The 144,179-nt window shown below is 43.3% G+C and overlaps 1 protein-coding gene across 1 annotated transcript; it reads left to right on the top strand.

Annotated features, from left to right (window-relative positions):
• Positions 1 to 27,604: 27,604 nt before the first annotated feature.
• Positions 27,605 to 137,381, top strand: WNT4 (Wnt family member 4). The gene is made up of 5 exons (XM_073603383.1): positions 27,605 to 28,087; positions 87,060 to 87,295; positions 129,874 to 130,005; positions 135,512 to 135,654; positions 136,423 to 137,381. Exons 1-5 carry the CDS (start codon positions 28,011 to 28,013, stop codon positions 136,888 to 136,890), a joined length of 1,056 nt encoding a protein of 351 aa, XP_073459484.1. The 5' UTR covers positions 27,605 to 28,010; the 3' UTR covers positions 136,891 to 137,381.
• Positions 137,382 to 144,179: the final 6,798 nt, after the last annotated feature.

Genomic DNA, 144,179 nt, shown 5'->3' with positions numbered 1-144,179 from the left:
CGGTGGAGCTGCTGGTTTAAAGCGGGCTGTTACCTTCACCGAGTCTAGGGGTCCCGTTGAGTTTACCTCTGGACGATGTAGACACCAAACACTTGAGTATATTTTCCAACGCTTTAATGAACAAGTAACAATGGAAGTAGCAGGAAAAAGGCAGAAGGAAAGTTGCAGGGAAGCTCAAATACCTTTCCTTAGTATTCTTTAGAACATTCTTTGGAATTGAACACTTGTAGTTGAATGCACTCCCCTTGTGGGATTCAATCTTTGCCCACCTGGATAGGCCTCTCTCACTAACCTAGCAGCCAGTATGCAGCACGAACAAAAGTCTCTGCCCGTACGATCCTCTGCCACAGGATGTATTGGTTTGCGATGAATGTCAGACACAGTACTTGAACCTTTAAGCCAACCCGGCAGTACTATGCAGTAAGACTACTTCAGGATACGTCCTCCAACCGAGTCACCAGGCCCCCCTCCAGACCAGCACTCTGCATGATCCTTCCATGACGGGTCCTCCCCTGGGTTCTCCTCGGTTGTCCAGCTTCTTCACTCAGGACAGACAGCTCAGGACCATTCCTCTGACAGGCTTCTGGGCCCACCCACACGCTGCAGCCACGTGGGCCTCCCGATCGGAGGACCACGAGGTGGTACTCCTAACGCATACCTGTCGGCCAGGAGGGCCAGCAGGTGGCTGAAAACGAACCCCCTAAACATGGCGTCTGTCCCATAAATACCCTCTCCCAGAATGCAACTCGGAGGACCACCTCCACCGAGTTGTCTCGGGGACAGAGGAGCACTCATACGCTTCAACACGTTGCCTTTCCAACACCAGCCCATGATGACAACGACACCCACCAGCACGGTGTGGAACTACACGCAACTCAGCCAAGCTGGAACAGAGACAAATCTAACTTCACCTAACAAGCAACCCACAAAATTTACCTATCAGCGGTAGACTGAAAATCTACCAGCGCTACATATATATATATATATATATATATATATATATATATACACACACCTATATATATATATATATATATATATATATATATATATATATATATATATATATACAGTGGGGACGGAAAGTATTCAGACCCCCTTAAATTTTTCACTCTTTGTTATATTGCAGCCATTTGCTAAAATCATTTAAGTTCATTTTTTTCCTCATTAATGTACACACAGCACCCCATATTGACAGAAAAACACAGAATTGTTGACATTTTTGCAGATTTATTATAAAAGTAAAACTGAAATATCACATGGTCCTAAGTATTCAGACCCTTTGCTCAGTATTTAGTAGAAGAACCCTTTTGATCTAATACAGCTATGAGTCTTTTTGGGAAAGATGCAACAAGTTTTTTACACCTGGATTTGGGGATCCTCTGCCATTCCTCCTTGCAGATCCTTTCCAGTTCTGTCAGGTTGGATGGTAAACGTTGGTGGACAGCCATTTTTAGGTCTCTCCAGAGATGCTCAATTGGGTTTAAGTCAGGGCTCTGGCTGGGCCATTCAAGAACAGTCACAGAGTTGTTGTTAAGCCACTCCTTCGTTATTTTAGCTGTGTGCTTAGGGTAATTGTCTTGTTGGAAGGTAAACCTTCGGCCCAGTCTGAGGTCCTGAGCACTCTGGAGAAGGTTTTCATCCAGGATATCCCTGTACTTGGCTGCATTCATCTTTCCCTCAATTGCAACCAGTCGTCCTGTCCCTGCAGCTGAAAAACACCCCCACAGCATGATGCTGCCACCACCATGTTTCACTGTTGGGACTGTATTGGACAGGTGATGAGCAGTTCCTGGTTTTCTCCACACATACCGCTTAGAATTAAGGCCAAAAAGTTCTATCTTGGTCTCATCAGACCAGAGAATCTTATTTCTCACCATCTTGGAGTCCTTCAGGTGTTTTTTTAGCAAACTCCATGCGGGCTTTCATGTGTCTTGCACTGAGGAGAGGCTTCTGTCGGGCCACTCTGCCATAAAGCCCCAACTGGTGGAGGGCTGCAGTGATGGTTGACTTTCTACAACTTTCTCCCATATTCCGACTGCATCTCTGGAGCTCAGCCACAGTGATCTTTGGGTTCTTCTTTACCTCTCTCACCAAGGCTCTTCTCCCCCGATAGCTCAGTTTAGCCGGACGGCCAGCTCTAGGAAGGGTTCTGGTCGTCCCAAACGTCTTCCATTTAAGGATTATGGAGGCCACTGTGCTCTTAGGAACCTTAGGTGCAGCAGAAATGTTTTTGTAACCTTGGCCAGATCTGTGCCTTGCCACAATTCTGTCTCTGAGCTCTTCAGGCAGTTCCTTTGACCTCATGATTCTCATTTGCTCTGACATGCACTGTAAGCTGTAAGGTCTTATATAGTCAGGTGTGTGGCTTTCCTAATCAAGTCCAATCAGTATAATCAAACACAGCTGGACTCAAATGAAGGTGTAGAACCATCTCAAGGATGATCAGAAGAAATGGACAGCGCCTGAGTTAAATATATGAGTGTCACAGCAAAGGGTCTGAATACTTAGGACCATGTGATATTTCAGTTTTTCCTCTTTAATAAATATGCAAAAATGTCAGCAATTCTGTGTTTTTCTGTCAATATGGGGTGCTGTGTGTACATTAATGAGGAAAAAAAATGAACTTAAATGATTTTAGCAAATGGCTGCAATATAACAAAGAGTGAAAAATGTAAGGGGGTCTGAATACTTTTGGTCCCCACTGTATATATATATATATATATATATATATATATATATTAAGAATCATTGCTGCTTGTGCAAATTTATAGGGTCAGATATTTTAGTTACAGACAGGACCTGGTGGGCTGAGCTCCGCAGTCATCGATACTGCAATAGCAAGATCCCCCTGCCATAATTCCCAAATCCGTTTCTACCCATCTAGGAGTTTTAGATTTACTTGCCCACCTTCTTATTTAATTTGCCATAATTTAAAATCTAATCAGGGGAACCCAGCCTCATAAGGCACAGTAGGGGTGCAGATCCAGGATTTCAAGTATGAGTTGGCCTATATACCAAAATATTGAGCAGTTTAAAGTCCAACTACAACTTCAAAATGTTATACATTAATTGGTGCCCCAGCCATCGTGAATAAAATGCAACCGTGGATGCAATACACGCCTCTCTGGTTCTGTTTCCTCACAGACTCACAATCTTTGCAATCTTGCACTGACCAATTCCAGGTGAGGACATCATGGGCCTGCCCCCCAACGGGTCATCATGAAGCCCTGCATTCACTTATCTAATGGCACAGGTGTCATTACTTCATTGAGGATCTCTGCATTATTGAGGGCCATATAGAAAACTAATAAGACCACCAGAAATTGGCCAAAAGAAGGTGATTTGGGACACCATGAGGTATAAAAGGCAAATTTTAGTCTTAAAGATTGTTTAAAGCGTAACTCCACTGTTGTTGAGAAAAAAACATTCCCCTCTGGGTGATGTACATTGCAAGGATTATAACAAACGTCATTGCAGATTCCTACCTTTTGTTATTCTGAAGAAGTCACTGTTTGTTCCTCTGTGCCCCTGTTCAAAGTGGGTCTAATGGGAGTGTTTTCATAATTATCAGTCAGCTGTGCAGCTGCAGAGCTCTAATGAGGAAAGCTGCTGAGCCTGCATCCCTTTAGACATGTTCCTATTGGGAGTATCTCAACAAAAATTACAGTTTTGTTGCAGGGGATGCCTGAAATCTGACTTGTATCTTAGGGCAGACTTCTGGGAAAATTGGTGAACCGATCACACAAGCAGGAAATGATGTTTCTGGGGAGTGGTCAGTACACACTCTGTGTACAGAACAACTCCAGGTAGCCATATTGCTTTGCATTTTTAGAAAATTAGAGGGGCTGTAGATTGGAAAGCAAAGGTAATTTTTTATAACATTCAATTACATTATGACTTGTGTCACAATTGTACAGTATACGCTAATTTATTTTTTCTTTATTTGCTATATTTTTTTCCCCACAAAAGTGGAGTTACATTTTAAAGAAAAACAAATACAAAAAGCAATCGGAAACCTGTCATCATGTAATATGACAATGCTGGCAAAAGAGAGAGCAGGTAATGCAGTTATAGTTCATGTGCAGCTACAAGGGTGGTGTTCTCTGAGCAGATTCTATCCATTATATAATCGTGGATAGCTTAATGTTGTACTCCCTTCATAGTAAAACCATTAGGCGTTCCATTAATTGGGATGGGATTTGATAGAGTTTGATCACTAGCTGCGGGAGTTGACTCTATGAGTGGTCCGGGTCTATGGTGATGTTTGTCATTCATAAATGGTGAATGGTTAGTGTTGTTATTGTATTTGTTTTACTTTTTTTTTTTTGACCAATTTTTGCTACAATAAAATTGATACCTTTATACAGCATGGTGTCCCAAATTGCTGGGTTTTTTTTGGCTCATTTCTGGTGGTCCTATTCATTTCTATAGTGCTCATTAGGTTCAAGACCATGTCCTAATGGGCAAGATGGTAACAAGAATAGGTCATTTCATAGAGGTCTCCACTGGCTCTTGCTTCTTGTGTTTTTTTTTGTAGAATAGTTATTTAAATCCCCGTGCACAACCTGCGGGCCAACCTTAAACAACCTTACTTTGAACTCTAACATTCCGATGTGACAATTCGATTTCAGATTCAATTATTAACAATAAAAACCTAACAGGGATTCTAACTCCTTACCACTTTATCTAAAACTACAAAAAGGTTTGCCTCTACACACACACACACACACACTTTAATTAGGTCAAAAAGAATATGTATTGATCTGTAGAGAAAAACAGGTCTATTATTGCAACTCTATGACATCACAGCGTGTTTTCTCAGGTCCTATAGAGTGCAATGTAAACTTAACAAAGAAAAACGCAGTCTATGCATTTAGACCTCCAAGGAAGTTCCACACATGTGGGAACAGGAATATAAAATTAAACTTAAAGGAGTTTATTCTAAGGCATGTTGTTTTTATGTTGGATTTTTTTTTTCTAATTTATGCTACAATAAAATTGATAACGTCATACAGCATGGTGTTCCAAATCCCTTTTTGCCCATTTCTGGTGGTCCTATTCATTTTCTATAGTGCTCTTTAGGTTCAAGACCATGTCCTAATGGGCAAGATGGTAATAAGAATTGGTAATTCCACAGAGGTCCCCACTGGTTCCTATTTCTTGTGTTTTTTTAAAAAAAAATTGTATTTAAACCCCTGGTGCCCAACCTGTGGCCTGAGGGCAGCATGAGGCTCTTTGGTATATGATGTTCCACCCTCAGACCTCAGCAGTTTGTAGTGGGAACATTAGAGTAATATCATTGATCTCTACTAAGCTCGTGTAGCATGTTTCCAGTTTCATATTGTCTTCTACAGCAGTGGTCCCCAATCTGCGTGGAAGAAAATTGTGCCAAGGCCCAGGGGTGGGAGGGGGGGAGGCTTGCGCGCTGGATGTAAGCGATTTTTGGCGGGCAATTTGTAGGGGCAATGGCTGGTGTTGGCGCTTCAATCATCACGGCACCATGGTTGATATAGTGTCAGAAAGATTGAAGCGCATTATTTCTATTATTACATTGTAATATAAAATGAAATAGTACAACTCATCATAATGCAGAGTCAGTGGAAGCCCCAAACGTGTCCCTTGCCACAGTCGCCTGCCACCAGATGCAGCTTGTCACTTGCCACATCGCCTGGCACCAGATGCGGATTGTTACTTGCCTCCATTGCCTGCCACCAGATGCAACTTGCCACATTGCCTGCCACCAGATGCAACTTGCTACATCGCCTGCCACCAGATGCAACTTGCCACATCGGCTGCCACCAGATGCAGCTTGTTACTTGCCACGTCGCCTGCCACCAGATGTGGATTGTTACTTGCCACCTTCGCCTGCCACCAGATGCAGCTTGTCACTTGCCACATCGCCTGCCATCAGATGTGGATTGTCACTTGCCACGTCGCCTGCCTTCAGATGCGGATTGTCACTTGCCACGTCGCCTGCCACCATATGCAGCTTGTCCTGGCCACGTCGCCTGACACATGATGTGGAATGTCACTCTCCAGCCAACAATCATAGCTCCCAACTGTCCCTGATTTTGGAGGGACTGTCCCTGATTTGGAGCAATGTCCCTCTGTCCCTCTTCCCTCCTCATTTGTTCCTCATTTTGTTCTGATCTATATAGATGTATATAAAATGCACTTTTTATCTATCAAAAAGTGTTTTCCAGTGCTAAACCTTTCAGCCAATTTCTAAATTGCTGCATTTGTAAATTCCAAAACCCAATATAAGGGAATAGTAGTAGTTTTTTTGGAAAAAAGCACTTGTGGGTTTACTCAATCTTGTTTTTTGTACAATTTTCCTTTAAGGGGGCGTGGTAGGGGGTGTGTCCTATGCCTGCATACTTTTGCTGATAGGTGTCCCTCATTCCCATCTCAAAAAGTTGGGAGGTATGCAACAATGTATCCTGTCCACACTCTCTGACCCTCATTTCTTCTAATAGGTCTGCAGTTTCTGACAGTCCTCTCAGGCATTATATACATTGAATATTATGTGCAGCCCTCTGGTGATGTCAGTGGCCACATTTGAGGCCCCCTTTATCTCATAAGTTGACAACCACTGGTTTAAATCTAAGGGTCAGACTACAGACAAAAAGGAAGAGGAGTGGAGAGGCAAAAAAAACAAACTTGGCACGTCATAATTGGTCATATGCTGCTTTACTTTACAGTAGATAAAGTATTGTGTTCCTTTGAGAGCTGTCTGAAAAATTGAAAACTACTGGCAGCCCTTTGCCTTTACAGAACAGAGTTGGTAATTATTAGATCTTTTCCCTATCCATTGGCATTGTGCACAACCTCAGGTATTACTGAGATACCATGCCAGGCTTCCAAGAATGACCTCTGAAGGCCATGATCATGGGTTTCAGTTTGCAAAATGTATTCGGAATAAACCCCCCAGAAGCCGGTTGTACTAAATATGGAAAGTAAAGATGATACAGCTGTTCTATACCATGCTGCCACCAAGTCCATAGCTTGCAATCCATAACAAGCCCATCTAAGTAGCAGTCAGTGACACCTAAAAGCCCCTTGTCAGCAACAAATAATTAGAAAGGAAAACATGGCTGTTGAGAACTTGCTGGCCTTGGAAAATCAGACGACTGTCTTGGATGCCTCACACATAATATTAAACTGGTTCCTTTAGGAATGATGGCCCTCATACAGTTATTTTTTTTTTAACTCTAATGTGTGCATGGACTTATGCCCCGTACACACGATCGGACATTCCGACAACAAAATCCATGTTTTTTTCTGACGGATGTTGGCTCAAACTTGTCTTGCATACACACGGTCACACAAATCTTGTCAGAAATTCCGAACGTCAAGAACGCGGTGACGTACAACACGTACGATGAGCCAAGAAAAATGAAGTTCAATAGCCAGTGCGGCTCTTCTGCTTGATTCCGAGCATGTGTGGAATTGTGTAGACACGATCGGAATTTACGACAACGGGTTTTGTTGTCGGAAAATTTGAGATCCAGATCTCAAATTTTGTGTGACGGAAATTCTGATGGAAAATGTCCGATGGAGCATACACACGGTCGGAATTTCCGACAACAAGCTCCCATCGAACATTTTCTGTCGGAAAATCCAACCGTGTGTACGGGGCATAAGAATACTGGAAATCTTCACATAGATATCAACAGCTGATACCAGATTGCTTCCACTATCAACTGAAGACATAGACAAGCTGGGTAATGTCTTCCAATGAAGCAAAATGTTTAAAGCAAAATTTTTACGGTTCTATAGACTTTATATACTGTATATATGTTTCCATGCTGGGCGCACGGGCGTCACCCCCCAATCCATACGTCCGATCCCCTAATCTACATGCAGGGCGCCAGACGGATGTATTTTAACAGGTTTTTTTTTTTGAAGCACATGATTAGAGCCTGAGGCTCTAATTAGCTTCAAAAAAAGGGTGGGCTCGGGGTGCAAAGCTCTGCGACCCAACCCCACCCACCTGTGTGACAATAGCGAATTAATATTCGCTATTGTTTTCCTGATTCTCCTCCCGGCCAATCAGAAAACAGTTCATGTGACCCGATTGGCCAGGGAGTCTTAGGACTCAAGACACACTTCCTGTTCACTCGGGAGGAGAATCAACGCCCCTGTTCTTCATCCCCCCTTACTCCAAAGGTAATGCCCCGATCGCCACCGTCCCGTCCGTCTCCTGCGCGGGGGGGTCGATCGTTGCATTCCTGTCTGTCTCCCACGGGTGGCGGGGGGTCGATCGCTGCATTCACATCCGTCTCGGGGGGTTGGGATCGCCGCATTCCCGGCTGTCTTCCGGGGTGGGGGTGGGGGGGTTGGGTGTTAGTTCCCCCCCAATATATATATAAGTACCGTCCCCCGCTGTATGTTTCTATATACCCCTTTTTTTTCTTTTCTGACAGCCCTGAGGAAGGGGGGAGTCTTTACCCCCGAAATGCATTGGCTTGACCATTTGTTGCTACTTTCAATAAACAAGGAAAAAGTGAAAAGCTGCGCTGAAAGATTGATATATATACCTAGATAGGCACAATATAACAGTCAAACAAAATGTGACGTGAAGTGACAACTCCTCAAATGAGAAGGGGATAGCAACAAACACAATCCTGTGAAAAATATCATCCGGTGAAATAAGAATTGTTAAAATAATCCTTCCGTGTGAAGATAAGAAACACCAGATATAGTGAACCTCCACCGTACAAAATGCACAGAGGGCAAGCGATAGCAAGCCTGTAGACTGAGATGGATATCCGGACATCAGATCATCACCAGCAATAAAATACTTGATAAGGTGGAGATACCAAAAGGAGATACCAGAGGCTCGTATCTCAGTGGATGGACCAGCGATCCGGATAACAGGAACATAAAAAGAAACTCTCCATAATGTAAAACCATAAAAAGCAATTTTATTGTAAATAAAAATATTGCACTTACAACAAAGTGGAAGATCGAAAAACTCATATAGGAATGCCGGCTGGCTCGCAGACACCCGTCCACACACACACACTGTACACCGCAATGTACTTTCAATAAACAACCTTAAATTTATTTCTCGACTTGTATTTCATTGTATATTTAGTGCTCCCTCTTTTTCTACCTGTTATAGTACATGCGGTAACGTCTTTAAGACCGTACCCGAATGCAGCTGCCCAGCCCCCCAAAAGAACGGGGATCATCACCTTATTCCGGTGTAGTGGTTTAGAAAGCATCGGAAGAGACGCTTCAAATCTGCCCACACCATCACCTAACCATTGACCCACAACCGACTAAGTCAGTCCAGTGCGATCTCCAACCCTACAGAAACTGAGCACATAGACAAGCTGGCTAATGTCTTCCAATGTAGAAAAATGTATCTGCCTGCATTAGATGCAAATGTTTTCATTCCATAAACTTTACACACTCTTTTCTCAGAATACCCACAAATAAGTTAGAGTGATTTGCATAATTCAACCAGAGGTGTAAGGGCTTTTTCACATAGGCAGCCCAAGGGCGGGTGTTTTACCAACCCACCTATATTTTTTTTTAAACGTAACATTTTTATCAATTTTTTTTAAATGTTGATATATTCCAACAATTATAACGTAGGGTATTTCAATAACACATTGTAACATTGTGAGGTCTGAGATTTAAACATACAATAAAGAACAAGAAACAAGAAGTCAACAAATGTACAAGGTATTGTCTATATTCTTGTTAGTCAATTTCCACCCACCCCTAATGGGGCCTAACTGTAAGTGGAGATCAACTCTCAACCAGTAAGGGAGAAAGAAGAGGTAATCCTGGGTTATATGCTATATTGGATCATGTTATTAGAATACCGTTGTTATCAATTAGTGAGATATTTATAGTTCACAGTTTTTGTCAATTAGTGAGATATTTATAGTTCGCTGTTTTTTAGGTAATTACAGGATCTCGGGTTATGTAGCCATTCTTGCCAGTTTTTTTAAAATTCTATTTAGTTTTAGAGTAATTTTTATATGCGAGTAACAATTCATATTGTGCTTGGATATTGAGTCTGGTGATGACATTCGTTAAAGTGGAGTTCCACCCAAAAATGGAATTTCCACTTTTTGGATTCCCCCCCCTCCGGTGTCACATTTGGCGCCTTTCAGGGGGGAGCAGATACCTGTCTAATACAGGCATTTGCTCCCACTTCCTGGCATAGCTCACCGTGGCGCTTGCGGTGACCTATTCCACTTCCGGCGCCTACCCCGTCCTCCCCCGCTGTATTCTGTGAGACACAGAACACAGCAGGGACCTGAGAGGATGTGCAGCGCGACTCGAGCATGCGCAGTAGGGAACCAGGAAGTGAAGCCGCATGGCCTCACTTCCTTATTCCCTTACCGAGGATGGAAGCCGAGAGTCGAAGGACGGATCGGCTTCGGCTGCCGACATCGCAGGCTCCCTGGACAGGTAAGTGTCCATATATTAAAAGTCAGCAGATGCAGTATTTGTAGCAGCTGGCTTTTAATATTTTTTTTTCAGCGGACCTCCGCTTTAAGTTAGGAGTTTTGTTAGATTTCCATAAGCTAGATATAGTAAGTCTTGCTGCTATAAGTATGTGCCACAATTGTTCTATAACTCAGTGGATATATCTCAAGATTTATCCCCAATAGTGTCATTTCGGGAGATAGAACTTTTAAGTTACCAGTTAGGGCAGCTATGAATGAGGAAATAGATTTCCAAAAACTGCGTAGGTTTTTACATGACCATAGGGTATGATAAAGGTTGCCTATTTGTTCATTGCATATCTAGGGGATGTAGATTGGAAAATCGTTGATATTTTGTAAGGGGTTAAATACCACCTCTGCTTGTGCCACTTTTTGCCCCCCCCCCCCCCCCGGGTACCTACTGTCACGTACCTGGTGGCGGAGCCCAGAATGCAGGGAGTGGCCTCTCGTGTGCCTCTGGCTCGAGAACCCCTGATAGAGGGAACAGGGACTCAAGAGCGCAGGGAGCCACAAGTGCCTGGCAAGTGGCAGATGTTTCTGAAGTTCAACTGGAACACCGGAACAGCAGACTGTAAGAAGAGGCACCGGATAACTGTCTGGAACACTGGAACCACTGGCCGTGAGGAGAAGCACTGTAGCAGGCAGGAACTCTGGAACAGCAGACGGCAGGGAGGTGTTCTGTAGTTTGGCTGGAGAACTGGAACAGCAGGCTGTAGGAGGGTGCACTGGAACTCTGGCAGGAACACTGGAACAGCAGGCAACAGGGAGGTGTTCTATAGTCCAACTGGAGCATAAGCAGAATCAGACAGGCCGGGTCAACACTGGCGGGCAAGCAGGTACCAAACGGAGGCAGGAGAATAGTCAAGATACAGTCCGGGTTGGCAACAGGCAGGTAACAGATAACCGAAGGAGGAGGCAGGAGAGTAGTCAAACGAGCCGGGGTCAAGGACTGGCAGCAAACAGGAATAGTCAGGAACTGGCCGGGTAACAGGAAGCAGGTAGGCAGGTATTCAGGTAGCTTAGGGTCACAGGGAACGCTGTAGACCGGACAGCAAGAAAGCGTGCTGACAGGCTCCTTTAAATAGGCCTAATGGCGCCAAACGCTGTCACACTGCACGTCCACGCGCATCCGCGTGCACTCGTGCACGCCCGTGTACCGACCGTACGTGCCCGTTCGTACCATCGTGCACCCGCGTACCCCTGTTCGTATGAACGTGCACACGCCCGCGTCCGTTCGCGCCAACGCACCTCCGAACGCGTTCTCTGGCTCTAACAACAGTGGTTCTGCTAACCGATCTTCTGCCGACGGTTGTGCTAACAGGACGCCTTTCATGACATTGCCACCCCCCAAAGGGCAGCCTACGGATGCCCAACTGTGCCATCTTACTTGGGTGAGACCTTTTAAAGGCAAGAATCAGCCTCCTCGCATGAATGTTGGACTCTGGCTCCCAAGAGTTCTCCTCAGGCCCGTACCCCTTCCATTTTACCAAAAACTGGACTTGGTTACGTCTCTTCCTGCAATCCAGAATGGACTCAACCTCATATTCAGTTTCTCCGTCAATGATTACAGGTTCAGGGGGATCAACCCTCCGGTTGACAAAAGGATCAGGAACCGTGGGTTTGAGTAGGGCCACGTGAAAGACCGGGTGGATCCGTAATGACTCCGGTAACTTCAATTCATAGGCCACGTTATTAATCTTCCTTAGAACTGGGAAGGGACCCACAAATTTAGGGCCCAATTTCCTGGAAGGACATGCCAGTTTTAAATTCAAAGTAGACAGCCAGACCTGATCCCCGGGCTTGAGGTCAAGTTCCCCCCTTCTCTTCTTGTCAAACACCTCTTTGTTGTAATTCTGAGTCCTAGCCATAGTCTCCTGCAGAAGTTTATTATTTGACTCAAAGAAGTCTAGATTCTCCTGAACGGCTGGTACTGGGCACTCCGGGATGTTACTGGACAGGAACAGAGGATGGAAACCATAATTTGCAAAAAACGGTGACTGCTTCGTGGCGGAATGGACAGAATTATTATAAGCAAATTCGGCAAGAGGTAGGAGCGGAGCCCAATAATCCTGGGAGAAAGAAGAAAAACAGCGCAGATACTGCTCCAGCGTCTGATTTGTTCTTTCTGTCTGGCCATTTGTTTGGGGATGATAGGCAGAGGAGAAGGAAAGGTCAATTTTTAAAGATCCACAAAGTGCTCTCCAAAACTTGGAAGTAAATTGCACCCCCCGATCTGAAGTAATATTTGCAGGAATGCCATGAAGCCTCATCACTTCCCTGATAAATATCCTTGCAGTCTCAGCAGCAGTAGGTGTGCCCTTCATTGGTAAGAAATGAGCCATTTTTGATAGTCTATCCACCACTACAAAGATTGTAGTGTAGCCTTCAGAAGGTGGCAGCTCGACAATAAAATCCATGGAGATCATCCTCCATGGCTTCTCCGGAAAGGGTAATGGCTTCAACAGACCCCAAGCCTTACACTTGCTGCCCTTGTTTTGAATGCAAGTGGCACATGCTTCCGCATAGTCCTTGCAATCTTTCCTTAACTGCGGCCACCAGAATGTGCGCTGAAGGAGTTCAGATGTTTTGTGCACACCAAAATGGCCGGCCAACATGTGGTCATGACAGGAACTAAGAACTGCCGCTCGTAACTCCTGGGGTACGAAGATCCTATCTTTGAACCAAAGAAGCTCGTCTCTGGACTGTAGAGCTGAATCAGGTGGAACAGAGGCGTTCCTAGAAGCTTGCTTGATCTGTGAGAGTAGGTCCCCTTGGAGCAGCAGAAAGTTTCCTGAGGATAAGATGGTGTCTGGGGATGGAGATGCTTCCGGTCCATTGTACATTCGTGACAGTGCGTCAGGCTTGGTGTTCTTTGATCCGGGGCGATAGGTTATGTGGAATGAAAATCTGGTAAAGAAAAGTGCCCACCTGGCCTGTCGTGGTCTTAATCTCTTGGCAGTCTTTAAATATTCCAGATTCTTGTGATCTGTATAAACAAGAATTGGATGAGCTGCTCCCTCCAGGAGATATCGCCACTCTTCAAGTGCGGCTTTGATTGCCAACAATTCTCGATCGCCCACATCATAGTTTCTCTCTGCTTCGGATAATTTGCGAGAAAAGAAAGCAACTGGATGCAAAAGAGCCCTAGGCCCCTGTCTCTGGGAAAGCACTGCACCCTCCGCTATTTCCGAGGCATGCACCTCCAAAATGTATGGTAATGTGGGATCCGGGTGCTTTAAAACTGAAGCTGAAACAAACAGATCCTTTAGCGTTGTGAAGGCCGCCTGAGCTTCAGTAGACCAATGAAACTTAAGGCCCTGCTTAGTTAACTTTGTGATAGGAGAAATGATGGTTGAGAATCCTTTGATGAATTTCCTATAGAAATTTGCAAATCCTACAAAACGTTGGATTCCCTTCTTGTCGGAGGGAGCGGGCCAGTCCAGAATAGCAGAGACCTTCTGAGGGTCCATCTTAATACCCTCTACAGAGATGATTAGACCAAGGAACTGGATACTCTCTTGTTCAAAGACACACTTCTCAGGTTTGGCGTAGAGGCCATGTAGCCGTAGACGGGTCAAGACATTTCTGACATGTTCACGATGCTCAGCTAAAGAAGAAGAAAAGATCAGGATATCATCTAAATAGATAATAACAAACAGGTCAAGGAAGTCTCTGAAGATGTTATTCACAAAGTGTTGAAATGTAGCAGGAGCATTGCACAGTCCAAAAGGCATGACTAAATACTCAAAGTGCCCAAATCGGGTACGGAAAGCCGTCTTCCATTCGTCTCCTCTACAAATGCGGACAAGGTTGTAGGCACCACGAAGATCCAGCTTGGAAAACACTACTGCAGACCCTAGTCTTTGAAAAAGTTCTGGCACCAAGGGCAAAGGATATCGGTTTTTAATTGTGATTTTATTAAGTGCCCGATAATCCACACAAGGGCGTAGAGAATGGTCTTTCTTCTCCACAAAAAAGATTCCTGCTCCTGCCGGGGATGTGGAGGGTCGGATGAACCCTTTCTCCAGATTGTCATCAATATAAGTCTTTAATGCCCCTAGTTCTAGTTCTGACAAAGGGAAAATCCTCCCAAAAGGAATCTCTGCTCCTGGGAGAAGTTCAATTGGGCAATCGTATGGCCGATGGGGAGGAAGGATCTCAGCCCCCTTTTGACTGAAAACGTCCAAGAAGCTGTGGTAGGCTTCCGGTACAATTCGACAGGTTTTGGTGTCAGTTTCCATGCAGAGTAGGGAAGAAGGGGCATCGGTGACTTCTGGTAGACAGTGTTGCTGGCAGTAAGAGGATACAAACTCAATCTTCCCTGTGTGCCTTTAGCCACGGCATGCCTAGTATGATGGGGAATAGAGGAGACTCGATGACATCTAGACTGAGTAACTCTTGATGAGTGCCGGCAATGGTGGTATGCAAAGGTACAGTCTCCTGAGTTACTGGCCTGATTTGAGGTTAGAGCCATCGGCCAAATATACAGTAAGTCCTTTCACTCTGGGCCGAAGGGGAATGTGATGTCTGGAGGCAAAGGACAAGTCTATGAAACCGCTGCAGGCCCCGGAATCAATGATAGCGCTGGTTGGTAAATTCCCTCCTGGGAGCTGTAAGAGAATCGGAACAGCCAGATGAGAAACGTCATTCAGTACAGCAGGGGTAAGAGCGGGAGAAATAGAAAAGCACTTACGAAGCTTCGCCGGGCATGTACGTACAAAATGTCCAGATTCCCCGCAGTACATGCACAGGTTACCAGCCCGACGGCGTTGACGCTCTTCAGGCGTAAGTGAAGGGCGTAAGAGGCCCAACTGCATTGGTTCTGGAATGTCTGAGGTAACGGTGGTTGAAGCTGGTGAAGCAGATTGGGAAGAACTAGGCACACGGCAGGAGGTGTTCTGTAGTTTGGCTGGAGAACTGGAACAGCAGGCTGTAGGAGGGTGCACTGGAACTCTGGCAGGAACACTGGAACAGCAGGCAACAGGGAGGTGTTCTATAGTCCAACTGGAGCATAAGCAGAATCAGACAGGCCCGGTCAACACTGGCAGATTGGGAAGAACTAGGCACACGGGGCAACATCCAGACAGGACGAGAAGGACCAGAGGATCGCTCCGTACGCCGTTCCCTCAGGCGTCTGTCTATCTGGATAGAGAGATCTATGAGCCCCTCTAGAGTCTCTGGGATGCCCACTCGGGCCAGTTCATCTTTTAGAGATTCTAAAAGGCCCATACGGAACTGGTACCGTAAGGCAGCATTATTCCAGTTCGTGTCGGAACTCCAACGTTCGTGTCGGAACTCCAACGTCTGAATTCCGACACGTAGTCCTCCACAGGCCTGCGGCCTTGTTGTAGAGCATGCAGGGCTGCCTCTGCATTGGCTGTTAATTGAGGATCCTCATATAGCAAAGACATGGCCTGAAAGAAGTCATTTAAGGTGTCAAGTGAAACATCCTTCTTTTCTAGAAGACGATGGGCCCAGAATTGAGGCTCGCCTGACAACAGCGAGATCACGAACCCCACTTTAGTTGCCTCCAGAGAGAAGGTCCTTGGCTGAAGAGCAAAAAAGAGTTCACATGAATTATGAAAAGTCCTGAATTTACTCCGGTTGCCCGAAAATCTTTCAGGCATGGGGACCCTGGGTTCAGGCGGCATCATCACCACTGAGGGTGCAGCAGGAGTCACGGAAGCAGGAGGTGAAGAAGCTGCTAAAGCTTGGACTCTGCCATCCAGTTGGGTATAGCCCTCTTGTAGGCTCTTTACAGCTTGGGTAAGTCCAGCAAGGTGGCGGCAGAGCTCATCCATGGGAGAGGCTCCCTGCGTGGGCTCGGACATGGCTGTCCGGTACTGTCACGTACCTGGTGGCGGAGCCCAGAATGCAGGGAGTGGCCTCTCATGTGCCTCTGGCTCGAGAACCCCTGATAGAGGGAACAGGGACTCAAGAGCGCAGGGGGCCACAAGTGCCTGGCAAGTGGCAGATGTTTCTGAAGTTCAACTGGAACACCGGAACAGCAGACTGTAAGAAGAGGCACCGGATAACTGTCTGGAACACTGGAACCACTGGCCGTGAGGAGAAGCACTGTAGCAGGCAGGAACTCTGGAACAGCAGACGGCAGGGAGGTGTTCTGTATTTTGGCTGGAGAACTGGAACAGCAGGCTGTAGGAGGGTGCACTGGAACTCTGGCAGGAACACTGGAACAGCAGGCAACAGGGAGGTGTTCTATAGTCCAACTGGAGCATAAGCAGAATCAGACAGGCCGGGTCAACACTGGCGGGCAAGCAGGTACCAAACGGAGGCAGGAGAATAGTCAAGATACAGTCCGGGTTGGCAACAGGCAGGTAACAGATAACCGAAGGAGGAGGCAGGAGAGTAGTCAAACGAGCCGGGTTCAAGGACTGGCAGCAAACAGGAATAGTCAGGAACAGGCCGGGTAACAGGAAGCAGGTAGGCAGGTATTCAGGTAGCTTAGGGTCACAGGGAACGCTGTAGACCGGACAGCAAGAAAGCGTGCTGACAGGCTCCTATAAATAGGCCTAATGGCGCCAAACGCTGTCACACTGCACGTCCGCGCGCATCCGCGTGCACTCGTGCACGCCCGTGTACCGACCGTACGTGCCCGTTCGTACCATCGTGCACCCGCGTACCCCCGTTCGTACGAACGCGCACACGCCCACGTCCGTTCGCGCCAACGCACCTCCGAACGCGTCCTCTGGCTCTAACAACAGTGGTTCTGCTAACCGATCTTCCGCCGACGGTTGTGCTAACAGGACGCCTTTCATGACACCTACTCACCAACAGTAAGCTTTAAAATGGCAAGGTCTTTACATCAATGGTTAGGATGGCTCGTTCCAACAACACTCTTTAAAGGACTCCAAGATCATTAATCCACATCTATGGCCAGGTCACCATTACAATGGTATGGGTGTATATAGCATGCCAATGAAGAGAGAGGTGCACATAGCCTAATATTGCTAAGATTTATTGATAAAATCAAAGAAATACACTTACATCAAAGAAATGCATACAGGTTAAAAAATTGCCGCCTTGGCGTGCTGCCAGCCGTCACTGAACCTCCTGTATCTGGTCCCTGCTTGACGCATTTCGCCCCTCCCACTGGGCATTTTCAGAAGCTTTTGAGTTTCTGCTTGCAACAAGCAACAAGCAGCAAGCGTTTTGCCCCTCCAACTGGGCGTCTTCAGAAGCTTCAGTGATGGCTGACAGCATGCCAAGGCGGTGATTTTTTACCTGTATGCCTTTCTTTGATGTCTTTGATTTTTTTGTGATTTTATCCCTAAATTTTAGCAATTTTACGCTATGTGCACCTCTCTCTTAGCAGCAGCTCATTGTTTAATTGTTCAATTAATTTATAAATTAGTATTAGCACACACCATAGCGTGGGCACTAATACTTTTTTTTAAAATATCACCTGCTTAGGATTTTTTGTGAATTATCCCCCACCCACCTAAATTTTAACCTTTCAGCCTGTACATGTACCGTGGGCTATGATATTTTACTGCAATTTAACTTGGCAAGCAAAGTTTGTGTCAGAAACCGTGAATCAGACCGAGACAGAAGTACAGTTAATCACACTTGTTTATTAATAATAAAAAGGGAAACAGAGTAGCGTAGTCAATACAAAGTCAGAGTTAAGTAACCAGATCGAGTAGTCAGCCAATGCCAATGTCAGAGAGCCAGAGATCAACGTAGTAGTACAGCAAGCAGGATCAGGAGCCGGAAGGGACGTCAGCCAAGCAACTCTTCAACAGGAACGCAGGAGAAAGTCTCTGAGATGTAACCAAAGGCGAAGGCAGAGATGAAGTGAGCTGGACGGCTTTAAGTAGGCAGGACTGACGAGCAGATCATCAACAGCTAAGTCACTTTGGAGAGAAAGGAGCTGGCAATTAGCTGACAGCTGAGTGGCCAGCTCAGAGAAGGAAGGGCTTAGCCCAACCCTGACAGTTTGACAGGCAGCACCACCTGTCAAACTTGCCCCATTGAGGTCAATGGGAGCAAGCCACAACTGCAAGCCAAAGACTTTGTGCTTTAAAAAAAAAAAAAGAAAAAAGACAGCCATTCATGGTGTGTCAGGATTGCCTCCCAAATGACTAGCAACTGCTGCCATATTGCCCTCTGACAAAAATGATCCACCATAGATCACTTTTCAGATGGCAGTAAGCATTGCAGCCCATGTGTAGGACCCCTTAGAGCCCATTCCGATTTTCTGTTTGTTCATATGCATTACAGTGCGTGGCAGTAAGGCAACCAATTAATTTGATATTTACAGTAAATGAATGTGGTTAACAAGTATATCTCTCTGTGAATTAATTGCGTACATATTTTATTTATTATGGTCAAAACACAAAAATGATTTTAGAAATAAAAATGTTCTGCCATCATATAAGCGTTTTATCATTTTCTTCTGCATATGGCCGATTTCACTGTTCCAAATCAAACTGTACTTTTTTTTTTTTTTTTTATATTTTTCCTTTATAAAGCAGAAGTAAAGAAAGCCTGAGAAGGTTCGCAGTCTCTCAGGTGAGGCTTGCACCGGCATGACCACAGCTGTATGGGCTCTGTCATCCTGGAACCTGTTGTAACGATGTGAACTTTTGCAGGAAATAAACCACTTCTGTCAATTAACAAAATGCCTGCGGTGCTGGAAATTGTCCCAAAATTTCATTCCAAACTGTATTACTCTGCAAATCCGCTTCGGATAAAGAGCACAAAATTATATTTCATGCTATTACTTAAACACTTTTTGATGAGGTTAATGGCTTACTTGCCTGGGCTTCAGGATTCATTATTGGGGTGGAATCTGGTGTGGAAGATCACTACCAGTTCCTACGTGGATCTGGTTCTTAGATCATTTAGCAGTTTGATACATTTGTGTTTTTTTTTTATATCAGGTTTTTAGAGCCAAACAAGCCAAATTTTTTTATGGATGTAGCACCCTCCTAGTTCAGTATAGGCTGCTAGGTCAATTTAGTTTACTCCTCTGTAAGCAAAGAAACGGGTTGATTGCTTGAGGCTGTTCGATGTCTCAAAGACTGCTGTTCTGCTACTCCCCCCTGTCTTCTGGGGATTTCTAGACATATAGTGGGAGGGAGAGCAGAATTGGCAGCCTGAATATTTATGGGTCTCTGGCTAATCCCTAGAGAGGTTTGCCCAGTAGGTGGAGGGAGAGCCCATAAATATTCTGAGGCCTGGCAGCCAGGGTGCAGCGTTTCAGGGTCTATTCTTCTGGAGGAGACCCCTGTGCTGGGGGCTCTGCCCCTGGGGCAGAGGGAGAGAGACAGAGAGGGAGCTGAGGAGACCTGTGAAGACAACGAGGTCCCAGCCAAGCTTAGCTGGGGGGCCCACTAAAGAGAGCCTGGGTTAGGGTTTGGCTAGAGCCAGGCAAGCAGGTGTGAGGAAGCTCCATTATTTTAGGACTGAGTGAGAACCTGATTCTGCTACATAGTGGAGATGTGACTGTGGGATATTTTACCTTACAATCCAGTGCAGTGCAGCCCAAGACAGCCAGGAGCATGCCATGCTGCTTAGGTGTCCCCAGTGCAGCCAGGAGCTGTGCAATACAGGCAAGAGTTGTACAAGTCAGCCAAGAGACAGTACAGTGCAGCCAGAAGCTGAACAATACAGGCAAGAGTTGTACAAGTCAGCCTTGTGCAGCCTAAAGCTGTGCAATAAAGGCTGCATTTTTAACAGAGCACCCAGATACCTAGCACTCCTCACATTCTATGGTTCGGGGTATCCCATGCTCCCTATCCCTAGCCAAGTTCCTGTTCAATAAATACCCAAAAAGAAACCCGCCAGACTGATTCTTGAGCCAAAGGAAGAATGCTGAAAATACCATGTATCGCTACATGTATCTCCAGATTCTGAGCTATTTATGACTGCAAAACAGACCCCGATAGTCTTGAGATTTTAAATTCCAATAGGATCGAATATCGTGATTTTAGATTTTAATTTGCATTTAAATCAAGGGGAACTGTTGTTGATGGTCACTTGTGGCCCTTTGATGAGCTGTGGATGCCCTTTTGCCTTGCAAAAAAAAAATGTCCTATGTCACACTCGAACACATACACCACTGAAGGTGACATTGGAAATATACACATCTTCAAATTACAGGTTTTGGGATGTTAAAGTGTACTGTATACTGCATCTAAAGCCAAAACAATTTGGATAGAGTAGAGAATAGTTAAACCCCATTAGTTCGTTTTAGAACACTTGTTAACCCACATAGGCTTTCCACCACCGATGTACAGCTGGATCAAAGCCATCCATTCTCCACCCTTGGCTTCAGTCAACATTAACAGTTGCCATTCCCAATCTTTTACCGTATGAAATGGTAGCAGGCAAGGCTGCCCTCTCTTTCTCTCTTTTTTTTTGCCCTCTGTGTCCGATTGGGGAGATTTTCCTTCACTTCTTGTCCCATATCCAAAACATTAAGTTGGGAACATTGGGAAATCCCTGGTTGTCACCATGTCACCAGAACTTCACCAGAACTAGTACAATAGAAGTTTTCCCAACATTGGCTAGAGCTTGGAAACAACCGTTTCTTAACTTTGCCAAGTCCAGTATAAATTGAGGGGGGCTGAATGGTCAATTGGTCCATGAGGAGATCACTTCTATACTTGAAGACTCACATACCCAATTCCTGAAAGTCTGGGACCCCTGGATATCCTACAATGCCCCACCTGAACATAGATAGATCTTAGCTCTTGGTGTGATGCTACTCATAACTGCCCTTTAGCCTTTTGATGGATGGCCTACGTTTTTTTTTCTGGAACTGGAACGCACTGGATCTCCAAGCACTGGTGTGAACTATGCCATTGAAAACCATATCATCTACTTTCCATGGATGCGTTTTTGATGCAGAAAAAAAAAAACGCACTGGCCTGCATGTGGTGTGAACTGGCCCTGAATGAGCCCTTAAAAAAATGTGTAATTTTCCTGATTAGCATATTAATTCCCTTATCTCTGCACAGAGCTGGTTGGTTGGTAAGCTTACTGTATGTAGCACGTGGCTCTTTACATTAATATACATTTGGCAGGAATAGTAGTGTACTCGCTGCAGCTGGAATGTCTCGCAGGGAAGAATAATTGTATGGGGTTTTCCAGCATCAGTCTGGAGCACAAAGCAAGATATAACATGAAGAAGAAGTAGACGAGAATACCAGCGCCTCGCACTCCAGGATACTTAGAAGGGCTGGGCTCCTCGCATCTACTTGGATGACATGTTAAGGAAGAATATTCCTACTGACCGCATAGCATGACTCCAGTGCAATTTCAGATGAATGACGGCCTTTTCTGTACAGGGAACTCTTCTAGGGGGTTATACAGTATATTCCAGCCAACACAGCACGAGAAAAGATCGCAGGTGCCACAAAACACCTGCAGCCATCCACGCTCTACTTTGTAGACGTTGTGTGTCCATTGTGCATAAGAAGGAATGTTGTCAGGAGCCGGCTCAGTTTATCTTTTTTTTTTTTTTTTTGAAAACTTTTAAAAATTACAAGACATAGAAAAGTGACAGCAGAAAAAAAGACCAAGTCCTCCATCGAGTTTGCCCATTTTTTTCATTTAATTTTTGTTTTGTTTTTTTTTTTGTTTGTTTATTTAGCTGTTTGATTTTTTTTTTTTTTTGTTTCTTTGTTTTTGCTTTTTTGACAGGTCACAAAGCAACAATACATAGCAAAACATTTACAACACCAATAAGATACACAAAAAGATGCATTATCCAAAATAACTCATACACAATGACTAAGAAAGAAAAAGAAAAAAAAAAAAAAAGAGAGAGAAAAAAAAATCCATAGTCCCACATAATAAGACACATTGGGGGGAGATTTACTAAAACTGGAGCACTCAGAATCTGGTGCAGCTGTGCATGGTAGCCAATCAGCTTCCAGGTTTGTGCGACTTGGATGTGATTTTGAGCGTGACTTTAATCTGACTTTACACTCAATGGACCTAAGTCGCATCCACCGCCGCACCAAAGTAGTGCAGGCACCTTTTCAAAATCGCTGCGATTTTAAACCGTACCGACCTGACCGGGTGCCATTGAAAAGAATGGGCTGCGACTTTTCATGTCCAAAGTTGCATGACAAGTCACAGAAGTGTGAATAAAGCCTTAGCCCTTTCCCAGTTTCAAATTGCAGGACAAGTCGCACCCCATTGTTGGCAATGGAACCAGATTGAGATTGATTGAGAACCAGATTCAGATTGCCGCGACTCCTGTCGCAGTAATATTGCAAAAAGGCTCCTGCACTACTTTTTTCAGATTTCATTGCGACTTGCACAGACTTCTATTAAACAAAGTCACAAGCCGCAATGAAATTGGAGGTGCAAATCACACTCGTCTGCGGCTTTGAAATCGCACTGTTTCCAGGGAAAGAAAATCCATCACATACCTGCTGATAGGATGGAGCTCTGCATTGTTTAGTCCCGGTTCACACCAGTGCGCTGTATGATATCGCATGTGATTTGCACCGCACTGCAGTGCAAATCACATGCGATGTCTGTGCGATGCGATTTCAGCCTTACATATAGTATGGCTGTATTTGTGGGGAAAAAAGGACATCAATTTTGTTTGAGTACAACGTCGCAAGACTGCGCAATTGTCAGTTAAAGCAACACAGTGCCGTATCGCAAAAAAAAAAGGCCTGGTCATTGAGGGTGTAAATCCGTCCGGGGCGGAAGTGGTTAAATTACAATTAGTATAGAAAATATGGAAGAATGTTAAATACTGTGAGTCACTCACCTTTAATTTGTCATAAAAGTCAATTGCCAGGGCAGGCACAGACAGAGCGAGGCTTCTATTGGCTCCCAATGACCTTAAACTACCTACGGGAATTCAGGATCTGTTCACCAAATTATCTTTTGAACAAAAGATGAGAATAGAAATCTACATGTCTGCATCGGGCTAAGGAGTGTGCTTGTATCTATGGAGAGGAAACACTCTACAAGCACACCCAGGACCATCCTATCTCCAGGCAATACAATAGCGATTGAATAGGAAAATTCCAACTTGACATTCAGTCTCAGGCAGGAGGTCTCCACCACGGCCAGGGAGGATCTGAATCATACTAATGTCCTTCAACCGGACCATAAGCAGATCAGTATCGTGTTCTTTGGTGCTTGTAACAAAAAAAATCAAATTGAAGCACCACACCACTGCTAAAAGCTCCAGATTTGGTTTTGTTCTAATTTCGAGGTCATGGGGACAATTGAATGAGTTTCCAACTCGTTTCGGGGGTCCAAAAATGCCCCCTTCACCAGGGCCTGGCTGCCAAACCAGCCGCTGATTAGACCTGTGCTTTTAATGCAACTGGAAGAAATACCATTAACCACTTAACCCTAGGTGAACGTCACATGACTTCCTGGGCTTTAAGTGGTTAAATCTGAATGATGCCTGCAGCTGCAGATATCATTTTTTTCTGCCGGCGATTCCCTCTTATATAAAAGCAATCATAGTGGCTGTTGAGCCGCTTGATTTTTTTTACAGGCGGTGGGTAGGGAACCCTCCCACCGCCCTCCAGTTCTTTTACTGGCTCGCCTGTGTGATTGGCAAGCCTGGGAATGAATTGGCCGGCACTCGTTTACCATAGAGATGACCGAGGACCAGATGGTCCCTGGCCATCTCTATGACCTTCAGAGGCCAGGAGGAGCGACGTCATGACGTCATTTCCGGCTTGAAAGGTTTTTAAGCTGGAAAGGTTGAGATCGATGGTTTTTGTTTTTTTGATCTCAGGCTTTCCAGCCTAGAGGAGAGATGTGGGGACTTACAGACCCCAGATCTCTCTGTAAAGAGGACCTGTCATGCTCTATTTCTATTACAAGGCATGTTTACATGCCTTGTAATAGGAATGAAAGTGATAAAAAAGAAAAAAAAAAGGGAAAGTGTAAAAAAAAAAAGCAAATGCATATGTACATTGCGCCCACATATGTAAACGATGTTTAAACCAAACATGTGAGGCATCGCCACAAACGATCGAGCAAGAGCAATAATTCTATCACTAGACCTCCTCTGTAACTCTAAACTGGTAACCTGTAAAAACGTATAAAGCGTCGCCTATGGAGATTTTTAAGTACCGAAGTTTGGTGCCATTTCACTAGTGTGCGCAATTTTAAAGCATGGCATGTTGGGTATCTATTTACTCTGTGTAACATCATCTTTCATATCATATTAAAAAATTGGGCTAACTTTGGTGTTTTGTTTTTTTTTTATTTATAAAAGTGTTTTTTTCCAAAAAAATTGTGTTTGAAAAAATTGCTGCGCAAATACAGTGTGACATAAAAAATTGCAATGACCGCCATTTTATTCCCTAGGGTCTCTGCTAAAAAAAACATAGATAATGTTTGAGGGTTCTGAGTAATTTTCTAGCAAAAAAAAAAAGATTTTTACATGTAGGAAAGGAGTGCCAGAATTCGCTTGGGCTGGAAGTGGTTTTAAAGAACCAGTTCACTTCTTGTCCATTTACAATTGTTTTCAATATGAAGCCCCGAGGAAGGAGGCATTTTTGAAGACCATTAATGCGTGGAAAGATAGAACCAATGATATGATAATCTTATGAGGCCAGCGCTATTTTTCCATTTTTACTTATAATTTTGTAAGCAGAGGAAGGGCATTTGCCCACTGGACCCTGGTGCCCCCCCACCAAGTGGAGCTACTTTCACAATCTTACATCAAGACAAGCTAGTCCAAACTATGCAAAAAATATACAATCAGGCTGGATTCACACCTATGCATTTTTAGTGCGTTTTGCATTTTGCAAACTTGCACTACAGTCCATTTAACATGGTTTTCTATGAAACACGTTCTGTAGTGAAAATTTGCAAAATGCAAAAAGCACTAAAAATGCATAGGTGTGAATCCAGCCTAATATGTTTTTTTTTTTTTTAAAGGAATAGTCTCATGAAACAGGCTTTTAAAACAAATTAACATTTATTATTTATAAAGTGTTAGAAATGTAATATTATTAAAGCAGCATCAAATGTAAACATTAAAAAAAATCAAACTGAAACACACACACATGTATATACAGAATATATGTAAACAACATAGAATACAGAATGTATTAACTTTTTTTTAAGCCTTTTAGGAAAGTAATTTGCACTTTAACCACTTCAGCCCCTGAAGGATTTGCCCCCTTAATGACCAGGCCATTTTTTGCGATTCAGCACTGCGTCGCTTTAATGGACAATTGCGCGGTCGTGCGACGCTGTACCCAAACAAAATTGACATCCTTTTTTTCCCACAAATACAGCTTTCTTTTGGTGGTATTTGATCACCTCTGCGGTTTTTATTTTTTGCGCTATAAATAAAAGAAGAGCGACAATTTTGGAAAAAAATTTTTTTTTTTACTTTCTGCTATAATACATATCCCCCAAAAAAATATTTAAAAACTGATGTATTCATCAGTTTAGGGCAATATGTATTCTTCTACATATTTTTGGTAAAAAAAAAATCTCAATAGGCGTATATTGATTGGTTTGCGCAAAAGTTATCGCGTCTACAAACTATGGGACAGATTAAGGGACTTTTATTTTATTTTTTTATTGTTTTGTTTACCACTTCCAGGAGCCACAGCCGCGGATGTTGACATCACCGCTCGGCTCCCTCCTCCTTCCGCTGCCGCCGGGCCAGTAGGAGAGGAGTGGAGCCTCGCCCATGCGCAGTAGGATTCCCGGCATGAAGCCGTAAGGCTACACTGCCGGGTTCCCTTACCCGCAATGGCAACGGCAGCACCCGACAGCTGATGGAAACATCAAGCTGCGATGCCGACATCGCTGGGCTCCAGGACAGGTAAGTGTCCTATTGTTAAAAGCCAGCAGCTGCAGTATGTGTAGCCTGTTGGCTTTTAATTTTTGCAGCGGTGGGCGGACCTCTGCTTTAAGTGTGTTCCCTGGGTGTGTTCTAACTGTAGGGGGGATGGGCTACCAGGGACATGACAGATAGCTGTTCCCGATCACTGGGAACAGAAGATCTCTATCATGTCATCTGGCAGATCCCTGTTCTGCCTTTGTATAGCGGGATAGTGGGCAGCCGACACACATCAAGACATCCCGCGGCGCGCGTGCCCCCGCCCGCTTTCTCCTGTACAAAGACTGAAGTATACCTACAGCGGTTTGCACAGGAGAGCCCACCTGCTGCAGTATAATGACGGTGACTGGTCGGCAAGCAATTAAAGTGTGAACTTTTGAAGATAGATTCCCCACATCTAGCTCTAAAAAAGATCTTCTGAGAAACTTGAAAGGTAGATTTTAGGTTTTCAGGGTAGCTCAGGCTAAAAGCATGAATGAGTCCCATAATCATTCTATCTGATACAAGATGAGAGCGCTATATGAAAAGAATACACCATACCAATATGCTTGTTTTCCCTGCCAATGCAGCAGAAATATGGTATATTTGTTTGTAAATGTAATAAATAACATAATAAATATAATATAAAAAATAATAATAATTAATAAATAAAAAATACATAATAAATAACATTATAAATGTAATAATATTATGGGATGTTTCGATGATTTGCAGTGTATGGAGGTGATATTATGGGATGTCCCGGTGATTTGCGGTGTATGGAGGTGATATTATGGGATTTCCCAGTGATTTGCGGTGTATGGAGGTGATATTATGGGATGTTTCGATGATTTGCAGTGTATTATGGGTTGTCCCGGTGATTTGCGGTGTATGGGGGTAATATTATGGGATGTCCCAGTGATTTGGAGTGTATGGAGGTGATATTATGGGATGTCTCGCTGATTTGCGGTGTATAGAGATGATATTATGGGATGTCCCAGTGATTTGGAGTGTATGGAGGTGATATTATGGGATGTTCCGGTGATTTGCGGTGTATGGAGGTGATATTATGGGATGTCCCGGTGATTTGCGGTGTATGGAGGTGATATTATGGGATGTCCCGGTGATTTGCAGTGTATAGAGATGATATTATGGGATGTCCCGGTGTTCTCTCCCCAGCACGGTCCGCACACACTGGCAGCGCTATGAATGAAGGTTCTTCTCCTCCTGTCCCGCCCCGGGATGGGGGTGTCCTGTAACCCCGCCCGGGTATCACCGTCCAGGTCCGTCCTCCGGCTCCGCCCCCCTCCCCTCCGCTTGTTGCTTCCACCCCGGGATTCCTCCAGCTGAGCTGACATTCGGAGTCTGACCCAGGCGCTGCTCGGAGGGAGACCCGCTCTGCGCTGCTGCCACTGAACACCGCCGCTGTCACCCGCTAGAGGTCGCTGTGCTGCGTGCCACCTGCGCTCCCGATTTAAAGCCCAGTGCCCGGGGGGAGCTCACCTCCGCTACAGGTCCATCGCTGGCACTGGAGGGGCGCCGACCACCTTCCCGGACTATACCCCTATTCCATCTGCTGCTTCTCACTCTGACAGGTCGGGACCCCTGTGAGGAAGAGAGTGGGGGGGCATCCCGGAGCACTTTACCCCTGGAATCTGTATACTGAGGAGCTACCACCTGCTGAAGACCCCCCTTCATTCTTATTGGAGATCATTGGCCCCCCAAAAATCCTCAGGATGACCCCCGAATACTTCCTCAGGTCCCTTCTGATGATCATACTGGCTGTCTTCTCCGCCAATGCCAGCAACTGGCTGTAAGTGTCATTTATTATTATTATTATTATTATTATTATTATTATAGTGTCAGTCCCTCTTCTCCTGACTTTATATCCCCATCTATTATACTTTATATCCCCATCTATTATACTTTATATTCCTATCCATTATATTTTATAATCCCATCTATTATACTTTATATTCCTATCTATTAAACTTTATATTCCCATTTATTATAATTTATATTCCCATCTATGATACTTTATATCCCCATCTCTTAAACTTTATATCCCATCTATTGTACTTTATATTCCCATCTATTATACTTTATATTCCCATCTATTATACTTTATATTCCTATCTATTATACTTTATATTCCTATCTATTATACTTTATATTCCCATCTATTATACTTTATATTCCTATCTATTATACTTTATATTCCCATCTATTATACTTTATATTCCTATCTATTATACTTTCTATTCCCATGTGTGATACTTTGTTTCCTCTTCTTCTTCCTCTCATCTCTATAGATCTCTATAGCCCAGCATGGGGGGGGGGGGATCACTTTATTGCCTCTTTGAATGAGAATGGGGCACAGATGGCAGGTCAGCTCCTATCTGTATTATAGTGGCCATACATCTAACCATCTGATCGATCGATTCTTCATAGAATCCAAAAATGCAATCAGATCTGTTAATTATTGAAAAGCCATCGGTCAATTTTAAGTAAAACCCATTCATTTAATCAATATTATTGTGATCGATCTGGATGGAAATCTGATCTTATTCACACTTTTAAAAATTATCAATTTCTTTTCCTACGAATCTCTTTTAACAGAAGTAACCAATCTGTAGTCGATAAACTATTCAATCGATGTACCACACTTAGGGAAGTGGATTTCGATCGATAGCTAAGATATGATTATAAGTTATTTTATGTTGTAAAGCGCTGCGTAAACTGTTGGCGCTATATAAATCCTGTATAACAATAATAAAAATTAATAACATCTGTCACATTTCTGTTTCCACTATGTAGTCTTATAATCTGATCGATTAAAATGCAACCATATTCATAATCAAAGTATCTAAGATTGGGGCACAGATGGTAGCTCAGCACCTATCTGCATTATAGTGACAACACATGTAACCATCTGATCAATAATGCGATCAGATTTATGAATTATTGAAAAGCCATCAATCAAATTCTTGCAAAAAACTGATCAATTTAATTGAGATTATCCTGAACGGTCTGGATGGGAAATCTGGGCTTGTACACGCCTCGAAAAATGACCAATTTGTTTTCCTATGAATCTCTTTCAATAGGAGTAACCGATATATAGTTAATAAATGAATCAATAGATATACCAAACTTAAGGAAGTGGATTTCGATCGATAGCTAAGATATCATTATAAGTTGTCTTACGTTGTAAAGCGCTGCGTAAACTGTTGGCGCTATATAAATCCTGTATAATTATAATACAAATTAATAACATCTGTCACATTTCTGTTCCCACTATGTAGTCTTATAATCTGATCGATTAAAATATAACCGTATTCATAATCAAAGTATCTAGGAATGGGGCACAGATGGTATCTCGGCGCCTATCTGCATTATGCTGGCCACACATGTATCCATCTGATCAATAATGCGATCAGATTTATGAATTTTTGAAAAACCATCAATCAATTTCAAGCAAAACTGATCAATTTAGTTGAGATTATTCTGATCGGTCTGGATGGGAAATCTACACACCTCGAAAAATGATCAATTACTTTTCCTAGTAACCTTTTTCAATAGGAGTAACCAATCTATAGTTGATAAAACTATTCAATTGATATTCCACACTTAAGGAAGTGGATTTCGATCGATAGCTAAGATAGGATTATAAATTATCTGTTGCATCTCTCTGTTCCCACTGTGTAATCTTATAACCTAATCAATCAAAGTACAACTATATTCCTAATCAAAGTATCTAAGAATGGGGCACAGATGGTAGCCTGGCACTTATCTGCCATACAATGTAACGATCTGATCGAAAATGCAATCAGATTTAGCTCAGCAACTATCTGCATTATGGTGACCATACATGTAATGATCTGATCGATAATGCAATCAGATTTATGAATTATTGAAAAGCCATGAATCAGTTTCAAGCAATACTGATCAATTTAATTAAGATTATTCTGATCGGTCTGGATGAAAAATCTGATCTTGTACACGCTTCGAAAAATGATCAATTTATTTTCCTATTAATCTTTTTCAATAGGAGTAACCGATCTATAGTCGATAAACTATTCGATCAATATCTACACACACAAGGATTTTAATTGATAGTTAAGATACAGTCATAGATTATCAATGCTCAATGTAATCTCAAAATCTGATCAATTATACAATATGATCATAATCATGAAGTATCTCAGTGCTGCCGATCAATCATCTATTTTACACACTGGACGATCAGCTCATTTTGCTCAAATCTGATTTAAAATAAGTCTAAATCAATCAGAACGGAAGTTATAGGTGTTCAATTGTTTGCAAATTTAGCTGTTTTGATCGAACCACACATTGATCAGCTCATAAAATCAAAGCCAACATTAATAAAGTCGATAATTTGACATGATCGTTAGGAATAGCAGATGATCTAATCATTTTTCTGATTGGACCGTTATGGCGGTCATACCTGCTCCGATTTTATTGATCAGTTTCAATCATAACGATCAAACCAGAAACTGATTGAATATTCATAACTTCCATTCGATCAATTTTTTTTTACGTGGTTTGGATCAGATTTGATCAGACTGAGTTGATTGGCCAGGATGGAAAGCCATTGATCGCTTTGCATCCAATTAGTTCATTCAGTCATAAATTTGCTCGCATTTCGATCAATCAGATTATAAGGTTGTATGGTGGGAAAAAAAAGATGCGATCGATCACTTACAGTCCTATCCTCAAATACTGACGAAAAAATCTGAAGCAGCATTTTATGTAAGCTTCAAACATTTTAGATTGTCAGCTCTCCTGCTCAGGGCACAATAGTGGGCCAGACACCTGCAGGGTGATAATTAGAATTTTAGGCTTTTTTTTTCTCCTATTAATCATGTTATACACGTGAGGGTCATTTTTAATTTTTTTTTTTGGATAAGGTCGGGCAGGGTTAGAACCCCCGTCAGGTTTTTATTGATGTGTGTTCCCCAGCAAAGGGGTGACTCGTCCTCTTAGTTTGTCCTGCTGACCGATGTCACGAGGACTGAGGGATCGATCGCTCCGGCTGCATTGCCTAGTGCAAGAACAAGGCTGACGTCCGATGGCTTCCGTTTACACCGAGCCGCTAAGGGCTGGTTCACACCACAAAAACGCACTCCAGATACGTTTCTGCATGCGCGTTTTTGATGCGTTTCGAATGCAGTCCAGGTGCTTTTTTCTTTTTTGCTGTAATTTTTTGTTTCTATTATACTAGTGTCCAGTGCGTTTTTGATGCGTTCCAGTGCATTCCTGTATGTTTAAGTGCGCTTTGATGCGTTCCAGTGCATTCCTGTGCATTTAAGTGTGTTTTTGATGCGTTCCAGTGCATTCCTGTGCGTTTTGATGCGTTCCAGTGCATTCCTGTGCATTTAAGTGCATTTTTGATGCGTTTTACAGCGTTCCAGTACAGTCCAGTGCAGGAAAAATGCAGCATGTTCTACTTTTTTTTCTGGAAGTGAAAATCCCTGGAACTGACCGCACTGGTGTGAACTCTGCCATTGGAAACCATATAACCTACTTTCCCTTAGACATGTGCAGTTTGTTTTGTTCCCAATCAAAATTCAGACAAATGTATCCGAGTTTCCGAATTAGAATACAGTGGAACCTTGGATTATAAGAATAATTTGTTCCAGAAGAATGCTTGTAATCTAAAGCACTCGTATATCACAGCAAGTTTCCCCATAGGAGATAATGGAAACTCAGATAATCCGTTCCAGTGGCACTGCTAGTGTATGCAGTACCCCATCTAACCAGAGGTGGGGGGGGGGCGCCAGAGACATTCGGAAACACTCGGAGAGCACTCTGAGCGGCTCAGATGCATTCAGAGAGAACGGAGTGGCCCCGAACGGCTCCGAGTGTCACCAGCGCCCCCCCGCACCTCTGGCCAAATGCGGTACTGCACACCTCAGAGGCTTGAATCCTGCTTGTTTTGTGAGACAACGCTCGCAAACCGAGTAAGAATTTTTAAAAAATAACAGTTCCTGTTGTGAAACGCTCATAAACCGCGTTACTCGCAATCCGAGGTATTACTCTAGTACCGAATTTAAAGGAATCCGAAATAACGGGAAAAAAAATTGGATGAAATTTGTATTAGAATTGTTTTCGAATACTTTTCAAATTCAAAAACTTTTCGAATTCGAATAGTTTTCCGATTTCCAAAGAGAATAAAAAAGAATAGAAAATCATTTTTTTCTTTTCTATTCCTTTATTTTCTATTCTATTTTAATCTCTTTGGAAATTGGAAAACTATTAGAATTCGAAAATGTTCAAATTGCAAGCTTTTCCAATTCGAAAACTATTCGAAATTGAGTTGAAAAGTGTTCGGATCGATCCGAATCCTAATTCGAAAATTTTGAATCGATTCGAAAACGAATAAACATAACGAATTCTGAAAATGAATGAAACAAATTTAACTAAACAAATTTATGTAAATAACGAATCAAAACAAAACAAAACGAAAAATGTTGTTAGTTCTGCACGTGTCTACTTACCGTGCGTTTCTGATGCAGAACAAGAACGCACTGGACTGCATGTGGTGTGAACTTTTTTTTTTTTTTTTTACCTTTATGTAACTTTATGCATTACAACTTGTTGCAATGGAATGCACTGCGCAAAAAAAAAAAAAAAAAAATCAGCACGTCCTTTCTGTTTTTTTAGGGCAAAAAAACAAAAAGGACGCACTGCTTTTTTTTGCGCAGTGCATTCCATTGCAACAAGTTGCAATGCATAAAGTTACATAAAGGTAAAATAAAAAAAAAAGATGGGTAAAAAAGCATGCATTGCAGTATGCTTTAACAATGCAACGCAGCACATGTTCACGCTGTACTTCAGAGCGCATGCGTCACGTGATCAATAATTCACGCGGTGCCGTATGATTCCTTAAAATGAGGAAAAATCCGAAAGTTCGATTTTTTAACCTGAATAGGAATATAGTGAAAATCTTCCAATAGGAACACTTTCTGTTTCTGTGAACTTAGAGGGGGTTTCCTTTGGCTTTTTGAGGGATTGGGGTCTACAAGACAGGAAGTGAAGGGAAATCTCCCCAATGGGACACTCTGTGGGTTGATCTACTAAAACTGGAAAGTGCAAAATCTGGTGCAGATCGGCATAGAAACCAATCAGCTTCCAGGTTTTATTGCCAAAGCTTAACTGCTTGCTGACCAGCCGATGTCATTAAACTGCGGCAGGTCGGCTCGTTCCTGCAAATCGCGGTAGCTGTACATTGGTCCCTTTAACAGCTATAGCAGGCGCACACACGCGTGCCAGCTGCACGGGCGCGATGTCCACCAGACTCTTGCGATCGCTCCACAGAGAGCCAGAACGGGGATCTGTCAATGTGAACAAACAGATCCCCGTTCTGACAGGAGAGTAGAGAATGATCGTCTGTTCCCAGTGATCAGGAACAGCGATCTCTCTCCTCTTCCAGTCAGTCCCCTCCCCCCACAGTTAGAAACACCTCCCTAGGACACACTTAACCCCTTGATCGCCCCCTAGTGTTAACCCCTTCCCTACCAGTGTCATTTATACAGTAATCAGTGCATTTTTATAGCACTGATCGCTGTATAAATGTCACTGGTCCCAAAAAAGTGTCCGATCTGTCCGCCGCAATGTCGCAGTCCTGCTAAAAATCGCTGATTCCCGCCATTACTAGTAAGACAAAAAAAAATTATAATAAAAATTCCCATAAATCTATCCCCTATTTTGTAAACGCGGTAACATTTGCGCAAGCCAATCAATATACGCTTATTGCAATTTTTTTTTCTTTTACCAAAAATATGTAGAAGAATTCACATTGGCCTAAACTGATAAAGAATTTTTTTTTTTTTTGGATATTTATTATAGCAAAAAGTAAAAAATATTGGGGGTTTTTTTTTCGAAATTTTCGCTCTTTTTTTGTTTGTAGCGCAAAAAATAAAAACCGCAAAGGTGACCAAATACCACCAAAAGAAAGCTCTATTTGTGGGGAAAAAAAGGACGTCAATTTTGTTTGGGTGCAACGTCGCACGACCGCGCAATTGTCAGTTAAAGCCACGCAGTGCCGCATCGCAAAAAAATGCTCTGGTCATTAAGGGGGAAAATCTTCCGGGGCTGAAGTGGTTAATTGAACAATCTGAAGTTAGAAGCTGATTGGCTACCGTGCAGAGCTGCACCAGATTTTGCACTTTCAAGTTTTAGTAAATCGTCTCTTCTGTGTCACAAGTATGTGGCAATCTAGAATCGCAGATTCGATCCGTCCATCTGTAGCCAGTTTAGGAGCGTCACTCAAGCTGAAAAATGAATGTAAAGAATTGCATGTGTGACATTACAAAGGATTGGCATATAATGTTCTAAGCATTGGATTTTAGATTGCTGCGTCTATTGGCTGAGTATATCGTCCCCACTCTGGTGATTAGGGGGTCTGCTGGGGGTACAGAGATGGGGGGCTGAAAGCTATAATAAACCCAAAAGCAAACATTTCTTATATTGCAGCTTACTGATTCTTAGATATGATGGCTGCATTAGTCTTCTTTTTTTAGGCTTTCTTTCCTTTATCTTCACTTGGTAATCCAGCCAGCAAGTCTGCTGTTTTTCACAAGCACAAGCTCTCCTGCAGAATGGATCAGTTACAGAGATGAGACAAACCATCTGCCACTAGCAGGTGTGCTTACAATGATCAGCTTTTATTTATTTAGCCCAAAAGGAAGTTGGGATGGAGTTTGGCTTCAATCTGTTAGTATATCTAAATCTGCTAGTACATCTAACACCCCCCCCCCCCAGCCTGACAATGCTGCTATCTGCTGTGCCTCCTGTGATCCCTTATCCAGAGTGGGGGCACTCTCATACAGGAGGGGTGTTAGTGGCCAGATCACCAGGTGAAAACAGATGGGAAAAAACCTTAAAAAAGAAAACAAATTCAGCCATCACATCTAATGATTGGTTACATTGATTGTACAATCTGGCTTTATATATAGTGACCATACACCATACAGTCTGACTGTACAAGCTCCTTTAGATCTCCGATCCACTATGTAGTACACAAGTCTATGTGATCAGATACATGTTTCAATAAAGGAGCAATATCTTTTCTGATCAATCTCTCCCGATCCAGTTATAGTCAAGAACCAGTTTGATCGATATGACACGTCGGGGGAAGTGTATTTTGATCAATAATTGGAAGATACGATTGTAAGTTATTGATTACCTCTCTGTTTTCCCCATGCAATCTCATAATCTGATCAAAATAAAATCAGATTTGTGCTGTCGATCGATGCAGTGTGATTGTTCCCTGCCCTGGCCGGTCGACTCAGTTTGATTGAATCCTGTCTAAATTGATTGAATTTGATTGCTCGCTGATTTGATCGTTTTGATGAAATTGCACATTGATTGGATAGTAAAATTGAAGCTTGTATGGCCTCCATTAGACAGACCTTTGGGTCTGTTCTACACCACCCCTGGTAATATGGAGAATTCCACGGCAGGGATGAGACTCTGGGAAAGAGCAAATACCCGGCAGATCTTGTCAATGAATTAGCGAGGGATTGTGGATAAAAGAGCGCCCCTATAACCAGATTGTGACGCCGAATGTGGCCCCCGGGAAGAGTCTGGGTCTCGGTTACTGCCAGGCCATTGGAGCTGCCCCTGTGTTGCTGTTGTTGGGCTGAGCTCTCCCGGCCTGAGCTGTACAATGTGAAGTATGAGGAAACTGGAAGCGTGCTGAGATTATTTCTGTAGAAGTGTGGTAAGATGAGTCCATGGCCCTGGAAAGAGATCCGCCCAGGACACTGCCCGGCTCTGCTTACAATTAATCCCAATTTCCTACACGGAACATGCTGATGGGACATTCCACCGTCCCCGTCCTCCTACACTATGTGTGAGAGTCCGAGAACAGGTGTGTGATTCCAGCATGCCTCCCCCTCTACCACCTTCTATCCCTCCACCTGATCCTTCTACCTTCCATCCTTCCACCTGAGCCTTCTACCTTCCATCACTCCACCCGAGCCTTATACCTTCTATCCTTCCACCTGAGCCTTCTGCCTTTCATCCCTCTACCTGAGCCTACTACCTTCCATCCCTCCACCTGAGCCTTCTACCTTTCATCCCTCCACCTGAGCCTTCTACCTTTCATCCCTCCACCAGAACCTACTACCTTCCATCCCTCCACCTGAGCCTTCTACCTTTCATCCCTCCACCTGAGCCTTCTACCTTTCATCCCTCCACCTAAGCCTTCTACCTTCCATCCCTTCACCAGAGCCTACTACCTTCCATCCCTCCACCTGAGCCTTCTACCTTCCATCCCTCCACCTGAGCCTTTTACCTTCCATCCTCCCACCTGAGCCTACTACCTTCCACCCCTCCACCTGAGCCTACTACCTTCCATCCCTCCACCTGATCCTTCTACCTTCCATCCCTCCACCTGATCCTTCTACCTTCCATCCTCCCACCTGAGCCTTCTACCTTCCATCCCTCCACCTGAGCCTACTACCTTCCATCCCTCCACCCGATCCTTCTACCTTCCATCCCTTCACCTGAGCCTTCTACCTTTCATCCCTCCTCCTGAGCCTACTACCTTCCACCCCTCCACCCGTGCCTACTACCTTCCACCCCTCCACCTGAGCCTTCTACCTTCTATCCCTCCACCTGAGCCTTCTACCTTCCATCCCTCCACCTGAGCCTTCTACCTTCCACCCCTCCACCTGAGCCTACTACCTTTCATCCCTCCACCTGAGCCCTCCACCTGAGCCCTCCACCTTCCGTCCCTTCATCTAAGCCTACTACCTTTTATCCCTCCTCCCAGAGCCTTTTACCTTCCATCCCTCCACCTGAGCCTTTTACCTTCCATCCCTCCACCTGAGCCTACTACCTTCCATCCCTCCACCTGATCCTTCTACCTTCCATCCCTCCACCTGAGCCTTCTACATTTCATCTATCCACCTGAGCCTACAACATTCCATCCCTCCACCTGATCCTTCTACCTTCCACCCCTCCACCTGAGCCTACTACCTTCCACCCCTTCACCTGAGCCTTCTACCTTCTATCCCTCCACCTGAGCCTTCTACCTTCCATCCCTTCACCTAAGCCTTCTACCTTTCATCACTCCACCTGAGCATTCTACCTTCTATCCCTCCACCTGAGCCTTCTACCTTCCACCCCTTCACCTGAGCCTTCTACCGTCTATCCCTCCACCTGAGCCTACTACCTTCCATCCCTCCACCTGATCCTTCTACCTTCCATCCCTCCACCTGATCCTTCTACCTTTCATCCCTCCACCTGATCCTTCTACCTTTCACCCCTCCACCTGAGCCTTCTACCTTCCATCCCTTCACCTGAGCCTACTACCTTTTATCCCTCCACCTGATCCTTCTACCTTTCACCCCTCCACCTGAGCCTTCTACCATACACCCCTCCACCTGATCCTTCTACCTTCCATCCCTCCATTTGAGCCTACTACCTTTCATCCCTCCACCTGAGCCTTTTCTGTGCTGCTGGACCAATCACTGCTACTGGAACAGTCATCCACTACTTAATGAGTCTCTTCTGTTAACACCACTCTATCTGATCTATCTATCTGTCTATCTATCTATCTATCTATCTATCTATCTATCTATCTATCTATCTATCTATCTATCTATCTATCTATGAGATTTACTAAAACTGGGGGGGGGGGGGGGTGTAAAACCTGGTGCAGCTCTGCATAGAAACAAATCAGCTTCCAGTTTTTTTTTTTTTTAATCAAAGCTTAATTGAACAAGCTGAAGTTAGAAGCTGATTGGTTACCATGTACAGCTGCACCAGATTCTGAGTGCTCTAGTTTTAGTAAATATCTATCTATCTACCTATCTATCTATCTATCCATTATATATCTATCTACCGTTCTATATATCTATTTTGATCTCTATTGAACCTGTAATCTATTACGCTGCTCTTAAATAAATTAGTAACTTATATAAGAAAACATTAATTATACTAAAAATTACCCCCGAGGGAAGAAATTGAGCTCAACTGATTTAATATTCCTATACACCAGGCTATCTATCTATCTATCTATCTATCTATCTATCTATCTATCTATCTATCTATCTAGCTATCCTGTAAAATAGCTGCAGGCGATTATACGCGGCGTGGCATTCCTCTTCTCTCTTCCTGTGGGGCTCCATCATTCCCTCTTGTTGAAGTTTCATTCATATAATAGGTCTGTTTGGTAATGGCTGAGAGACACAACCAGGGTAATCCAGATGGGAAAAGTGAAATCTCTGCTGATTAGGATGACTCTGGGGGGTGACATGTAGGGACTTGCTGGCACTGTTGGAGGGGGAAAGTGTGGGATCATTGTGTGGAGCGAGCTTCAACTGAAAGTTTTTATTGTTTAAAAACAACATCTCATTATAAAGTATCTAAGAGAAGCATGAGGTGACTGAGGCCCTTTGGCTATTGGGGAACTACAGTACTCAGTATGCCCTTTCAGCCTTTGGATGACACAGCATGCTGGGACTTGTAGTTCCCCACCATTTGTGGGGCTGTGGGTTGCACAACCCTGACCCCTAGTGGTAATAGATGGGACATTTTCTGTAGACTGTTACTTTGTGTTAAATATTACATTGTGCATAATATGTAATGGCAAAATGATAGTCTATTATTATTATAATTATTATTATTATTATTTTATCATAATATAATATTAGGTATAATTGTAATCTTCTGTGAAACAATTGGCCATTTGGAAAAAACAGATATCTTCCATCCAATAATCTTGGCATTTTTTAACAATGTCCTTTTACATAGAACAATCCTCTAGTCACCAAATTAGTTTCAGTCCACCCCTATCCTGTACAATTATTTAAAAAAACGGGATCATTCCTAGATATTGGTTTACAGTTGAATGGGCCTATACATTCATTTTCATTTTATCATCTGTGCAAAAGCGATTCCCAGCATGCTTTGCTGTAAAATGCTGGGATTTGTGGTTCTGCAACAGCCAGGCACACCCCCCCCCCCCCCCAGTGTAAGTGTAATATCCCATTAAAAGGGCTGATGTTTATTTTCTACAATAATCTTTTTTGAAAAAAAATGATATAAAACAGTGCATGAAAACTGCAAATCTGCAGCTGGAAATCTGCTGTCTCTGGTGTAACCCAATCCGATCGCTATCAGATCTGTTCCAAACTTTGCTGGTGTAGGTCACTGGTCTATCCGCAGGGAGCTTTACTCAATTGCCAGTGAAGCCTGTCTGTTATGTATTGCTGATAGAGTAATGTGATCTCTAATATACATTTCATGGAGCTAAAATTGAGATTCACCCATAATATTGGGTCACTGGAAACATTCCGGGGTGAGGCTACATTTAGAATTGTTTACAATTTGTTACGACCCACAATGTGAGTGCTAATGTCATGGTGAGAATATGCCACACTGCTCAAAAAGAGCCCATAGTTCATATCAATGGGTCATGTTTTTATTTATTATTTATTGGGGGATAATTAATATTTATAAACATTTCATAAACATTTTTCCAAAGAGGAAACAAACTGATAAAAAAAACTTTGATTCAATAATAATAAAAATAATAATAGTAATAATTATCATAGTGGTATTAGAACATAAACATGTATAGCTAACTTTGCAATACAGGTGACAGCTCTCTTTTTTCTGCCTCTTTCTATCTTTCTTTCTATCTCTCTTTCTTTTCTTTCTCTCTTTTTCTGTCGTTTTCTCTCTCTTTCTTCTTTGCCTTTCTTTCTTCCTCTTTTGGTCTCTCTTTCCTTCTGACTCTCTCTTTCTTTTCCCCTTCCTCTCTCCTTATGTTTTCTATCTATCTATCTATCTATCTATCTATCTATCTATCTATCTATCTATCTATCTATCTATCTCTCTTTCTCTCTCTCTTTCTTGTTCTCTCTTTTTCTTTTCTCTCTCTTTCACTTTCATTTCTTTCTCAATTTTTCTCTCTTTTTCTCTCTCTTTCTTTTCAGCCTTCTCTCTCTCTCTCTCTCTCCTTTTTCTTTCTTTCTTTCTTTCTTTCTTTCTTTCTTTCTTTCTTTCTTTCTTTCTTTCTTTCTTTCTTTCTTTCTTTCTTTCTCTCTCTCTCTCTCTCTCTCTCTCTCTCTCTCTCTCTCTCTCTCTCTCTCTCTCTCTCTCTCTCTTTCTTTCTTTTTTGTCTTTCACCTTCGCTCTCTCTATTTCTACATTGATGATGAACTCTGATCTTCATGGCCTCCTAAGGGCCTGTTCACACTGTAATGTAGTGCGCTGCGTCTTTGTGCATTGAGGCACGTTGCATTAGGCAGTCTCTTTGAAATAAATGTGCTGTTAATGTGCCAACGAAAATATCCTTTTTCCTTTTTTCGTGAACAGCAATGAATCGCCCTGAGCATTCTCATCTGTGTGCTGTCTTTTATCGCAGGTGTGTTTCAGTGCACTGTAGATGTGTTGTTGTGCAATTAACTTTACATTGCAATGTACTGCAACCCACATCTACAGTCATACCTCCCAACTTTATGAGATGGGAACGAGGGACACCTATTAGCAAAAGTATGCAGGCATAGGACACACCCCCTCCTAATGGAGAATTATACGCCTCTTTTTATTCCACTATTATTCCTTTATACTGAGTTTTGAAATTTACAAATGTAGCAATTTAGAAATTGGATGAAAGGTTTAGCACTGGGAAACACTTTTTGAATGATAAATAGTGCATTTTATATACAACTATATAGATCAGACCAAAATGAGGGACAAATGAGGAGGAAAGAGGGACAGAAGGGACAGAGGGACTTTGTTCCAAATCAGGGACAGTCCCTTGAAATCAGGGACAGTTGGGAACTGTGTGTACAGTGCATTACTATACATTGTAGTAATGTGCATCTATAACACATTTATAATACACAATATTACCCACATAATTGTGTGAACGAGCCCCAACAATGCAAATTTTGTCCAATACCAGGGAGGGGCACATTGATAAGTAAACTCTGTGAATCCGGCCATGCACTTTAGTCTGATTTTACAGTCCATCAGATTTAGAAATGTACAGACATCTTAATGTGCGTTGACCGGTGTAGTAAACTTGGATGAGGTTGAATGAAACAGAGATTGGACAAATTAAAAACTTTTATTGAGTTTTAAACCTCCCGAAGAGCTGGCCGAAAGTCTTTTAAAAGTCAATCCAGCGTTCCAGTTGAATGATTCCCATCTTATTAGCATACAAAAAATGTATGAGATTGTAAGGTGAGTGGCCGGCTTAGGAGAACGAAGCATCAGTCACGTGTCAGCCTGTTAGGAAAAAACTGAAATTATTTCTTGCTGTGCTGGATACACATCATACAATTTTTTGTTGTTCGATTTCTTTTAGATTTACCTTCAACTATATAGTGCAAGGGCCTGCCTGATTACATACAAATTGAGTGTTTAGGTATGACCTCATATTATATGGTTTTGGTAAATCTAATGGAAAATTGTACACAAATTGTATAGTGTGTAGCCAGGGGGCCTTGTCTGCAAGACATGATCACTCTGTATCTATCTATCTATCTATCTATCTATCTATCTATCTATCTATCTATCTATCTATCTATCTATCTATCTGTCTTATATTTCTAGAACATACTTGTGAATTACCTGTCTGTCTATACACAGCTGTATGTCGAGTAGATCGGTACCCAACAATGATACACTATGAGAACCACTAATTAGCAAATTAGTAACTTGTGTAAATAAAGAACATTAATTATACAAAAAACATATCTTCTAAAACAAACGTTTTTTGTTTTTTTTAAACATATTGGATAGAATAAAGGAGTTTTTTGCCATCTGTGTCCCACTGGGGAGATTTCCCTTCATCTCCTGTCCCATAGCCAAAACAGGAAGTGGAAGGAAATCCCTCCAAAGTGAGAGAATCCCTGGTTGTCACCATAACTAGTGTCCACAGTGGAAGATTTTCCCTCTATCCCTGTTCTGGTGACAACCCAAAATTTGGGATTTTCTTTTACTTTCACTTTCACTTTCACTTTCAGGGATAACAGTCAACAGGACAAATAGAGAGGGTTGCTCTCCCTAACAGGGGCACAGACAGCAATAAAAACCTGACAGGTGTTCTAATCCCTCTTCACTCTATCCAAAACTAAAAAAAGATTTGCCCTTTGTTATATATTAATATAGCTATTCACTTTGATATCTAATATTCTTCTATCTATCTATGTATCTATGTATGTATCTTATGTATCTATCTATCTATCTATCTATCTATCTATCTATCTATCTATCTATCTATCTATCTATCTATCTATCTATCGAGTACAGTGGTACCCAACACTGATCTTTTAGAACAGTTAATTAGTAACTTATATAAGAAAACATTAATTATACTGAAAATTACCCCCCAGGGAAGAAATTGAGCTCAACTGATGTAATATTCCTATACACCAGGCTATCTATCTATCTATCTATCTATCTATCTATCTATCTATCTATCTATCTATCTATCTTTCTGTCCATTATATATCTATCTACCGTTCTATATATCTATTTTGATCTCTATTGAACCTCTAATCTATTACGCTGCTCTTAAATTAATTAGTAACTTATATAAGAAAACATTAATTATACTGAAAATTACCCCCCAGGGAAGAAATTGAGCTCAACTGATTTAATATTCTTATACACCAGGCTATCTATCTATCTATCTATCTATCTATCTATCTATCTATCTATCTATCTATCTATCTATCTATATTTCTATTTATCTCTATGATATATTTTCATTATTCATATACTGTGTATAAAGGCCAAATATTTGAAATATAGAACCATGATCATTATTATTAAAATAAATAATATAAGTATTATAATAATGATCACAGTCTTCATAATTATATAATTTAGTAATTTCAACTTACATATATAATAATAAATTCATTTAGGATGTAAGGTTGGACATATGACGTTTTTTCAGTTGTAGAATGATTATTATGTGTATATGATTATATATATGATTATTATGTGTATATGATTATATATATATGATTATTATGTGTATATGATTATATATATATGATTATTATGTGTACAGTTTTCTGTACTCGTTCTTTCTTTCTTCTCTGTTCCTCGCCTTCCAATGTTTTCTCTCACAATCGAAGGAGGTGTCCTCGGCGTTCAGGCTGGAAAACTATTTTAAAATGCCCTGGAAGCGTTGAAAATGATTAACTAATTACACGCAGCGACTGCTGAAGTTTGGCCTCATTAGCAGTCCGGTGGTGGTCCGGCACATATGACCATTCCCAGCACTCAGGTTTAATTAGTGATTTTTGGAGGAGAGTTTTACATCGCCTTCTTAAATTTAGAAGGAACTGTTGTTATTAAATAAAAAAATAATTTAAAAAAAATTGGTGTAGAATCGAAAAACATTGCGTCAGCTAAACAAGGAAGGAGAAAATTCGTATGATTACAGTGTTAGTGAAGCCGCTCATTGTGGGTGAGGACAGCTGAGCTTTTTAATGCTCCAGCAAAAGGTCAATACTCGGCTGTAGGTTTGATTGGTAGAAAATGTATATAAAATGCCTATATACAAAGAAAAGGGCTCAGGATAAGATAATTGGGGCCCGTGGCGTACCGAGCCGTAATCGGCGGGGTGAAGAGACTTGACATTAAACAGCACATAAAGCAGATAAAATATTGCTGACATTTATTGTGTATATTTTTCCATAGTAAAAGAATTCCCGGCAGGATTTTAAGGGATGGCGAACAACAGATTATTAATATTACAGTCTTGTGGCGTGCTGGACGTCTGCGCAATGTTTATTTTTCTTATTGCTAAATCCCTCTTAGTTTACAGTCTCTTCCCATTCATCTGCCCTCCCTCTTCTTGGGGCTCTTTTGTTAATAAACTTTTTTTTTTTTTTTTGTAAAAGAAATTTATATTGGCTCAAAAGGACTTCATTGTGCAGCGAGAAGGATTGGAATATCTAGCAATGCAGGGAATGATCTGAGTTTAATACTCCTAAAAGGATTAAAGTGACACTAAACAATATCCTTATTCTTTACCCACTTGACCTCCAGGAAGATTTACCCCCTTTCCTGACCAGGCCATTTTTTTTGCGGCACTGCGGTACTTTAACCTCCCTGGTGGTTTTCCCGAGTGTGGCTCGGGGTTAAATTTCAGTACCACTAGCGGTAACCCCGAGCCACACCCGTGATTGCATTGCAGGATCCTGGTGCAGGTTACTTACCTTGTCCCCAGGATCCTGCGATGTTCCCCGCTGTGTCTGCGGGCTGTGTCCTCCGCCCGATGCCTCTGTGTGCTGGGCTCCGTTCCCTGCGAGCGTCGCAACGCACGGGGCGGAGCCGGCAGCAAATTCAAAAAATAGAAAATTCATAACACATACAGTACACTGTAATCTTACAGATTACATTACTGTATGAAATCATTTCACATCCCTTTTGTCCCCAGTGCTTTGTCCAGTGCCGTGCATGCAGTTTTATATTATATATATTGTTCTTTTTGCCTGGAAACTTGAGATTGTCCATAGCAACCAAAAAGTAAATTAGAACACTTGCAGAATTGAGCGATAGTGAATCATGGGGAAATTCATTTTATTATTATTATATTATTATTTTTTATAATTATTTATAGTTATTTATTATATTATAATTTATGATTTTGTGTTTCAATCATACCCGGGATATCTACTAAACTCTTGTTTGGACAGATTTAAGTGTGTTATTGCTAAGAATTACAGGCCTGCAATATAAAATGCCAAATTTCTATGCAAAATAATTGTACCGCTTTGAGACTCAAAAATCTTACATAATCATACCGCCAGGTGTGGCTACCTGATAATTGCGCGGTTGTGGGACGCTGTACCCAAATAAAATGTATGTTCTTCTTTTCCCACAAATAGAGCTTTCTTTTGGTGGTATTTGATCACCTCTGTGTTTCTTATTTTTTGTGCTATAAACATAAAAAACCCCAACAATTTTGGGAAAAAAAGCAATATTTTTTTACTTTCTGCCAGGGTGGATTTGATTTAAATCAGTAGTAAAAAGGCTTGATTTAAAGCGGAGTTCCACACAGAAATGGAACTTCCATTTTTCCGGTTCCTTCCCCCCTCCGGTGTCACATTTGGCACCTTTCAGGGGGGAGCAAATACCTGTCTAATACAGGTATTTAGCTCCCACTTCCGGGCATAGATACCTGAGCCACCCGCGGGTATCTACGCCACTTCCCGCCCCGCTGTATTCTGGGAAACACACGGGTCCCAGAAAACAGCAGGGACCAGTGGGATCGTGCAGTGCGAGTCGCGCATGTGCAGTAGGAAACCAGGAAGTGAAGCCGGCGGCGGCAGCACCCGACAGCCGAGGGATAGATCGGCTTCGGGTGCTGACATTGCGGGTGTCCTAGGCAGGTAAGAGCCCTTGCACACTGGGGCGGGGGGCGGCGTCGGCGGTATTATTAGCGGCGTTTTACCGTCGGTATGCGGCCGCTAGCGGGGCGGTTTTACCCCCCGCTAGCGGCCGAGAAAGGGTTAAATACCACCGCAAAGCGCCTCTGCCTCTGATTTCAATGGGCAGGAGCGGTAAAGGAGCGGTATACACTCCGCTCCTTCACCGCTCCGAAGATGCTGCTAGCAGGACTTTTTTTACCGTCCTGCCAGCGCATCGCTCCAGTGTGCAAGCCCTCGGGGCTTGCACACTGGAATGAAAGTAGCGGCACTTTCGGGGCGGTTTGCAGGCGCTATTATTTTAAAAGTCAGCAGCTGCAGTGACTTAACTTAATACTGCAGCTGCTGACTTTTAAAATAAGGACACTTAGAGCCCTTGCACACTGGGGCGGTTTGCAGGCGCTATTGACTTAAAAAAAAAAAAGGCGGAACTCCGCTTTAAATCATAATTTTTAAAGAGCAACTGTCATCTCTGTCCTGCAGTGGCTCCTCCTCTGACCCGCTGTTAACTCACTAACAGTCCCATTCACTTTAATGGGACAGCTGGTGATGTGGCAGTGGCACAACAAGGTGAGGGACGTGGTGGCAGCAGGTAAGTGGATGCCCGCTAACAGGCGCTACCATGATGGATCTGAAATGACAGGTGCTCTTTAAATGTTGCTGGTAGTAAGAATCTTTAATAATTGCAAACAAAATGAAGGTTTCCTATTTAGAATAATAAGCTGTCAGGTTAGTAAAACAGCGATATCAGAACCGATCCAATCATACAGTTTGTAGTGTACATAAATTTACAAAACAATGTGATAAAGGAATATTCCTGAACTTTGTTTTATCTCATGGTTACTGTGAAATTGTGTGAATGCATCAATGCAGTGCATGTTATCTCAGCTTGCAGAACTTGGATTCAATGAATGAGTTTACCAAAAATGTAAATATTGCAGAACATACAGCCTCATGCTACATAACTAAGTTCCATTTCATGCTGAATAAACTAAATTCTTAATGTATCTTAAATAGAAAACTATCTTTTTTACTCTAAAAGCATTTTATTAAAATAAATAAAATGCTTTTAGAGTAAATAGAGTAAAAAAAATCTGATTTAAATAAAAAAAATCATTTATTTATTTTATTTTTTTTAAATCGTTGATTTTTATCCACCCTGCTCTCTGCTATAAAACATATCCAATAAAAAATGTAAAACATTTAATTTCTTCATCAATTTAGGCCAATATGTATTGTGCTACATATTTTTGGTAAATAGAAATCCCAAAAACCCATCGCTTGATAGCATGCACATCACTGCAGCATAGATCGGGTGCCAATCGGGGCGGTAAATGTGTGGCTCAGTGAACATGACAGGCAGAAGGATGTATTTATGGCAGAAGAGACCTTCTGTCATAAATACCCTGCCTGTCAGCCATTTGATTTAACAACAACTTTACTTCCTCTTTAAAATGTAATTAGTGTAAGTAGTGTGAATTGATATAAACTTCTTGTACTCCCCATGTACAGCAGCTTTTAGAATGGGATCTGACCAGGAATGTGCTGATGGGAGGAAAAAAAACAGTGAGCAGGAAGATTACCTCATCATTCTCCTGCTGCTTCTTTGTGGTCCAATCAGCAGGCTGGAGGTGAAGAAAGGACCCCACTGTATCCCTTCTACAGTCTATATCTGTGGTGTCATCTGTCTGGCAGAGATGTGTAGATCTCAGAACAGCATGAATATAAATACAAATATTTTGACAGGGAAAACAGCTTCTACACTATGTTGTCAAAAGTATTGGGACAACTTTCTTTACACGCACATGAACTTTAATGGCATCCCAGTCTTAGTCCGTAGGGTTCAATGTTGAGTTGGCCCACCCTTTGCAGCTATAACAGCTTCAACTCTTCTGGGAAGGCTGTCCACAAGGTTTAGGAGTGTGTCTATGGCAATGTTTAACCATTCTTCCAGAAGTGCATTTGTGAGGTCAGGCACTGATGTTGGATGAGAAGGCCTGGCTTGCAGTCCACCGCTCTAATTCATCCCAAAGGTGTTCTATCAGGTTGAGGTCAGGATTCTGTGCAGGCCAGTCAAGTTCCTCCACTCCAAACTCGCTCATCTATGTCTTTATGGACCTTGCTTTGTGCACTGGTCCAAATCAATTGGTGGAGGGGGGATTATGGTGTGGGGTTGTTTTTCAGGGGTTGGGCTTGGCTCTTAAGTTCCAGTGAAGGGAACTCTTAAGGCATCAGCATACCAAGACATTTTGGACAATTTTATGCTCCCAAATTTGTGGGAACAGTTTGGGGATGTCCCCTTCCTGTTCCAACATGACTGCACACCAGAGCACAAAGCAATATATGAATTTCATTAGTGTATTTCTTCTTGTTTTTTTTTTTATAGGTCTTATTTTCTGAGACCAATCAAATAAGGCCTCCTGTACACTGCTGCTGGTAAACGAACGTTTAGGAGCAGTTGGGCGTTTTTTTCAGCTGCCCCTGAACTCTCCTCTATGTTATCTTATCAGTCCATGTACACAGGGTCCTTTATAGTCGTTTCTAGACAGTTGGGTTTAGAAGCATTTTTTGGAAAGCAACAAAATGCATTCAGGATGGAATGTTCAGAGGCATTTGAAACGCCAAACGTCTGTAACAGCTTGTAAACGCAGTAACTCACGTTTAGCCGCATTTCGTTTACAGGCGTTTTTAATTTTTGACTATTTAAAAAAAAAGCGATTCTAAATGCAAACGCGGCTAAACGCGGCATGTAAACACGGCAAAACAGTCATTATTAAACGTCAGTTACTATCTGTCAAATTACATCGTTCAGGAGAGCTTGTGAAAAACCCATGTACATTAAACTTAAAGTGATTGTAAAGCTTTGTTTTTTTTTTTTTTTAAATAACAAACATGTCATACTTACCTCCACTGTGCAGCTCGTTTTGCACAGAGTGGCCCTGATTCTCCACTTCTGGGGTCCCCCGGTGGCTCTATCAGCTCCTCCCGGCATCGTATAACCCCCTAGGAGAATCACTCTCCCAGGGGGTTACCTTGCGGGCGCGCTCCCGAGTCCAGCATTTAGCATAGACACGAATGCCGAACTCGGCCCCGCCCCATGGCGCCTGCGTCATTGGATTTGATTGACAGCAGCGGGAGCCAATGGCTGAGCTGCTATCAATCTATCCATTCAAGAGCCAAGAGCCTCATGGAGAGAGGGACAGCGTGTCACCGCCAAGTGAATTCCAGGGCTCAGGTGAGTAAAATAGGGGGGGGGGGGGGGGCTGGGAGGCCAGTCACTGCCAGAAGTTTTTTCACCTTAATGCATAGGAGGAATTAAGGTGAAAAAACAGGAACCTTTACAACCCCTTTAAGAAGTGAGGGGAAATCTCACAAATGAAGATTCAAGCAGCGATAAAAACTTGGCAGAGATTCTAATCTCTTTACATACACTGCAGTAATGTAAAGCAGACCAATGACATTCGAGGGCAGAGGACACGATCCACCTTCCTTCAGGGATCCACGCTGTTCAGTGTCTCCGTAAACAAAAACCTCTCATTGATTGGTCAGTCTTGACCAGCGCAGCGTTTGCAGGTGCTCCACTGATTTATCTTTGTCACTTTATCTCTAGCCTAAAACTGCCAGATCAGAAGAAATCTAATGTCTGTGGGTAAAGTACAAATCCACTTTACAATGGAACTAAACTCACTTTAAAAAAAAGTCACCAGGAGGTGGAGAATTTTGGCAGAAGAGATATGCAAAGCCTCTATTGCCAAAAAAACATTTTCTTGGCTCCTGGTGACTTTTTTTTTTTCCACACAGCACAGCATGCCGAGAACAGAACCAGGTGCCAGAACCAATTCCTATGCAGGACTTATATCATCAGGGGTCGCCCAATGGCCCAAGATCAACGCCATAGGACTCAGAAGAATCATCAGTGGAGGCACAGCCGTGACCATACCTCCCAACTGTCCCTGAATTCGAGGGACTGTCCCTGATTTGGAACAATGTCCCGCTGACAATCTTTTCTTTTCATTAGTCCCTCATTTCGGTCTGGTCTATATAGTTGTATATAAAATGCACTATTTATATATCAAAAAGTGTTTCCTAGTGCTAAACCTTTCATCCAATTTCTAAATTGCTGCATTTGTAAATTCCAAAAGCCAATATAAAGGAATAGAAGTGGTAAACCAAAAGCACTTGTGGGTTTAACTAAACATTTTTTTGTACAATTCTCCTTTAAGGGAGCGTGACGGGGGGGTGTCCTATGCCTACATACTTTTGCTAATAGGCGTCCTTCATTCCCATTTTAGAAAGTTGGGAGGCATGGTGGTGACCCAATCCTGGTACCCATCATCGCTGGAAGAAGTAGGTATGTGCCATAATCTGAAGTATGCTAAGCATACTTGCAGCTTGTGGCAAAAGCTCACCCCTCAAAGCTTCTGCTTTAATGGCGGCCCCCCCAAGCAGCTTATTTTACCTTTGTTCTCCCACCACTCCAGGGAGCTTAGCACTGTGTAAGCTCCATGTCTCATACCAGGAGTCTTCATCCCCAACTGGCCACACAGCAAGGCAAAGCACAAGTTCATTTCAGTGCATAAAATAATACTGTGAAGATGGAGACTAGGCACAAAAGACTTTATACTCCGCTATTTCAGTTATGAAGGTTTCCTTGGTTTTTGGGAATGTCAGTCGAAGGATTACCCTAACCCTAACAAGTTGTTAGTGCTCTATGTGCCCCTTTTAGGGAGATTCCTCCTCTCTTCCTGTTTACAGTTACAGACATCCCAACCTGCAAAAACTCATTTCAGGGAGGTGACGTTTCGCGCATGTGATCTACACAGCAATGCGGTGCGAATCACATGCGATGTCTGTGTTCGCAATAGTGTGAACCCAAAGTTGGATTTAATTTAAGGTCAGTCTGTGAAAGAGCTAGCGTGGACAATGCGGCTCAAAACTCCTCCATCCTGAACACAGTAGATATGTGCGCCGTCAATAAATTTGTTTTGTTTCGTTCCATTTCGTATTAGCCGTTAATTCATATTTCGTAGTTCGTGTCCGAAATTCAATTTGGATTCGTACGAAATAGGAATTTTCGTTAGTTTCATTAACTTTTTGTAACAATTACGAATGTTCATTATGATTAATTTAAAAAGCAAAAAATACCTTTCTCAATATGGCAGTCGTCGACTCATTATGCTCATTATGAGGGGCTCCCACCATCCATGTGCTGTGATGACTTCCTGGGTTTGTCCCCCTGCTGTGCTCATTATGAGGGGCTCCCAACATCCCTGTGCTGTGCTCATTATGAGGGGCTCCCACCATCCCTGTGCTGTGCTCATTATGAGGGGCTCCCACCATCCCTGTGCTGTGCTCATTATGAGGGGCTCCCACCATCCCTGTGCTGTGCTCATTATGAGGGGCTCCCACCATCCCTGTGCTGTGCTGACTTCCTGAGTTTTTAACTTCATCATAACGAATAATCGTAATTATTATGACAATAATGAAACAATATTAACGAACATTCTTATTTTGTCCGATTCTGAATCTCCCATCGACTACCAGTACCAGTCTCCCACTCCCATATTAAAAAAGGTAATTTTCCCAACCCTCACTCAGCAGCAGAAGAAAACCTCTGATTGGTCAACAAAACACCAATCACGTTTCCGTTGTAATGGAATTTGGATCTGAAATTCATCAACGAAATTTCGTATACAATTCGGAAGCATAGAAATTCGTATCTCGGATGCTTCCGAATGTACGAATTTTAGGAAATTCGTACAAATTTTCGATTCATACGAAACAAACCGCACATGTCTAGATCACAGTACATTGGCCATACAAGCAAAGGTACAGAGTATGCATTATAGGAATGTCAGAGGAACAGAGGGAAAGTGGTCAAAGGGATTTTGCTTCTAATTCTTAAGGGAAACGGCTCCATTGTAAGAACAATATTGGGAGGTGGGATGAGAAGGCAGCCCTGAGTGCTACACTTTGGGATTGTAAAAAATTGCAGCAACTCTTAAACTTAATGTAAGCCAAGGGAGTACAGTAGATAGCTTTGATCCACGTGTACGTCAGTGGTAGAATGCCTATATACAGTAGGTCAACGAATGTTCCAACCAAAAAGTCCCAATCAACCCTTTTAAAGACTTTTCCTGCGTCTGTAGATAGTAGAACCATAGGGATGACTTCTGACCTAGCCTTAGTGATTAGGTTGATGGCTCTGATAGTGTTGTCTCATACTTCCCTTTAACACATTTGGTCTTAATAGATAATATGTTATAAAATGAGTGAACGTCTGTTGAATTATAAATGTAAGGCCACCTTTGGTCCTGTTAATAAATGTCACTCGGCAACCTAGAACATTGGTGTAAATGACACCAAATACTCACTCAACCTAACCTCATCACATTACCATAAAAAAGGAGGCAAGCCCTAATGGCTTGAAGCTGGTTAAGTTAATATAGGAGGCAAGATTATAGTGATTCTAAAGCCTAAACATTTTTTACCTTGCATTAGGTAGTGAACACGTCCAGTTCCCATGGGGGCACTGGACAGAGAGGAGGAACCAGCAGCGCTGGTGAGGGACCTGAGAAGAAGACACTAAAAAAGGAGGAAACCATCCAGCTAGACCATGAAGGTTGCCACATCCCTGAGATAAGGAAATAAGAATACCCCCAAAGGTCAATGGGACTTTAACGACAACGCTAAAATTTAATAAAAAACAAATGTATTGATGTAGGCAAGAGTATACAAAAACAGCAATATATGTAGAAGACAGAAAAATTGTACAAAATGTTACACCATTAAAAACAATGATATGAAATGGTGATGATGCTTGTAAAGTCTTCAACACAGCCCTAAGAAGAAGACCCGAGAAGAAGAGGTACAGAGCAGGTACAGAGCAGCTTTGTGCAATTCCATTGCACGGAGCAGGTAAATATAGAGATGTCATTTATTTAAAAAATAAATAAAAAATCCTTTACAACCATATTAATTCATAGAGGAGGTGGGGCCCAACATCATCCTTCAAAATGATGTCCATGTCTTCCTAAAGCTGGCCATACCCTAGTAGATTTTTAAATGAATGTCCGTAGGAACACCTGTATGAAAATTCTCAGTACATTTGATAACGCGACGAATCTCATTCGAAAGTACCTCAAAATTTCTTTTCATTTTAATATTTGATTTTGGAGTGAGTAGACTTTTCTAAACGAAAACCACATTCACTGTTAGAAGTTCTCCGTCCTGCTCCTTCTAATTTACTCAACGCTATGGTTGAAAGCAAACATTGATATGGCCCTACTAAATTCTAATATTGTCTGGCCTGATTTACTATAAAACAGCAAAGGCAGGCTCTACATTTCCTGCACCATTTCCTTGCAGCATATTGTTTCTTCTAAAGTTACGGGTTTAGTTTAATGTAAAAAAGTACTATATAAAGATTCCACAATGTTATAAAGCCATTGCGCAACTGGTATCTGGTGTCTACTTCAGCTTTGATAGCACAACCCGATTCCCCAGTCCAGCACTGCAGATCCCTGACTTTCTGAAAGTGGTTGTTTGCATAGGACTAAGCACACCACGCATCCCCCATGTGACAGTAGTGCTTGAGCCTTGGGATTGGCCACTGAAGCACAGCATTGGAGTCTATGTGTGCTCCCTTATTCCTAGAAGCAACAGGTTTTTGACAGTGGTGGAATAGATGGGTGGGGTTTGGTGCCAGGGTTGCCATTATAGCTTTGTTACTTTTGGTTCAGTTGACTATAGCACATTTTCAGATGAGGAACAATGGAAAACAGGGTTTATGATGAAGCCTTCTTTGTAAAAAGCAGATTTAGTGAACTAACACTTGTGTTTTCTGAAAGCCACTGCCTAGAATTCTTCTATGCTAGTTAGAGGTTGTGTATGACTGATGGAAGCACAGAGCATGACAGCAAGCTAATCTATCATATATGTCATGAAAGGTGCTGTCGTCACAATCCAAACAGGGCAGCGATGGCTGCCGTCAGCTGATCCTTTTCAGTCTTTCCAGTTTGACTCTCACTCATACATGCCATGTACAAGGTACCATGCCAGGTATTCAAGCACCGTCTGGTGGAAATACTTTCATTACTTGTGGATTTTTTTCCCTTTCTTTTAATACATTTACAGATATGATGTATAGTGTATGTTTATTTCTATTAGATAGATTTCAGTTTTTTTGCTGCCTTTGACCCTGTTAAAAAAAATTCATCTCATTTCCTGTTTCTATGACAGCATAATGGGAGCAATAGGCTTTAAACCTAACTCTTCCCAACAAGACGGGAGGGGAAATCCATCCAAGAGGGTCATAAAGCTTAATAAGGGTTTCTATACCCCTAAACCACTGTGTCCCAAAATTTTGGAGAGACTTCTGTTTTATTGCTGTTCTAGACCCCGTTAAAAGAATTTCATCTCACTTCCTGTTCCTGTGACCGCATGATGGGAGTGATAGGCTCCAAACCCACCTCTTCCCAACAGTATGGGAGAGGAAATCTTTCCAAGAGGGTCAAAGACCTTGGCAGATGTTCTATACCCTTAACCCAAAATCCCCAAAAAGTTTTAATTGGTTTTGCTTCAGTAAGATGGTGCACAAAACAATGAGGGTACTTAAAACAACAGTGATTGGCCAGAAAGACCTAACATAGCAGTTTGCTAATTCCTCCAAGAATAAATGGGGGGGGGGGTCAAGCATAGAACTAATTTTTATCTTTTTTCCAGTTGCCTTTAGAGGGCTAAGGACAAGGGGACCCTTCCCTGTGATGATTGCACCCCTCGCTTTGTGTGTAAATTGTCACCTGCATGACAGTGTCATTCGGCGTCCCAGCATCCCAGTGATTTAGCTAAGCGTAGTGAGATGACCTTCTTGGGCCACATTGGAAGCAGAGGAATTGTCTTGGGTCGCACATAAAATACACTAACAATAAGGATAGCTCATCAACAGGGATACACAACACATTAGAGTCCATTTGCAGTTTGATTGTTCACCCTCTTTACTAAAAAAAAATGTATTGACCTCCCTAGTGCTAGTTCTGTTCTTGTAGTTCACAGAACGCATTGCATGCAGAGAGATATAACTCTGCTGGTGGAAGGTTGCATTGAATGAAATTATTATCAAGAGACTGTAGTCTGACCAGAGATGGTCCCAAACACCTGCTCAATCTGGCTGAAAAAAAATCACAAGAAAATTATATAAAAATTTGAGTTTCGGCATAGAATATCAATTTTGAGTTTCAGTTTAGATTTATCAGCCTTAAATGTATCTACAGTATCTGTCTGTCTAGCTGTCACAATACATAAAAAAAAAACTGCACTTTCACTGCAGATAACTAAATCTCTAGGCTGGGCCAAAGGACACAGCAAAGACAGAAACTATGAGAAGGCAATAAGAAAAGTTTCTACTTGTAACGGATTGAAGAGCACATAGTATATGGCTGGTAGCAAATTTATGAAGCATGAACTTAGCTAAGCAGCTTAAACTTTTGTGTTGTAGCGTGTGGGTCCTCCCATGAACTCCATCAGGGACAGTACAGTATGTGCATGGAGTTTGGATACTCTCTATTTACTTGCATGCCCTAAGGATAGTCTAGTTAAACTGGTGTGATTAAATGGGAATAGAAACTGTGCTGTACAAGGGTGGTAAAACCATTAAACTGTAATGCCGTGTACACACGGGTGGACTTTTCAGCATCAAACGTCTGACGGACTTTCAACGGAGTTACGACGGACTTGCGAATGACCGGACTTGCGCACACAAGTCCTAAAGTCCTTTCGAAAGTCCGGTCGTTTGAACGTGATGACATACGACCGGACTAGAATAAGGAAGTTCATAGCCAGTAGCCAATAGCTGTCCTTGCGTCCTTTTTTGTCCGTCGGACTAGCATACAGACAAACTGATTTTTCCGACCAGACTCTAGTCCGTCAGAAAGATTTAAAACATGTTCTAAATCTAAAGTCCATCTGATTTTCGACAGAAAAAGTCCGCTGGAAGGCCGATGAAGTGCACACGCGATCGGATTGTCCGACGGATACGTTCCGTCAGACCAGTCCGGTCGAAAAGTCCGCCCGTGTGTACATGGCATAAGCCTCTTTGGGGCAACAATTGATGCAAAGGGTCCTTATCCCTGTGTGAGCTTTGGCCTAACATTGTGTCGGAACCTAAGCTGGCCATATAGGGCTAGAATTTTAAGCCATGAGTGGTCCTGCCAACACCACCTGGCTGAACAAAATATGAATAAGAAATCGAAGAAGCCAGATGGAAATAACGTCAGCCAATCACTGAGGCCAATTTGCTGCAGTCACTCTTGGGGTAATCTAACAGCCGCTGATTGCCAGCTATCACAATACATTAGCTAGCAGTGGGAGATTCCTCCATCCAAGCTGTTTAACGTGGATGGAGGAATCTTTGCATTTCACCTATTCAGCCTGCTTTACAGGGTGGTAAAGGGTTTTGGTGGTGTGGTTGGTCGGGAGAAAACATAGTGCCCTGGTGGGGGATAACCTGTTACTTTTTCCTATATGTGAACATTTGTTTTAAAGTTTATCTTAGTTTTGGATATCGTAGGAAAGGGTTAATGATCATGTCCTGTCTGGTCCCATTCAGGGTACTTTTCTACACTTCTTGCCTTGTAGATAGGAAGTGGGCAAGTGAAGACCAGGAAGTAAGGGGAAATCTCCCCAAAGTTGGGAATATCCTTTCTTCGACAGTTGTCACCAGAAGACTATTTGAAGATTTTCCATCGGGACCTACTGTCCTTGTGACACCTGTAAAGTATCAGATTTCCTATCACCTCATGTTTGTCTGTTAACAGTCACCAAGACAAATGGAGAGGGTAAATCTTTCCAGTGGGAACACAGACAGCATATCTCCCAAATGTCTCCCATTTGGAGGGACTGTTTCTTGACTGGAGTCAAGTCCATCTGTACACCAAACCTTTTACCAGTGGTAAAAAAAAAGCACTTATGGGTTTAAGCTACCTTTTTTGGCACATTCATCTTTCATGGTGTGCGTAATTGGGGGCATGTCCCTTGGCTACATACATGGTATTGAAAGGTGCCCGTCTTTCTCATCTCAGAAAGTTTGGAGGTATGCAGACAGCAATGTAAACTGGACAAGGGTTCTAACGCTTCCCTACTCCATCCGAAACATTTTTTGGATATAAGTTTTGGCTATAGAAACTTTAAAAGTAAAGTATGGCCTAACCTTTTTTGGCCACACCTCTCCTCTGGATCACAGAACCAGCCTACAGTGAGCTAAAGTCAGCTGATAGCTGACGTCACAGAGCCACTCCAAGCTCTGGAAGGATCCCGGCCATATTATCCAGATCCACCCAGCTGCCTGGTTTCACCTCTCCACCCGTGGCTGAGAGATGATGGCAGCTATGCCCACCCCCTCTCCTGCCAGCTGCTCCAGTGAGGGGCAGAGCAGAGAGCGGTGACTGATAATCACTGCTCTCTGCTCCGAGAAGACCGAGAACTGAGTCATTAGTGGTCATGTGATCGTTCAGTTCTCAGGCTTAGAGCTGGGACAACTGCAGTACAGTAGGGTACAGTAAGAGTATTAGTTCATTGATTGAATATGGTATATATTAGATTTATAATGGTATACCATTCCAAAGTGTAGCAAGTTTATAGTGCACAGCCCCGTGTGATCTGCCAATCTCATTAATATACTATTTTTATACAATGGCTTTCCCTTACAGTCTGCAGTGATTTTCTTTGCTTTTTTTTTAGCACGTAATCCTCTGCATCAGATCAGTAATTAACAAGGTAAGGGATCCCTACTATTTACATTTAGCTCAATTTAAACTTAAATTCCCACCTCCCCTCTGGTTGGGTTAGTTATTTTATTGAGATGCTGTTATAATGCATGGGCAGGATCTTCACATTTCAGCGTAGAGTTTGTCCTATTGTTTATGGTCCTTTTCACTATAATAATCTCATAACCTTTGCTCTTGTGGTTTCTACGTCAGTGAAATCACTCAGCTGTACACTCTGCACATAGCTGGGGGTACTGTATTATATATTTAAACCATTGTGGTTTGCAAGGCCATTCTTTTACGTTAGCATGCTTTTTAGGCTTACAATTGTTAAAGTAAAGAGAGCCGAGGAGTGCAGATGTCTGATTTATAGGTAGCTGGGCTTTGTACAACTCATCTACTGAAAAGTTTACCAAAATCAATTGACCGTTGTTCAGTTACAAAATCTGTTCACAGCAAAAAAAAAAAAAGGAGAGGTTTCTCAAACGTTTTCTTTAAAGTGAACCTGTGCTTTGGCCATGCACCTGCACATACTCAGCTTACATTTACTCTCATACCACTCTGTTTGGATGAAGGAAGTGAAGTTAGGAAACACTGTGTAAACTCCAAGTCATGGCTTGAAATATACGCAGGGCTAAGTACTCTCTCCCCAACCCTCATGTCTTAGAGCTGGATGCCTTGGATGGACAGTCATGAAGCCCTGACATGGACCTTGTATGAACAATTATGAAGCTGTGACATGGACCTTGGAAGACAAACATGAAGCCCTGAACAGTCATGGAGCTGTGACATGGACCTTGGATGGCCAATCATGAAGCTGTGACATGGACCTTGGATGGCCAGTCATGAAGTTGTGACATGGACCTTGGATGGCCAGTCATGAAGTTGTGACATGGACCATGGATGGACAATCATGAAGCTCTGACACGGATCTTAGATAGACAATCGTTAAGCTCTGACATGGACCATGGATGGACAATCATGAAGCTCTGACACGGATCTTAGATAGACAATCGTGAAGCTCTGACATGGTCCTTGGATGGACAATCATGAAGATCTAACATAAACCTTGTATGAACAATCATGAAGCTGTGACATAAACCTTGGATGGCCATTCATGAAGCCCTGACATGGACCTTGTATGGACAATCACGAAGCTGTGACATGGACCATGGATGGACATTAGGGATGGGTGAACAGTTCGGCCCGAGCATAAGTTTGGGCCGAACTTTGATTGTTCGGACGTTCGGCGAACAACGCACATTATGCGGTGTTCGCGGCAAATTCGAAAGCCGTGGAACCCCGTTAAAGTCTATGGGACACTAACATGAAAAACCAAAAGTGCTAATTTGACAAAATGACTTTTGTAAAGGAAAAAAGTCATTTAAAACTGATCGCGGCTGTAATTGATTGTCGGGTCTCGGCAATAGAGGGGAAAGCAGAGTGACAGAGATGAACCTATCACTGTGCTGCATGCCCTTTCAATTTCCAATTACAGATTAAGGGCAGGTCCAGGGCGGACTGGGCTCAGAGGAAGTGAGTTGAATGATACTGCTCATAGAAACATAGAAAAGTGACGGCAGAAAAAAGACCGAGTGCTCCATTGAGTCTGCCCATTTTTTGTTTTTTTGCTTTTTAATTTATGTTTTGTATTTTTGTTTTTTGTTTTTTTTTTTACTTTTTTGTCTGAGTATAGATCTGTGTTTGTACCAAGCATGTTTTAAACCATTTATTGTTGACTGTCTCACTACCTCTGCTGGTAGTTTATTCCAAGCATCAACTACCCTTTCAGTAAAATAATACTTTTTTATGCCGTGTACACACGGGCGGACTTTTCGGCAACAAAGGTCCGACAGTCTTTCCGACGGACTTTTGACGGACTTCCGACGGACTTTTGAACGAACGGACTTACCTACACACGATCACACCAAAGTCCGACGGATTCGTACATGCTGACGTACATCCGGACTAAAATAAGGAAGTTCATAGCCAGTAGCCAATAGCTGCCCTAGCGTCGGTTTTCGTCAGTCGGACTAGCATACAGACGAGCGGATTTCTCGATAGGAACTGGGTCCGGCGGAGTTCCGACGTAAAGATTTGAAACATGTTCCAAATCTAAAGTCCTTCAGATTTTCGATAGAAACAGTCCGCTGAAGGTCCGATGAAGCCCACACACGGTCGGATTGTCCGCCGGACTCGGTCCGGCGGACCAGTCCGGTCGAAAAGTCCGCTCGTGTGTACAGGGCATAAGGCTGGATTCAGCCCTAATTTTTCCCTGAATTTGCAGTTGAACTGGACCAAAAAACGCACAGCACCCTTTTTCAAAACCGCACTGCGGCCACCGCTGCACATGTGTGAGCCGGCTCCATTGAAAGACGGTCACATTTACATGTTATGTGAATTTGATGCATTTAAAAACGTATCCACTTGGCATATACACGGGGGGGTTACGAAAGGCAAATCCACTTTGCACTACAAGTGCACTCTCTGTAAATCTGAAGGGTAGATCTGAAATGAGGGGAAGCTCTGCTGATTTTATCATCCAATCATGTGCAAGATAAAATGCTGTTTTTTATTTTCCTTGTCCTTGCATGTCCCCCTCGGATCTACAGCGGCTGCACTTCCAAGTGCACTTGCAGTGCAAAGTGGATTTGCCTTTAGTAAATAACCCCCAATATTACCAAAAGCATTAGGATGCCTGTCTTTACACGCACATGAACTTTAATGGCATCTCAGTCTAATGGCCCGCACACACGATCCGAAAATCGGACGAAAAATACTGCTTTCGACGCGATTGTACAATAATCGGATCGTTAGTACAGAGCTTTCCAGAACCGTTCACGACAATTCATCCGATATTATTCAACAAGCTCGAAAATTTTCCTCGTACTATACCAGATCGTACGATTTTCGTTTAATCAGTACAGTTGTCATCTGAAAATACAATACAAATACACTACAACACATGACATCACTTCCGATTTTTTTTTTTTTTTTCTGTCATACGAGAATTTTCGTGACTTTAGTAACCTATTCAATTTCTACTTGCGACTAGTATGCGAAAAAAGCCGGACGATCTGTAGTCCCATTTTCGGATCGTGTGTACGGGCCATTAGTCCGTAGGGTTCAATATTGAGTTGGCCCACCCTTTGCAGCTATAACAGCTTCAACTCTTCTGGGAAGGCTGTCCACAAGGTTTAGGAGTGTGTCTATGGGAATGTTTGACCATTCTTCCAGAAGCACATTTGTGAGGTCAGGCAATGATGTGGACGAGAAGGCCTGGTCTCCGCTCTAATTAATTCCAAAAGTGTTCTATCTGGTTGAGGTCAGGACAGTGCAGGCCAGTCAAGTTCTTCGACCTCAAACTCGCTCATCCATGTCTTTATGGACCTTGCTTTGTGCACTGGTGCTCAGTCATGTTGGAACAGGAAGGGGTCATCCCCAAACTGTTCCCACAAAGTTGGGAGCATGAAATTGTCCAAAATGTCTTGGTATGCTGACGCCTTAAGAGTTCTATTCACTGGAACTAAGGGGTCAAGCCCAACCCCTGAAAAACAACCCCACCCCATAATCCCCCTCCACCAAATGATTTGGACCAGTGCAGAAAGCAAGGTCCATAAAGATATGGATGAGCGAGTTTGGGGTGGAGGAACTTGACTGGTCCTGACCTCAACCCAATAGAACAACTTTGAGTTGTTTTTGCCCTCTAAGCAGAACTCTGGAGTTCTGCTTAGAGGTGTGCAGACCACTCATTGAGTATGGTCAAGGATCTAATGTTCTCACATAGTCTCCCCACTCATTTCTTTGATGAGCAAATAAGCTACAGTTGTGCTCTGAGGTTCCCTTTTCTTTTATACAGAGAAAAGGGACAGATTGTCCATCCATCTCAGAAATGTTCCCAGATGTCCAAAAAATGTGTTAGTGTGATATCAGCTTTCTGGTCCGTATTTTCATAGATGTTGTCTGTGGTATGTAAAGAGATCCCACCTTTCAGCAGTATGACACTAAAGATGACGGAGCGTTTCACAGCGTTCTATAAGTAGCTGAGGACTGTCACCTGTACTTCAGCACTCACTTCATGGAATACTCTGTTATGACATTGTATACCGATCGTATTCTTTTCTCCGCTCAGCCAGATTAGAGAGCAGGCATGACCGGCCTGCAGACTTGTCATAAATATGGAAATGGAATCGCTAAGTCCTTTTGTCTAAATTTTGGTGTTTTTCAGTTTTTTTTTGTTTCATAAATAGATTTTTTTAATGCAGTTTTTAGAAGAATAAAATAACTTTGATACTATATGAGTAAATCGAACCATTCTCAGATTACATCAGCTGAAGTGGGGGGGCAGCTAGCAATTACACACAATGCAGTTCCATTCAGTGACCTACAGCACATTTCAAGGTAAATTATAATGAGGAGGTTAAAGTATAACTAAGGCTCCATTCACACTTGTGCGACTTGTCGTGTGACTCTGGACCCCAAAGTCGCACGACAAGTCACACCCCATGTTTCCCTATGAGTACCGTTCATATCTGTGCGATTTTAAGTCGCAGCGACTTCAAAGTAGTTCCTGCACTACTTTGGTCGACTTTCTTGCGGCTCGAGGTCCACAGACCTCGACGCAGACCCTCAAAAGTCACAAGAAAGTCACACCCGCATAATATAGATGCGATTTTGATGCGACTTTGGATGAGTGCGACTTGTGCAGAACTGAAAAATGTGCTAGGTTTCTTAATTTTCTAATAAATTCCAAATTTTCAGAACGATTGAAATTCGAATCAGTCGAAATTTAATCAGCCGATTTAAATTCTGTGTGAAGAATAGCTGGTTGTTAAAGCGGAGCTCCACCCCCTCCGCTGCCATATTTGGCACCTTTCTGGGGGGAGGGGGGAGCGGGTACCTGTTTTTGACAGGTACCCATCCCAAATTCCCAGAGACCTCACCATGGGGCGGTGCCCCGGAAGATTGAGTGTGTCAAAGGAATATATCAACAGAATAAATATATATCTTCACAAAGTCCAAATAATTGTGAAGATATATATTTATTCTGTTGATATATTCCTTTGACACACGTATTGCAATTTTATGTAATGAATGTTTACTAACTTTACTGTTGGGGTCATTTATATATTAGTATTTGGTATATGTATAGTGGGAAAGCAGCAATATTTATAAGTTTAAGGCTCCATGCACACTAGACGTTAAAATAACGTTATAAAAACGCCAGTAGCTTTGCAGTGAGCAAACGACGTTTTGACTGTGCACTCTGCAAGGGCAGTTGCTCCAGAGCTTAGTAAATGAGGTAAAGCTTCACTTTGCAAAGAACACCCAATCACATGCAAGGAAAATAAAAAAAATACATTTTTGCTTGCACATGATTGGTTGTTGAAAGTCAGCAGAGCTTCTGCTCATTTACTAAGCTCTGGAGCAACTGCTCTTACAGGGTGCAATTGCACTTTGCAAAGTGCAAAGTCTTTTTGCCTTTAGTAAATCAGCCCCTTAGTGTCAGATTTGTCCGCTGCAATGTCGAAGGTCCTGCTAAAAATCGCTACTCGAAACCATTAATAGTAAAAACAATTTAAAAAATAAAAAGTCCATAAATCTACCCCATAGTTTGTAGACGCTATAACTTTTGCGCAAACCAATCAATATACGCTTATCAGGATTTTTTTTTTTTCAAAAAATATGTAGCAGAATACATATTGGCCTAAACTGATGAAGAAATTAGATTTTTTACATTTTTTTTTATTGGATGTGTTTTATAGCAGAAATCTAAAAATATTGTTTTTCTTTCAAAATTGTCGTTATGTCGTCGCTATAACTTAAACGCTTATTGCGATTTTTTTTACCAAAAATATATAGAAGAATACGTATCAGCCTAAACTGAGGGAAAATTTTTTTTTTATATATATTTTTGGGGGGTATTTATTATAGCAAAATGTAAAAAATAATGTGTTTTTTTCAAAATTGTTGCTCTTTTTTAGTTTATAGCGCAAAAAATAAAAACCGCAGAGGTGATCAAATACCACCAAAAAGAAGCTCGATGTGTGGGAAAAAAAGGATGCCAATTTTATTTGGGTACAGTGTCGCACGACCGCGCAATTATCAGTTACAATAATGCAGTGCCGTATCGCAAAAAATGGCCTGGTCAGGAAGGGGGTAAAACCTTCCGGAGCTGAAGTGGTTAAACATGCATCAAAATGCAGCATGCAGGACTTTAAAAAAAAAAAAAAAACACAGCACATTGGCGTGCATTTAGCCTCAGTCCCCATTGCTACGATCCCATTGTCGTGCGATTTCCAATGCAACTATGCAGTACGACTTGCTTGTGACTTTAAGGCGACATTAAAGTGGTGTTTCGGCCAAAATTATACTTTTTAAATAAAAATACCCCTATAATACACAAGCTTAATGTATTCTAGTAAAGTTAGTCTGTAAACTAAGGTCTGTTTTGTTCGTTTATAGCAGTAGTTTGTTATTTTATAAACTTACAGCAGGCCGTGGCCATCTTAAGTGTGGGCATCTGAAGCCAGACTGTATTTCTTCCTGGATCTCATTCTTGCAGATCTCGCACATGCTCAGTGCAGCACAAGCGGTGTAATAGGTTTCAGTCAGGTTTTCTTAGCAACGGCAGTGTCAGAGGAAGTTGCCACCCCTTCCCAGAAGGCATTGCAAACAGGAAATGATGCGATGGGCCGCGGCCAAGGAGGAGGAAGTGAAAAATGAATACAGCAGATATACAGTAGGTGCTGAGAAAAAAAAAATATCCAATTCGTTTACAGTGCACAGTTTAGTGAGGGATGCTGAAGAGTTGTAAAAGTGGGTGGAACTCCACTTTAAAGTCTAAAGGAATCTGAGTCGCATTGAAGTCGCATCAAAGTAGTGCAGGGACCTTTTTAAAAGTCGCATTGATTGGAATGCCCCCCTCCCCCCCATGGAAATAAATGTAATTTCACTTGTCGTGCATCTTTATTTGTCGCAGAAGTGTGAACCGGGGCTCAGGGATTTAAAGGGATAAATATTTCATGCATTTTTCTTCCACTTTTTAAACACCAAAAGCGCATCAAAAACGAATCCGTTTGAAAGGGCCCTAAACGTGAATGTGAGCAAAACCCGCATTGCACTTGCCGTGTCATTTATTGGCACCCCAAATGTGGCCAGCAGACGTATGCTTTTGCTGCAGTACATATGCGGAGGGCGGCCTGGAAGTGGTTAAAGAGCGCACCAAAATTGCACCTCCCTTTGAAATAGAAATATAGAGTGACGGCAGAAAAAGACAGAGTAGTCCATCGAGTTTTTTTTGGGGGGGGAGGGGTTGTTTTTTTGTTTTTGTTTTTTCCTTACCTTTTTTTGTCTGAGTATAGCTCTATGTTTGGTCCAAGCATGTTTGAAGCCATTTACTGTTGAAATGAATGCAAAACGCATAAAAAAATGTATAAGAAATGCACCGTGGTTGCGTTTTTGGTGCACTTTTTGAGTCACATGTCCATGTTTCACAGCTGCATGATAGGAGTCAGGAAACCTGAAAAACGCACAAAAAACACATCAATAACGCACATGCCTTTTTACTGTGTTCTTTTAATGGAGCCACGTGAAAGGGCCCTTAGGTGTGAAAGGAGCCTTAAAGGGGCACCAAGGATGGACATGAAGGAGCTAGGGTTGCCACCTGTCCAGGATTCACCCGGACAGTTCGGGTTTGGAATCATGCGTCCGGGTATCAGACTGCCTGAAACCCAGACACATTATTCAGACTGGACTATGGCCTCCCAGCAGGGTTGCTGGCTGAAGTTGTCTAAGCTGAGAGTGTCGGTTTCTCTTTCATACTGCCGAAAAACCAGCACTAACAACCCCCCCCAAACACACACACAGATGGGAGAGGAGAGATGGCTCGATCTGCACCTCTTCCCCCCACCCCTACCCCTCTGTGTCTCCCCACACTCCAATCCCCGGCACTGTGCCTCAGAAAAAGAAAAATGGGGGGCCGGAAATTTGAAGTCCAGCAGCCTCAGATACATCTGGATGAGAGGCGCTGACTGCCAAGGGGTGAGTGAGCTCACCATCCATCTCTGTCTGTGACTGAAGTCTCCCCCCTTCTCTCTCCTGCCTCTGAGTGAGTACACTAAGGTAAATCAGGGTTCTCAGATCACCCCTTACATCAGATTTCCCCTTTACACCAGAGACCACAGTGTTTCCCCTTACATCAGAGTCCTCTCTGTACATCAGAGTACTCAGTGTTCCCCCTTACATCAGGGTTCCCAGATCATCCCTTATGTCAGAGTCCTCAGAGTTCTCCCTTACATCAGAGTCTGCAGAGTCCCCCCTTAGAATGAAAGGGAACTCTATGAGTTCAGATGTAAAAGGGGAACACTGTGGACTCTGATGTAAAGGGGGACTCTTCATATGATTAGAAATGTTATTTAATAGCAAAATATATGTATAGTGTATACTATAAAAAGGAATTGCCACTAAAGTGTTCGGGTTTGACTTGAAGAAAAGGTGGCAACTCTAGAAGGAGCTCAGGAACAACATTGCCCGGTAGGCTTTGCCCCACATGCTGGGACTTGTAGTTCTTAAGCAGATGTACCGGGCTGATCTTGGGGGGGGAGATCTTTCAGCTCTCATAGCATCCGATATTCATTGAAAGAAGCTGATAGTGGTAAAAAAGGAAGCATGAAATTGTGGTTTTTATGGCATTTTGGGAAACACATGGAAATCATTCTTATTATGGGAAGGAAGGTTCCGCTATGGTTTGTGAGCTGCGGGGCGACTGGTCATTTCACCGCTTATTGAAAGAGCGCTAATAATCCTTTGAAAAGTTGTTCTTGGTAAATAGAGCGCGACCACTAACTGACTTTATCCTCCAGACTGGGGGGGGGGAACGTCACTTCTTATAGGGAAATGTGTTTGCTTTAGTGCATAGACTGTTAGCTCACATATCATTCAGCGAATGGGACGTCTGCGGCAGCGTTACAGAAATCCATGTATTATTTGTTGCTGATATAAGGTGAACCCCCTACACACGCAGAACAGGGCCATCATAATAGCATCATGGGCCCCTGGGCAAAGTAATGCACTGGGGCCCCTACCAGCCTGCCCCAATTTACACACCTACTCTACAGAATTAAAGTATAACTAGCAGAATTTAACATCTATTTATTGGTACTTTCAATAAAATCTATTTTAAACACTAAGAAAAGATGGGGGGGATCAGGAGGGCACAATACTAGGATCAGGAGGTCACAGTGCGGGTTCCAGGATGCTACTCGGGACACGGCCATGCTGGGACTGCTTAGTAAAAACCGTGACTGTCCCAGCAAATCCGGGACAGTTGGCAAATATGATGTAATGCAGGATTATCACTGAGCCCCCATGCACTTGGGGGCCCCTGGGCAATGCCCATGCATTAAGATGGCACTGAGGCAGATACTTCACTAATAAAGGATGAGAGGAGGGAGACTGGCCCCATTGGGTTCCACGGCAATTTTCCTCCCCAACTCAACCAGTTCTAAAGAAGGTTTGTTCCCTTTGTGGAGAGTGAGAGCATGCGCAGCTCAGCGTGCATTCCCAGAACACTGTGCTGGAATGCCTGACCACCATGTGCATGTGTGGGATGATGTCATCCCCAGCTGGCCAATCAAGAGGCTGAAAATCCGGCACCCAATAGTAGCCCGGAGAAATGATGACAATGGCCGGCGAGGGATGTAAACGTATAGAGGTGAGTATTTTGCAGAGTTTAGTACTTGCTTTAAGCCATACACCAGTAGAATTTCATCAGATTTTCCATTTTTAAATGGTTAGCTGGGTTAAATCGATGTTCGTTTTCAATTGTAGGGATAAGAAAATTCAAAGGAGCAGAATGGAGAATTTATCTTGAACGAGACAAAATTTTAAATGTGAATGTGGTTTTTGTTCAGGAATATGCGTCAGGGGTCTCCAAACTTTCTAAACAAAGGACCAGTTTTTAGTCCTTCACAATTTCGGGGGGGGCCGAACTATGGCCATTGGGAGTAGAAAAGGTCCCGAAATCAGTGGAAAAATATAATGCCCCATTGTTTGTTTTAGTGGGAATAATTGCACCCCAACCTTGGTGTCAGTGGGAGATATTGTGCCCCATCATTGGGCCCCATTGTTGGTGTTATTGAGAGAAATTGTGTCCCATCGATGATGTCCTTCGAAGGAATTGTGCCCCATCATTGATGTCATTGGGCCCCGTTGTTGGTGTCATTGGGAAGAATTGTGCCCAATCGTTGGTGTTGTTAGGAAGAATTGTGCCCAATCATTGGCGTTGTTGGGAAGATTTGTTCCCAATCGTTGGTATGGTTAGGAAGAATTGTGCCCCATCGTTGGTGTCGTTGGGAAGAATTGTGCACAATTGTTGGTGTCCTTGGGAAGAATTGTGCACAATTGTTGGTGTCCTTGGGAAGAATTGTGCACAATTGTTGGTGTCCTTGGGAAGAATTGTGCACAATTGTTTGGTGTCCTTGGGAAGAATTGTGCACAATTGTTGGTGTCCTTGGGAAGAATTGTGCCCAATCGTTGGTGTCGTTGGGAAGAATTGTGCACAATTGTTGGTGTCCTTGGGAAGAATTGTGCACAATTGTTTGGTGTCCTTGGGAAGAATTGTGCACAATTGTTGGTGTCCTTGGGAAGAATTGTGCCCAATCGTTGGTGTCGATGGGAAGAATTGTGCCCAATCATTGGTATCGTTGGGAAGAATTGTGCCCAATCGTTGGTGTCGTTGGGAAGAATTGTGCACAATTGTTGGTGTCCTTGGGAAGAATTGTGCACAATTGTTGGTGTCCTTGGGAAGAATTGTGCACAATTGTTTGGTGTCCTTGGGAAGAATTGTGCACAATTGTTGGTGTCCTTGGGAAGAATTGTGCCCAATCGTTGGTGTCGATGGGAAGAATTGTGCCCAATCATTGGTATCGTTGGGAAGAATTGTGCCCAATCGTTGGTGTCGTTGGGAAGAATTGTGCCCAATCGTTGGTGTCGTTGGGAAGAATTGTGCCCAATCGTTGGTGTCGTTGGGAAGAATTGTGCCCAATCGTTGGTGTCGTTGGGAAGAATTGTGCCCAATCGTTGGTGTCGTTGGGAAGAATTGTGCCCAATCGTTGGTGTCGTTGGGAAGAATTGTGCCCCATTGTTGGTATCATTGAGATGAATTGTGCCTAGAGGTGCACCGAATGGAAATTTTGGTACCGAAACCAAAAATGCAGGATGCACTTGGCCGAGAACCAAAAATGACAGTTTTAAAAAATATATATATTTTTTTTATATATAATTGTATTATACTCCACTTTTTAATTAAAATCTTGAATTTAAATTAATATGAATTTGTCGGCCACTATTGGCACCTTTAGCGCAAGAAAAGCTTGAAAAAAATGTATCCCTTTAAACTCCTTGTATGTCTTCAGACTGGTCCGTTGGCCTTCCGTTGTGGTGTTAAAAATCCTACTTGCTGGACTTTTGGTCAGTTAAAACAAAAAAAAAAACGCACCTCCCTATTGAAATGCATTGAAAATGCAGCAAGAACGCATCAATAACGCATCCTTGTTACGTTTTTGAAGCGGTTTTTGAGTCACATGACCTATGAAAAACAAACCATAAGCACAGATAAATGGTGGTAAAATTGCAACATATTCGTGGTAAAAACACAGCAAAAATAACGTACATTTTCAGCGCCATTATAGGCACATTTTTCTCTTATCGGCAAAATGACGATAATGCCATTTTCGGCCAATATATTTTGGTGGCCAAAATTTTGGTGCTTCTTTAATTGTATTGCAGCCACACACTTATAAATAAATGTAAATATGTATTCAAACATGGTGTCAGTAGGGCAGTGGATGGTGTCAGTAGGGCAGTGGATGGTGTCAGTAGGGCAGTGGATGGTGTCAGTAGAGCAGTGGATGGTGTCAGTAGGGCAGTGGATGGTGTCAGTAGAGCAGTGGATGGTGGCAGTAGAGCAGTGGATGGTGTCAGTAGAGCAGTGGATGGTGGCAGTAGAGCAGTGGATGGTGTCAGTAGAGCAGTGGATGGTGTCAGTAGAGCAGTGGATGGTGGCAGTAGAGCAGTGGATGGTGTCAGTAGAGCAGTGGATGGTGTCAGTAGAGCAGTGGATTTGTCAGTAGAGCAGTGGATGGTGTCAGTAGGGCAGTGGATGGTGTCAGTAGGGCAGTGGATGGTGTCAGTAGAGCAGTGGATGGTGGCAGTAGAGCAGTGGATGGTGTCAGTAGAGCAGTGGATGGTGTCAGTAGGGCAGTGGATGGTGTCAGTAGAGCAGTGGATGGTGGCAGTAGAGCAGTGGATGGTGTCAGTAGAGCAGTGGATGGTGGCAGTAGAGCAGTGGATGGTGTCAGTAGAGCAGTGGATGGTGTCAGTAGAGCAGTGGATGGTGGCAGTAGAGCAGTGGATGGTGTCAGTAGGGCAGTGGATGGTGTCAGTAGGGCAGTGGATGGTGTCAGTAGAGCAGTGGATGGTGTCAGTAGAGCAGTGGATGGTGGCAGTAGGGCAGTGGATGGTGGCAGTAGAGCAGTGGATGGTGTCAGTAGGGCAGTGGATGGTGTCAGTAGAGCAGTGGATGGTGTCAGTAGAGCAGTGGATGGTGGCAGTAGGGCAGTGGATGGTGGCAGTAGAGCAGTGGATGGTGTCAGTAGGGCAGTGGATGGTGTCAGTAGAGCAGTGGATGGTGTCAGTAGGGCAGTGGATGGTGTCAGTAGAGCAGTAGAGCTGGTAAGCTGTAATATTATAAATGTTTGTTTTTGGGTTTAATACTGCTTTAAGCAGGCTACATTTGCATGCAGACCACCCAAGGTAACGCCCACATGCTGAGCCGCCATCATTGAAAGAACTGAAATTCAATGAATGAAAGGTGAAAGTGCTAGATGATGCTGGACGACCTCCAGGCAGGAAATGAGGCAGGCTCTGACTTCTGATGCACACTATGAAAAGCTCACAGTGTGCAGTAAAATCATAATAAGTCACGTCAGTCCAGGAGAGGAGCCTGTATAACTGTGCAGGACTGAAGGGAAGGCTGGAGGTCAGCCCCGGTGCAGATTTCGTTGGCTAATATCTGACGGTTAGGGAGCCGCGTCCAGAGAGCTCTGCATTTAGTAACGGGTAACTTTATCGATAATGTTTTAGCTGGCACAGAATCTCCTGAGCCAGGACTGAGCCGGGAGCACGGTAACCTGATCAATATTATAGAACGCCTGGAGCGGCCTTATTTGGAGGCCTCCAGCAGATGGGAAAGTCATCCTCTGCTATCAGTGGCAGGAAGCAGGCCGAGGCGAAGTGTGAGGACACGGGAATCTCAAACATATACAGAAGATAGATTGGAGTGTTGGCTCGCTGCGGAAAGGAAGTTTTAAAGCATTGGAAGCCCTGAAATATTTGGTGGGCATGCCTGGAATATGCGCCCTGTGCCACGTGTGCCTGATCTGCTAATGGTCATTGTCATCGTCATCAGAGCTTTCTGAGTTGTAAACCTCCGACATGAAATATGAACAAAGCTTATCCCTCTATAGTGTGTACTTGTCTGAATTAAGAACATTAAGCGTCATTTCTGTCTGCTGCCACATTCTTCTCCTATCTGCATTAATTACTTCTGACAAGTTTTCCTGACACCAAGAGGTAAAAGGTGACAGGGGAGGGAGCTCCAGCACACAGCCTGTGATTGACAGCCTCAGCTCCATTCCTGTGTGCTGTGTGAAAGGAGCGGGGGGGGGGGGGGTCCCTTCTTTCCAATCAGCTCTCAGAGCTCTCTTCACTAATGCCGCGTACACACGAGCGGACTTTACGGCAGACTTTGCCCGGCGGACTGGATTTCGTCAGACAATTCGATCGTGTGTGGGCTCCAGCGGACTTTGTTTTTTCAAAAGTTGGACGGACTTAGATTTGAAACATGTTTTAAATCAATCCGTCGAAATCGAGTCCGGTCGAAAAGTCCGCTTGTCTGTATGCTAGTTCGACGGACAAAAAGCCACGCTAGGGCAGCTATTGGCTACTGGCTATGAACTTCCTTATTTTAGTGCGGTCGTACGTCATCACGTACGAATTCGACAGACTTTGGTGGATTGTGTGTAGGCAAGTCCGTTCATTCAGAAAGTCCGTCGTAAAGTCTGTCGAAAAGTCCGCCGAGCAAAGTCTGCCGTAAAGTCCGCTCGTGTGTACGCGGCATAAGTGTAACTTTAGCTCCTGCTTTCTGAAACCCCACACAAGCTGTATAAATTCTGGACTCAGTGAGAAGACTGCAGATGACCAGGTACAACTTATGTAGGAGGATTTGTTGCATCTCTGTGTATCACCTGAGGCCAGTCACTTCACTGGGTTTACAACCACCAATCACTTCACTGGGTTTACAACCACCAATCACTTCACTGGGTGTATGTAATGCCCTGTACAAACAAAGTCCATGGATTTTTTCCGACGGATGTTGGCTCAAACTTGTCTTGCATACACACGGTCGCACAAAGTTACGTAACGGTGACGTAAAGCACCTACGTCGGGACTATAAACGGGGCAGTAGCCAATAGCTTTCGTCTCTTAATTAATTCTGAGCATGCGTGGCACTTTGTGCGTCGGATTTGTGTACACACGATCGCAATTTCCGACAACGGATTTTGTTGTCGGAAAGTTTTATAGCCTGCTCTCAAACTTTGTGTGTCGGAAAACCCGATGGAAAATGTGTGATGGAGCCTACACACGGTCGGAATTTCCGACAACAAGGTCCTATCACACATTTTCCGTCGGAAAATCCGACCGTGTGTACGGGGCATAAGGGTTTACAGCCAATAATTTCAGGAGGCTTAACTACTTGCTGACCGCTGCAAATGGGTGTACCTGTACGTCCCCCTTTAATTGGAGGGGATAGCGGGCGCGCACCACATACAGCATGACCGTGCCCGTGGGGGCCCGCGGACCTGATGTTCCCTGGTGTCCCGCAATCGTGTCACAGAGCCGCAGAATGGGGAGATGCCTATTTAAACAAGGCATTTCCCCGTTCTGCCTAGTGATATGACAGAGATCACTGCTCCCTGTCATCGGGAGCAGTGATCGCTGTCATGTCCTAGGTAGCCCACCCCCCCCCCCCCCCAGTTAGAATCACTCCCTAGGACACACTTAACCCCTTGATCGCCCCCCTAGTGTTTAACCCCTTCCCTGTCAGTGTCATTTACACAGTAATCAGTGCATTTTTATAGCACTGATCGCTGTATAAATGACAATGGTCCTAAAATAGTGTCAAAAGTGTCCGATATGTCTGCCATAATGTCGCAGTCACGATAAAAATCGCAGATCGCCGCCATTACTAATAAAAAAATAAAAAATAAAAATGCCACAAATCTATCCCCTATTTTGTAGACGCTATAACTTTTGTGCAAACCAATCAATATACGCTTATTGAGATTTTTTTTTTACCAAAAATATGTAGAAGAATACGTATCGGCCTAAACTGAGGGAAAAATCGTTTTTTGTGGTATATTTATTATAGCAAAAAGTAAAAAATATTGCTTTTTTTCAAAACTGTCACTCCTTTTTTTATTAGTGCAAAAAATAAAAACCGCAGAGGTGATCAAATACCACCAAAAGAAAACTCTATTTGTGGGGAAAAAAAGGACATCAATTTTGTTTTGGTGTAACATCGCACGACTGCGCAATTGTCAGTTAAAACGACGCAGTGCCGAATCGCAAAAAGTGCTCTGGTCAGGAAGGGGGTAAAATCTTCCGGGGCCGAAGTGATTAAAATGCTGGTATTTCGGGGTATAGGTTTTTCTGTAAATGATGTGAACCGTCACTGGGAATGCTGTTGTAGAATTTCTGCTCTTGTCTTTAAGTAGCCCACATGGCATTCATAGCTTTGGTAGCCTCCCTGACAGCTTTCCCGAGTGTGGCTCGGGGTTAAAATTCAGGACCATTAGCGGTAACCCCGAGCCACACTCGGGATTACATTGCAGGATCCTGGTGCGGCGTTACTTACCTTGTCCCCGGGATCCTGCGATGTCCCCCGCTGTGTCTGCGGGCTCCGTCCTCCTCCGAAGCCTCTCCGTGCCAGGCTCCGTTCCCTGCGAGCGTCGCGGCACACGGGGGCGGAGCCTGGCGGCAAATTAAAATAATTGTAAAAATCATAACACACACAGTACTGTATGAAATCATTTCTCATCCCTTTTGTCTCCAGTGCTTTGTCCTATGCCCTGCATACAGTTTTATGTGATATATACTGTTCTTTCTGCCTGGAAACTGGAGATTGTCCATAGCAACCAAAAAATGTCCCTTTACGTCAAAAGTGGCTTTAGACCAGAAAACAGCGATAGTAAATTAGAACACTTGCAGAATTGAGCGATAGTGATTTATGGAGAAATTGATTTTATTATTATTATATATTTTTTTTTTAATTATTTATATTTATTTATTATATTATAATTTATGTTTTTGTGTTTCAAACTTTATCATACCCGAGATATCTACTAGACTTGTTTGGACAGATTTAAAGAGGAGGTCCAGTCAAAAAAAATAAAAAATTAAAAGTCAGCAGCTACAAATACTGCAGCTGCTGACTTTTAATTGGACACTTACCTGTCCCAGGGTCCAGCGATGCGGGAGATCGAAGCCCCGCTCGTCTCCCCCTCCGTTCGTCGGCGCCGGCATTGCAACTGTGGGCGCCGGGCTGTGGCTTCACAGCCTGGCACCCACTGCGCATGCGCGAGCGGCGCCGAGTGCCGTTATTGGCCGCTCAGTCACCTGGGACCTGTAATGGGTCCCAGATGATTGACAGGAGGGAGGGAGCAGAGCGGAGCCCTTCCTGTGCCGAGGGGAAGTGATGTCACCAGCCCAGGCACTGGAAGAGGCAGATTACGAGGGACCCCCTAGCAACAGGCATTTAGAGGTGAGTAAAAAAAAATAAAAATATCCAAATGTTTTTTTGTATTTTTTTTTTTTAGGATTTTTCATGTAGTTTTTTTTGTTTTGGGGTGGAACCCCACTTTAAGTGAGTTATTGCTAAGAATTACAGGCCTACAATATAAAACGCCAAATTTCCATGCAAAATAATTGTACTGCTTTCAGCACCTAAAATCCGAAATAATCATACCGCCAGGGAGGTTAAGGGGGGATAAGTGATTGCAGTGAAATATTTTTTGTTACAGGTGGAGCCTGGTGCGTGAGGTCAGCCCCAGTCTTTTTATATAAGATCTCCCTGCTATAATTCCCACCTCATTCCAGCCCACTTGGGAGATTTTTGGGGTTACCGCCTCATTTACAGCTGGGGGGGGTAAAAACATGCAGCTTAGCTGTATTTTTGTTGCCCCAACCGCTCCCTTTAAGGCTGGGGGTGTTCACATGCCATGGCCAGGATGCTTTTCAAAAATGATCCCTGCTGTTGCATTCAGTAGGCAGTACCACCTGTGGATTGCAACCGATTCAACTAAATGGGGTGATCCCACATTGGGGGTGCAGGGTTTACCCCTTTGTCTTGTGGCAGGGGGGGTTTTACACTCCTGGCAGTGGCATTTTTCTGTGACTCCTGGAATGTAGACCCTTTTATCCAACACTAAAAAAAAGTTTAATCTTTAGTTATACTTGAACTCTTCACCTGAATACACTAAGTAGTTGGGATGATATGTACAGTTCTACTAACATATGTCAGAGTTGCAAAACTGTTCAGGTGTTAAGATTTGTCTTACCCTCCACCAGAAAGGGGTTAACAAAAAAAAAAGTTTAAAATGATTATAAGCTGTTATGAAACGCCATTTTTTCAGAGGCTTTTGGCCATTTAACAACTTCTAATAAAAAATAAATGATATATATATATATATATATATATATATATATATATATATATATATATATATATATATATATATATATATACGGTATCTCACAAAAGTGAGTACACCCCTCACATTTTTGTAAATATTTTCTTCTATCTTTTCATGTGACAACACTGAAGAAATGACACTTTGCTACAATGTAAAGTAGTGAGTGTACAGCTTGTATAACAGTGTAAATTTGCTGTCCCCTCAAAATAACTCAACACAGCCATTACTGTCTAAACCGCTGGCAACAAAAGTGAGTACACCCCCAAGTGAAAATGTCCAAATTGGGCTCAAAGTGTCAATATTTTGTGTGGCCACCATTATTTCCCAGCACTGCCTTAACCCTCTTGGGCATGGAGTTCACCAGAGCTTCACAGGTTGTCACTGGAGACCTCTTCTACTCCTCCATGATGGCATCACGGAGCTGGTGGATGTAATGCCGCGTACACACGAGCGGACTTTACGGCAGAATTTGCCTGGCGGACGGGATTTCATCGGACAATTCGATCGTGTGTGGGTTCCAGCGGACTTTGTTTGCTCAAAAGTGGGACGGACTTAGATTTGAAACATGTTTTAAATCTATCCGTCGAACTCGAGTCCGGTCGAAAGTCCGCTTGTCTGTATGCTAGTTCGATGGACAAAAAGCCACGCTAGGGCAGCTATTGGCTACTGGCTATGAACTTACTTGTTTTAGTCCAGTCGTACGTCATCACGTACGAATTCAACGGTCTTTGGTGGATTGTTTGTAGGCAAGTCCGTTCATTCGGAAAGTCCATTATAAAGTCCGGCGTAAAGTCCGCCAAGCAAAGTCTGCCGTAAAGTCCACTCGTGTGTACGTGGCATTAGAGACCTTGTGCTCCTCCACCTTCTGTTTGAGGATGCCCCACAGATGCTCAATAGGGTTTAGGTCTGGAGACATGCTTGGCCAGTCCATCTCCTTTACCCTCAGCTTCTTTAGCAAGGCAGTGGTCGTCTTGGAGGTGTGTTTGGGGTCATTATCATGTTGGAATACTGCCCTGCGGCCCAGTCTCTGAAGGGAGGGGATCATTCTCTGCTTCAGTATGTCACAGTACATGCCGGCATTCATGGTTCCCTCAATGAACTGTAGCTCCCCAGTGCCGGCAGCACTCATGTAGCCCCAGACCATGACACTCCCACCACCATGCTTGACTGTAGGCAAGACACACTTGTCTTTGTACTCCTCATCTGGTTGACACCACCTGAACCAAATAAGTTTATCTCGGTCTCATCAGACCACAGGACATGGTTCCAGTAATCCATGTCTTTAGTCTGCTTGTCTTCAGCAAACTGTTTGCGGGCTTTCTTGTGCATCATCTTTAGAAGAGGCTTCCTTCTGGGAAGACAGCCATGCAGACTAATTTGATGCAGTGTGTGGTGTATGGTCTGAGCACTGACAGGCTGACCCCCCACCCCTACAACCTCTGCAGCAATGCTGGCAGCACTCATACATCTATTTCCCAAAGACAACCTCTGGATATGACGCTGAGCACGTGTACTCAACTTCTTTGGTCGACCATGGCGAGGCCTGTTCTGAGTGCAACCTGTCCTGTTAAACCGCTGTATGGTCTTGGCCACTGTGCAGTTTCTTATAGCCTAGGCCATGTTTATGTAGAGCAACATTTCTTTTTTTCAGATCCTCAGAGAGTTCTTTGCCATTTCCGGTGATTAGTATGAGAGAGTGAGAGCGATAACACCAAATTTAACACACCTGCTCCTCATTCACACCTGAGACCTTGTAACATTAACGAGTCACATGACACCGGGGAGAGAAAATGGCTAATTGGGCCCAATTTGGACATTTTCACTTAGGGGTGTACTCACTTTTGTTGCCAGCGGTTTAGACATTAATGGCTGTGTGTTGAGTTATTTTGAGGGGACAGCAAATTTACACTGTTATACAAGCTGTACACTCACTACTTTACATTGTAGCAAAGTGTCATTTCTTCAGTGTTGTCACATGAAAAGATAGAATAAAATATTTACAAAAATGTGAGGGGTGTACTCACTTTTGTACGATACTATATATATAACACTAATACTATGTAGCAGCCCAGTGTCCATCACCCATGAAGCGTTTTCCTCTGGAGGGCTATAGTCTTGGAGATCTCACGTTGGAGGGTTGTCTATAAGACAAGTCCAAGTATTCCTGCAGCCTAACACATAATTTATAACCACGCTTCTCCAGCAAATATTAAATGATGAAAGTCTATAGAATCTCCTATATATACAGGGGGGGGGGGGTGGGAAGGCTCTAGGCACTGTCTTGAGGAAGGGAGATGGCTGTCACAGGAAAGACATCTCACAACGCAGAGTTTGGTTTTAGTCGTACCCCTTCTGGTGGTCACACACGCTTCCATTTTTTCCTTCTTATCCAATCAATGCGTGGTTCGATTAAAATGATTGAATCCGCAAGCGTTCAAATAGCCATAAACTTTCCTTTTGATTGATTTAAACAATTTTAATTTGATTTGATCAAACTGAAGTAATCGGCCAGGGCAGAATATTATCCATCGTTTTGCATTCATCGGCAGCACTGAGATACTTTGTTCATTAATACGATTGTATTTTGATCGATCAGATAATGGGATTACATGGTGGAAACAAGTACCAGAATTACCATGCAATCTGGTTGTTCTGCATACTTGCATGCACTACTTTAGCCGCCGTGTGGTGTGATTCAGCCCATTCAAAATGAATGGGCTTAAATTTCACCGCACTAAACTGCATGTGAATTGCATAGGAATGGGGAGCGTATTTTTGGTGTGAACCAGCCCCATGATTGGACATTGTGATTGGTCTATGAATGTACACCATGGCTGTGCTATGATTTCAGTTGATTTGCAACTTTTCTTGAATAGTGGTAAGTAGTTGGTTGGTTGATTGATTAATTGATAGATGTTGATTTACCCTAGGTTCATATCTATGCGGCTGCGGTTGATGCGTTTTTCAGTGCGTTTTTTGTTTTTGAACGTTTTTTTTTTTTTTCCTCTTTAAAGTGTTACTAAACCCAGGACCCTGCATTCACTATATCTGGTCTCCCACAGTACACAGAACATGGAAATGCAATTATTTTAGTAAATGTAAACTGCTAAATACCTTTTCTCATCAGCAGTATATAGTCTTGTGACTTCTATCAGTGTCTGGTTAAAGCTTGTAAGAGGAATTTACATCCTGCACTGAGCTGTCCTATAAGGATGCAGGACTCCTGACCCTCTGTCTGGACAGTGCTGATTGGCCCTGTGCTGATTACATGCACTCTCCCATGAAAAAAGAAAACTCTCTAGCAATACACACCAAACTGAGCATGTGCAGAGTGACTCCAGTACTCTGTCTTATCCTGACCTGTTTTGGAGTCAGTGGAAGAAGGGGAGGATCAGAGAAGACAGGATCAAACAGCCTTTTTACGCAATGCAGAGGATTAACCCCTTAGGTTCCACCGTGAGTATAACAAGCATGTATATAGCTGGTTGTTAAGGAGCAGACCAGGAAGTCGGCCGCTGTGTCCTTAATAACCAATGAGTCATCAGCTGTCAGCGGGATTCCCCGCTGAGAGCTGAATGTAAAAAAGGAAATTGCCGGCAATAAAAAAAAATGGGGGGAAAAATTACGTGGGCCCTGATATGAATTTTGAGGGGAACTCCACACCAACTTATATAATCATGCAGCCTGGCAGATCAGTAAAAGGAGGGGACAAGAGAGCCCCCCTCCTTCCTGAATCATACCAGGCCACATGCCCTCAACATGGGGGGCAGTGCTTTGGTGCATGTTGATGGTGACAAGAGGATGGGGACAAGGGCCTCTTCCTTACAACCCTGGCCAGTGGTTGTGGGGTCCGGCGGGTGGGGGACATATCGGACTCTAGAAGCCCCCCTTCACCAAGGGGGCCCCCAGATCCCAGCCCCCTCCCAAAGTGAATGGTACCCATACTCATTCACCAAAAAAAAAAAAAAAAGAGTGTAAAAAATAATAGTAGGCAGTTTTTGATGAGTCCACCCGGAAAAAAATGGTCCACGCATTTCGAAGGCTCCCGCCGTCTGCCAGCTCTAAAATAACTAAGGGGGTGGGGGGGTCACCCGCTGACGTCACCGAGTAGTCCTGCCCCCTTGTGACGTCTTTGGCCAGGGGCATGCTAGGCCAACTACATCACAGGGGGGCATGGCTATCCGGGCTTTTTAAAGGGGGCTTCCGGATTCAGATAAGCCCCCCACCCACAAACCCTCACATTCACCAGCTAGGGTTGTGGGGAAGAGGCCATTTTCCCCATGGGGATAAGGGGCTTGGGGGGGGGCAGCGCCCCCCCTGCCTCGAAGCACCTCCCCATGTTGAGAGCTTGTAGCCTGGTAAGGAGGAGGGCGCTCGCTCGTCCCCTCTCTTTCCTGACCTGCCGGGCTGCATGCTCGGGTAAGGTTCTGGTATGGATTTGGTGGGGGACCCCACGGCATTTAAAAGAAAAAAATGTATTGCCAGCTATTTTTTTTTTTGTTACATTCCAGCGGTTCCTGTGCGTTTCCTGCATTACCTCAGTGTGAACCAAGCCTCAGTGCGTGTTGTAAAAAACGCACCTTCCATTATAGTCAATGGAAGTGTACCAAAAACGCACAACACATTTTTAATTGCGGTTTTTAAGCTGTGTGAATGTAAAGTACATTATGCAGTGTGTTGAATTTTAACGCAGTGCATTAAAAGTCACTAAGCAATTAAGTCAGGCTGCGTTCACCTTGAATACCCAATCACATCCTAGTGAATTTAAAATTTTTTTAAAAAATGTGAATTTAACTTGCGCATGATTGGATGATTGAGGTGCACATACCCTCTCCTTATTCACTGACGACCACGTCTTGCAGAGTGAATGCATTGACTTGTTGCCCCGAGTTGCTCTTTAAATATGGACACCCCCTTTAAGCTCTCATTCTGCAGGGTTGGTTGTACAAGATGTTTGCAAGCGATTACAAAACAGCAGCGGTATGGCAGCTGCGAGCTGGCACACAAAGCGGCGCTCTGCTTATTTTGGCTGACTCCGGCGACCTTTGGCTTTTCCTAGTAGTACTTGGATGGAGCAGTAATCAGGATTTCTGACAAGATAGATTCAGAGGGAGGAATGCACATCCCTGAGTATTCACACAGATAGAGGGGGGGGGGGGGCACTGCCGACTGGTGAGCATTGCCCAAACTTCCTGCAAGATATGTCAGGATGAGGACCATTCATCATTAGGCAGGAGACAGATGGGCTGTCAGGCAGCCAAGATTACTCTTACAAGCAGGGGGAAGGTTTGCCAGGGCGAGAAAATAAAATTGAATTGTCAGCTCTGAGGGCCAGGCTTCTTCAGGTTTTAAAGGTGTAGTAACCCTGGTATGATTTTCTCTGCCTGTTTTTTTTTAGCGCAAAGTATATACTGTATACAGTTTTGGAGTCCCCCTCCCTGCCATGAATGTACATATTAAAGAGTATCTTCTAAACTCAAAAATGGAATAAATTGCAGCCAGTAAGTCCTGGGAATGCTGCAAGGAAAACACCTCCTGTCCTAGGGTGACAACGCTCACCGACTGCACTGTATCTATGGAGAGGCAGTGTTGTCACCCTGGGCTGCTCTGCTGATTTGGACTGAAAACACCTCCCCCTCTCATCATCTGCATTGCATGGGGAGGAGGTGCCTTGTAGTTCATAGACGTTCCTGGTTGATCCAGGATGTAGTGTCTGCATTTGTTTCCCTTTTCAGGCTTTTTTTTTTTCACCTCGGAATCCTACCAGTTAAATGCTTACTTGGCAAGGGTGACAACGCTCACTCATTGCACTATATCTATGGAGGAGCAGTGTTGTCACCCTAGGCTGCTTTACAGACACATTTTACGCTCAGTCATTTTTTCTCAGTATATTGACGTTCCTTTAACTTCTTCAATACCAGGCACTTTCACCCCCTTCCTGCCCAGGTCATTTTTCAGCTTTTAGCAATGTCGCACTTTGAATGACAATTACACGGTCATGCAACACTGTACCCAAATTATTTTTTAATCATTTCCTTCACATAAATAGAGCTTTCCTTGGTGGTATTTAATCACCGCTGGGCTTTTTATTTTTTGCCAAAAAACAAAAAATATCAAAAATTTTGAACAAAAAAAAATTTTTTTTCTTAGTTTCTGTCAGAAAATGTTGTAAATAAGTAATTTTTCTCCTTGACTGATGTGCACTGATGAGGCTGCACTGATGGGCACTGATGAGCACTGATGAGGCAGCACTGAAGGGCACTGATGGGATGGCACTGATGAGGAGGCACTAATATGCAACACTGATGGGCACTGATAGGTGGCACTGATATGCAGCAGTGATGAGCACTGATAGGCAGCACTGAGAGGTGGCACTGATAGACAGCACTGATGGGCACTGATAGGTTGCACTGATGGGCGGCACTGATGGGCACTGAGAGGTGGCACTGATGGGCACTGATGAGGCCGCACTGATGGGCACTGATGAGGCCGCACTGATGGGCACTGATGAGGCAGCACTGATGGGGTGGCAGTGATGAGGAGGTTCTAATATGCAACACTGATGGGCACTGATAGGTGGCACTGATATGTAGCAGTGATGAGCACTGATAGGCGGCACTGATGGGCACTGATAGGTAGGCATTGATGGGCACTGAAAGGCAGCACTGATTGGCATAACTGATGGGCACAGACTAGTGTCACTGATGGGCACAGACTGGTGTCACTGGTGGGCACAGAGTGGCATTACTAATGGGCACTGCTGGGGCTGCATTGTAATCAGTGCCATGATTATCTTTTCATGTCTTCCCTGTGAGGAGATGCCGCTGACATGCTGTCAGTGTGAGGCGAGGAGAGCCGATAAACAGCACTTCCTTATTTACATGTGATCGACTGTGATTGGACACAGCTGATCACATGGGCAAAGAACCGCGGCTCTTTGCTGTGAGATCAGGGTCGCACCGTGTCCCAGGAACATGGCACGCCTGCGATCGCCGGGCCGCTTGCCCCCGCGGGCGCACAATCACTGCTAATCTGGACGCCGTCATATGACGTCATCCCAGAACAAGAGCCGCACCGCTCCGCCGTCACTTGACGGTGGACGGGCAGCAAGTGGTTAAAAAGGGGTAGTTCAGCTTTACCAAAAAAATGCCTATGCAGATAAGGGGTGCCTGTAGATAAAGACAAACTGTGCGGCTCTGACTGAAGTTGGATAATGTCCCTGCTATAGGTAGGCCATTTATGTACATCATGAACCTGACTGGAATACTCCTAGGACGTTGCTAAGTGAGGCCTAGTCATTACTGTTTCCCTCCACTCACAGAAGTAAGCTCTCAAACACTGAGCTCAGAGCTAATGCATCAGGAGGGAAATGGAGCATGTGAGGGGGTTTACATCAGGGAAAAAGCTCACTCCTGTGATGGTGGAGGTGAGCAGTTACGACACGGCCTCATTTAGCAATGTCCTGGGAGTATAGGTGTAGGCCATTTATGTACCTCATGAAGCCTGACTGGAATTCTCCCAGGACGTTACTAAGTCAGGCTTCATGAGGTAAATAAATGGCACCAATAGCAAGAGCATTATTCAACTTTAGTCAGAGCTGCACAGTTTGTTTTAATCTACAAACGCCCCTTATCTGCATAGCCAGTTTTTTGGTAAAGGTGAACTAACCCTTTAACTCCGTGCCCCCGGAGCACAGTCCACACTCTGTACTGAGGCAAGCAAATCGCTTTAAACAGCCTGAACCGGCAGTTACAAGTCCTTTACTCATCTGCTGCCAAAACATCCACCAGCTCCGTTAGAGAGAGGAGAACACGATGAAACAGTCTGTCATCGCGGGCCTAACTAAGATGGCTGCCAGCTCTCTGCACATCTGATACCACAGACCTGCAATGTTCAACAGTTAGAGAACCTCAAAAAAAAAAAAAAACACTTTGCATCCCGCGTTTAGGTTCTGGACTTCTATAAAATCTGACCAATCAGGTCATTTAGCGACTTCACCAGGTATGAGCGGTCAGGTTTGCTTTGTGACAACAGACTCGCCTTTACCCTTGGTTCACACCTATGCGTCTGTTAAGCCCCATTCACACCTGAGCGTTTTGCCAGAAGCTCCAAAATGCCTGAAGCTCCATTAAGTTCTGGAACTTTTTTTTTTTAGGCAGATTTGGGCGGTTTTCTGCTTTTTATTCTGCTTTTTTTTTTACCTGTACAAAGTCGCGGGAAAAAACGCGCAACTTTCTACCAGAAAACGCTACGCTCAGGTGTGAATGGGGCCTTAGTGCGTTTTGCAGAAATGCACTACAGCCCATTTAGCGTGGTTTCCTATGGATCTAGTTCACATCTGTGTGTTTTTGGAAAGGGTCAGGGACTTTTTTCCCAGAAGCAGATTGCATTTTGCATGTAATAGACTTCAATAGACCTGCACCAAAAACGCAAGTGTTACATTTTTGATGCATTTTTTTATGTGTTTTTTTTGCCTAATAGGAAAGTAAGACAGTTCTGTTCATGTAGTTTGACTTTGATGTGACATTGATGATGCTACTTAAAGCGGAGTTCCACACAAAAATGGAACTTCCGCTTTTGGGATCCCCCCCCCTCCGGTGTCACATTTGGCACCATTCAGGGGGGAGGGGGGAGCAGACTGATGCGATGCAAATTCAGCCATACTCATAGCTCCCAACTGTCTCTGATTTCGAGGGACAGTCCCTGATTTGGAGCAATGTCCCTCTGTCCCTCTTTCCTCCTCATTTGTCCTTCATTTTGGTCTGATCTATATAGTTGTATATAAAATGCACTTTTTATCTATCAAAAAGTGTTTTCCAGCTCTAAACCTTTCTTTAGATTTCTAAATTGCTGCATTTGTAAATTCCAAAAGCCAATATAAAGGAATAGAAGTGGTGAAAAAAGCACTTGTGGGTTTAATCAATTTTGTTTTTTGTGTACAATTCTCCTTTAAGGGGGTGTGGCAAGGGGTGTGTCCTATGCCTGCATACTTTTGCTGCTAGGTGTCCCTCATTCCCATCTCAAAAAGTTGGGAGGTGTGGCCATACTATCTGTATGGCTGAAATTGCATCGCACAGAGATCGCATGTGATTTGCACTGCAATGCGGTGCGAATCACATGCTATGTTGGACATTGCACCAGTGGGAACCGGCCCTTACTCTTATTGGCCTTCTGCCACCAACACCACTTTCAGCCGAAATGTTTCGGTGGCCGAAATTTTGATGCATCTCTACTACTAACACTGGTTGGGAAGAGGGTTAACCACTTCCATACAGGGCATTTTCACCCCCTTCCTGCCCAGGCCAATTTTCAGTTTTCAGCGCTGTCGCACTTTGGATAACAATTGCGCGGTCATACAACACTGTACCCAAATGAAATTTTTATCATTTTTTCCCCACTAATAGAGATTTCTTTTGGTGGCATTTGATCACCTCTGCGGTTTTTATTTCTTGTGCTATAAACAAAACAAGAGTGACAAGTTTGAAAAAACACAACTTTTTTACTTTTTGCTATAATAAATATCCAATTTTTTTTTTTTTAAACAAATTTTTTCCTCAGTTTAGGCCGATACGTATTCTTCTACATATTTTTGATAAAAAATATCGCAATAAGCATATATTTATTGGTTTGCGCAAAAGTTATAGCGTCTACAAAATAAGGGGATAGATTTATAGCATTTTTATTATTTTTTTTTTTTTACTAGTAATGGCGGCGATCAGCGATTTTTATCGTGACTGCGATATTGCGGCGGACATATTGGACAATTTTGACACATTTTTGGGACCATTCACATTTATACAGCGATCCGTGCTATAGAAATGCATTGATTACTGTATGAATGTGACTGGCAATGAAGGGGTTAATCAGGAGGGGGCGCTGTAGGGTTAAATATGTTGCTAGGGAGTGATTCTAACTGTGGGGGGAGGGGACTCACAAGGGGAGGAGACTGATCGGTGTTCCTCTGTACTGGGAACACACCATCGGTCTCCTCCCATCTGACAGGACGTGGATCTGTGTGTTTACACACACAGATCCACGGTCCTGCTCGGTTACCGGGCAATCACGGGTGCCCGGCGGACATCGCGGCCGCCAGGCATGCGCACCGGGACCCGAGCGATCCCCCTGGGCTGCCTGGAAGGCTGCGCCGTCATATGACAGCGGCCCAGAACAACAGCTGCACCGTCCCGCCGTCATATGACGGCGGGCGGGCAGCAAGTGGTTAAACATCTAGGGCGATCAAAGGGTTAACTGTGTGCCTAACCAGTGTTTTGGTATATTGTGTGAGGTGTAATCACAGCACGGCTGGGGCGGCGGCGGCACGCGTGCCCCCCTACCCTGGAAAGCGCTGGATCACGTACCTATCTATGTTATACGGTCGGCAAATTTCAGGAGACTGAAAATGCTGTTATTAGGGCGATTAGAGAGTCAAATGTGTGCCTAGCCAGTGTTTGTGTGTACAGGATGTGCTCCTTTTACTAGGGGATGTGCTGATTTTTATTCCCTGCTTTGCAGGGAAAGAAAATCCATCACATCCCCACTGACAGGACAGAGCTCTGCATTGTTTACATAAGCAGAGCTCGTCCTGTGCCTCTCCTCGATGATCAGAGGGTACCGGGGAACATCCATTGGCCGGTACCCGCTGATCGGCTTCTGCTATGACTCATCACAGAAGAAGTAGTGCGCCCCCTACCAGGAATTGCAGAATCACACATACTGTATATGTGTGTGTGTATATATATATATATATATATATATATATATATATATATATACGTGATTCTGCACACAGCAGCCGCCCTGTAACAGTAAATCTACTATAAGGGAGCTGTGACAGGGTCCCTCTTTTTAATAATGGATTTGGACGATGTTTCGTGTAATTGAACGTACGTTTGAATTGTACGTGCTAATATCTGTCAATAGTACCTTTCCTTATGGGCAAGGGAAGTTGGGTTAAATATGTTAAATTCATTGTTGACTATTTGTATTTTATAGATTACATATTTCCTGTTAACCCCTGATGAAGGAGACTACACTTATCTCCGAAACGCGTTTGCTTTGGATTTCATCATCTTGCACTATTTTGATGTCTCCATGTCCAATTTTCTCTAAACATTATATGTATTTTTTCTATATAGTTATTAAATAAAATTATTATTTTTTTCTACATTGTTTGTTGGTAGTGCCTAAAAAATCCCACCCCCAGGGGGTCTCTCTCTTTTCCGTTTCTCATGGGATGTGGCACACTTTGGAAATCTTTTATATCAGAAATTCAATCCTCATTTACTATAAGGTGATCGGCAACTGGTTAATGCAATGCAAGTTGACGCGCGGCATAATGCGCATCAACCAGTGTGCGTCAACGCATCGCAACAGTGTGAATCCAGATGCTAAATAGTGGAGCTTTTTCAGCAGATGATACGGTTGCTGTATATTTATTTTATTTTAACAGACTTGTAAAGTACTGAGACGTTCACTTTAACTGCATGTTCATGGCTGGGTTAGAATTCTGACATGCAGCTCTTTGGAAGAGTCAGAGAATGAAAAAATATGCCCAAAAAACCCCCAAAACGCAGATTTTCCACTGCCGATTATTAAGCAAGAGCAGAATAAATTTAAATTTAATAAATTTAAAACGTGAAAACGACTTGATTATCAGGCAGCGCTGCTTCCCCCTCCCCCCGGCACTGCCATGCGGCCTCCTCTGCCTGTTGTGACAGCTTCATTTTAATTGCCGTTCCGCAAGTGATCCGTTTACTCTGTTTACGTTGCAGGTACCTTGCAAAACTGTCGTCGGTGGGCAGCATTTCAGAAGAGGAGACTTGTGAGAAGCTGAAGGGATTAATTCAGCGCCAGGTGCAGATGTGTAAGAGGAATCTGGAAGTCATGGACTCCGTCAGGCGGGGGGCTCAGTTGGCCATTGAGGAATGTCAGTATCAGTTCAGGAATCGGCGGTGGAACTGCTCCACGCTGGACACGCTGCCCGTATTCGGGAAGGTGGTGACGCAAGGTAACAGAACAGCCCAGATGTTATTCGCACATGCCTGTTAAAGGGTTCCTCCACCCGAAACTGATATTCCGGAGTTTGGGTGATGCATGAAAGTTAATGTGTATGTGAACTGTAACGATGAACGTTTCTTATTTGGTCTGTTAAGGCAGAACTCCAGCCAAATGCAACACGATTAAAAAAGAATAGTATATTAAAAGATAAAAGAACAAAACCAGCTTTTGTTGCAGTAGTCACCTTCAATCCAGAGATTTCCTCTGCAATACTTTTTTCTGCCACTAGATGTCCTTAGGCTTATGGCCAGCATCATTCAATCCACTTCCTTTGAGCCCAGCTTATCCTAGACCAGGGGACCCCAACCCGGTACCAGTCCGTGGCCTCTTAGGAGCCGGACCATGCAGGAATTCACAACATGGGAAGGGAGAGCTGCCAGAGCGCTTTACCACTCCAGCAGATATCCGTTGCCAGCTGCAGTAGGGGGCAGTGTAGTGCACGATTCAGTGCATACAACTGCTCCCTTTTTTTCAATCCAGAGATTTCCTCTGCAGTACTTTTTTCTGCCACTAGATGTCCTTAGGCTTATGGCCAGCATCATTCAATTCACTTCCTTTGAGCCCAGCTTATCCTAGACCAGGGGTCCCCAACCTGTCCATGGCCTGTTAGGAGGCGGACCACGCAGAAATTCACAACATGAGAACAGAGAGCTGTCGGAGCGCTTTACCACTCCAGCAGCTATCCATTTCCGGCTGCAATAGGGGGCAGTGTGGTGCATGATTTAGCGCATCACACTGCTCCCTTTTTTTCAATCCAGAGATTTCCTCTGCAGTACTTTTTTTCTGCCACTAGATGTCCTTAGGCTTATGGCCAGCATCATTCAATTCACTTCCTTTGAGCCCAGCTCATCCTAGACCAGGGGTCCCCAACCAGTCCGTGGCCTGTTAGGAGCCGGACCATGCAGGAATTCACAACATGGGAACAGAGAGCTGCCAGAGCAGCTGCGATAGGGGGCAGTGTGTTGCACGATTCAGTGCATCACACGGCTCCTTTTTTAAAAAAATTTGTAAAAACTTAATTTAAAGTGTACAAAATGTACACTTCATTCTTGGTAATGTACAGCAGCGTGATGCGCTGCTGTACATTGCCATGCAATATAGCACGGTGCGCTGCGATAAAATGCAGCATGTCTGCATTTTATCGCAACAAGCTGCAGCGCAGCCAAAGTTTGAATGGGACACATAGGAAACAATTGTTGGTGACAGCCGTTTTACAATGCAGTATGTTTGTCACTGCACACTGTGAACTATTATTATATATTATTATTATACACGATTTATATAGTGCCAACAGTTTGCGCAGCACTTTACAATGTAGAGGGGGGGACAGCACAAATACAGTACAGTTCAATACAGAAGGGACAGGAGGGCCCGGCTCGTAGAGCTTACATTCTAAAGGGAGGGGGTAGTGGGAACAAGGTAATAGATGCAGGGAATGATTTGATGGGCAATTAGCCCCAGCTACACCCCACGCCCTCGGATCGTGGAAAAATGGTCTTCCATGTAACCGGTCCCTGGTGCCAAAAAGGTCGCTGCCCTAGACCTACCCCCCCCCCCCCCCCAGCCTGTGATTTTACAGTGAACGGAGAAGCTCATCACTTTGTCACTCTTCTCTCTCCTCCTATCAGCATGCTTCTTGTCAGCCCATGAACTGGCTCCTTGTGCCGGAGTTCCACTTTAAACAGCATTCGTGCATGTTTTGTGAGCGTTCACAAGATGTGCAAAAAAAAAAGTGCGATGCACTTGCCATCCATTGCTAATGTTATTTTTACTGCATGTTTTGCTGCATTTAAGGTGCCTTTAACAATGTATGGCACCGCAAGCGTGACAAGCTGTTTTCACGATTTGTCAATGAAAATCAAGTGATTTTTCACTCGTTCTAGAAACTCTATAGTGGGAAAACAGCGTTAAAGCTGGACACACCAATTTGTGTATCATATGGAGAATCCTTCTGTGAATGATTTGGATTTGTGATGACAGCGGCCATTGAACAGGACAGGGGATTCCAAGCCTGATACATTAGCTATGGGTAGAGTTGGCCTTTAAATGACCAAAGCTGTTGTTTTTTCATTCACTTGACATTTCATATTCACAATTTTTTGAAACTTGCAACAAATTTTCCTATGTAAAAAATAATGAACCCATAATGAACAAATCCGTTTGATGTGGAGTTGAGCAAGGTTAGATCTTATCTTTAAAATCTTGGATCTTAGAGACTTCAGCACTGTCCAGCATATTTCCACAGCCCAGCTTTCCCTTTTCATCGATCCCAATTGTCACCGACTGTTTTCCATATATCCCTATAAATACTAGAGGACAAATAATACATTTTATGTCCAGCGCCCTCTAGTGGATTTGCTGGGAAGTAAATGTATAATGCATCTACAATTCTACATCACCAGCAGTACTATGTGGGCTGAGCTGCTTGTTGTACATGGAGATCTGCTTGTCATGGTATAAGATGATCGACAGGGGGTCAGGTGCTGCTTCACTGCATGCAAAAAGAGAAAGTCAGTTTGCTGTTGAGTTCCTCCTATCGTCTCTCTGAAACGTGCAGCGCCATTTCTATAATGACGGCAAATGGCTGTATTAGGGATACATTTTCCCAGGGCCATACTGAGAGATCAAGTTGCTCTAGACATATGAGGACTTACTTGCTTTGCTACAAATCTCATTACTTTTGTCGGCAACCCGAAACTGAAATAAAAACATGACTGTGCAGCTAGAGACAGTACACAGTGGGGTTGATTTACGAAAGGCAAATAGACTGAAATTCTCTGCAGAGACTTGTTCATAGCAAGAGCAGTTGCTCCAGAGCTTAAGAAATGGGGCAAAGCTTCACTTTGCAAAGAATACCCAATCAGGTGCAAGGTAAATAAAAAAAAAAACAGCATTTTGGCTTGCACATGATTGGATGATAGAAGTCATCAGAGCTTCCCCTCATTTACTAAGCTTTGGAGCAACTGCAAAGTGCACAACCTATTTGCCTTTAGTAAATCAACCTCAGTGTGCGTTATATGCAGCGCAGACCTCAGACTACACAGTCAGGAGCCTGCTGAGGAAGAAAATGTGTATTGTTGGTAAATGAACTGCAGAGAGTCTTGTTGCTCTCACGGGTCTTGAAAGGTGAAGGCACGGTGGCGGTTTAATTCAACGCTTCAACGAGGCACAAGCTCATCTTCTTCAGGAGGAAGACGAGCTTGTGCCTTGTCGAAACGTCAAATTAAACCGCCATCACGCGCGAATATATATCAGATAAAAAAATATATATTATATAACTATATATATATATATATATATATATATATATATATATATATATATATATATATATGTATATATATGTGTGTATATATATGTGTGTATGTATATATATATATATATATATATATATATATATATGGGGTTATTTACGAAAGGCAAATCCACTTTGCACTACAAGTGCACTTGGAAGTGCAGTCACTGTAAATCTGAGGGGTAGATCGGAAATGAGGGGAAGCTCTGCTGATATTATCATCCAACCATGTGCAAGATAAAATGCTGGTTTTTATTTTCCTTGCATGTCTCCCTCGGATCTACAGCGACTGCACTTTCAAGTGCACTTTCAGTGCAAAGTGGATTTGCCTTTAGTAAATAACCCCCATAATATAGTATATATATATATATATATATATATATATATATATAGATATATATAGATATATATATATCTATATATATATAGATATATATATCTATATATATCTATATATATATATGTATATATGGAATATAACATTTTGTTCTTAATATAACATATTTATATATAAAACACATCGGTTTCAAAAATAAAACTAATACAACTGACCCAAAACATTATTATTATTATTATACAGGATTTATATAGCGCCAACAGTTGGGCAAACAGTACAGTTATAATACATGTGAGGAAATGCCATGATCAGAAGCCCATTCCAACCAATGATTTAATGGAAGTGGATTCTGATTGGTTACCGTGGCTCCTGTAGCAGCGTATGCAATAATCCACACAAAAAACTGCTTCTGCTCAATTTTTAATGGTGTAGGAGTAGGCAAAGAAGGCAGACTGTAATATTAAACAAGGAAAATATGACAAGAAAAACAAACATATGCTTCATCTCAGCAAAATGTTTGTTTCCCTACAAGCACTCTGCGTTGACAAGTGTGTCCCTTTAAACTTGGCCCCCTTCCCAGTAATGTAGTTTGGAAGCTACTGCAATAGGAGCTCGAGCTGAGCCAATGATTCCCATCCCGCTACACTCGGCTGAGCTGAACATACAGTGCAGCGGCCTGAACACACTACAGGGAATCCAAAGTCTTCTTAAAGTGTAACTCCACTTTTCCTGAAGAAAAAAATAAATCAGTAATTTCCAGCTCATATGTATACATTGTCATCTGAAGTTTACAGAAGAAGTTACAGTGCATTTCTAACCAGCGGCTCTTCCTTGCAGCTCGCATCAGACAGAAGCTAGGGTGTCTCTTTTATTTATTGAAGGGAATGTATTCTTATATATCATTCTTATAGATACACATTAGAAATAGAACATTGTTATGTCTATAATTTTATTAGAATGCGTCAATGTTTTTAAAAGTTGTTTCTATGTATAGCTTGTAACTATTTATGTTCATGGCGGCAGCCTTCTTCATTTCACAATGCAAGCCTATAAGACCACTGGCTCATTGAGGTTGAGCAAAATCCTCTAGATCTGTTTTAGAGGATCTCCTGGATCTATTTGGCTTCCGTGTTTCGAGGGGTATCCCCTCTTCATCAGAGCCGAACCCTCTGATGAAGAGGGGATACCTCCTCGAAACATGTAGGCCAAATAGATCTAGGTGGCGTCTTCCTGAGCTAAGGAGCATGTGCAGTGGATCGGGCAATATTGTCTTTGATACACTTTTGATGAGCTTTGTGAATCACAGTTGCTTGTGATTATTCATCTATTATGGTTTAATTAATAAATGGTTTATTAGGGTAATGCGCAAGGCTGGTGTGCCGTCTTTCTTGGTTTTGTATTATCATGATATCGGGGCGTCTCCAGCCCTGAGAAGGCAGCAAAGAGTAGACTTGTTTTGTTCCGAATTAAAATTAGTTTTGTTTAGTTTCGTTTTGATTCCTTATTTACATACATTTGTTTAGTTAAATTTGTTTTATTTGTTTAATTCGTTTTCGGAATTCGTTTTGTTTATTCTTTTTCGAATCAATTAGAAAAGTTTTCTAATCAATTTTCGAATAGTTTTCGATTTCAAAAACTTTTCAAATTCGAATGGTTTTCCAATTTCCAAAAAGAATAAAATAGAATAGAAAATAAAGGAATAGAATAGAATAAAAAAAAGTTTTTTTTATATTCTATTCCTTTATTTTCTATTTTATTCTAGCCCATCTCTGATCAGTGTATTCTAATGGCTGGGAAGTCTCCTCAATGTCAGGCTACAGAGCAGGGGCGTAACTACCACCATAGCGACCCATGCGGGCGCTATGGGGCCCGCAGCCGAGTGGGGCCCAGTGAGGATAAGAGTACCGCCGGCACAGTCTCCCAGCCAGGGGAAGAGAGAGGAGAAAAAGAGGCGAGCTGTCCGCATCAGCAGAGAGCTGAATTGCCCGATGTAAGAGCTTTCATTAGAACTTCCAGTGTTCCCGGGGCTCACGTCACATAGCTCCACCTTTTGGCCCGGTGCCTTTGATAGACAGAACGCCGATCCAATGCGGGACATGTGACGTCATCAAAGGCGTCGGGCCAAGAGGTGGGGCTATGTGACGATGAGCCCCGGGAAGACAGGAAATTCAAATGAAAGCTATTACAGCGGGCAATCCCGCTCTCTGCTGATCCGGGTGGCTTGCCTCTTCCTTTGCATAGGTGGGGCTGTATGGGGCACAGGCAGACCAGGCTGTATTGGGCACAGGTCACGCTGTATGGGGCACAGGTCACGCTGTATTGGGCACAGGTCACGCTGCATTGACACTAGGGCAGCTGTGGGGGGGGGCTGTTTGCAGGGGGGCCCCATACAACATTTTGCTATGGGGCCCTGCTATTTCTAGTTACGCCCCTCCTACAGAGGCTCAGCGAGAGGATCCCCTATCCACCTCGAGTGTGTGGATGTGGAAATCAAGTCATTTTTTATGTTTTCGTGCAACCCACTAGTTGAATGAAAAAAAAATAAATGTGTGGGCTGCTTTATATGCCTTCAGGCACTGGGAGCTTGAGGGGCATAACCCCCCCCCGTATAGCAGTGTACACCCATTCATTGCAATGGGAGGCTGTACACTGCACCTGTAGCTCCCTTATGCCAGTTATTTGTGGTCCATGACCGCTGTACCCTCTCCTGTCGCCATGTGCATGAAACCTACAATTTTGATTTCTCATCACTTTCTGCACTTGATATAATGATCTCCGGTAAAGTCACTTCTTCTGTTGTGCTCCCTACATCATAAAATAAGACCCCCTCATAATGGTTGTGGGAGATATGCAGAGCCAAGAAATCAGGAGAAGACATCTCACCTTCCGAGTTCCCAAGTCGGCATCTTTAAAGCATCTACCAAAAATTTTGGGTGTTTACTGGTCCTTTAAGGGTTTTTTTTTTAAGTAAGTCGGCTCTTTACAGTATCTACCCAAAAATCTTTATTGTGGTGTTTACTGGTCTTTTAAGGGTTTTTTATTTTATTTTAGATGACAGGTGGCTTCGGCTCTCAAACTAGACTATTCAAAAAAAGCCCCCTTGTAATGGTTGTGGGAGATATGCAGACCCAGGAACTCAGGAGAAGGCATCTCACCTTCCGAGTTCCCAAATCGGCATCTTTACAGCATCTACCAAAAATTTTGGGTGTTTACTGGTCCTTTAAGGGTTTTTTTTTTTTAAGTAACCAAAACTGGCCCTCAGGTGTCTGGTTCTTACAAGTAGATCTTTAATAAGTTGAACTCTTAGGACTGGAGCATACGGAGTGGGCTGAGGTCTGGAAATTGGATGCAAGGGGAAGGAAAGGTTATCAGTACAGATTAAGGGATTTGTGTGAGGATCAGGGTCATATCGTGTCTTTATTACTACTGTAACAAATGGCCTGAAAGTCAATACTTATAAGTACCCCCATGATTAACTCAAGATCCAACTCTCCAGGGATGCTGTCCAGACCCTTCATAAACATGAGACCTGGGTGACACATGGGAAGACAGCAACACTTTGTCCACAGAAAATATGGTTCCGTTAGGGCTCAAATATACTTGGCATTTTAATTTGCTTAGTATCATGGGATTATTACATGGCCTTGTGGAAAACAATTTACTGTAGGCAAGGATACAGTGAGTGAGGGGTTAATCTCTTACTGCTAAACAATGAATTTTTATTTTTAATACTTTAGTAAAAACTTACTAAGATTTTGCATTGCTTGTAATTATTGCATAGAACAAGAGGACTTTATTTATCAAAGTGTCTGAAAAATTCAACGTACTGGATGTTCAGTTGGTGTCTGCAGTCACAGTTATGCCGCGTACACACGGTCGGACTTTTCGTCTACAAAAGTCCGACAGCCTGTCCGACATACTTCCGACGTACCTTCGGCGGACTTGCGGCAGACTTTCTTACGAACGGACTTGTACGCACACGACCACACAAAAGTACGACAGCCTAGTACGCGGTGACGTACACCAAGTCCGACGAGACTATAAAACGGAAGTTCAATAGCCCGTACGACACCCTTTGGGCTCCTTCTGCTAATCTCGTGTTTATCTCGTGTTAGTAGAAGTTTGGTGAGAGACGATTCGCGCTTGTGAGACTCGTATTTTTCAGTTCGTTTTAACTGTTGTTCAGTCTGTGCTTGTGAGGTTTGTATCTGCTTTTCAGTGCGTTTGGTCAGTTGGCATTGAGAAATCTTTGTTTTATTGGCCGCTCGTTCCTGATTTTCAGGTCGTTCTTCACAGGCCTTGCTGTTCTTCAGTGCGTTCTGTTTAGTGCGTTCTGACCAGCCGACCGTTTTGAAGCCATGTTACCTGTACGTACTCGTCGTCGAGCTCGTGCATTGTATGTGCTTGGTGCTGTAGTTTATTCTTCAGCCCAAGTCCAGTCCATGAACAGGGCGAGGAGGAGTTCATGGACCAAGAATTGGTTGCTTCAGCGTGACCAGTTCTGTCACATGCCTTTGCTCCGTGAGATCAGTGAGAATAATCCTGAGGATTTCAGGAACTTTCTCCGGATGACGGACACCGTTTTTGACCGTTTGTTGGCTTTGCTGACCCCCTATATCAGCAGGCAGGATACCTGCATGAGGCAAGCCATCACTCCGGAGCAGAGGCTGGTCGCTACCTTGCGGTATTTGGCCACAGGGAGAAGCCTGCAGGACCTTAAGTTCTCGACAGGCATCTCCCCCCAGGCTCTGGGGATCATTATCCCAGAGACCTGTTCTGCCATCATACAGGTCCTGCAGAAGGACTATATTAAGGTAAGATATTTTTCTTTTATTAGCATCACATGTTCTTTTATGTAATCTTTGATAATGTGATGTATTTCTTGCTTCAAACACTACTTACCATCATTGCAATATAGTGTGAATGTCCCCTTTTTATCCTCACACATGCTGGAATTTTTTCCTGTTATTTTTTGTCATGCATGTATATTTTCCTTCAATAACCTTCCCAGCATGAAGTGATGGGAACATATCCACCTAGTCTACTCATTTGGAATGTATTTTGTTTGAGTGTATTTAGTGTGCTGCTAATGAGCAATTATCTAGATTTCACAACCCCCCCCCCCCCACCTAAACTCACTCCAAATAGTGTGCTGCTAATGAGCAATTATCTAGATTTCACAACCCCCCCACCCCCCCACCCCCACACCTAAACTCACTCCAAATAGTGTGCTGCTAATGAGCAATTATCTAGATTTCACAACCCCCCCACCCCCACCCTCGTTAAAATTTGCTTGAATGTTCTGTGGTGTTGATTTGTCTAAAGCAAATATATGTTGCACTTTGCAAAATGCATGTGCACTCTACAAGTGCATTTGTTCCAGTGCTTTAGTAAATGAGCAGAAGCTCTGCTGATTTCCATCATCAAATCATATGCAAGCCTCAAAGTGTTTTCATTAATTGCCCTTGCATGTGATTGTGTACTCCTTGCAACATGAATGCCTTTTTACATTACCTCATTTACTGTAAGCTGGTTAGCAACTGCACCTGCAGAGTGCGACAACTGCAGTCTTGTAGCCTTTTTAGTCCCTAAATTCCTGCGTGTCCTAAAAGTAATTTTTTTTAGGGATTTCACAACCCCCTAAAATGTAATCAATGTTCCATCAGAGGGGGTGACCAATCTGATAAGTGTGCCTTTCCATATTAGTTATTCCAGAACAATTAAATTATTGAATGTTATACTGATGCTGGGGAATAATGTTTTTAATTGTCTAATTTTCTTGCAATGTTAGCTTCCAAATTAATTGATTTTGGTTTTCTTGTTTGATTCCCCAGTTTCCTTCAACGCCACAGGAATGGCAGACTGTGGCATCCCATTTTGCCAGCCGTTGGGACTTTCCCAATTGTGGAGGGGCTATAGATGGGAAACATGTCCACATTGTGCCACCACCCCATTCGGGGTCATATTATTTTAATTATAAGGGGTTCCACAGTATTGTTTTAATGGCGGTGGTGTCGGCACACTATGATTTTTTATATGTGGACGTGGGGAAGAATGGCCGGATGTCGGATGGAGGAGTATTTGCCCAGACGGAGTTCTGCCAGCGTCTCCAGAGTGGTGGCCTGGGATTGCCACCTGATGAGGATAACGTGGAAGGACTCCCCTTTGTCTTCATTGCCGATGAAGCCTTTGCTCTCAGCAAGCACCTCATGAGGCCATTCCCCCAAAGAACCCTCACCCCGGAGAGGAGGGTTTTTAATTACCGGCTGGCCAGAGCTAGAAGAGTGGTTGAGAATGCGTTTGGAATTCTGGCCAGCCGGTTCCGCCTGTTTCAAACAGCCATTAATTTGGCGGAATACAAACTTAATTTTATCATTTTATCGTGCTGCATTCTGCACAACTTTTTAAATAAGCATTCTCCAAATTATATAGGCACAGTTGGGCCTGAGGCCGGACAAATAGAAGCCAACCTTACAGGCCTGGATACTGTCCGTACTGGCTTGGCCCCCCAAAGTGCCCGTCAAGTTAGACAGCAATATGTTAATTATTTTATGGGTAGGGGGGCCATTGCAATGGGCCAGGATATATAATTTTTGACAATAAAAAAATTATTGATGAAATCTTGCATTATATTTATTGCTTGCCTTTCTTTTGGGCTGTCTCCTAGGTTATGGTCGAGCAGTTGTAGTGCCAACTGTATTGTAATTTTAAATGTCTAAATAAGCTCCATTGCCACTGTAAACAACTTTTTTACAATTATAACTAAAATGATACTGAGCCTTGAAATAACAAACCACACATTTATTTAATTCCTATAAGGAGATGTTTTTATTAATGGTTGTTATGCATTCAGTTCTGCATTTAGTCTAAAATGTTCATAGACAAAAATAGAATGATATCTTAATAATGTAGCAAAATATAATTATATCTAAATATTTATACCTAATCCACAAAAAAATATTTTTGGCTTTTTGATTTTCACAAACAGGCTTATTTTTTTGTTTTGGGAAAATCAAGTTTTGTTTTGTTTTTTTTTTTTTTAAAGCAATTTTTTTGTTTATGTTTTTTTTTTTTTATCAAGTTATTTTTGTTTTTATTATTTTTTTTTAATAAAGTTTGTATATTATTTTTTTTGTTTTTTTAAAATCAAGTTTTTTAATTTTTTTTGTTTTTTTAAAATCAAGTTTTTTAATTTTTTTTGTTTTTTTAAAATCAAGTTTTTTAATTTTTTTTGTGTTTTTTTGAAAATCAAGTTTTATTTTTTTGTGGATTTTTGAGGTATTTACGAGAAACAGCCCTCCTTTTTTACATTAGGTTAAACAGCCATTTATGTTCTGCCAAAAAAAAAAAAGAGAAGGCCCAGAATGGGGTCAGCAAAACAGGAAATGAAGGACATGATTGATGTTTTGGGGTTTAAAAAAGGGCATTTAGATTCGACCCAAAACATCAATCATGTCCTTCATTTCCTGCTGCATACAATCCAGCCGATTCCGCATTTCATCCATGTCTTTATTCCAGGCCATTATTTGACCAATTAGCCGTTGGGCACTTTCAGAGGTGAAATAGTCACTTCTTGTTGTTGTACCTAAAGTGGAATGAAACCAAAAAATGTCTTTAGAAATATGCACACATACATAGTTTACCTTACCATAAATATAGCTGTTGTCTCAGACACTGACCTGGTGGGGTGCCCATGTAGCCTAATTCCTCCACATCCTCGGGGGTGGCACTATTGCTTGAATGAAGCACAACCAGATCCCCTAAAATAGAGTAGACAAATTACATTCAGGCTGGGTTCACACTGGTCCGACAAACGCTCCGACATTGGGAGCTCATGTCGCATGACGTGTGAAATTTAATGTTTCCCTATGGGAGCCGTCCTAACTGGTCCGACACAAGTCGTTCCGACTTTAGAAATGCTCCCTGTACTACTTTGGTCCGACTTTGATCCTACTTCAGCCTATTGACTATCATTGAAGTCGGATCAAAGTCGGATTGCCGTCTCGCATGATCCGACTTCGGCACGCGACTTGTGCTCAGATGATCTTGAGGGGGAACTCCGCGCCAAATTTTAGATAAAAATCCGGCATGGGTTCCCCCTCCAAGAGCATACCAGGCCCTTGGGTCTGGTATGGAACTTGAGGGGAACCCCCTACGCCGAAAAAGCGGCGTAGGGGGTCCCCCCAATCCATACCAGACCCTTATCCGAGCACGCAGCCCGGCCGGACAGGAATGGGGGTGGGGACGAGCGAGCGCCCCCCCCCCTCCTGAACCGTACCAGGCCGCATGCCCTCAACATGGGGGGTTGTTGCCTTGGGGGAGGGGGGCGCGCTGCGGCCCCCCCACCCCAAAGCACCTTGTCCCCATGTTGATGAGGACAAGGGCCTCTTCCCGACAACCCTGGCCGTTGGTTGTCGGGGTCTGCGGGCGGGGGCTTATCGGAATCCGGGAGCCCCCTTTAATAAGGGAGCCCCCAGATCCCGGCCCCCCACCCTATGTGAATGAGTATGGGGTACAGCGTACCCCTACCCATTCACCTAGGAAAAGTGTCAATTAAAAAAAAAAAACACTACACAGATTTTTAAAGCATTTTATTAGACAGCTCCGGGGGTCTTCTTCCGACTTCGGGGGTCTCTCCGGTTCTTCTCCACGCTCTCCGGATCTTCTGCCGGGCTCCTCCGCTCTCTTCTGCTCTTTTGCCGCTCTTTTGCTAAAGCGGAGGAGCCTGGTCTTCAGTCTTCAATCTTCTGCCTTCTGCCTTCTGCCTTCTGCCTTCTTCTCCTGATGTTGACACGACGCTCTCTGGGGCTAGAATGCTCTCTGTGCGCTCTGCTCTGACTTATATAGGCGGTGACCCCGCCCCCTTATGCCGTCACAGTCCCTGGGCATGCTGGGACTATGACGGCATAAGGGGGCGTGGTCATCGGGTGATGACCACGCCCCCTAAAACGTCACAGTCCCAGCATGCCCAGGGACTGTGACGGCATAAGGGGGCGGGGTCACCGCCTATATAAGTCAGAGCAGAGCGCACAGAGAGCATTCTAGCCCCAGAGAGCGTCGTGTCAACATCAGGAGAAGAAGGCAGAAGGCAGAAGGCAGAAGGCAGAAGATTGAAGACTGAAGACCAGGCTCCTCCGCTTTAGCAAAAGAGCGGCAAAAGAGCAGAAGAGAGCGGAGGAGCCCGGCAGAAGATCCGGAGAGCGTGGAGAAGAACCGGAGAGACCCCCGAAGTCGGAAGAAGACCCCCGGAGCTGTCTAATAAAATGCTTTAAAAATCTGTGTAGTGTTTTTTTTTAAATTGACACTTTTTTCCTAGGTGAATGGGTAGGGGTACGCTGTACCCCATACTCATTCACATAGGGTGGGGGGCCGGGATCTGGGGGCTCCCTTATTAAAGGGGGCTCCCGGATTCCGATAAGCCCCCCGCCCGCAGACCCCGACAACCAACGGCCAGGGTTGTCGGGAAGAGGCCCTTGTCCTCATCAACATGGGGACAAGGTGCTTTGGGGTGGGGGGGCCGCAGCGCGCCCCCTCCCCCAAGGCACCACCCCCCATGTTGAGGGCATGCGGCCTGGTACGGTTCAGGAGGGGGGGGGGCGCTCGCTCGTCCCCACCCCCATTCCTGTCCGGCCGGGCTGCGTGCTCGGATAAGGGTCTGGTATGGATTGGGGGCGACCCCCCACGCCGTTTTTTCGGCGTAGGGGGTTCCCCTCAAGGTCCATACCAGACCCAAGGGCCTGGTATGCCTCTGGAGGGGGAACCCATGCCGGTTTTTTATTTAAAATTTGGCGCGGAGTTCCCCCCTAAAGATTCATACCAAACACAGTGCCGGCATTGGCGGGGATCCAAGTCGGATCCCCGTTCATTGAAAGTCGGACACATGCCGGCTTCATGTCGCAGGGCAAAGTCGGATCCAAAGTAGGACGGCTGTCGTGTCGCACCAGTGTGAACCCAGCCTAAACAAAAGGCAGCCATGCATAGATTAACGTAAGCTGGTGTGTCAGACACTCACCTGGTGGGGTGCCCATGTCGCCCACCTCTCCTTCCTCCACATCCTCAATGGGACTTGGGCTTATTTCCCAATCATGTTTTGCTTGGGGTGGACTGTCTTCTGGTTGTTGGCTGAGTGATTTTTCCCCTATGTGAAACGAAAAATTATTAATCTAATTAGCACACAGATATTTTAGTACATAGTAATTTTCCAACATTTGTAATGAAGTGGTTTGTGTAGAGTTCCTATTTTACCTCAATATTTAAAATTAGAAAGACATATCGGATAGATAGATATCAATATCTCTAAATATAGTTAATAATCTTTTGATCTCTCTCTATATCTGGAACAAAATCTCTAAATATCTAACTAAATGTAAAGCCAAAAAATTAAGATAACTTCAAATCTTCAAAAAGAATGTTTTACATTTCTATATCTATCTATCTACCTATCTCTATATTTCTCTCTCTCTATATATTTCTCTCTCTCTCTCTCTCTATATCTCTATATCTATATCTATATATATCTCTCAATATATATATATATATATCTCTCTCTCTATAGTTATATATATATATATATATATATATATATATATATATCTCTAGATATATATATATCGATCTATCTATAGATATGTAACGAGGTTTATTAAAAGATCGTTTAAAACGATGAACAAAAAATCGGATAGGAAGGAAAAGCACATGGAGCAGTATACAAGGTAATAAACACAAGAGAAAAACACGACAAGTACTTACTTTTTTTAAGAACTTTCCGGATACGTCGGTATTGATCCGGCTCCCTGAGTTTCAGGTCAGACCATCTTTTTCTCAGTTGATCTTTGGAGCGCTGGACCCCAAAAGATGCCTGCAAAGTCTCCACGACCTTCGCCATTATTTTGGCCTTGCGCAAATTTGGCTGTGCGTACGGCCCATAATTGCCATCATAGTCGTCTTTGTGAAGAATGGCCACCATCTCCACCATCTCTTTAAAACTCATATTAGAGGCCTTAAATCTAGGCCTCATAGATTTCGCTGACGTTCCAGCCTCCGGGCTGTCTCCACTACCTGAGGTCGTCAACATTTCAGGTGTCTCCGCCATTCTTTAACTCCACTACGCGCCGTAACCAAAAATGGGCGGAGAACATGAGTTAAAATCGAACGTCAGGGGCGGGCGACGCAGGCGGAGTTTCACACATGCGTAGTGTATAAAGAGGGGCCTTGCGCACGTGTCGTACGTACGTTCTGTGCGTCGAATTAGGGGGCGGAGAACATGAGTTAATTTCGAACGTCAGGGGCGGGCGACGCAGGCGGAGTTTCACACATGCGTAGTGTATAAAGAGCCTTGCGCACGTGTCGTACGTACGTTCTGTGCGTCGAATTAGGGGGCGGAGAACATGAGTTAATTTCGAACGTCAGGGGCGGGCGACGCAGGCGGAGTTTCACACATGCGTAGTGTATAAAGAGCCTTGCGCACGTGTCGTACGTACGTTCTGTGGTAGGTGATAGTGGACCTGGACGTTACAAAACGAAGGTAATTTTAGATATATATTTTTTTTTTTGGTTTTTATGGTCATGACTTTGTAGCAAGCGGCCTATATGGCTTGATAGATTGATGAGGCCTACATAGGGAGAAGATGATGAGGGGTTAGCCGAAACCTATCATAAAAGTGTTTTTTGTCTTGTGACTTCATCTTTTCCAGATATAATGAATCCCCTATTTAAGGATCCAGAGTTCCTTACATCTTTTATTTCCAAATATCGAGAGATGAGGAATTTGTGGGAGGTGAAACACCCTCAGTATTATGCTAAGCATGTGAGGAAGTCAACGCTGGAGAGACTTCTGGCCTTTGTCCAGGCGACCATCCCGGAAGCAACAATGGAGACATTGCTCAAGAAAATTGGGGTCTTGAGGAACATGTATAAGAGGGAGCATAAGAAGATCCAGGAATCAAGGAGATCAGGAGCATCAGCAGATGATGTTTATGTACCCAGGCTGTGGTACTATAATCAACTCCGTTTTCTGGATGACCAGAATGAAGCCAGGCCATCACTTTCAACCCTTCCCTCCACCCTTCCCTCCACCCCAGCAGAGGCTGATGAGGAGCAAGCTGGGTCTTCCATCCTGGATGAACCAGATATGACCATCTGGAGTCAGGTAAATTATTTTAACAAATATTTACTGTACTAATATTAATGATGTTAACTGGATGTTATAATTGTCTAAAATAATTTGGCACTCAAAATTGTGTATACATATCAATTGTCAGTAGTGGCTAAATATGTTTGGCACCTGCTTGAAATAATTATGGTGTCTGATTAGACTCTTTTATTAAAGAGAAGTATTCACATTGAATTTGCTATTCATGAGAAGCAAACTGTGTGTCATTGATGAACCCAAAAAAATATACTCAAACTATTGTCCTTTTTTTATACACAGGATGAGTCCATCCAGGAGGAATGTGGGGAAAGTGGCAGGCAGGAGGAGACCAGGCCCATGGACAGCCTGGAGGAGGCCGGATTCACCATCATCCTGGAGGAGGCTGGGCCCAGTGTCAGGCAGGAGGTGGCTGCTCCCAGTGAGGTGGCTGCTCCCAGTGAGGTGGCTGGGCCAAGTGAGGTGGCTGGGCCAAGTGAGGTGACTGGGCCCAGTAGGAGCCTGACCGAATCCCAAGTGCCTCCCCTCCACCTTCCCAAAAAAAGGGCCAGGAAGGGGACGGTCACACAGGACGCATCCCTGCGCCTCATGCAAGAGGCCACCCGTTTTTTAACGAGCCCCCCCGAAGCGGAAGAATCCTATGGCTGCTACTTAGCCAGCAGGCTTCTTCAGATGGATTGGGAGCAGCGCCTCATTTGTGAGCGCCTATTTGGGGAAACAATCCATAAGGGGCTGCAGGGCACGCTAACACAAAACACCCAACTACATGAGGCAGCCCCCCCTCCTCCTCCTCCTCCTCCTCCTGCCACAACTGAAACACCAGAGCCACAGCCTCAAAAGAAGGCTACAGGGAAGGCTGCAGGGCAGCGTGGAGGAAAGGCTGCAGGGAAGAGAAGAAAATGATGACCTGGGTTCAGTCTGGTCTGACAGAAGACGCAGGCTGTTGTAGGACCACAGTCTGGGGACATCTAGATCATCTGCTGGTGCTGTTGATCTCTGGGATTCTTGGACCAGATTGTGCTCCCTCTTATATGGACTCCGCAAGATCCCAATTTTCTGGTACACCGACTTTTTCCAGCGTTGACTTCCTCTTTATTTTATTTTGACCATGAATAAATGGATCTTTTTTGAGTTTAGCAAAATACTTTATGTGTTTTCTTTGAAATCATTGATTTTACACACAATGTTAAATTAACAAGGGACAACAATCTCATTGAGTTTGAAAAAAAACACACCAAAAATACATTACTAATGTTAATAATGTTCAAGTGGTGAGTCTTGAAAATCAAAAAATTTACGTAACCAAAAACGGTGCTTTGGTTTAACTTTATCTAAAAACTAAAAAATAATCACTATAAAAAAAAAAAATAATAATGGGTTCTTTGTGTTAACTTTACAAACCTAAAAAAAAAAAAGGGGAAAAAGTATTATTAGTATGGAAACATTGTTTTTAAAATGCATACTATATCATTCATGAGATCAAAGAGAAAAAGAATCCAGAAATCAGTTTGGGAGAACGCTGATTATGAACAGCAAAACACCTTCGTTCTTTAGAGCCTTCGTAAAGAAGAAATAAAATGCGCTGCATTCAACGATCACAGATTTTGCAGCGTGATGAATGTGCTACCTACAATACGAACACTAGTTTTACTAGACCGAGTGCTTCCGTTTAGTTTTTGCTTATGAGCATGCGTCGTTTTTTTGTCCGTCGGACTAGCATACAGACGAGCGGACTTCGGGGTCCGTCGTAGTTACGACGTAAAGATTTGAAGCATGCTTCAAATCTAAAGTCCGTCGGATTTGAGGCTAAAAAAGTCCGTTGAAAGTCCGGAGAAGCCCACACACGATCGGATTACCAGCCAGCTTTAGTCCGTCAGCGTCCGTTGGACTTTTGTAGACGAAAAGTCCGACCGTGTGTACGCGGCATTACAGTGCAGACAAGATGAATGTAAACAGTGCAGTGTTTACATTGGACTGGGCTCTTAAAGCACAGAGGTTAGGGGGCTATCTATGCAAATGCAAGGGAAGTTAAAGCAATGCAGTGCCGTATCGCAAAAGATGTCCTGGTCATTAAGGGGGAAAATCTTCTGGTCCTTAAGTGGTTAAAGTAGTTGTAAAGGCTCAAAGTTCAACCTTCTATGTTCAGCAGCACCCCCAAGCCTCCCTAAACTCACCTGAGCCCTCTCCCAATCCAGAGCCTCTGCTCTTTTGGATCTCTCTTATTGGCTGAGACAGCAGTGGGAATCATTGGCTCCCACTACTATCAATCACAGCCAGTGAGCCAATGAGGAGAGAGGGGGGCTCAGCCACGCTCCGTGTGTGAATAGACACAGAGATCAGCAGCTCAGGAACGACCATGCTCGAGTGCCCCCATAGCAAGCTGCTTGCTGTGGGGGCAGGAGGGAGGAGCCAGGAGAGTCGGCGGGGGACCCGAGAGGAGGAGTATCAGGGCTGCTCTGTGCTAATCCATTGCACAGAGCAGGTAAGTATAAAATGTTTTGTATTTAAAAAAACAAGCCTTTATTATCACTTTAATGTAACTTACTTAAAGGTACGTTTTTTGGGTTTTTTAACCTTTTTTTTTTTTTTTTCCCCCAGAGAAAAAACAGGATATAAGTATATCCCCTCTTAGACAGTTGTTACTAAAACAGATTACCTGCATCTAAACCTCCCTTTCCTCTGAAGCCCAATCCACATTGGGATTGCGCTTCAGAGGCTACTGACAGGCTGTGAGAAAACGTTGTGATGCCTCCTTATCGCCTGTTTTAACCCCATTTTTGCCAACAAACAAGCTGCAACTGTGTGCATTGCATGCGGTTACAGGGCGTTTGTGGCTCTTGCCCATTTGCTTTAGTGTGTGGCATTCAGCAGGCTTGACACCGACCAATTGCTACATGTCGGGTAAACTTTACTGTGGGAGCAAAGCAAAGCATTAAGCCTGCAACATGTAAACACCCCCGTCCGCTGCCTATTGCACCTTAAGGCCCCTTTCACACTGGGGCGGTAGGGGGCGTCGGCGGTAAAACAGCACTATTTTTAGCGCTGTTTTACCGCGGTATTCGGCCGATAGCGGTGCGGTTTTAACCCCCCGCTGGCGGCCAAAAAAGGGTTAAAACCCCTCGTATAGCGCGGCTATAGCCACGGTATTACCGCAGTATAGCCGCGCTGTCCCATTGATTTCAATGGGCAGGAGTGGTTTAGGAGCGGTGAATACACCGCTCCTTCACCGCTCCAAAGATGCGGCTGACAGGAGATTTTTTCTTCTCCTGCCAGCGCACCGCTTCAGTGTGAAATCCCTCGGGCTTTCACACTGAACAAACAGCGGAGGCTGTTTAGGGGCGGTTTGCAGGCGCTATTTTTAGCGCAATAACGCCTGCAAACCGCCCCAGTGTGAAAGGGGCCTAATGAGGATTTATTCGAAGCTTACCCCTCACCTCTTATTTCTGTGACAATGCCAATATATATATATTTTTTTCATTACATTCTGAACTGGAGGCAATGGTCACCAGGACCAAAAGCAAACAAACTGTCCCGTATTTGCCGGGACAGTCCCGCACCTTGAATATCTGTCCCTCCAATGCTGTGTCCTGGGCCATGTCCGGGTATTGCAGCATCAACCTTATTTGACTTACTGCACTGTGCAGTAATTTAAAAAAAGATTGGGACTGTAAGTGGTCCCCCTGTTCTTGTTGGGACCAACCTGTAAAGTCAGCATGATTTTCTCACTAAAAGGGGCTGATAAAAAATTTTTTTTAATATTTTTTAAAAATGGGCACATTCAATGGTCTTTTTTCTGCCGTCACATTTCCATGTTTCTATATATAGCAAGTTGATTTAATTTACATTTTCATCATGCTCATGTAAAAAATAAAATAGTAAATAATATCAATCCCCTTAACTTTTTTTATTTTTTTGCTCTTTTTCTTTCTTTAATTCTTTTTTTTATAAAGCCCTTTTGAGCAGCTCTTCTTGATTTTTAAAGTCTCGAAGGCCACTAGTCATGACAGGGTTAAGTAAAAAAAAAAAAAAACAGAACATTTGTCTTTGGTTATCGAAACAAATATTTTGGTATTATTACTACAAATTTCAAAACCCGCTATTTCTGCCGTGTAATGAATAGGATTTTGACTAAAGAATCTTTTTCCAATTTATCAAACACGTCTTTAGATTTCTGGGGAGGAAAGTGGGCGCCAGACTCAATAAGAAAAGGTAAAAATGTCAGCTATTTACTAGCTATAAGTGTATTGGCCGGGGGTCAGTCATGTAAAGATTCCATTTTTTTGTGATAAGCGGACCCAGGAGAATTTAGGCCCGATACCAATTTTTTTTTCCAACCACATTGAAGTGATCAAGTGTTTTGTTTTTTCCAGACACGCAAAGCTGCTTTGTATTAGGATACTGATAAATGTATCTTCATTTTTCGCATCGCCATTAATGACTACAAAATAGGATTTTCTGGGGAGTACCAAATGATACATGGGATATGGATATACATCAATGACATAGGATAACCAAGCAGGTTATTGCTAAAGGGACCAAAAAGTGTTCGACTTAAAGTACACCTGTGCCCAGACTATGCACATTTACAGTTTCGCGATTCTTATGCCCCGTACACACAATCGGACATTGATCGGACATTCCGACAACAAAATCCATGGATTTTTTCCGATGGATGTTGGCTCAAACTTGTCTTGCATACACACGGTCGCACAAAGTTGTTGGAAAATCTGATCGTTCTGAATGCGGTGACGTAAAACACGTACGTCGGGACTATAAATGGGGCAGTAGCCAATAGCTTTCGTTTCTTAATTTATTCTGAGCATGCGTGGCACTTTGTGCGTCGGATTTGTGTACACACGATCGGAATTTAACCGATCGGATTTTGGATTTTGTTGTCGGAAAATTTTACAGCCTGCTCTCAAACTTTGTGTGTTGGAAATTCCGACGGAAAAAGTTCGATGGAGCCCACACACGATCGGAATTTCTGACAACACAATCCGATCACACTTTTTCCATCGGAAAATCCGATCCGACTTTTTCCATCGGAAAAGTTCTCCAGGTAATCGTTAAGTCATAAGAATTATGGCACCTCCGCTCTTCCAGCTGATGATGGTTTTAATACTTATTTTGTCAAGGGGATACTATAACAAATGACTTTTTCCACTGGTTTCGATTGTGATGACCAGACTCGTGAGGCCACTCTTCTTACAGGCCTGTAACGGGTCTTGTCACCTCCCCTTTCACCAATCACTGGCTTGATTTGATTGTAGCCGTATTAGTGCAATTGTGACAGAGAAAATTGAGTACTGTCCGTGTCTGTGATGCAAATAAAAAAAGTATCACGGACAGTACTCAATTTTCACCAATCACTGGCGACATAGGAATGCCCACACTGTGTAGAGATCTATAAAAGCCCTCCCATTTTCCAGGGTGGAAGAAAAGTGGATGGACCATCAGCTACTGTGGCCACAGTCGAGTAAAGCTCTGTTAGGTTATCCCTTTGACAAAACGAGCATTGCCTCCTTCATTGGAATATCTCTGTAGCTGCAGGTACTGTGGAGTTATTCATCCTCAAAAATCTCAACATACACTCTGAAATCAGGTATTATTCAAATGTGACGACCAGTCCCATAGGCTGCTTATCTTGCTGGCCTCTGATGGCTCATGTTACCTCCCCTCTCGCCCACACCATCAGTGGTGCCATAGGAATGCCTTCGTCATGTGGTGATTTGCAAAAGCCCTTTAATTTTCCAGTGTGGAGCACCAGCTGCTGTTCTTCACCCAACCCTTTGTCAAAACAGGCATAGCTTCCTTCATTAGCTGATCTCTGTAGCTGCAGGTACTGTGGAATAGTTCATCATAAAAAATTACACCAGACACTAAAATTAGGTACCATTCAGTTGTGATGACCAGTCCCATGTGGCTGTCTTGCAGGCCTCTGATGGCTCTTGTCACCTTCCCACTTGCCAGCATCAGCAGAGGTGACACAGGAATGCCTGTGTCATGTGGTGATCTGTGAAAGTCCTGTGCTTTTCCTGGGTGGGAGAGAAGTGGACCAGAGCACTGGCTACTGTTCCACAGTGGAGTAAGTAAGTTTTACTCTTGACAAAATGAGCATTGCCTCCTTCCTCAGATGATGGGCTATGGAGGTCCTGCTGGATGGAGCTCTGCTGTTAGGCCCAGTAGCCTGTATTGGGGCCTATCGTGTGCTGAAGTGGTCCTGAAGCTGTCCTGCCTGGTCTGGAGGAATCTGTGCCAAGGAGGCGACCCAGGTGAGGCTCCTTGCTCGAGAGAGCCAGGAAGATGGCTGGTCTCTCAGAAGAGCCTGGTAACTCACCTGGAGGACACACTAAAATTTGGTAATGTGCTTACAGTGTTGCCGGGTCAGCTTAAAGCAAGGGTAGGCAACCTCGGCCCTCCAGCTGTGGCGAAACTACAAATCCCATCATGCCTCTGCCTCTAGGTGTCATGCCTGTGATTGTCAGGGTCTTGCAATGTCTCATGGGACTTGTAGTTTCACCACAGCTCGAGGGCCAAGATTGCCTACCCTAAAGGTTCTGACACTGAAGCTGGACTTTGATCTGGAGAGTCTGTAAGTGATCTGCTACGGTACCTAGGACCCCTAAACCCCCACCTTCTAAACTGTTTTGCAATAAAAGTTTAAAAAGAAAAAAAGTGCCTGGCGTCCAATATCTTTTCTCAGTCCCCCCATTTTACACATGGACTCCTGGGGTGAAATGCTAGCCCGCCCTGGCCTCTGGAGGTGCTCTCCTACCTTTGGGGTGTCAGAGGGGTGCTACAGGTTTATAATAGCACAAATAGTCTAAAATGCTTGGCATTATACCAATGTATATATAGAAGTTTCAGAGTTGTTGGCCATTGTCAGTACAATACCCCACGAGTTCACCTTGATAAGGACTTGTTAGGTTATTGGACAGCTTGGTTATAGGCAGCATGGTCGAATTATGATAGGTAAGCGTTTACCATTTAACATATGAGTCAGCACTATATAAACACTAATAATAAATGTGTTAAGAGGGCCAAAAAGATCAACACTAAAATAGTGTAATATATGGCACCATCTTCTTTTTGTGTATCACTAGGCCAGAATAGTTTCTAGTTCTGGATAGAGTATAGAAAAGCCTGTGGTCTTTTTTTATTTGATTGTTACTGTCTGTATCCTGTTGGGGGGATTTCTCTTTTCCTTCGTCCTAGAAATATTACTGGAACTTAGTGAAAACCTCTATTTTGGGGGGAAATCCCCTCTCAGTTGTTACCATTTGAAGATTTGTTTTGTTTTTTTTCTTTCAGGGCGCTAGCTAATTGGAGAAAAAAAAGGGAGTAAGTTAGGTTGTTTTTTTTTTTGTAAAATCATACTTCCCTAGGTGGATGCTGCATCTGTCCTCCACCCAAGACTGAGAACCGAGCGATCAAAGACCGCTGAGCCCTCTGTTCTCAGGGCTCCATGAGCTGACAGCTCTCTATTCTCTCTCTCCCCCCCCCCTCCACCTTACTCTGATTGGAGTGATATGCTGTGAAGGGGGCGGGAGCGGCCGGCTCAGGCTCAGCGGTTCGCTGAGAGGCTGAGCCGGGTGCCGGTCCAGGGTCATGAGTGGATACCGACTTTATTGTCGCGATCTTGCCCCAGCCTTGACCATCTCTGTGATGTCAGCCAACAGCTCCGGTCGTCTCTTCCGCTTACCGGAGCCATCGGTAGTGGCGGAAACGATGGTGTCCTCTCCCGGGAAGAGGGAAAGATGGCCCCCCACTCGGCTACATAACATTAGAAGGCGGAAGCGACATCAAACATTTGCAATGACATTTCATTTATTTTTATTTTTTTTATTGCATTTCAGTTTAAATATGAGATCTAAGGTCTTTTTGACCCCAGATCTCATCTTAAAGAGGTCCTGTCATGCTTTTTTTTCTATTACAAGGGATGTTTACATTCTTTGTAATAGGAATAAAAGTGACCCCAATTTTTTTTAAAAGGACAGTGTATAAATAAAAAATAACAAGTTAAATAAATAAGAAAAAAAAACTATTTCAAGTGCCCCGTTCAACCGAACTTGCGCGCAGAAGCGAACGCATATGTAAGTCGCACCCGCATATGAAAACTGTGTTCAAACCACATGTGAGGTATCGCCACGATTGATAGAGGGAGAGCGATAATTCTAGCCCTAGACCTCCTCTGTAACTCAAAACTGGTAACCTGTAGAAATTTTTAAACCTCGTCTATGGAGATTTTTAAGGGTCAAAGTTTGTCGCCATTGCACGAGCGGGCGCAATTTTGAAGTGTGACATGTTGGGTATCAATTTACTGTTGTCTTATTTTTTAACTCAAAAACGTGTATTTTTTTCCCAAAACAGTGCGCATGTAAGACCGCTGCGCAAATATGGTATGACAGAAAGTATTGCAACGACCACCATTTTATTCTCTAGGGTGTCTCAAAAAAAAAAGTTTAATGTTTGGGGGTTCTAAATAATTTTCTAGCAAAAAGAGGTTTGGTCCTCAAGTGGTTAAAGTGGTTGTAAATCTCAGACATGAATTATGAACAAAGCATCTCCTTCTATAGTGTGTACTTGTCTCAATTAAGAGCACTAAGTGTCATTTCTGTCTTCTGCTTCCTTCCTTGGCCATCCGCATGAAGTTTTCCTGATGCCAAGAGGAAAAAGGTGACGGGGAGGGAGCTCCAGCACACAGCCAACGATTGACAGCCTCAGCTTTGTTCCTGTGTGCTGTGTCGAGGGGGGTGTGTCCTTTTCCCTCCAATCAGCTCTCAGAGCTCTCCTCACTGAACTCTGCAGAGTGCAACATCAGCTCCCCACCGCCTTTTTTCTGAACGTTCAGACAAACTGGTTATATTTTGGACTTTGAACGGAGAGAAGACTACAGATAAACAGGTACAACTTATATAGGGTGCTTTATTTCATCCCCGTGTATCACCTGAGGCCAGGCACTTCACTGGGTATATGTAAGGGTTTACAACCACTTTAAGACCCCTTTCACACCGAGCCGCCTATAGCATCGGCGGTAAAACGCCGCTATTTTTAGTGGCGTTTTACCGTCGGATTTGCGTCGCATTTCGGCCGCTAGCGGGGCACTTTTACCCCCCCGCTAGCGTCCAAGAAAGGGTTAAAACCGCCCGCAGTGCGCCGCAATAGGTTTTGCCGGCGGTATCCCAGTGCTACCCCATTGATTTCAAAGGGGAGCAGCGGTGGAGGAGCGGTAAACGCAACGCTCCTTCACCGCTCCAAAGAAGCTGCTGACAGGACTTTTCCTGACGTCCTGCCAGCGCAGCGCCCCGGTGTGAAAGCCCTCAGGCTCAGGCCCTCAGGCTTTCACATTGGAGATAATGCTGCAGTTGTTTGAAGGCAGATTGCAGGCGCTATTTTTAACGCTATAGCGCCTGGAAAATGCCCTCGGTGGGAAAGGGGTCTAAGTATTGTTGAATGAAGTGTCTACTGGACTAGTACTTTAGAAGGAATCCTGCAAAGGAATTAGTAAGGTTGCTCTGGATTAAGCAATGAAAATCTAACAGGGATTCTAATGCCGCGTACACACGAGCGGACTTTACGGCAGACTTTGTCCTGCGGACTTTACAACGGACTTTCCAAAAGAACGGACTTGCCTACACACGATCAACCAAAGTCCGACGGATTCGTACGTGATGACGTACGACCGGACTAAAACAAGGAAGTTGATAGCCAGTAACCAATAGCTGCCCTAGCGTCGATTTTTGTCCGTCGGACTAGCATACAGATGAGCAGACTTTTCGACCGGACTCGAGTCCGTCGGAAAGATTTGAAACATGTTTCATTTCTAGGTCCGTCAAACTTTTGAGAAAAAAAAGTCAGCTGGAGCCAACATGCGATCGAATTGTCCGACGAACTCCGGTTCGCTGGACCAAGTATGCCGTAAAGTCCGATCGTGTGTACGCGGCATAACCCTTTCCCAGTCTATCCAAAATTTTAAAAAAAGTTTTGGCTTTAAGTGGAAGCTGTTTATGTCAAGGATTTCACATCCAGAAAACAAGAAGTTTAATCTTCATTTAAAAAGGAGGCAGACATATATAAATAATTCTTTTATGTCTCACCATAGTTAATCTGTGTCATAACCCCTGTACAGCCTGGGACTCTGATACCGAGGGGGGCCGGGGGGGGGGCTGTCTGAACAAAATGTACAGAGATACTTGAATGCATGTGCAGGTATTTTATGCACTTTATTTTCAAAAGTTAAGTGGACCTGGATTGGTAGAACAGTTTGTCGCCCCCCCCCATGCTCTGCAAATTTTAACCATTTGCCGACCGCTGCACACCGATATACGTCGGCACAATGGCAGCGGTGGGCTATTGGGCGTACCTGTACGTCCCCTTTGATTGGCCGGGCTAGCGGGGCTGCGTACAGCGTGACCGTGCCCTCAGGACCCGCGGACTCGATGCCCGCCGGTCTCCCAGCGATCGTGTCATGGAGCCGCAGAACGGGGAGATGTAAACAAGGCATTTCCCCGTTCTGCCTAGTGACATGACAGCATACCTCCCAACATTTTGAGATGGGAATGAGGGACACCTACTAGCAAACGTATGTAGGCATAGGACACGCCCCCTGCCACACCCCCTTAAAGGAGAATTAACCAACAAAAAAGGTTAATTAAATCCACAAGTGCTTTTTTTCCACTACTATTCCTTTATATTGGCTCTTAAAATTTACAGATGCAGCAATTTAGAATTTGGATGAAAGTTTTAACACTGGGAAACACTTTTTGAAAGATAAAAAGTGCATTTTATGTACAGCTATATAGATCAGACCAAAATGAGGGACAAATGAGGAGGATTGAGGGACAGAGGGACATTGCTCCAAATCAGTGACAGTCCCTCCAAATCAGGGACAGTTGGGAGATATGATGACAGAGATCACCGCTCCCTGTCATCGGGAGCAGTGATCGCTGTCATGTGAGTGGAAGCTCATCCCCCCCACAGTTAGAATCACTCCCTAGGACACACTTAACCCCATTATCGCCTCCTAGTGTTTAACCCCTTCCTTGCCAGTGTCATTGACACAGCATTTTTATAGCACTGATCGCAGTATAAATGACAATGGTCCTAAAATAGTGTCAAAAGTGTCCGATCTGTCCGCCATAATGTCGCAGTCTCAAAAAAAATCGCAGATCACCGCCATTACTAAAAGAAAAAAAATTAATAATAAAAATGCCATAAAACTATCCCCTATTTTGTAGATGCTATAACTTTTGCGCAAACCAATTAATATACGCTTATTGCGATTTTTTTACCAAAAATATGTAGAAGAATACATATCGGCCTAAACTGAGGAAAAAATGTGTTTTTTATATATTTCTGGGGGATATTTATTATAGCAAAAAGTTTAAAAAAAATAGCATTTTTTTCAAAATTCTCGCTCTTTTTTTGTTTATAGCACAAAAATAAAAAACGCAGAGGTGATCAAATACTACCAAAAGAAAGCTCTACTTGTGGGAAAAAAAGGACGTCAAGTTTGTTTGGGAGCCACGTCGCACGACCGCGCAATTGTCAGTTAAAACGGCGCAGTGCCGAATCGCAAAAAGTGCTCTGGTCAGGAAGGGGGTAAAATCTTCCAGGGCTGAAGCGGTTAAGGTGCCATTTACACATGTGCCCAGGGGATAGTAAAACAAGTGGTTGATCCCTAGTTTTAGCCCCCCCCCCCCCCCCCCCACTCATGCCCTCCTACAAAAAGACATGGTGCCGCTCAGTTGGGTACACATTGTCATGCCAATGTTAACACTACATGTTGAGCTTGATAGGCAGCACTAACTGTCAAACTTCACCATGTTAGTGAATGGAGCAGCGTAGCAACCTCGAGCCAAAGGCTTGGGTCTCTGTTGCGGTTCTATAATGCAAAATTGGCATTTGGAAAAAAAATAAGTTACTTTCCAAGTAGTGGTACATACCGTTACAAATGTGAAAGGAGCCTTATACTTTAACCACTTGCCTACAGGGCACTTTTACCCCCTTCCTGCCCAGGTCAATTTTCAGCTTTCAGCGCTGTCACACTTTGAATGACAATTGCGCGGTCATACAACACTGTACTCATATGACATTTTTATCATTTTTTTTCACACTAATAGAGCTTTCTTTTGGTGGTATTTACTTGCCACTGGTATTATTATTATTATCATTATCATTATTATTAAACAGGATTTATATAGCGCCAACAGTTTGCGCAGCGCTTTACAACATGAGGGCAGACAGTACACTTACAATACAAATCAATACAGGAGGAATCAGAGGGCCCTGCTCATTAGAGCTTACAATCTAGAGGGGATTTTATTTATTGCTAAACAAACGAAAAAAAGACTGACATTTTTGAAGAAAACAACATTTTTCTCATAGTTTGTTAGCGGTTTAACAGGACAGGTTCCCCTCAGAACAGGCCTCGCCATGGTCCACCAAAGAAGTTGAGGTCACGTGCTCAGCGTCATATCCAGAGGTTGTCTTTGGGAAATAGACGTATGAGTGCTGCCAGCATTGCTGCAGAGGTTGAAGGGATGGGGGGGTCAGCCTGTCAGTGCTCAGACCATACGCCACACACTGCATCAAATTGGTCTGCATGGCTGTCATCCCAGAAGGAAGCCTCTTCTAAAGATGATGCAAAAGAAAGCCTGCAAACATTTTGCAGAAGACAAGCAGACTAAGGACATCTATTACTGGAACCATGTCCTGTGGTCTGATAAGATCAAGATAAACTTATTCGGTTCAGATGGTGTCAAGCATGTGTGGCGGCAACCAGGTGAGGAGTACAAAGACAAGTGTGTCTTGTCTACAGTCAAGCATGGTGGTGGGAGTGTCATGGTCTGGGCTGCATGAGTGCTGCCGGCACTGGGGAGCTACAGTTTATTGAGGGAATCATGAATGCCAACATGTACTGTGACATACTGAAGCAGAGCATGATCCCCTCCCTTCAGAGACTGGACCGCAGGGCAGTATTCCAACATGATAACGACCCCAAACACACCTCCAAGATGACCACTGCCTTGCAAAGAAGCTGAGGGTAAAGGTGATGGACTGGCCAAGCATATCTCCAGACCTAAATCCTATTGATCATCTGTGGGACATCCTCAAATGGAAGGTGGAGGAGCACAAGGTCTCTAACATCCACCAGCTCTGTGATGTCGTCATTGGAGGAGGGGAAGAGGACTCCAGTGACAACCTGTGAAGCTCTGGTGAACTCCATGCCCAAGAGGGTTAAGGCAGTGCTGGAAAATAATGGTGGCCACACAAAATATTGACACTTTGGGCCCAATTTGGACATTTTTGTACTCAAAGCAAGCGGTTTAGACATTAATGGCTGTGTGTTGAGTTATTTTGAGGGGACAGCAAATTTACACTGTTATACAAGCTGTACACTCACTACTTTACATTGTAGACAAGTGTCATTTCTTCAGTGTTGTCACATGAAAAGATAGAATAAAATATTTACAAAAATGTGAGGGGTGTACTGACTTTTTTGTATATTTTTATATATATATATATATATATATATATCATTTTTTTGTTTGTTTTTTGTATTTTAGCTGTTTTGCTTTAGATAACTTGGCCTTGTTTTTCTAAAAATTGCATTGCTGTGATATTCTGTAGCCAGTTTAGATGCTTCGTGGGGGTTTCTTTTAAGCAAGTAAGAAATGTGTAAAGAAATGTAGCGGGCAGTTCGAGTGTCAGCGTAGAAGTCACACCAGAGCAGCTGAACAGATCTACCACTTTAACACTGCTATTTTGCAGATGAGACTTGAAACCTCAAGCCAGCATAGTTGCAGGACATTAAATATCCTCTGGTAAAAGTGTCCTGGACGGTTTCCGTTTCGGTTTTGCTGACTCACCATACTCCAATGTTGACTGTTTTTTCAGTGGTTGCCTGAAGGTTCCAGTGGGCTTCAGAGCAATTTCTGGTGGAATGGTTATTTCCTCTCGGGGCCCGGCACTGTACGTCATTGTTTGACACATTTCACAGGGCAATCCATAACATTTCAACTCATCGGGGTCTCTGGGAGGATTAGACCACATTTGTCCTGTACTAACATTTTGAAAAGGTTGTACGCAGTCATCTGCCACCCTGACGGAATATGCTGCATCGCTCAGGAAATATATATGATATTGGAAGTCATTGAATTTAAAGTGAACCTGTCACCAGATTGTTTATTTCAACAAATATCTTTCCATTAGATTTGATGTGCCTTTAAAAGAGAAGCATGGGTTGTTTTTTTTTTTTTGTAAAATGTGACACGGTAGGGATCTCCAGCACACAGCCTGTGATTGACAGCCTCAGCTCTGTTCCTGTGTGCTGTGTGAAGGGGGTTGTGCCCTTCTGTCCAATCAGCTCTCACTGAGCTCTGCAGAGTGTAACTCTCCCCCTCCCCCGGTCCCTGATGCACTTACCTCCGTAGGTGATTAGCTGTTACTGTCCATGCAGACAATGCAGGGGTCCGGGGATTACAGTAATTCCTAGCAAACAATGATTTTAACATGTGTGTAAAAAATTGCCATGGTAGACATAGGGTTAAGTTGCTGGTAAATGACAGCTCCCGGACATTGACTTTTGTTTGTTAACAAAGCCTCTGTGGATTCTAGGATATGCAATTAGCGGACCTCCAGCTGTTTTGCTGAACTACAAGTCCCATGAGGCATAGCAAGACTCTGACAGCTACAAGCATGACACCCAGAGGCAGAGGCATGATGGGACTTTTGCAACAGCTGGAGGTCCGCTAATTGCATATCCCTGATATACCATTCTTTATTCTAGAGGAAAGGATGATATAGATGTCTGGAGGAAAACCACGCAAAAAAAATAAATACATTTTTTTTAAAAAGACTGTTATCTGAAGGATTTAGACCCCATTCACACCCCAGTGTTTTGTAACTTGAAGCTCCAAAACGCTGGAGGTGGAAAAAAAATCAATGATTCTCTATGGCAGGCATAATTTGACTACGGCCCTCCAGCTGTTGTAAAACTACACGTCCCATGAGGCATTGTAAAAGCCAGCAGCTACATTCACAGACGTGACTAGGCATGATGGGAATTGTAGTTCCTGAACAACTGGAGGGCCGTAGTTTGAAGACCCCTGCTCTATAGAGTTGGTTCACATCTCAGCTCCAAGTCACCTGAAGCCAAACGCCTGAAACTCAAAAAAGTTCAGGAGCTTTTTTTATAGCTCAGATTGGGCAGATTTGCTCATTTTTGGCGTGTTTTTATTTCCATAGCAATTAATGTAAATGCGCGTTTTTATGCACATTTGTGCGTTTTTGCATGATTTTCTGCTCAAATGACGATAATAAAAAAAAAAAAAAGTAATAATATATAAATAAATGTAAAATAAATACACACATAACTGAAAATCATCATAAATAATAAATAAATAAAATAAATTAATAATATGTAATAATAAATAAATAATTAACCCCTAACTGTAAAAAAACATATTACATAAGCTATTATTAATATTAATAAAATAATAATAAATAAACACCCAAACCCAACCAAAAAAAAATACATATTAATAATAATAATTTATATATTTATTTTGTGTTAGGGTTAGTGTGTTTAGTTATTTATTATTATTATTATTATTATTATTATTAAATAAATCGTTCAGGAGAGGTTAAACGACCCGTGCACATGAAGCCTAAGGCTTTAGAATTAAAGTTAGGTTAGGGTTAGGATTGGGGTTGGGGTTAGGGTTACGATTAGGGGTTTGGGTCATTTATTATTTATTTATGTTAGGGTGTTAATACTACTACTACTACTACTACTACTACTAATAAATAAATGTAAACTAAATACACACATAAATAAAAATGATTATAAATAAATAATAAATAAATACAATAAATGGATACTTTGTAATTAACTAAATAATTAACCCTTTAAAAATAATAATAATAATGTATTTATTTATTTTGTGTTAGGGTTAGTGTGTTTAGTTATTTATTATTATTATTATTATTATTATTATTTTTAGAGGGTTAATTATTTATTTATTATTACATAGTATTCATTTATTGTATTTATTTATGATTATTTTTATTTATGTGTGTATTTATTTTACATTTATTTATTATTATTAGTAGTAGTAGTAGTAGTAGTATTAACACCCTAACCTTAACATAAATAAATAATAAATGACCCAAACCCCTAATCTTTACTCTAACCCCAACCCCTAATCCTAACCCTAAGCTAACTTTAACTCTAACCCCTTAGGCTTCATGTACACGGGTCATTGTTTAACCTTTCCTGAACGATTTAACTCAACAGTTAGAAACCGAGATCTAAAAAAGGTCAATTCAGTTGTGTATACATGCCACGTTCAGCCGTGTTTGCGTTTTTTTTGTTAAAATTAAAAACGTCTGTAAATAAAACGCTGCTAAACACGAGTTACCGCGTTTAGCAGTGTTTACAGGCATTTGGCGTTTCAAATGCCTCTGAACATCCATCCTGAACGCATTTTTCTGCGTTCCAAAAAAACCCTCTAAACGCAACTGCCTAGAAATGACTATAAATGACCCTGGGTACATGTACTGATAAGATAACATAGAGGAGAGTTCAGGGGCAGCTGAAAAAAATGCTCAACTGCTCCTAAATGTCCGTTTACCACCAGCAGCAGTGTACAGGAGGCCTTACCTTAACAAAAAAAAACAAAACAAAAAAAATAATAATAAACAAAGAAATAAAAGCTGATGGAAAAGATAAAAAAGCTGAAAAACCTAGCAACAAATGATACAACAGATGATAGTTTTCTCTACTGGCTTATAAAAAAAAAAAACCCGGCAAAGCTAAAAAAACGCTGTATAAAACGACCAAGTGGCGCATAAAAACACGCAAAAAAAAAAAAGTTGGAAAAATGCTCAAAAACTCTATGCTCAGGAGTGAAGCAGCCTAATGCCCCGTACACACGGTCTGACTTTGTTCGGACATTCCGACAACAAAATCCTAGGATTTTTTCCGACGGATGTTGGCTCAAACTTGTCTTGCATACACACGGTCACACAAAGTTGTCGGAAAATCCGATCGTTCTGAACGCTGTGACGTAAAACACGTACGTCGGGACTATAAACGGGGCAGTAGCCAATAGCTTTCATCTCTTTATTTATTCTGAGCATGCCTGGCACTTTGTACGTCGGATTTGTGTACACACATTCGGCATTTCCGACAACGGATTTTGTTGTCGGAAAATTTTATAGCCTGCTCTCAAACTTTGTGTGTCGGAAAATCCGATGGAAAATGTCAGATGGAGCCCACACACGGTCGGAATTTCTGACAACACGCTCCGATCGGACATTTTCCATCGGAAAATCCGACCATGTGTACGGGGCATTAGTCTACGATCCTCATTTGTATCTGCCGGTATTCCTCAGGGCCCACCCCAACTTCATAATTACAAAAGAAGATGCTCACGAAGATGCTCAAGACCTCCTGCTCTCAAGCTCTCTCATCTCCTCCTCCCATGCTCGTCTCCAGGATTTCTCCAGAGCCTCTCCCATCCTCTGGAACTCGCTACCTCAACCTGTCCGGCTATCCCCTACTCTTCAGGTGATCCCTGAAAACTCATATCTTCAGGAAAGCCTATCACGTCTCCAACTAATCTTCTACCACTTCCATCAGCTCATTCCCCACAGCTACAACCTTTTGTACCACCTGCCCCACCCTATTAGATTGTAAGCTCTTGTGAGCAGGGCCCTCTTAATCCTCTTGTATTTTATTGTATTATATCTGTATTGTCTCCCTTTTATATTGTAAAGCGCTGCATAAACTGTTGGCGCTATACAAATCCTGTATAATAATAATAATAATAATAAAAGATGCAAATCTTAAAGTGAAATAAAATATAAATTGCACAGTAGCAGTTACAATAGTCACCCAAAATGGTCACATAGTAAAATAAACCACAATTTGCCAAATGTCAATGCTCAGGATATACAGTATCCAGTGTGGATGCATCGTTTTATACTATACATCCACTGGCAAGCACAAGCGTCTCGTATGCGGTTTATTTACCTCTATAAATACGACGAGGAAGAAGAGAGAGTGAAGTCCGATCCGGGGATGAGAATTCATCTAGAATGTTTTACGCTGTCCTTGCTGACCTCCTCCTGCCAATACTAGATCCCCGGCTGTCAGACTGATCCATTGGTTTTAATACTTTCAAAAGTCTTTGGACTGTACCAGAAGTGTCTGTAAATTCGAACTTTTATTCAAGAAAATAATTTGTCCAAACCAACAAAAATAATAATAAATACAGTGGGGGGGAATAATTATGTGATCCCCTGCAGATTTTGTAAGTTTGCCCATTTACAAAGAAATGAAGGGTCTATCATTTTTATCACAGGTGTATTTTAAATGGTAGAGACAGAATATCAACCAAAAATCCAGAAAAAAAAAACACATGATACAAATGTTATAAATTAAGTTGCAGTTCAGTGAGTAAAATAAGTATTTGATCCCCAAGCAAAACATGACTTAGTACTTGGTGGAGAAACCCTTGTTGGCAATCACAGAGGTCAGACGTTTCTTGAAGTTGGTGACCAGGTTTGCACACATCTCAGGAAGGATTTTGGTCTGCTCTTCTTTACAGATCTTCTCTAAATCCTTAAAGTGATTGTAAAGTCTCGTTTTTTTTTGCTAAAAATAACAAACATTTTATACTTACCTGCTCTGTGTAGTGGATTTGCACAGAGTAGCCCAGATCCTCCTCTTCTCTTGTCCCTCTTCGGCTCTCCTGGTCCCTCTCTCCTGATGAGTGCCCCCACAGCAAGCAGCTTGTTATGGGGGGGCACCCAAGCTGAGCTGCAGCTCCGTGTGTCCATTCAGACACAGGGCTGCTTCCCCGCCCCACCCCCTTTCTCTCCTCATTGGCTGACTGACTTTGATTGACAGCAGCGGGAACCAATGGCACCTCACTGCTGTTTCAGCCAATGAGGAGGGGAGTCCCAGGCAGCCGAGGCAATCCTACAACATTGCTGGATAGAGATGGGGCTCAGGTAAGTATTAAAGTATTAGCGGGGGGGGGGGGGCTGAGGGGGACTGTTGCGCACAGAAGGCTTTTTATCTTAAAGCGGTGTTCCTCCCAAAAAATAAAAAATAAAAGCCAGCAGCTACACATACTGCAGCTGCTGGCTTTTAACAAAAGGACCTGTCCTGAGTCTAGCGATGTCGGCACCGCAGCTGATGTTTCCATCAGCTGTCAGGTGCTGCCGCCGCCATTGCGGGTGAGGGTACCCGGCAGTGTAGCCTTACGGCTTCACGCCGGGAACCCTACGGTGCAGGGTTGGTGCAAGGATTTTTGACACCCTAGGCGAAACCTCATTTTGCCGCCCCCCCCCCCCCTGGCTCCACCCCTTTTCCCTGCCCATGTAAATCCCACCTTTTTAATGAAGCACCCATCAAATGCAGCCCACCAGCGCCCATTAAATGCAGCCTCACCAGCGCCCATCAAATGCAGCCTCACCAGCGCCCATCAATGAAAGTTTGCTTGCTTCCATTCATTCGGGAGTCGGGACACAGACACAGTCCTCCGCCACTGCTGCGCCTCTGACACTATGTGCAAATGGAGCGGTGGCTGCCTGCTGATGCTGAGACTTAGGTGCTTGCTGCAGAGAAAAGAGGGTAGGAAAACCAGTGGCTGGACGCCTTAGGCAGCAGGGCTCCCTAGGCGGCTGCCTAGTTTGCCTAGTGGTAGCACCGGCCCTGCTACTGTGCATGTGCGAGGCCCCACTCCTATCTCCTACTGGCCCGGCGACAGGGAGGAGGAGGAGGAAGCCCCGCGGTGATGTCACAGGCCGTGGCCAGGACTCCCGGAAGTGGGAACAGGATACCTGTCAAAGACAGGTATCCTGTTCCCCCCGAAAGGCGCCAATTGTGGCACCAGAGGGGGAGAGGAGACAAATGAGCGGAAGTTCCGCTTTTGGGTGGAACTCCGCTTTAATGCAAGCCGACATAAAAACACATTCAGGTACTTGCATCAGCTGTATGTAAAAATACATCCTGTGATTTAATAAATGCATGTCCGCCTTAAACAGCGTTTTAGGTTTTTTTAAAAAAATGAGCAAGCAGATGATGTTGAAAATGACAAATGTGTCCCAGCGGTCCAATCAGCCGGTTGACTTTGCTTTATGTAAAATGTGCAAAAGCGGTTTGATGGTATAAGGACCGCAGAGCTCTCCCATAGTTACAGCAGATGTGTTTGTATAAATAGAGGCTTTGAACAGTGCTTGTCATTGTGGGTCAGAAGGAGCTCGGTTTTGCTTTCCAAGTTGGCAAAGCGCAGAGTCAAGTTTTGCGGTGAAATCTGCAGGGCAAATCCTAAGTCCTCGCGGTACCTCATTGTTTGACATGGGTTGTTTTCTCTGGGGGGCTACAGGAGAAAAGAAGGGAAGAGATTTGTGGTAGGTGAGATTCCAGGCTGGAAATACCAGCAAGCACTCACATAGAAGTCATCTCTTCTTCGGCAACCACAGTGCGAGAAGACCCACGCGAGCCTGCTGTTAACCTCAGCTGACTTGGAAGGGAATCAGTCCCCGCAATATAACTCAACCTCGGCCTTCAGCTTGGCAGGCTTCTTCTAATAGGTTGGGTTATTCGCAGGGTGGACCGGCCACCAGTCAGCGACGACCACCAAAGTAGTCCCACTTATGTAGGCAAGCTCTATTCATGGCCGAGGTGAGACGTCGTTCTGGGTTTCTCACTTACCAGAAGTTGATAAAACATTCTGTCTTCCTAAATAAACCCAAGGCAGGATACACGGTGTATTTGTTAATGCGGTTATTTCATGATCCCTGTGCAAGAAGAGAGATTTTGTGCTCCTGATTCCTATGCCGTGTATATTGCACTTGCTTATATGTGAGGAGTAAAGCTGAACTCTGGCCTTCCCTTCAGTCTTGCACAGTTGTACCGGCTCCTCTCCTGTACTCGAATGGCTTACTCTGATTTCACTGCACACTGAGCTTCCTACATTGTGCGCTAGAAGGTGCAGCAAGTCAGATATAGTCCCGTCTCATTTCCTGGCTGGAGGACGTCCAGCATTGTCTAACACAATGGTCTCCAAACTGTGGCCCTTTGCTTGCCTTTATCTGGCCCTTGGGGCACTATTCCATCAACTGACACCAATGATGGAGCACCTTTGCCTCTACTGACACCATAAATGGTGAACTTTTCTTCTCATTGATATCAACAATGGGGCACTATTCCTTCCATTGAAGCCAATGACGGGGCAATGATGCCAGGACATTTTCTACTCCTACTAGCCACAGTCCGGCCCCCCAAAGCCTGATAAACAGTAAACTGGCTCTTTGCTTAGAAAGTTTGGAGACCCCTGGTCTAACACTTTCTTTCCCAGCCTGACTGGCCTGCCCCTTTCATTCATAGGATGTCAAAGGTTCAGCATCACATGTGGGCGTTGCCTAGGGCAGTCTGCATAGGCACACCCACTGCTCCAGATTGACAACCACATATTAGGGGTTTTTATTTATATTTGCATAATTCCTCCCAAGAGCCAGCCCACTGCTTGCATCAGGGCTGAGGGCTTTTGAGAGGAGTACTGAGGCAGGGTGCTGTGATGTTTTCATTAAGCTCTGTACAGTACCTCCCACCAGCCATGATCTCCCTGAATTGCCCAAGAAGCACAGAGTCCCAGTGATGACAACACTGGATCTAAATTGTAATTTGGGGGGCGACATAGAGAAGGCAGTATATAAGCAGATTAAAGTGGAGTTCCACCCAAAAATTGATCGGAATCCTCCCCCCCTCCGGTGTCATATTTGGCACCTTTCAGGGGGGCGCAGATACCTGTCTAATACAAGTATTTTGCTCCCACTTCTGGGCATAGATAGCCGAGCCACCCGTGGGTATCTACGCCACTTCCGGCGCCTTCTCCGTCCCCCCTCCCCGCTGTCTTCTGGGAGACACAGAGGTCCCAGAAGACAGCAGGGACTAGTGGGATTGCACAGCGCGAGTCGCGCATACGCAGTAGGGAACCAGAAAGTGAAGCCGCAAGATTTCACTTCCTGATTCCCTTACCGAAGATGGCGGCGCCTCCACCTGAGAGCCGAGGGACGGGTCGGCTTCGGTTGCCGACATCGCGGGCGCCCTGGACAGGTAAGTGTCCTTATTTTAAAAGTCAGCAGCTGCAGTATTAAAAAAATTAGGCGGAACTCCGCTTTAAAACTTCAGTTTTACCATTTTGCTTTAAAGGAGAAGTACAGCCAAAGCTCATTTTCAGCAGACAGAGGGCTGAAGCCCTCTGTTGGCTGACATCACAGAGCCGGTCCAGGCTGGGGAAAGTTTGTGAGAATCTGTCCGGGATCTGCCCACAACCCTGAACTGGCACCTGGCTCACCCTCTCAGCGAGCCGCTGAGAGCCTGCGCCGGCAGCTCCCACCCCCTCCACAGCCCAGCCTTCTAGTGAGTGTATGCAGCGGGGGGGATGGGCAGATCAGAGAGCGGTGACTGACAGTCACCAGCTCTCTGCTCGCAGAGCACTGAGAACCGAGTGATCATTGGTGTTTGATCACTTGGTTCTCAGTCTTAGAGCCGGGGGGGACACCTAGGTAAGTATGATCCTTGGAAAAAAAAAAAAAAAAAACTGAACTTCATATTTAACACACACTCGTTTATACTTATTAAGTCAACTTTCTGGGGAATTACTCTCTTAATGCTCTTTTACATAGGCGGTGCTCTCTGAAGAGGGATCCCATTTGGATCGATCTTCATTGGGCATTTGAGAGGTGGCCAGGGGGTGTTATATGGCCTTGCCACCACCTGTTTTAACCATGCACCACAACCATGTGCATTGCGGAGAGCCTCCATTCAGTTGAATGGGTCACATTCGGCAGACGGTACTGTTCACCGAACGCGACAGCGGGGTTAATTGTTGGCCCGCTGCGATGCAAAGCATCACGGATGCAGCATATGTACACCCCCTTCCCCTCCCCCCCCTGCCTTTGTAGTTTAAGGGGGAGCAGTTGGGGGCGCGCAAATCTGTAACTCACCTGTGCGTTTTTACCACCCCACCCCCTCCCCCAACCACAAGTGTAAATGAGGCCTTTGACGGTTGTCGCTGAAACAGGTGTCCCCATTGAAAGATTTCCTTCTCATCTTTCACTATGGTGACAATATTCATATTTTTAGTTCCCACATCATGTTTTGTCCCAGTAAATCCCCGCAGGGAGTACACAGACAACAATCAAAAACCCAACAGGGATTTCAACACTTCCCGCTCTATGCAAAACAGAAAAGACATTTTGAATATGTCAGCAGCCAAGGGAAGGAGTTGGGGACAGAGATGAGAGTTTAGCTGTTGACTATCAACAAAAAGTCAAAATTTGCATATCAGCTCCAGTGCTAATTAGTCTGTTTAGACGGCATATGTTGGAGTTTTGTATTATATCTCCCTGGAGTTCAGCTTTAAAGTCAGTCTGTATAACAATAGAAATATGGAAGCTGGTGGTGCAGCGATTTGGAGGCTCCAGAGCCCAATGCTTCCCATTTCATAAACAAGGCAGCAAGGTAGGTCCCGTAGTTGTATAATGGAAGGTTCTATGAGGACGTGATGGTGATGGTCACCTTTTGACTCCGTAGAACTTACCAGCACCTCTACCATGGGGGGGAGGGATTGTAGCCAGTGGGAGTGCAAAATGTTCTGGCATCACTGGGAGTAAACAATGCCTCGCTATACCCCATTGTTAATGTTAGTAGGAAGGAATAGTGCCTCATCATCATTGTCAGTGGGAAGAATAATGCTCCATTATTGTTGTTAGTGGGAGGAATAGTGCCCCATCATTGGTGTCAGTGGGAGGAATAGTGGACCATTGTTGGTGTCAGTGAGAGGAATATTGCCCCATCATTGGTGTCAGTGGGAGGAATAGTGCCCCATCATTGGTGTCAGTGGGAGGAATAGTGCCCCATCATTGGTGTCAGTGGGAGGAATAGTGCCCCATCATTGGTGTCAGTGGGAGGAATAGTGGACCATTGTTGGTGTCAGTGAGAGGAATAGTGCCCCATCATTGGTGTCAGTGGGAGGAATAGTGCCCCATCATTGGTGTCAGTGGGAAGAATAGTGCCCCATCATTGGTGTCAGTGGGAAGAATAGTGCCCCATCATTGGTGTCAGTGGGAGGAATAGTGCCCCATCATTGGTGTCAGTGGGAGGAATAGTGCCCCATCATTGGTGTCAGTGGGAAGAATAGTGCCCCATCATTGGTGTCAGTGGGAGGAATAGTGCCCCATCATTGGTGTCAGTGGGAGGAATAGTGGACCATTGTTGGTGTCAGTGAGAAGAATATTGCCCCATCATTGGTGTCAGTGGGAAGAATAGTGCCCCATCATTGGTGTCAGTGGGAGGAATAGTGGACCATTGTTGGTGTCAGTGGAAAGAATTGTGCCCCAAGGGTCAGATAAAGCTAAGCAAAGGGCCACATCTGGCTCCCAGGCAGCAGCTCGGAGACCAATGTCCTACATGACCAACATGTAATGTGTGCCAAGTGTCATCTGTGAATATAAGGACAAAAAATGAGTGTGACCCGGTTTGGTTGCATGTCCTGTTTGACTTTTATAATACACAAATTGTAAAATCTTTGGAGTGCTTTTACAACTGCAGCCGGCAATGATAGATGAAAAGAGCAAACATCGAAATTATAAGGAAAGCTTTTCTGTAGAGTAGACATAATAAATATTTGGAGAAGGATGCCACAAGGGTAAACTAGGACAGCTGTTAAAATGTTTTCTAATGCAAGAAGCTTTCACTATCAGACGGGAATAAGCTCAAGTTTAAAGGGAAATGGTCAAGCATTAAAAGCAGAGTCCTTCCGAGTTCTCACCGTAGAAAATATGTGACAGTCATTTTATGTGATGCTCATTGTTCCATATTTTTATAATCATATTACAATGGAGCTCCCTCTGCTGGCCATTTGTAAAACAATGCAGTGAGCATCCTTGCTGGATGACTGCTGTGAGAATGTTACTTACCTGAAGAGCAGTGGTGGTGAATGATTACATTAGGAGAAACCTCAAATACAGATCCTGTTTCTTCTAAAGACCCGATATGTGTCTTCCTTACAGATCTTGCTCACCAGTAAAGAAAAATACTGAGCTGCAACTGACTGCTACTGGGTTGTGTTTACTGGCACTAGATGCCTATAAACCAGGGGTCTCCAAACTATGGCCCGCGGGCAACATCTCCGCATACCTCCCAACATTTTGAGATGGGAATGAGGGACACCTACTAGCAAACGTATGTAGGCATAGGACACGCCCCCTGCCACACCCCTTAAAGGGGACATAACAAAAAAAAAAAGGGTTATTTAAATCCACTAGTGCTTTGTTACCACTAAAATTTCTTTATATTGGCTTTTGAAATTTACAAATGCAGCAATTTAGAAATTGGATGAAAGGTTTAGCACTGGGAAACACTTTTTGAAAGATAAAAAGTGCATTTTATATAAAACTATATGAATCAGGCCAAAATGAGGGACAGATAAGGAGGAATGAGGGACAGAGGGGCATTGCTCCAAATCAGGGACAGTCCCTCAAAATCAGGGACAGTTGGGAGCTATGACATCTGGCCCACTACAAGATTTTATCCAGCCCCCCCGGCTAGGGTCAGTGGTGTATCCTCAGTGTGCACTGATTGAGGATTAATGTCAGCAGATGCTGTCTATGGGTGCTGCTTCTGATGTAAGGGGGGGACTCTGATTGAGATCCTGATTTAAAGGGGAACTCTAATGGGGTCCCTGCTTTAAGGGAGGACTCTGATGGGGAACCCGATGTAAGGATGGGGGCTCTGATCAATGGGGACCTAAATGTAGGGGGACCCTGATGGGGTTTTATTTTTCGTCTCACAAATATTTCTAAAATATACAATGTGGCCCTCGTACTGAGAAGTTTGGAGACACCTGCTATAAACCATCAGACTTCCAAGCTGTACCAAGTATACTAAAACCAATTCATAGCTCCCATCTGACTTTTTTGTGGGATGGTCACATTTTTTGACCACACCTTTGCTACTTTTTTTTTTGTGGATCTAAATAAATGCATTATTCAAAACCCAGTTCCAGTTTTTTTTAAATTAAAGCAATAAATAAAAAATGTACCTGCCTTGAATGTCAAATATGCTAGGTATGCCACATATTTCATCCACAACTGATGACACTCCATGTGCTGTAGGTACTGTATAATCATTTTTAGAAGTGTTTCCCTGAGACCTGCAAATTACTGTTTGCTCTATCTGCTTATAAAGTATTAGCTGGAGTTTGGCTTCAATTTGTTAGTGTATTTAAATCTGCAAGTACATCTAACACTCCCCTACCCCAGGCTGACAATGCTGCTGTAAAAAAGGTTCCCCCTGTGCTCCTTCATCCAGAGTGGGGGGCACTCTAATACAGGAGGTGTGTAACTGGCCAGATCACCAGGTGAAACTAGAGGGGAAGAGCCAAAGTAAAGAAAACTAATGCAGCCACCACACCTAGTGATTGGTAAACTGCAATATATTACATTTTTGGTTTTATGTTTAATATGGCTTTAGGTTTCTTCATGTACATTGATCCCCATAGAGAATTCATGTACTCTTATGGTTGTGCTGTCATACCAGATTTCACCAGTTGGTGTCACCCTAGCTGAATTCGGTACATACATTTGTCTATCACCTTACTACAAGAGTTTTAGAAACAAAGACTATAGAAGTCTTCTGAACATACTCTTAATTTTGTGTTGCAGGCACCAGAGAAGCAGCTTTCGTGTACGCAATTTCATCAGCGGGGGTCGCCTTCGCAGTCACCAGGGCGTGCAGCAGTGGAGATTTAGAAAAATGTGGCTGTGATCGGACGGTACATGGTGTGAGTCCTCAAGGTCTGTAGAAAGCATTTAGATTTGTTACCACGAAACCTTTATATTGTTTATTACATGGAGTGCAGAAACATCCTTTAATCATAACTGTACATACAGTTCAAAAAATTAAAGGATCAGTCCACCAGATAGTGACATTTTTGTTATGAGTAGAGCCCGGTGGCCTGTGTCAGCTGCTGGCTTCTTATATGCCTTGGATACTTCAACAGAGCAGATACCTTATGGGAGATACAGTACCTGCCTGCTTTTTGTAAAATACTACATCCCCTTTTGCTTTTGTGGCATTTAAATTTAGATACTATATCCCCTTAGCTGTTCAGGCATTTCAATTTCGATACTACATCCCAGTGGCGGTCCATCCATATGGGGCCGCCCCCCTAATCCATGCGTCTGGCCCCTAATCTGCATGCAGGGCGCCAGACGCATGGATTCCAAAGGTTTTTTTTTTTTTTTCGAAGCACGTTATTAGAGCTGGAGGCTCTATGTGGCTTCAAAAAGGGTGGACTCAGGGCACAGAGCACTGCGCCCCGAGCCCACCCACTTGTGTGACAATAGCAAATTAATATTCACTATTGTCTTCCTGATACTCCTCCCGGCCTCAGTAAGGGGGCCCTGAGACTCGATTGGCCGAGAGGAGAATCCGGCTTGCTGCATGTTCTCCAGGCATGCCTGAAACTTCGGCTCCCCTGGTCTTCGGTCCCACGTTACACATCTTCCCGCATTCCGTGGGCATCACATATCCCCGGATGTCCTTCACTTCAGGATTAAGTGCTGGGCTGATGGACGAGTGAGCAACAGGGTGGGGGGAGGCCTGGTGGGGGGACTGACGGACTGGGGGGTGGGCGGCGCTGCCCCCCCCCCTAAAATGGAGCACCAGCTGTCACTGCTACATCCCCTTCTTGTGGCATTTCAATTTCTATACCACATCTCTTTATTAATTACACAGGTTCTATGGCTGATTGAGGTAGTAATTAAACTCACTTGGTGCCTTATCTGGATTAAATTAGCCTCAGAACCTGTGTGATTCATATGTGTTCGGGTTTAAAGGGATGAGGTGGCAACCCTAACTACACCCCTTAGCTGTTGTGGCATTTAAATTTAGATACTATGTCCTAGTGGCGGCCCATCCATACGGGGCGCAGGGGCGCCACCCCCCTAATCCATGCGCCCGGCCCCTAATCTACATGCAGGGCGCCAGACGCATGGATTCTAATTTTTTGTTTGTTTTTTTTTAAGTACGTGATTAGAGCCAGATGCTGTGATTGGCTTCAGAAAGGGTGGGCTCGGGGCATAGAGCACTGCACCCCGAGCACACCCACTTGTGTGACAATAGCAAATTAATATTCGCTGTTGTCTTCCTGTTTCTCCTCCCGGTGAATCAGGAAGGGAGTCCTGAGACCTGATTGGCCGAGAGGAGAAGCACGGGCTTCCATTCTCCTCCCTCCCATCCGGCTTGGTGCTGCATGACATCTAGGCATGCCTGACACTTCGGCTTGACTCGGCTCCCCTGGTCTTCGGTCCCACGTTACACGTCTTCCCGCATTCTGCAGGCATCGCATCTCCCCCGATAGGGCCGTGTTCTTCTCTTTAGGGGTAAGTGCGAGCGACAGGGAGGGGGGGTGTTTGGTGGGGGGACCAACTGACCCATGGGGGGGGGTGCGGGCGGTTTGCTTAACGCCACCCTGTCCCCCCCAAAATGGAGCACCAGAGGCCACTGCTACATCCCCTTAGCTCTTTTGCTATTTATATTTCGATACTGCATCCCCTTAGCTGTTGTGGCATTTGAATTTCTTTTTATTTTCCTCGAATAAGCTATTATTGGGTTTGGCTAGGAAAGCCCTGCTTTGTTTTGGTTTAATAGAAGATCCACCGTGGGCAGTGCTAATAATTATCTAACTCATTCATTACTCTACAATTTATTAACTAAGAGACCCTGGGGTAATTACGGTCAGGAAGTTGCATAATAGCATTCAGAGAAGCAGCCAGGTGGAGGTTGGAGCCAGCAGTCTGTGACAGACATCAATGTGAGTAAAGCATAATGTACGGTAGTAGTACTGAGCGGATCCCAGCAATCATCCAGCCATTATTTTATTTTGAACTTGGCACTCTTCACATCCAGAATGCCAAAGCTGGAAGACAATATTTTTAAAGGTTTATTCCGCATCCAAAATTCTAAATTAAACTTTGCGATGCATAGAGAGAAGGTCTGCTGAGCAGTTCAGTTTTTTCAGACATGGCTATATTGCATTAGTTCCCTGCCTTCATTTTGTCTATAATGTGGTGATCCTGGAACACATCTGCTGGTGGTGATGGAACACCTTCTTTACTGTCTGTCTCACACAGAATCTAAAATAATGGCAGCACTAAAATGTTTCTCACAACCACCAACTGGATTTAAGAACATCATACTCAAAGAGGCGCTGAGAACTTTTAGACTTGCATGTGAAATCAGATGAAGAAAATTTTTTAACAAGATCAATAGCTCTGGCAAGGCAGATTCCACATATCAAGGCCTCCCTCAATGGGCACCCAACAGTAGCTTAACCTCCTGACCAAGGCATTTTTTGCTATTTAGCACTGCGATACTTTAACTGGCAATTGCGCGGTCATGCAACACTGTAGCCATATGAAATGTATATCATTTTTTTTAAACAAATAGAACTTTCTTTTGGTGGTCTTTGATCACAGCTGCGTTTTTTATTTTTTATTATCTAAATGAAAATTTTGACAAAAAAACTATGTTTTCTATTTTCTGTTATATAACATATCAGAGGTACGTTAGTGTTGCCGAGAGGCCTCTGGGATGTGTAGTCCAGGGGTAGTTTCACAACATCAAAATGGCTGCTCAAGAGACTACTAGTCCCACAACCCTCCCTGCTTGGCTCAAAGATATGATGTCAGTTACCGGAGCCCAGCACTAGAGGAACACAGGAAGATATGGGGAATGACGGGGGTGGTCTGCAAAACAAGGTCACTGTAGTCCACTGTCGGCTACACTATAAAACATCCAATAAAACATTTAATTTCTCTATAAATTCAGGCCAAAATGTATTCTGCTACATGTAATTGGTGAAAAAAAAAATCCCAATAAGTGTATATTAATATTATATAGTATTATAGTACATATTAATAGTATATATTATTATAGTATATTATATTGGTTTGTGTAAAAGTTATAGCATCTACAAACGATGGGATATATACTGTCATTTTGTATTCATGTATTTGTATTATTTTTTATGTTAGTGATGGCGCTGATCAGCGACTTAAGGTCCATACACACGATCAGAAAAATCGTACAAAAAAATACCGCTTTTGAAGAGATCTTACGATAATCTGATCGTTAGTACACAGCTTTCGAGAGCCGGTCATCACAGTTCATCCAAAATTATCCGAAGGGACAAACACAAAAAATGTTCTTGTACGATACCAGATTGTACAATTTTAGTTTAATCCCTATAGCTGTCGTCTGAGAATACAATACAGTACAAATATAACACATTGGGGGTTATTTTCGAAAGGCAAATCCACTTTGCACTACAAGCGCAAACTACAAATGCAAAGTGCACTTGGAAGTGCAGTCACTGTAGATCTGAGGGGTAGATCTGAAATGAGGGGAAGCTCTGCTGATTTTATTATCCAATCATGTGCAAGCTAAAATGCTGTTTTTTATTTTCCTTGCATGTCCCCCTCGGATCTACAGTGACTGCACTTCCAGGTGCACTTTCAGTGCAATTTCAAGTGCACTTTGCACTTGTAGTGCAAAGTGGATTTGTCTTTAGTAAATAACCCACTTTGCATCAATTCCGAAATTTTTATTCTGTTGTACGAGAATTTTTGTAACCTTTAGTAACCTCTTTTATTTTCGATATGAGACTAGCATGCAAAAAAAAAAAAAAAACGATCATTCGTCCGATAATCTCATCGTGTGTACCAGGCATTGTAATAGGACTGTGGTCGGACAATTTGACACTAACTGATACTGAGTGGGAACTGAATAACTGCCACTGACATCGCCAGTGACACTAATACAGTGATCACTGCTAATAATATATACTGTACCTGTACTAATGACACCGGGTGGGAAGGGGTTAACATCTCAGGTAGAGCTGCATTAATCATTAAAGAATCGAAATCGCGATTCTACCCCCCTCCTGATCCTAAAACAGCATTTCCCCAAGTCTATGTAACAAGTGCAGAGAGTTCTCTGCTCACTTCTGACAGCTGACAAAAAAAGAAAAAAAAATCCAGGCAGCCTGCCAAGTTTGTCTCAGGAGATAGCTATAAACAAAGGTCAGTTTAACCACTTAAAGACTAAACCTTTTTTTAACACTTGTTGCTTACAAGTTAAAATCAGTATTTTTTTGCTAGAAAATTACTAAGAAGCCTCAAACATTTTATATATTTTTTTAGCAGAGACCCTAGAGAATAAAATGGCGGTTGTTGCAATATTTTATGTCACACCGTATTTGCGCATCGGTCTTTCAAACGCAATTTTCTTGGAAAAAAATACACTTTAATTCATTTTATAAAACTAAATAGTAAAGTTAGCCCAATTTTTTTGTATAATGTGAAAGATAATGTTACGCCGCAAGAATTGTGATCTTTGTTCTAAGCAAAAAAATTGTGATTCTCATTTTAGTCGTGCAGCTCTAATCTCAGGTGATCAAGGGGTTAAATGTGTGCCTAACACTGTGTAATGTGTGCTGCTTTTTACTAAATATTTCTTTGTTTCTTATCCTTGCTTTGCAGGGATGGGAAACAGAGAGATCGTTCCCTCTGTACAGAGCCCTGTGTTGATTGTCAACACAGGGCTCCGGGCTGTCATTGGCCAGGACGTGCTAATATACCTGTGAAGTGATGAAACTTCTTATGAAAAAAAAAAAAGAGGCACAATCGTAGTGTTGAGCAACCATGAGCTATGAATCGCTATTGCAGACTACTTGTGTAGCTTATAGACAGTAAATTGACATCATAGATAGTAAATTGATTCCTTTGGTAGGAATTACTGCCATTCACTTCCTGTGTGGTCCAAATCCTAGATATAAGCAGAAGTATCCCCAACAGGGACAGGGCAAAAAAACACAATGCAGCTTCTAACTCCACATCACTTTGGTTAAAAAGGTTTGACTAAAGTTTTACTTTACTAGTCCATAGCCTTTCTCCTTAAATGTGAACATACACAATTTTAAAAGAAGGAACGATCATCTTAGTTGAGTTTCTTGGCAATTTTCTGGTTTCTCCGTTTTTTTCCCACCAAGGGCGCTACCTGTATAGGGTAGATATATGTTTGTGTGGGTTTCCTGTGGCTAATCCAGCTTCCTTCCACACATTCACCAGTAGATTTATTGAAGTTCTGGCTAGGTCTCTAGGTAAAAACTAGAGGAAAACAAAATGTAGGCATAGTCTGTAGCCAACTTTTAGATGTTCCATCCTTAGAGGGAATAAATGTTGTATGTATTTGTCACACTGGAAAGATCTCTGACATTTTCCCCCATAATCCTTTTAGGGTTCCAGTGGTCTGGTTGTTCCGATAACATTGCATATGGAGTAGCTTTCTCACAGTCTTTTGTTGATGTACGAGAGCGGGGTAAAGGAGCATCATCCAGTCGAGCTCTCATGAATCTCCACAACAACGAGGCAGGAAGAAAGGTAAGCAGTTCTCTTTTTGCTATCAGCTTTTCCAGTCATAAAAATTTGGTTTTGGAAAAAGTTGGGAATAGTTAGACCATCTGTCATGTTTTTACTGCTATCCAGAGATCAAAGAGATACAGTATCTTTTCGCTTTCTGACCCATTGACAAAGGCTTCATTAGACAGGAAGGCAGGGCATGATAGAGGGAAGCCTAGACTTCTCAGACTTCACTGGTTGTTTGCTTATTCGATGGCTGTCAAGTCTCTTGTTAAGCTTTGGAGCCACCAAATATTTTAAAGCTCTTTTCCAGGCTTCCAAAAGCTGTAGCAGGTATCCTGAAAAACTGTGTATTCCCTGCACTTGCGATATGATGAACACAGCACGTGCAGCATGCTGAGTTCACCCACTAAAATCCTCCGGGTTGTGGCCCTTTGCTATCCTTTATCTGGCCCTTGGGAGACTATTCCACCAACTGACACCAACGATGGGGCACCATTCCTCCTGCTGACATAATCAATGGGATACTATTCTTCCAATTGATACCAACAATGGGCTACTATTACAGTAAAACCAATGATCTGATGCCTGGGCATTCATTGGCCACAGTCCAGCCCTCCTAAAGCCTGAAGATCAATAAACTGGCCCTTTGCTTAGAAAGTTTGGCGACACCTGCTTTAAAGCATACCTAACTTCAAAGCTTAGGTCCCCTTTAAGAAACACACATTTTATGTGAAGTAAGTGACTAAGACCAAGTTTTCACCTAAAATGCTATTTCTTTTTTATTAGGCCATTCTCAACAACATGCGAGTGGAATGTAAGTGTCACGGAGTCTCCGGATCCTGCGAGGTAAAGACCTGCTGGAAAGCCATGCCTCCGTTTCGTAAAGTTGGTAATGTCTTGAAGGAGAAATTCGACGGAGCTACTGAAGCAGAGCAGAAAAAGATTGGCACGACCAAAGTCTTAGTGCCTAAAAATTCTCAGTTCAAGCCACACACAGATGAAGACCTGGTATATCTAGATTCCAGCCCAGACTTCTGTGACCACGACTTAAAGAACGGAGTTTTGGGAACAACAGGTCGGCAGTGCAACAAGACTTCCAAGGCCATTGATGGTTGTGAGCTTATGTGCTGCGGCCGAGGCTTTCACACAGAAGAAGTGGAAATAGTAGAAAGATGCAGCTGTAAGTTCCATTGGTGCTGCTTTGTCAAATGTAAACAGTGCCACAAAGTGGTGGAAATGCACACATGTCGGTGATCCTCACAAATCAGCCACCAAAATGGACAACATGGACCTCATCGAACCATTCCTTCCACCACAATTGGTGAAGCTCCATAGACTGCAAAGAAATTAAGGAGGGACAATAGGATTTTTTTTTTTAAGAATGAATATTTAAAGTCCCTAAATCTCACTGATGTATATTTGTGTCCTTTTTCTTATTTATTGCCGACAAACATTGAAATTGCGATTCGTCGCTTCCCATCAACACGTGGTGGATTTTATTTTGCGTTGCTGCTTTTACAGTGATGGAGACCGAGATGTGCCCCAAGAAAAAAAACTGCTGAAGGAATGGAACTCCTAAAATATTCAAAACAAATAAAAAAGAATAAAAATGTTAAAAACTTATATAGGATGACCACTATCCATTTCGCTATTCCAGTGACATTTGACTAACTTCCACCAGATGACCAAAATAACTAATGGAAACTTCATTATATTTTTAAATAAAAACAAAAAATGTTAGCATAGGTATTTTATATCTGTATCAATGTATATAAGTATGTGTGTGTGTATATATATATATATATATATATATATATATATATATATATATATATATATATATATATATATATATATATATATATATCATGTTTTGTATTATGAATATTTCTGTACAAAAAAAAAAGATTTTTAAGACGAGTATAAGGTTGAGATGCAGGTTTTTAGTATATTCTCTCATTCCTTAAAGCCATCCCATGGCTGTTAGCTTTTTCTTCACATGTTCTATGTTCTTCCTGCTGAACCTTGACCGACAAAGGTAATTAGGTGTTGACTTAGCATTGAACTTAAAACTGGACAGAGCAGAATAACTTCTTCTTGCTGTTTTTTTTCTACAGTATTATATATTTTTTTTAAAGTGTAAATTCCCAGGGTCCAAAAATAATTAAAATTAGTACATTTTTGTTAGTTGGACAATACTTTCATCCCAGTACAGTATATGCATACAGAACCTGCCAAAGTAAAGTCAATAGGTCAAGGCAAATGAATCAGATCAGAAACTGCCCTTAATTTTCTTATGGGTCGTCTCATTAGATATTAAATGGCCAAGATGACAGGTGAAGGTCCATACTGTGCATGTTGTCTCAGTAGAACATGAGGACAACATGTGTGGGTAAATCTCACAGACAGAGATTCTAAGTCCAGCCTCCTACCCATTCTACCCAAGACTAAAAAAAGGAAGGTGTTCCCTTTTTCTTGTAACAGTCTGGCTTGTGTGTAAAACATGAAGTTAAAATTTGCCTGAAATTTGGATTAGACAGTCACATCTTACAGAAAATAATACTGTATGTTGACTGGATTTAATGGTGATATTATTTATGGGGTATAGATAATTCCAAGGTCTGCAGGCATCTCTATGATCCTGAAATACTGCTAATGGTAGATGCAGTCAACAATATATGCATCAATATTCAACCACATTTGCTATCACCTGTGTAAATTGGCTTGGGGTACATTCAGATCTGGCCATACATGTTTTTCCAAGCTAATTTAAAGGTCTGATCGCCTAATGTGACCCAGTTACTGTACAAAAAACTTAGAGCCCCTGCTCAAAGCACAGCAAAACTTCCCCCTGCAGTCCAAAGCACAGATCAGGTGCTGACGTTCAAAAAAGCTCATCCGAGCTAGCAGAAACAGATCAGAAAACAAAAGGTGGAAATGCTGCACACCAGAACCCCAGCCACTATATAGAGAGGTAAAGATATGACTTCAGCTTTTACTCCTCCTGGCTATGCTCCTCTGACATGTTTCATATGGTTCCTGACATGTCAGAGGAGCATAGTCAGGAGGAGTTTATGCCAATGTCGCATCTTTACCTCTCTATATAATGGTTGGGGTCCTTTGTGCTGCGTTTCCACCTTCTGTTTTCCTATCTGTTTCTGATCACCTAATGCTTGGTCCTCTTTGCTGAATCTTAGATTCAGATATCGCCCCGAAACCAGTCAGTCTTTGATGAATACTGGAAATGGAGCGAGTACAAAGAAGGGCAACAAAGCTAATAAAGGGTCTGGAGGATATTAGTTATGAGGAAAGGTTGAGAGCACTGAACTTATTCTCTCTGGAGAAGAGACACTTGAGAGGGGACTTGATTTCAGTTTACAAATACCGTACTGGTGACCCCACAATGGGGATACAACTTTTTCACGGAAGAGAGTTTAACAAGACACGTGGCCACTCACTGAAATTAGAAGAAGGAGGTTTAACCTTAAACTACGTAGAGGTTCTTTACTGTAAGAGTAGCAAGGATGTGGAATTCCCTTCCACAGGGGGTGGTATTGGCGATGGTTTTCAAAAAACTATTAGATAAGCACCTGGACGACCACAACATACAGGGATATATAATGTAATACTGACATATAATCACACACATAGGTTGGACTTGATGGACTTGTGTCTTTTTACCTACTATGTAACTAATATGGTAGACTTGAGAATCTCAACAACCCCTAAAGTCATTGCTTTACCACCAACCTCTTATGCTAATACCAGAACCATACATTTCGAAAGGAATTCTATGGCAAACCAATCACACCGTTGCATTAAAGTATAACTAAAGGCAGAACTTTTTTATCAGTTTTGGATAGAGTGCAGAGGGATTAGAATGCTTATCAGCTTTTATTGCTCTCTGTGTCCCCGTTAAGGAGATTCACCCACTCTATTTGTCCTGCCATTATCATTGAAAGTGGAAGTAAAAGAGAATCCCAAATTTTGGGCTGTCCCCTGAAAAGTAAAAGAGGGTAAATCTTCCAATGGGGACACTAGTTCTGGTGACCGGGGGTCCCCAAGGAAATCCCTTAATTTGCAGGGATTCCCTCTCACTTCCCATTTAGCTAAGGGACAGGAAGTGAAGGGAAATCTCCCCAATGGGACACAGATGGTGAAAAATAATTTGACAGGAGTTATAAGGCTTTCTTGTTCTATCCAAAATGAATACACAAGTTTTGCTTTTAGATCTACTTTAATTATTTAATTAGAAGACCACAACATAAGGTTGGAGCTGGTTTCTATATAGAGAGATCTGTTCTCCGGGTTCCCTAGGTGTTTTTACAAGCTGATGTGTGATACCAAAGTCATGCCAAAACTGAGTTATAAATTTGGGTGGTCATAAACTTGAACATATTGTGTACCTTTATGCATAGAGAATCCCAAGGAGGAACCTGAACCTTGTTCCTCAGGTCAACTGAGCATTTGTAAAGTTGATCCTTCAGTAAGAATAAGAATTACCTTTACTTTAACACATCTCAGCTTTTATTTTTATGATTCATCTAACTTTTTATTCCCTTCCTCTTATGCATCCGGAATAACCTAGCCAGAAACGATAGACTCCAGGCTGTTTAATGACACACAAGACTGTCCAGTACCAGGATTAAGTAGGCTTTGCTTCTGCAGCCCAAGTAACCTGATCCGCTAGTATCTCAAGCATGTTTAAGGAATCACTGGGTTACATTTGATTTATGGCCAACAATTTGTTCTGGATTCATTCTGTCTACACACAACATACAACATTTAGACACTCTTCTTATTATAAAAGTCCCATTTGCCCATTAAGCAAAAATAGTTTATTTCTTTCTGCCATGGGTTTTGTAGGCCAGCCAGAATTTATGTGACCACAGAGATTAGGAATTATGTTGAATGTTCAGATGCATAAATTGTAAACCTCGAAAACATTATGGAGGTGATTTGAATGCGTTAGGTAGCTTCTAGTATAGGATAGAGAGGAAAGTCCTTTAAAATAGAAGGCCAACAGGCCATGTATGGTATGTCAGCCATTGTGTCTGTCATGATTGTGGATTGTCAGGTGTCTATTGAACTCAATAATGTGTTGACCTGTCAGAATGTTGGAAGCAGGATGAAACACCAAAATGTTCATTTGGTTTGGATAAATTTACTATTTAACCCAAAAAGTCACTCTTTTGGGATTACCTTTACGTTAACTTTCTGGCAATTTATTAAAGAACTCTGGTAAGCCATGAAAATATATTGATGGTGAGAGTCAGTGAGTTTGGGTAGTTAAAGATAGGCAATTTAATTTAAGTCAATGAGTAATTTGAGGGTCTGACATTCTTTACTCTTAAAACGTGCAAAATGTGTACTAGCCTCTCCCTGTCTGATGCACCATAATTCTCATTTTATTTTCTCTATAGAAAATGGCATGATCAGCTATGAGGCTGGGTTCACACAGGTCCGACTGCGCTTTGCAGTCTGGTGTCTTGTGCGTTTGTGTTCATCTGTTCAGGTGCGATTCAGGCGCAAATTTTTCCCTGAATTTGCACCGGAACTGGACCCAAAAACGCACAGGACCCTTTTCAAATTCGCATCTGGACATGTCCCAGACATGTGTGAGCTGGCTCTTTTGAAAGCTGGTCACACTCACATGTTCTGCGAATTGGATGCAGTGTAAAATTCGCATATATGTGAACCTAGCCTGAGTCATCGACAGAAAATCTTGGTGTAATCTCTGTGTAAAATACTGAGCATTTAATTTACTTATCTTTGGTGTTAAAGGATCAGTCCTTCCAAAACTGATACATTTAGTTATAGGTAGAGCCTGGTGCACTTAGAGCCCATTCACACAGGGACGACTTGTCAGGCGACCTAGTCGCCTGACAAGTCGCCTCCCGTTCTGTGCTATGGAACCGTTCTAAGGGGAGCGACGCAAGTCGCTCCGACTTAGAAAAAGGTTCCTGTACGACTTCGGGGGCGACTTGGGGCGACTTGCATAGACTTCTATACAGAAGTCGTTTTGCAAGTCGCCCGGGCAGTCGTTTGCAGGTCGCCTCGCTGAGGCGACCTGCAAGTCGTGTTGCCCCTGTGTGAATGGGGTCTGAAGCAGCCTAGCAGTGAGTTGAACAAAAAAAAAAACAATAAAAAAAGACTTAATTCCACCATCCACATACTCGATGGGAGACTTCTGTACCGTCAGAATACACTGATCAGTGCTGTCAGCTATAGCCAGAGGCACTGATGAAGTGGGGAAAGTCAGGCAGGCTGGTTGTACAGAGGTTGATTGGTAGATTGACTTCTGTACAACCAGCCTGCCCATACATGGATTGAAATTCAACCAGTCCCTGCTGAACCGGACACTTTTTAAACCATATATGGCCAGGTTTAGTCAGACCCATTTCATCTAAGTCTTGAATACTCCAACAAGCCCTCTTGCCATAATTACTGACCAGTTCCTGTCCACCAGGAAGCTTTGGATGTTCCCACCTTCCTTTGTGCATTCCAGCTCCTCCTGTTACATTCTCTATAAAAACAAAATTTACAGGGAGACAGTGGGAATATCTCATAATGGCCGAAGCAGGTTTGCAGACCTAGTAGTTCTGGAGTACAGATATCACCAATATTCCAGAGTCCAAGAGACATGAGAAATTGTCAGGTGTCGTACCAAAACTAAACTATTAAATATGTGTTTGGTTCCTGAAAAGTGTTCACCATAAAGCTGAGCCCCATGTTCCCGCAGCATAGGAGATCAAAACAAAGATGCTTGCCTATTTGCATAGTTAATCAGAAGGCAGATTAATTATTCATGCTGTAGGGTTAAAATATTTAGGCAAAACATGGCAAAATAGTGGATATAATCCTGTGCCTTTTTGCTCTACAGGGTAGACACCTACTTGTAGCTAAAGACAGATATAACAGGGGAGGGGGGTGTTTGGGTCTGATTGGTTCATGGTGAATCATTGTTATCCCAAATATAATGCTCATTTGCCAGTATCATATACCTGATCTGCATGGCTACTTAAAGTGGTACTAAACCTAAATGTTTTTTTTCACCCTAAAGTTGTTCTGAAGACTCAAGGTTATTTACCTTCATGCATTCTATGCATGAAGGTAATCAACCTGTGTGCAGCAGCCCCCCCCCCCAATACTAACCTGAGCCTCATCTAGACCCAGCACTGTGCACAAGAGTCTTGGCTCTCCGGGGACTCTCCTTCCTCATTGGCTGAGACAGCAGTGGGAGCTCCTGCTGCTGTCAATCACAGCCAGTGCACCAATGAGAAGAGAGAGGGGACGGGGCCAAGCCACGGCTCTGTGTCTGAATGGACATGCAGGCAGAGCAGCGGCTCGGGAGCGAGCCTGCTCGGGTGCCCCCAGAGCAAGCTGTTTGCTCTGGGGGCACTTAAAAGGGGGGTGAACCCAGGAGCGCCTGCGGGGGACCCAAGAAGAGAAGGATTGGGTCTGCCCTGTTCAAAACTGCTGCACAGAGCAGGTAAGTATAACATGTTTGTTATTTGAAAAAAAAAAAAAAACTTGATTTTATTATCACATTGACTTATTCTTAGAAGGTAAAAAAAAAACTCCCCCCCAATCCCTGCAGCAGAGCGGTGCTGCAGCTGGGACAGCACTGAATGGGTGAGTCCTTTCACCCATTCAGTGCTGTCCCAGCTGCAGCACCGCTCTGCTCTCTTCCTGGCCTCACAGGAGACAGTGAGAGCAGCGAAAGCTATAGGTGTGTATGGCTTACCGGCACTGTGTGTGTCTATGGATGTACACAGCTCGGATCAAAAGAACCCTCATAGCACATAGCTTGCTAAGGGGGCACCCAGAGAAAGAAGGAGCAGACAGCACTGGCGGGGGACCACTAAAGAGGATGTAAGGGACCGCTCTGTGCATAATCGTTGCACAGAGGAGGTAAGTATAACCTCTTTTTTTATTTTATAAAAAAAAATATCCTTTAGTAGCACTTTAAAGCCAAACCTTGTGGCCAGGCTATGGGCATTAAATGTTCACATATTTTTACCAAGCCCCAAAATGAGCTGTAAAACATGCTCTGACTGATCTGTGTATCTCCAAGCATTGTGTTGCCATTTCTTCTCAAAGATCTAAACAGAGAATTTAAAGTCAGGTTAGAGTCAGTTACAGCACATGCTGATTGTCTGCATTAGAAATCTGGAAAGCTGCCAAGTGCCAGAGAAAACATGGGAAGATGAATTATATTTCAGTGCCTGTTGTGAGGATGAATTCCTTCACAGTGGCTGAAGCTACAAAGGCCAGTGAGGTCTTGTTTTAAAATGCATTTACTGCTTTATAGGAGCTATTCTAAGACTGTGGCCGGGTGATTATGTCCTTCACCTGGCCACAGTTTTACTTTAGCGCACCCTATACTAGCAGCTCTTAGGTATTGTACAGTGTTTTGGTACTATTTGGAGATACCCTTTTTTAACTAACCTAAGTTAATAAAGATACAAGCTTTTGTGTTTCCTTAGATCCCTTCCATATGCTTTATACAAGGCAACATACAAATGACCACTCAGCTTCGT

This window comes from Aquarana catesbeiana, linkage group LG10 (assembly GCF_042186555.1).
Source record: "Aquarana catesbeiana isolate 2022-GZ linkage group LG10, ASM4218655v1, whole genome shotgun sequence".
Classification (NCBI taxonomy): domain Eukaryota; kingdom Metazoa; phylum Chordata; class Amphibia; order Anura; family Ranidae; genus Aquarana; species Aquarana catesbeiana.
Note: the sequence above shows the minus strand (reverse complement) of the source record. Positions and strands in the feature narration are given on the sequence as shown.

Bases quoted from the DNA above. Each gene is read 5' to 3' on its own strand.
- WNT4 (XM_073603383.1), top strand. From the start codon at position 28,011: ATGACCCCCGAATACTTCCTCAGGTCCCTTCTGATGATCATACTGGCT. The intron at 87,296-129,873 runs GTAACAGAACAG...TTTGTGTTGCAG, and splicing joins CGGGAAGGTGGTGACGCAAG to GCACCAGAGAAGCAGCTTTC. The intron at 135,655-136,422 runs GTAAGCAGTTCT...CTTTTTTATTAG, and splicing joins ACAACGAGGCAGGAAGAAAG to GCCATTCTCAACAACATGCG.